Raw genomic sequence first — 143,869 nt, forward strand, 5'->3', positions numbered from 1 at the left:
GAATGGCAACATCACAGCTCCTCTGTTAACCTCACTGGAACTTAAGAGATAGAAATGTAACCAGCCAAGAGGTACTCAGCTCAGTACTAAAGACCCAAGCCATGCGAATTCACTGTTGACCAGAAGACAACAGGTACGATTCTTTTGGAAAACAATGGTACCTGCTTCTAGAGCGTTTGGTATTCTAATGACACTTATCCTAATAATTTCATTTCTGAAAGTTTGGATCGTGAAGAAAAAACACAAATATGTTCATTGTGGCATTGTTTATAATAAGGAAAAATGGGGCAATTTCAAGTGTTCACAGCTATAGAACTGTGTAGATGAACAAGAATATATTTATTTATTTGATAGCAAGTTGCATAATGGTTTAAAATACTATTTACAAAGACAATGAAACTATTAAAATGCAACTATTAAAACATATATATATCCATCCAAAGGAGAAAAGCAGAACAAAAATCCTATAATATGAAAGCAACCGTGTAAATAAATCAACACTATAAAAAGAAAAAGGTGGCACTATCTTAAGTAAATATATTTTCTTAGTTGTTACTTTGATAATGAAAAAGAAACTAAAAATTAAGAGGTCTCTGAAACTTTACTGATTTTGCATTGTCTAACAGTACTTTGAGCACTATTTTATCGCTTACTTTTCCATGTGTTTCTTTAGCATTTTTGTAGTGCATAAATTACTCATAAAAATGCAAGTGTTAGGGGCTGGGGATTTAGCTCAGCAGCATAAGCGCCTGCCTTGCAAGCAGGCAGTCATGAGTTCGATCCCCGGTACTGATAAAAAGGAAAAAGACAACAACAACAACAACAAAAATGCAAGTGTTTCCCCAAAAATGCATCAAATGAAACCTCTAGATAACATATCAATAAAGTATCTTTAAAATGTTTCATTATGCTCAGAATCATTTCGTTGTACAAAACAAAAACACATGCATTTAGAAAGTACACAAAAATTTTACCCATCCCCAAAATCAGGCCCATCCCTTCCCTGCCATCAGTGGAACCTTGGGGAACTGTGCAGGAGAAAGGAAACCTTACCCATCGCTTTTCTGCCACCCCAGGAACCTCAGTGAGTCAGGTGGGAGGAGAAAAACTCCATCTATTGCCTTCCTACCACACTAGGAACCTCATTCCGATGGGACCCAGGTGCCTGGCCCACTCCCCTACATGTAGGATAGGCAGCCAGTGCCAGAAGTGCCCAGAACTCAGCAGCCAGCTCTTCCAGATGAACCCAGGGTAAATACACTCTAACAAGGATAAACATTTTACATGCAAACTCCTAATTTATAATTGGTTCTGTTCCACAACTACAGACTTTGCTTCTATGGTCTAAAGTACAAAATCAGTAATTACCACAGTTTTTCAGTTTGTAAATTATGCTTGATGCTATCATTATTGATAATGGTTCTATTGTAGCTAAGATGTCATATCTGTTGTAATCAGTTGTTCTCCTTTGTGTAACAATATTGGGAAGCTCTGGGGTAATAATCCTACCACAGTTCTACACCAAAAGGGGATTGAGCCAAACAGAAAACAACTTTCCACTCTCAGTTAACTAGGAAGGGGAATCTTGGGATAGAAAGAAACCAAGAATCTCATACATACAGAAGATATCCCTGAACAGACTTCCCCTAGTGCTACATACCACCAAAATTCACAAGGATCATCACAGAAAGCAAAATAAATGATTTTGATATTTTAAAAAAATGTCAAGACAAAGGAGCAAAATGCAATCTTAGATCTCAGATCTCAGATCTCTAGCCCACCCAGAGCAAGTTCAGGATACATAAACAGAGTGAATTGGAAATCACACACCTGAAATTTTTGAAATGATAGCAACTGAAGTAAATAAACCACTTCATGAGACTGTAAAGGACATCAGATCATGAATAATCTTTCAGGTGAAAAAAAAAAGAAATGGCAAACATAATGAGGGAATTTGTAAGCATATCTAAAGAAGGTATAGATAAAAAATAGAACAGCATAGGAAAATGATAGAAATCCTGAATGAACAATATAGCAAAGAATTCAAATGCTTGAAACAAATTCAAAGAGATATCCGGGAAATTAAAATTTCACAGAAAGCTGGGAAAACTGCTTGACCAAAACTGAAGATAGACTTTCAGATCTTAAAGACAGGATTGTGAATCATGAAAGGATGTGATCATGAAAGGAACAATCTCTTAAAAATAACAAGAAACCACAAGCTAACAATTCAACAGCTGCAAGATGATGCAAAGAAAAGAAATATAAGACTATCAAAAAGCAGGAATCAACACAAATGACATAAAAATACTATTTGCAGAAGTAATAGCAAAAAAGTTACCAAGCATGGAGAAAGAATCTGGCATGAGGCATAGAGCACTCCAATTAGCCAGAACCCAAATAAATCTGTACCCCAATGTATAATAATCAAGATCCCAGAAATTCAACACAGGAACAGAGTATTTAAAACTGTTAGAGAAAAGAAACAGATCACCTATAAAGGAAAGGCCATCAGAATCACAGAAGACTTCTCAACACAAACCTTCAAGTCAAGAAGAGCTTGAAGTATTTCAAGTGCTGAAAGAAAACAACTTCCAACCCAAATTGATTTACCCTGCAAAAATATCTTTCAAAATTAATGGAGAAATAGGATACTTCCATGACAAAGAATAAATGAAGAAATGCTTCTCACACACTTTAATGAAATTGAAAGGGAAGCAGTTCTTTCTAACTCAATTCTAGAGGCAAGTATTACCCTGATACCAAAACCACAGAAAGACTCAACCAACAAAGAGAACTACAGGCCAATCTCCCTAAAGAACATAGAAGCAACAGTCCTCAACATAATTCTAGAAAGCAGAAAGCAGCAAATTGTCAAGAAGATTATACACAATGACCAAGTGGGATTCATCCCAGGAATTCAGGGATGGCTCAACATATGTGAGTCAATAAATGTAATACATCATATCAACAGAGCCAAAGACAAGAATCACATGATCATCTCAATAGATGCAGAAAAAGCTTTTGATAAAATCCAACACTCATTCATGATAAAAAAAACCTGCATAAAATTGGAACTGATGGTTTTTACCTCAGTCTAAACCATTTATGACAAATCAATAGCCAACATCATACTAAATGGACAAAAACTGAAAGCTTTTAACCTAAAATCAGGAACAAGACAAGGATATTCACTATCCCCACTTTTTTTCAATATAGTTCTGGAAACGTTAGCCAGAGCAATTAGACAAGAGAGAAATAAAGGGGAAAAGGACAGGAAAGGAAGAAGTTAAACTATCATTATTTGCAGATGACATGATACTCTACATAGAAGACCCCAAAAGCTCCAACAAAAGACATTTAGATTTAATATAATCAAATTAAGTAGTGTAGCTGGATACAAAGTCAACACTCAAAAATCAATAGCATTTCTATTCACAATGAACTCACTAAGAGAGAAATTACGGAAACCACACCCTTCCCAATAGCATCCAATAAAATGAAATACTTTGGAATCAATTTAACAAAAATAAATATTTTTACTTATACATTGAAAGTTACAGTACTCTTTTAAAAAATCAAAATGTATTTCAGAAAATGGAAAGATATTCCTTTCTCATGGATAGAAAGAACCCATACTGTGAACATGGCCATGCTCCCAAAATCAACATACAGATTTAATGCAATCCCAACAAAAATATCATTGACATACCTAACAGACTTAGAGAAAATATTCCTAAAATTCACTAGAACCTGAAGAGATGTAGAATAGTGAAAGCTATCCTGGGCAACAAAGGCAAGATAAAAGGCACAACAAACCCAGACTTGAAATTACACTACAAAGCTACTGTCATAAAATCAGCATGGTACTGGCAAAGAAACTTACCTCAGGATCAAGAGAACAGAACAGTGGATGCAGATGTAACTATAAAGACACTCAGCCACCTTATCTTTGACGAAGGGGCCAAACATGTTCACAGGAAGATAGTCTCTTCAATAAATGGCTGGAAAAACAGGCTTTCCACATGCTGCAGACTAGAATTAGACCCATGTCTGTCACCATCAACTAAACTAAAATCAAAATGGATCAAAGGTCTGAATATTAAAACAGAAACTGGAAGACAAAGTAGACAGAAATATTGAAGACATAGATGTAGGCAGAGAGTTCATGAACAAAACCCAAACTGCAGGGGAAATACTTCAAAGAATCAACAACTGGGATGTCATCTTCTTAAAAAGTTTTTGCACATCAAAAGAAATCACCAACAAAGTGAAAAGAATACCCACAAATGGGAAAAAATTTTAGCCAACTGTCCCTCAGACAGAGGACTTCTATCTAGAAAGAATGTATACAATATTAAAAAAAACAGACTCCCCAAATTCAAAGGACCAGTTAAAAAATGGGCATCTGACATTAATACATACTTCTCAGATGAGGAAATACAAATGGCAAACAAATATATGAAAAAATGTTCTACATCATTGGTCATTCAAGAAATAGAAACTAAATTAACAAGATAACTGAGATAATTGTATTTCTCATTCTATTGTTCTTTGAAAGGAACAGCTAGTGCTCATATTGCCTGATCAATTTTGCTTGCCTATATCTGGTAACCTGAGCAAATCTTTTGAAGATAACAATATGAACTATAATAACCAATGTTAATTTCCTATGTTTTGAAATTCTATATTATTTTTGTTTTTATTCTCTTTAAAATTAAACGTTTATAAAATCAGAGAATGATGGAGAAGCAAAGAAAAATTTCCTTTAATCCTTACAGGATAATGTGTTGATTTGAAACAAGTTCATGTAAGTGACGTAAGATTTTGATGTAATATTTTTCTCTTTTACCAAGCCACGTCATCTACAAACAGAGCAGGTTTAAGGGAATCAATAGTGGTTGAGTTCAGTCTGGACTAGGTGTGGTGAGGCTCTGTGGTAGACCTGTGCTCATTGTCCTTACTTGTCAGGAATGAAGCTTTATTGTTGAAATTATAGCATGCCAGGAGATCACAGTTGTGTTTTAAGCAAAATATAACTATATTTCAGCAGTGTATTTGAACACGGAACTGGAAGATTCACTTAGGCTGAACCCTACCTTGCTTTTATTATGGAGGAGGGGTTGTCTTTTATTTATTCCCGTATCTCCAACCAAGCACTTGCCCTCAAACATAGGAGATGCTCAATAAACATGAGTTGAAGAAACTGAAGACTGGGACTGAGGTTCTTACCCTGTCAATCATTAATGAGATGTTCTCTGCTACAGTGAAGATCTTAAATATCCCACAAAGACTCAAAGACTTGGTCACAAGTCTGTGATGTTGCTGGGACCTTCAGGAGGCAGAGCCTAGTAGGAGGTGTGTTTTTGAAAAGAATATCAGGTAAGCTCTATCTCTCTCTGTCTCTCTCTCTTATTACCTGGCCACCACGAAATGTGCTTCTGCCATGATTTACTGTTCTTCCACACACCCAGAGTGATACATTGTTTTCCTCCTTTGAAGCTGATTATCTCAAATATTTGTTACAGTGACGAAAAGCTAGTAACTCCCAACCACTTCTCTGGCTTCAACCATCATCTCTGAAGTAATGAGTTTCAAAACTAAACAATTAACTTTATCTTCTTCCTGCATGTTTAGAACCTGATAACGAGCTAGCTCCTCCTGAACGTTTTTATTTAGATGCTCCATAAATAGCCCAACTGCATGTGGCTGCTCCTGAACCCATCATCTTCTCCCGAGCTTGCTCTTTCTTAATTAATGATCCCCAGCTTCATTAATGGAACCACCATCTGTCTAGGTGCCCAAGAGGACAAACAAATGAGTGTCTTTGCTTCCTTTCCTTCTTTGCTTTTGAAATCTTGCTGACTCTAGCTCAAAAATGTCCCAGATTTGTCATCCCCAGTCCCGAAGCTTCTGTTTAGATTCTCATCATAATCTTACCTGGATTATTACACTGATTTCCTAACTAATTTCTCCTCCAATATTTCTGTTTCAAAGCATCTCCATGGCATCTGTCTAAATTCAGGTATAATTAAATTATTTCCTTCTCTAAAAATATCAAGTCTCCCTATCACCTAAAGAACACAGATTCCTACCCAACTCTAAAAGACTGTCATAATCTGGCCCCAAATTCCCTTTTTGATCTCATCCCTTGGTGAGGGAGATAAAATTTATGCCTTTGGTGAGGGAGATAAAATTCATCTCCTTCACCATCCAAATGAACATGACCTATTTTAACATTCATGATTTCTCACTCTTCTCCAAATAGACCATATTCTCTCTCTTTGCAGACTAGTGCAGAATCTTCCCTCTCAACTTTTTATTGATGGCAGTCCCTTACTCCAGAGTTCCTACTCCATCCAGAGCTCAGCCCACACCTCACCTCCTCTGAGCACCCTTCCTGGGTCCTCCATGGCAGAACTAACCATTCCTCAAGCTTGTTTCCCCAAGACTTAGCCCATGCATCTATTACAACACTTATTTCTATCCAGTCCTGTTATTTTATTTAGTATTATTTTTATTTGTGTATGTGTGATCTCATAGCTTAAGGGGGAGCCTGTTAGAGAGCAGTGCCTGTGGATGCTTGGGGAGTACCTCCCACGCAGGGTGTGAAGGGCATAACACCCACTTCACCACCCTCCCTTGGGAAAACAGCCCACCGAGGGGTCAGCCTGCAGTCTCAGCCCACCCCAGGCCCATGCTGGGCAGTAATCCTCTCACATCACTTTGCAAAAGAATCCCCTGGCAGATCATTTCATCTTCTTCCTTCTCTGAAAAAGATGGATTCAGTAATGATCAATGCATCATGTTTGAAATGCTCCCTGAATTAGATGTGCATAGAGAGACCCCAGAACTGATCCTGGGTAAAGGAATTGTGTCTGGAGAAAAGATACGCATTTTTGTAGAACTGGGAATGAGAATGGAACTCATTTATATTACAGAATTGAAATGAGCAAATGTATGCAACATCCTACCTTGGAAGCACCCCAAAACAAATGGGAGACATCGGCTAAGTTCTACTTAACTTTTAGAACCTCATTTAGAGTTCTATATCACGGTATTTAAGGCAGCCTCAGACAGGCTTAGATTCTTCTCCCATAATCAACCAGGTTTACCCAAAGCAAAGGTTTTCATTTAGCGCAGTGCAGTGCAGAATGCTTGCCTGGCCTTCTATTCGACAGTAAATTAGGAGATGGCAGAGTTGTGCTTATTCATCCTAGTCCTCTAAGATCCTAGCTTACTCTCTATTACCTGTTAAATGTTCTGGAAATACTTGTTTAATTAAATTGAATGAAATAGTCCTCCTGTCATACCTCAGGAGACCAATGAGCACATTGCTAGCCCTCGGATATTTCTGGACTGAACAAATGAGCGTACTCCGACACTCACAGAGCGCTGAGAGAGGAGAGGGGAGGGTTATGGCTTCCAGCCCCATCCCAGAGCACACAGGATCCCAGTCCACCAGCAGGTAGCACAAGGGAAGGAAGGACCACAGCTTTATGGAAAAGTGATATAATCATCCTTGGAATTTCCAGGTAGAAGAGATCTAGGGCCAGAAACCCTCGCCAGGGAAAGAAATGCGGGTGTGATTTGGATTTGGCGGAAGGCAAGCAGAGAATTGAAGCTCAACTGCAGTGGTGGACCTCGGACTCCAGCTTGGGGCTGGATGGGTTGGGGCTCTGGGTTTGCACCCTCTGACAGCCCCTCAGCCCCAAGTGGAGAGAGTGATGGGAGGACTTGGGCTGTCCCGCAATCAGTACACAGCCACAGGGTCTTAGGCACAGGTGGGGCTGCCCGCCTCGTCCAGGAGTCCCCTGGTGCCCCCACTCTCCTCCCCACCCCCCAGCAGGGTCCCCCGGCCCTGCCCCCGCGGGATGACTCAGCCCGGCTGACAGCAGGCGCGGCCAGGCAGGAGCGCGCCAAGTTATGAGACGGTAACTCGGCGCGAGCCAGCGTCCAGGGTCGCGGCTCGGGCCGCGAGGGGTGTGGCGGGCGCGGGAGGGCAGATAAAAGGGGCGGCCCGGCGCCGGGACCTCTTTCCCAGCCGCGCAGCTCCGCAGAGGCCGCCGTCGGGGCGCGGGCCGGGATCGGGGGTCCGTCCGGGGCGCACAGACTGGGCATGGCGGCGGCGGTAGCCTGCGAGCCGGTGGCCAGGCCGAGCCTGACGTCCATCTCGTCGGGGGAGCTGCGCAGCCTGTGGACCTGCGACTGCGAGCTGGCCGTGCTGCCGCTGGCCCAGCTGCTGCGCCTGCAGCCCGGAGCCTTTCAGCTGCGCGGCGACCAGCTCGTGGTGCCCGGGCCGGGGGAGCCGGCGACCGTGCGCGGGGGCTTCAACGTCTTCGGGGACGGCTTCGTGCGCCTCGATGGGCAGCTCTATCGCCTCAGCAGCTACATCAAGAGGTGGGTGCCTTGCCGCGCGTCCCCGCTTAACGCCTGCTCCCCTCGTCCAGCTGCCCATGCAGCACCGGGGAGCCCTCGCGCCCCCTTTAACCGAGACCCCGATTGGCCTCTCGGTTTTTCTGCAGCCTCTAGCTGTTCTCCCTGTTAAAGTTACAGTCTGCAAGCTGTCTCCACCTCGGCTGCTCCCTCCCTTTGCACTGACCCTTTGCAGCTGCAGTGTGAAGCAACCCAGAGGGCACCCCGGCGGGCGTGCGGCGAGGGCAGTGTGGGGGCGCTGCGGACGCGCTCTGCTCCCGCCCAAATTGCGTAACTGTGGTTACTTTTTCCTTCCAGCTCAACTGGGTCAGATGAGCTCAGATGCGGCCACACCCTTTAGGGAATGTTTGTCTTGCTGAGACTCACACCCTCGCTTCAGATTTGGAGATTTTGGAGGGCGGGTGTGCAGTTCTGAGCACAGAGAGCTTCTCTAGTGAGGCTGTCCAGGTCCAGAGCAGCAGCGAGAGAAAGACTTTTATCGCTTAGTGTATCGCCAGCCATCCTCAACTAACCAGCGACCAACCAATCGGCCACGGTGGAGAAAAGCCTGGGAACGTGCATCCCCTAGAGTCGGCAGATAAATTCTGCGGAAATAAGCGCAGTAAGCCTAACTTCTGGAGTCTGGTGCAGGCAGAGCTTGGGCCCCATTTGCAGCCTTAATTGAATGGAGACTCCCCGGGATGCTAAGCTGATGTGGCTAGAGTGGCAGAAACACCTCTAGGCAGACCTAAGGTCAGCAGAGGAGTGGCCCATCTACCTGAACAGGCTTGGATGGTGAGGGATAGAGGAGAGCGACCCCCGCCTCATTCTGCCGGACCTGGGGCTTGCAGCGGTCGCCCTCGGTAAAGCCCCATATGTTTATACTGCTTTTCTCCAAAGAAGTTTGCTGCTGGGAGAGATGGGGCTGGGCACTGTGGCGGTGAAATGGACCGAGAGGCGCAAGCAAACAAAATGAAGTATTCACAGAGCGCGTTTCAAAGCTGCTGGCAAACAAACAAACAAAAAGCACCTTGGTTTTTCAAGCCAAGATGATGGTTGAGGGTATTGAATGTCTACAAAACCATTCCCCAACAAGGATCGCTGTCTGTCTGTCTCTGTCTCTGTCTTTGTCTCTGTTTCTCTCTCTCTCTCTCTCTCTCTCTCTCTCTCTCTCTCTCTCTCTCTGTCTCTCTCTTTCTCTCTGAAGAACTAAGTTAGAAATCAGATTTAAAAACATTTAAAAAGAAGATAACTATTGTATTAGAAAACAAGGTACGACAATTAATTGGAAGCATAGATAAGGCTTTTGACAGAAACCAGCTTTCCCAATCTTATAGTAAACAGGGCTGCAAAATTTAGAATGATTTTGACATCAGTTATTAAACCTCTGCTTTGAACTCTTCCAAAATAAAAATGAACAGCAGTGGTCCCTTGGCAATTTAGAGCCAGTAATGATCACGTGAAACATCCAAAGGGCAGCCATGGAGCTGCACCAGCTCTTACTGGATAAGGAAGTGTGCAGGAGCCTCTGCACCCTGGGGAGTAGCACAGAGTCCCTGAAAATAATTTGTGCAATAGAAGGAGCAGTTCCTCTTCCTTGAGGGGATGCACCTTGGCAGGGAAGGACTTGCAGCCCTGAAGGGTGGCTAGAAGGAAATCTGGCCTGGGGGAGAGAGCCCAGTAGAGTTGTGGGCAGCAGGGAGACAAAGGAGGACACACTAAACCAGACGTCCCTCTGATCTGCAAAACACAACCATTTGTCTTTGTTTTTGGAAACTGCATAAGCTTTCTCCCCCAAATACTGCTCCAGAACAGTGTCTTTCTGTGTCTCTTGCCCTTTCTCTCCCTCCTTCTCTTCCTCCTTTCTTTCCTTCCTTCTTTCCTTTTTTCCACATTTCCTTTTTCTTCATCTTCCTCCTGCTCCTTGTTCTTTTAGCTCTGCCTGGTTTTACTAAAGAGAAGATTTGCAGATTTACCTTTTTCACCCATCTGTCTGTCATGCTTCCGAGTTTTCAGAATCGCCTGGATCGGTGACAGCCAGGGTGCTCGTATTTTTCACACGCTGTGCCCAATTTGACATTACCGTCACTGTGATATGGGAGGCACAAGTTTTGAGTGTCCCTTGCACGGCCCTATGCTTTGGCTCCTCTTGAGGCGGGGCAGTTGATGAAGAACGAGCAGGTCTGCTTCTGCCTGGTCTGCATCCTCAGACTCTGTACACACTTTCCATTTGTCCAAAGAACTGAAGGCTAGAGTTGAGGGACTCGGTGACTTCTGCGTCTTCGTGGCCACCACATTCCCACCTTAGGTAGGATGGCTTCTAACCAAGGGCAGCAACCAAGACAGCCAGGGGCTGAGAAAGGCACAGTGCTGTTGCTTAAACATTTTGAACTACGGCTTTTAAGAACTGTATGGAGACCTTTTCCCCAGAAATGTACACATATTACCAATACTGTTAACCGTTCAGTTAGTTAATAAAATACTTGGATCAGGGTGAAGGATTCTTGGTCTATTAAATAGTTAGGATTCTTTCCCCAGACAGCGTATTTTTGGTGTGAAACAGCCCATGGTGTAATTAAGATTTCTTTTTAGAACCTTAGAAGAAATATGCTGCATCTTTCACAAACTCCCTTTCCGAGTAGCTCCAGAGGCTCAGAGTCACTGGTTTTTGCATGCGCATGGCTCACTCCCTCAGAGAACAGGGGGCTGATTTCTGTCCTGTCAGGTTTGTTTTCTGATACGTAGACATTCTCCTAAATATTTACATCCTAAATAAACTACAGGAGCTTCAGGTGATGGGCTACTTAATGAAAGCCACCAAGAATTTTAAAACTTCTTCCAGTACCTGCCTTAACAATATTTGTCTTACTTTGTGGAATTGATGGAAAGATCTTCATTGTTATTTTTTACTTTCCAGCTCAGGATTTTCATATATATATATATATATATATATATAAAACAACCAAACACTGCTCAGGAACCAGATAGACATACTAGGTATCCAAAGAGTTAGTCATTCAGCACTTAAAAATCTAATGAAGAATACCCTTAACTGCCCACTCCATGCACCTATGTGTTCATCTGTAATGCAGCCTCATATTTTATGTAACAGCAACATCTAGCAAAGAGGGTCTCTAATTCCTTCTCTTTGGTGGTCCCCTAGCAAGAAAGAGACATCGGGGATAATCAAAATAAGAGCTAGAGTAACAATGGTGGCTGCTGATATTTACCAAATATTATATCACAAAAGCTTATGAAGGTGGCACTATTACTGTTGTCCCTTTTTTAAAAATGGAAAATTGAGACTCACAGAGATTAAGTAACTAACCTGAGTGATGCTGTGAGAGCAGAACCAGGGATTCTAAGTACCACTGTCTAACTGTGAAGCCCCTGTTTCTAGCACATTGCCTGGAATGGGAAGTAATTTTGCCTTCCTGAAGCCAGCGGCAACTTCTCACTCCCAGAGCCCAGAAATAAATAACTGTGATTCCATCAGCCTCTGTGCATCTTGTATAATCAGTGTAAAAGACAAAATAAGCATGGGGGTTTTAAGGAAGCCTCTAAAAGCAGAAGTGTCACTGGTCTTGCCCATAGCTAGACAGATGTTAGATGGGTGACAGTCACACCCACCTCTTGGCAGGTACCAGACAGACAGCAGCAGAGGGACTGTGGGACTCAAGGATGAAGCAGGACCAGGGTCAGGGCTGGCACATGTTAGATCTGTGCTGGGTGGCACTCACCCTCCAAGAGCAGGAAGTGCAGACTGTTCTAGCCCAAACCTGGTTGTCGCAGCTCTTATGTAGCCCAGAGAATTGGGCTCTGCTTGTTCCTGCCTGTGACCTCTCTTCTGCATGGAGTCTTAGGCATGCAAACCTGCTCAGGCCAGTGGTCCCTTACCAGAGCACGTCATGACATTGATGAGACACTAGTGCACACACTGAGCTATGATTTTGATGACAGTCAGTCTAGGGGAAGACTGGATGAGGTGAGTGCCAGCTGGGAGTCCTTGGGAAATTTCCTCAGTATCTGTGTGCCTTGGTTTCTTTGGATATTAAATGGGAGTAATAATCCCCTCAAATGTAAAGGGTTGTAGAGAATGTAAATGGGGAAAATCCTGGAAGTATTGATTGGCCCATAATAGACACTTGACATGTTCATTTTTATACTGCTAAGTAACCTCATAAGGCAAGTGCACAGGACACGCTGTTTCATTTGTTAACAACTACCCTACCCATATCTTTCATTGGCTGATGTAATTTACAGGTGAGGGAAATGAGTTTCCGCGAGGCTAACCACCTGCCAAGACAGGCTCACACTCAGATCTGATGCCTTCATCTCTGGCTTTACCTCCTCCTGAGCCTTTCTCTAACTTCTAGTCATACTCTGGTCTGCACTATGACAACCTGATCCTTGCCGCATGTCTGCCGGTCTGCCCAGATGCCGCTACTGCATTCCCCAAGTATTGGTCAAGCAGTGGCTTTTCCTAAGGTCCCATCCTCACCTTGCTTTCAATAAATGACTGATTCCAGGGCCCTCTTCCTGGGTCTGTGAATGCAGAAAACTGTGCACCTCTCTGGCATTTGCACATTTGAATGACTTGCCAGTTTGTAAGTCTCTGAATGGCAGGTGCCATTTCTTAGACTGATGTGTTTAGAACTTTGAATCGGCGTGCAAGTCTCTTGGGGATCTTGATCTAATCCAGATTCTTGTAAGACTGGGAAGGGGCCTGCATCCTGCATTTTAACAAGCTTCCAAGGATGCTGGTGCTTTTCATCCAGGGATCACGCTTCAAGTGACAAGGTCGTATATATCCATCATTTCTTATGGAGATGATATAATTTTATCTGTCCCTCAAATACATGTGGATAGCACTTGGAAGCAAGACTCTTCTTTCTCATTTTTGTGTCCCCTGAGGCAGTGCATAGCAGGTGCTTAGTAAATTTTTATTGCACGAATGCACCACTCTCTGTCCCATTACAATTTTCACACACATGAGCTACCTATAATTGCTCAATAAGTGAGTAAATGAACATGGGTATATTTGATTTCAACCACGGATATTAGAAGCATAAGTCTGAGTGTTTGCTTGGATTCACTACAGTTGTGGAAGGAAATGAAAGAGAAGAGCTTGTTTGAGACAGTGAAGTGTGCATAAGGCCATAGAGCAAATGCTATCAGCATAGCAGGGAACCATGCTTGCTCCCAGGGGTGCGAATCCTTGTGGAAACGTTTGCTTAGCATCACAGCCAAGGATTGTGAGAGCCACAAGCATGTTTCTAGGACTCCCTCACCAAGACCATGCAATGTGAGTGCCTCTTTTTTCTGCCCCATTTTCTATGCTTTTTCTTGTTATTTTACTTTCATTTTAATTGTGATAAAATGCACATCAAATGAAATTTGCTGTCTTAACCACTTTTAAGTGTACAGTTCAGTGACTTCAATAGTTTCACACTGCTGAGTGGCCGTCACCACCACCAACCTCCAAAACTTTTTCATCTTCCCAGACTGAAACTCAGGATACATTAAACTATAACTTCCTACACTTTCTCCCCTTCAGCCACTGGGAACCACTCTTCTAATTTCTGCCACTCTGAATTTGATTATTTCACATAGCAACTGCAAGTAAAATTATATAATTGTTGCCTTTTTGTGCTTGGCTTATTTTACTGAGTGTAATGCCTTCAATCAAGGTTCATTCATGTGGTATCATGCCTCTGCATCTCCTTCTTTTCTAAGCCTGAATAACATTCTAAATGCAGGTATATAATGTACTTTATCTATCCCGTCACTGTGAATAGACACTTGTGCTGCTTACACCTTTTAGCTATTGTGAATGTTACTATGAACATGAATATGCAAATATCTGAGATCCTATTTTTACTTTCTTTTGCTTGTCACGGTTTTATTTCTACCTTTATTTTTAATTGATGACTAATCGTGTTTTATATATTAATGGGGTAATATAGTATTTTCTTTATGCATTTCTTTAAAAATTCAATGCACGTACACATACCGAACTCTTGGGTGGAGACCATGGTTTGAATTCCTCTTTGCCATGGAGCACTAGATCACTGGAGCCGAGAGAAATCTGGGGCAGCTCTCCAGATTGTCCTGGAGGGTGTAGAAGAGTCTCTGAAGGTGGTACCTTAGAGGGTGGTGTAACTTCTGGCCATTCCTGATTCACTAGAAAGGAAAGCGCAGCGCTCTCTCTGGGTCTCATCTCTCGGACGTTGGCTCTGTAAGCTGCTCCTGTTAGCCTTCCCAAATGAAGCAAATGAGGCAAGAAGTTGAAACAGAGAATGAGAAACTCTTGCTCATTTGTCCTTCTGGCATGTATCTTGTCCTGGTTTCCTGGTAATTCAAATGGATACATTCCTGGTTGAGAGTCCTGGTTACAGAGAATCACGGTGTCTGCCGAGCATCCCTTGTGGGCCCGAGTATGTGCACTTATACATACTGAACTTAGGCATCACACTTGAGGAAATGCTGTCATAAAACCCCTTTGACAGACGAGTGCAGATAGGTAGGTTACATAACTCTTTTCAGGTTACAGTAAGCTGTGGCTTTCAAAGGAAGCTCACAGAGCCAGTGGATTAGGACATGGATTAGATTTTATCTTGAAACCTGGGGTCTCCCCTGACATGTCCTGCCTTCCTGTCTTTCTGTATTGAAGCCAGGTTTAGAATGTTTCAGCCTAGCAGTATTTTGGGGCCAGGGCAAAAGCCATGAGTTTAAAGGAACAGTCTGTCTTAAGTGTTTGCTTTTCATCCCTGATAACTTCAGCAAATATAATAAATATTCGATATGTGAGAGCAATATATGCATTAATAATTCAGAAATATTCATGATTAAAGATAAAATAGTCCCTAAGGTATTCTAGCAAAATTCATCTTAAAACCAGTGATTAAATGTCAGATACTTAAATATCTTCAGGTCTTAACCACTAGATCCTCTTATCTTTTTGTGTTTTAAGGAATTTATGACTCCAAATTTTATGAGTGAATTTTAAGGAAGCACTCCTGTTTGCTTATTTGATTAGAACATCAGGGTTTTTAATAATTAGACCATAACTGGGAGATTGGACATGGAGGAATTAAAGGCTCTAATACTTTCTCCTTATTCTTGCTTTAGCCTTTCTTGACTTGTGGTCAACTGTGGTGAGAAAATATTATTTGGAAATTTCTAGAAATAAACCACGCATATGCTTTAATTTTTGTACTATTCTGTTGCATGATGAAATATTCACTGCCTAATTGCTTCCCACACCCAGCAAATGAATTACCCCTCTGTCCTCTGAATATATATATATATGTATATATGGTATCCATCCATTAATCAGATAATAGCCTTCTGGATTGAGATATCACAGTACTTACATATAAGATCTCTTACTACCTGAGTTTTCAAGAACCCTCTAGGGTTCCTGGAGTGTATCCTGGGCAAATAAAGAGGTAGTACTGTAGTTCTTATTTATGTCCTGTTAAGTTCTGGTATCAGAGCTCTTGGATAAGCTGTATCTTCACACATCTGTCCCACAATGATAATGGACATGCTCTACCACAATGTTTAGAGCCCATTTAGGTCTCCAAATCATCAAAGGCAGATTAAATTCTGTCATGCCTCCAGGCTTTTTATTAAATTCAGACTCCAAATGTACTATTCATACACAGGTTGTACATTAAACTCCATCTGTGACTAGAGGGTCCCCTTCTCTATGCCAAACAACTGCTCTTGCGCCCTATAGCACTCAAAAAAGCTTTCCACAGAATTCTGATGATTATTCTCCCAACCTTTGATCATTTCTAAATTGAGGTTTTTATCTTTTTTCTTTAAGGTGTGGATTCACTGGAAGAAAGTCTAGTGATGCTAAAATTTTGTCTCCAACCAATGTCAATTGATTCTTTGAGCAGAGGGAAATAGTTCACTGACATTTAGATCATTAGAAAAGTGGTAAAAATGCATATTTTCTGGGTATATTGTGCACAAACATCATGTGCTCACTCAGGAGACCAACTATGTGACTACAGGTTTTGAAAGAATAGAGGAATCTCCTTAGGTATAAAGTAAAAGTGCTAAACTCGGTGAACACGGGAAGTTGGGGGCCAGGTGTGATCCCTAATCAATATGTGAGAACAGTATTTGTATCCTCAGATCAACCTCGACCTTCACTTAAGTCCCTGATGAGAAAGGTGGTGGGAGGATGTGAAGCCTGGGGTGGATCGCGGGTGGAATCTGGCTGCCACCCAGTTACACACACCTGTCTTCTTATATTAGCCCTGGGCTCATCACTGACAACTGAGTAAAGAGATGGCAGAGTGGGGGACACAGAAGAATATAGGAGGTTCCCAGCACACTTCCTGCCCCATTTCCAGGTTCTGAGCCATACCTGTGTTGCTTTCTCAGTGCTCAGTACATCACGAAGGCTTAACAAATGTTGTGGAGTGAACAAATGAATGTGAACAAATGAACCCATTAACAGTGGTTTCCCTTTTTCCTCCTCCTCTTTTGCTTCTTTTCTCCAGTACCTATTGGCAGTTGGTTGCTTAGAACAAAGAAGGACAGGGAAATTTTCTCCCCACCGACAGAAAAGCCAGGTGCACCCCTTCAGGGTTTTAGGTGCTGCGACTCACCCTTTTCTCACATTCTGCCCAGCTGAAGACAGAGGAGCAAAGAAAGAACCACACAAAGCTCAGGGTCTACCTGCTTACCCCGTTGGTTCCCTTATTCCGCCCCAGAGCCCGCCTCTTACTCTTTCTCCTCCACCACCCTCCTCACCCACTCCCCAGGGCATCAGACACCTGCCCCCTTTCCCAGATCCTGAACACTCCAGCATTTTCCCACTGCCACCCTGGAACAAGCCCTCAAACTACCTCCCAGGCAGATGGCTTGGGATGCAAGACTGTTTTTAAGCCTCATGAAACGGAAGGCAAGAAATGTTTCAGAGGCTCTTCGAGGATCACTTTTTAAAAGGTCTCAAATAGGTCTGACAATCCAGCAAGAAGATAATGACATAGATTTCTAAGAAACCAGCCTGGATGACAGCAAAGCAGAGGCTGTGTTTTTCTGCTTGAGGGGAGATGTTCTCCTACCCTGGATCCTCTGAGGGGTTGCGGGAAGTGGGCACAGGGAGGGATGCCAAGCTGGCTGCGTGGCCACAGCTCCCTGGGGCAGCCCTTTTCTTCGCAATGCTGTGATCTTCATATCAGGAGCTGGGAGGTCAAGCAGCTGGAAAGAAATGCCTGGAGCCGGCTATGCTCATATGCTGCATACCATAACACTGCACTGTCGCAAAAGGCAGGTCACGCTGACAGCTCAGGTAGCTTTCTCTTATGCAGGTGCTTACAGCTGTGTGAGTGGGGGACCAGTTCCATGTTTAAGGAGACATCCTTCATCCCACTGCATGCCATTCAACCTTCCTCCATCTGCCCAGCGTCTGAGCTTAGTGTAATTAGGAAATTAGCCATCTCCTTGATGGAAGCTAATTTTCCCTTGGATCCTTTTTATTAGCGACATAGGTAGAGACAGAAATCTGTTTGAAAGATTTGTAGGAAACAGAAAGCTAACATGCTAGATGACAGACTCAAGATTGAGAAAAATCTTTCTAGCCAAGAATAATGAACCAAAATCAAGGAAGCTAAATTTAATGAGAATATGGGCAAAAGTCCAACAATAATTTTATTTATTTAAATCACACATGCTCAGGATTGAGGAAATGGAATTAGTAGTACTTTATACAAATATTGGCTGACTGTGCTATCTCTGGAGGAGTGTGGGTTTATCTTGGGAGAGCGGGAAGAGAAGGAAAAGAAAATTCCAGACATCTCAGTTAGATAGGATGAATCCACTGGAGAAGACCCAGCTAATTCTCCTTACTAAGAGTAATTCATTCTTGATCTAAACAGACTTAAAACCCCTATAGCTTTGAGTGAATTCTTCTAGCTCATTTTGAGAGCCAGACATTAACACAAAGCCAAGGCCATGGCACCCTTCGCATGCATGCAAAGAAAGGAGATTCACTTATATGATATCAAAGTATGGTGACCTGTGCAAAGATACACTTAGAGAACTCCCCTTAAAGTGGCAGATGCATGTACATATATCCGCTTCCTGGGACATTACCTTACATTTGCAATTTGCTTTTTCATAGATATGTGGAACTGACCGACTATTGTGATTATAAAGACTACAGGGAAACTATATTGAGCAAACCAATGCTGTTCTTTATTAATGTACAGACCAAACAGGACACCTCAAAAGGTAGGTATATAAATAATTTTGGTTTGTTTGTGCCTGGCTGGGCTATGACCTAGTGCACGCTAATGACCTAGGAGTGGGGCGTGGGGAAAGTGGGTTGGATATCAGCTCAGGACAAGATCAGCAGCAAGGAACTTGGTGTATGAGACTACCCGGAACATAGCACAACCTTGTGGAACAAACTCCTAGTGGCCAGAGGGCAGAAGCCACCTGTCTGAGATATTTTTCCTACTTCCTGTGTAGGCAGGAAGTGACCTAATGTGCTGGTCCTTCAATGATTGCAAAAATGCTGGAAGTGATAAAGATAATGTATAGAATATACTCTACCATATATCGAACACTTACTATGTCTAGGAAACATTCTGATGTAATTACCTGGAACAACAGCCCATCTGACTTTTAGTCCAAAGGGAAATACTGTTTTGAACTTGAAAGTCATCATATTCAATGCTTATTCTGAAGACAAAGGTATAAACTGGGACCATCCCAGGAGACTAGGAAACGTTATTATCCTACCAGTATGGGTCTGTCCCCATTCTATTTTTATGTTTTATGTACTAATTCATTTGTTTGTTTGAGACAGGGTCTTTCAGTGTGGTTCAGGCTGACCTTGAATTCTCTGTGTAGCCCAGGTTGATCATATGACCTTGTGGTGATCGCCCTACCTCAGCCTCCAGATTTCTGGATTTATAGGTTCCTATGTCCACACCCAGCTATTCTCATTCTACAGATGAGAAACTAAAATAAAAAATAGCATTTGTCAGGGCTTTATGTTTCATGTTTCTATGTAGCTGGGTTTCATGCTTATTTTTGGTATTTAAGTTTAGTTTATTAGTGCATATGTGTAATACATAGTGTTCACATTCCTTGTGAGAGGTTGGTACATGTATATAGTACCTCTCAATTCCTTTCCGTCTCCTTTCCCTTCCCTCCCTCCCCCAACCCTAGGTCCCTTTCCTTTTTTGTATGTGTTTGCAGTACATGTTTACATCCCTTGCCTGGAGTTGGTCCGCATATGTAACACATCCCATTTTATTTTTTATCCCTTATGGAGTTCAAGAGCTGGAGGAAAGGGGAAGGAAATTTTCACATTTATGTTTCTTCCAAAACATCAGACAAACTGGTAACAACTATGTAACTCAAATTCCAATACGAAAATGACCTCATTACTTATCCTCCTCCTCAGAGCCGCACAGAGGGAGAGTCATGGGCACGATGTTTGCAATGAGGGTAACATTTTTGAACTTACTTCTAAATAGAATTCTTAAAATAAGTCCAAGGTCATAAGATTGTCCAATAGATGTCCCCTAGCACAGGCTGTCATTCACGCTGGTGCAGCCCTCTGCTCATTTCATGGTTCAAAGTCAGCGTGCTCTCTGCAGGAGAGGCCACGGCAGAACACAGTGCTCTAAGTAGTTCTTGTTAGACCAGCTGAGCCCCACATGTGGCTCAGCTTGCTGAAGACCAGAGCGCTGGGAATGTGATTCACAGCTCTATGAGGAACACCTCCTACGCTGACTTCTGAGACAAGTCTGGGGCAACAGGAAGGGCCTTGCCCAAGTTAACATTTCGGTGAAAGTGCTGGGGGTGGTACAGAAGGATGTTTCTGCCTGGCCAGTAGGGAGAACTACGTGCAAGGAGGAATCGAAAAACATTACTGGTTAATTTTAAGAAAAGGTCTAAAATAGAGACTTTTTGAAATATAGAAACTTAAGATAGTCAGATGAGGTTGTGAAAATTATGATAAAGGCAGCGTGACAGCCCCAATACTATTTTAAATTGCACTTTTATGCAAGTTAGAAAAACCTCCACTTCCTCAGGACAGTTGCTAATGCTTCCCAGGAGCTTATCATGATCAGTATTCACACAGATGTGTTTGTAAACATGAGTGGCGTTCTCCAGAGCTGTGCAGTGACAACCTCCCCAGCTAGCACAACTGTGAACCATAGTGGCCCTGAGTGTATAAGCAGCTTGAAGCCTTGGTCTGGTTTGTGTGAAATTTAATTCAAGGTACCAAATCACTTGTATGCTTTATTTTATTACTTGTCTCAAAGAAAATATCAGGTAGTTTATATCTCAAGGAAAAATAAGATGAGTGAAGTTGGTTCAAATTTCATTCCTTCAAAATGTGAGTATTTGTTATTGGTGGCCCTCTGAGATATGCCAAAGCCAAATCAGATTGCTGAGTTCTCAAAATTACGTAATGGCTGGTCAGTAGTTTTACACGGAGAGTAACCGGGATATCTCTCTGTCTCCCTGAAGAAGTGCTTGACCCTAGGGGTTGGAAAAGTTGAGGCTGCTAGTGAACAAAATATTTCAGATTTTCCAATGAGTGGGCGACCTTCCCTCTGCTCAGATGATGCATAACTGGACAAAAACCACACTTAAAGGGTTACGGCCCAACACAGCATAATACAGCACTACCAACAATGGAAAAAATAACCCAGTGTCTTCTAGGATAGAGACATGGCAGAATTTGAACAATGGGAAAGACATTTTTTTTTCCTTCCTTGGGAATATGTTAGGGGCAGGAACAGGGAAGAAAATCAATCTAGGTTGCCTTGATCTTTTGAACCCCAGACTGTCCCCCTGGCAGAAAGAATGCCAGGTCCTGGTGAGGCTGGGAGTGGAGAGGGGTAGTGGAAGGCACAGCAGAGCCCTTTTCTTTACACTTTGCTGGTTTTCTGCTTTGCAAATGAGGAAATAGCCGTGGGAGAAAAGCTGTGATTTAAATACCCAGCAAGGCCGGACCTGAAAATCAGCCATGTTGGTTTTCCTTCAGCATGCAGGATTCTGCTGTGCAGCTGAGTTCTGATCTGTGACAATTATAGAGTGGGACTTTTGATTTCTGAGGCACAGGTGACAAACTATAGCCTCAAGGGAGCTGATTTGCTAACCTGCTTTTACAGTAGCCCAGAGCTGCCTGCAAACTTGCAAAAACTCTCGGAAATGTTTCTAGAAATCAACTTACATGTTACAGTAAGGGTTTGAGAGAACCCAGATTAGTAAATCCTGAGGACTGTGTTTATGTCACATATACACACTTCTTTCTGAATTCTGTTTGCTAACTTCTAGAAAAGACGTACGCATTTCTTGTGAACACAAGGCACCCAAAGATAAGAAGACAGATAGAGCAGGGGATGGACATGGTCATCTCCTCAGTGATCGGAGAAAGTTACCGGCTGCAGGTAAGCACCGACCCCCAGGCTGCGTCCAGGATGCCACCCACCTGCCAAGACTGTGTCCCTGAAACCTGTGCTTCACTGCGGTCGGCCCCTAATATGTCACACACATGCCTGGAACCACGCATGCTACCAAACCCGATGTAGATACGCAATGTTTTTCCTATGTGTACATACCTATGGCAGAGTTTTATGTAGAGAGATGAATAATAACCGATAGTAAAATAGAACAAAAGAAATTGTTCAAAACTTACAGGTTATTTCTTTCTGCAGTTTTCCATGTTATATTTCCAGACCACAGGGAAGTGAGAAAACAAAACCATGGGTAAAGGAGAATTGTTTTAAATTCAGACATTTCCTTCTCTACTGTGTCATAACTACTGTCAGTAAAGTAGACCAAATTTCTAGTAATGTTTTAGGAATGAGGTACCAGTGAGTGCGATTTTGTCTAAGTAGTTCAAAGTTTTAAATGGAATAAAATGCAAAAGCAAAGATCTGGCTTTTAAATTATAAAAATAAGCCTTAAAAAAGTAAAAAAGAAGTAAGTATAATGTTTTGGACATTTTTAAATTCTATAATCTCAACATAATAGTTCTGGTTGCAAAGTCAATTAAATGGTTTTTGGTTTTTGTCTTTCAGTTTGATTTTCAAGAAGTAGTGAAGAATTTCTTCCCTCCAGGAACCGAAATAATTAACGGAGAAAATCTGAGCTTTGTGTATGAATTCAAAGCTGATGCCTTATTTGATTTCTTCTATTGGTTTGGGCTCAGCAATTCCACTGTGAAAGTGAACGGAAAAGTTCTGAATTTGTCAAGTACAAGTCCAGAAAAGAAAGAGACAATTAAGTTATTTCTGGAAAAAATGAGCGAACCTTTCACTCGAAGGAGCAGTTTCTCTGACCGAAAATTCAGTGTAACTTCCAGAGGTGTGTGAAAAATTCTCAAGGGCTTGTGACAGATAGTTTAATCAAAGTGGAAAATATGATGGGGGGAGAAACTCAATTGAGAATGCAAGAGGCAGGATCTGGTGATAAAAGAGAGCTACACCACATAATTCAGAAAGAATTGAGAAATGTCTGTTAACAAAAAGAGAAACCAGGTACTTGGTGCATAAAGTGGGAAGACCACTTGAGACCAGGAATTCCAGACCAGTAGCCTGGGAAACATAGTAAGACCTTGTCTTACTAAGACCTGTCTGGGGCAGAGAGAGAGAGAGAGAGAGAGAGAGAGAGAGGTTTTTCTCTTTCAAGTTTCCTGTTACAGCAATTGTATTGTGCAGCACACCCTGAAAATAACCTTAAAGATTATTAATTTAAGTGAATTTTGATGTTCACTTAAATACTATAAAATAATGCTGCTTTTCTTGTGTGCGTATTTTGGACAACAGAATACCCCTAATACTGTCAGTTGGAGAAGAAGTCTACAGGATCGTGACACCTATCTTTAACAGTTGGTGGATGGGTTCTCAATATTTTGTAAGACCACAAAAGAGACACTCTTGAGAAGGTGTCATTTAGCAAACTGTGGCTGACATATGGTGGACTCTCAATTTTGGTATCCATGTGGCTCAGGCAGATGGCACGGATCGTGTCTTGTGTGGATGTGTCTTTTGTGGAGTCCATTCTCTGTCACAGCCTTGTCTGGATCAGAGAGCAGCTTCCTTGAATCAGGACTCTTGTTCTTTACAGAAAACTTCCAGTCCCCATGAACCTGCAGTGCCCTTAAAGTGCAGATGGAAGCTACAGTCTTTGCTATTTGTATTTAATGGCAGTTGTTTTCTTCCAGTGTTTGTAGCAGAAATGTTTACTCTCAGCTGGCTTTTCTGCAGGAAGTTATCACTGTCTTTCTGCTGGAAGTGGTCACTCCCTTTCCCCTCCCTCTCTCCTTCCCTCCATCCCCTTTTCTGTCCATGCCTTTCCATCTCTGTCTTTGAATCTCTCTGTCTCTCCATGTATTCTATCTGTGTTCCTCTCTCTCCATCTTCCACCCATGTCTGCCTATGTGTCTGCCTCTCTCCATGCTGCATCAGCATCCTCTGGCTGGGAGCTTCTCTCAGAGATGCATCTGTGCTCTCGCTGTACTGCAGTTACCTGGGGGATTATACTCAGTTCTTTCAGGGTGATGACCCTCCCTGCTGTTGCAGTGTGACATTTGCCCTGTCCCTCAGTGGCATCCTTAGCCCACTACAGACCATAGACGCCTGGGACATTTTCCTGTTTCACTGTGGCTTGCTCCCTGTCTAGGCTGTCCACCATTTTGGGGACACCAAGGCACATGGGAAGTTGGCAGAGCTTCCCTGGGAGCCAGTCCCAGGATCCCTTCAGCTCCAGACAGTGGGTTGGCAGGACCTTCCTGGAATTTCCACATGCACTACAGATGGCAGAGCCCGGAGGGACCTGCTATGCTGGCAGGCGGGCCCAGCCCCAGGCTGAGCTTAGGGCCTCCAGAGATGCCAACCCAGCTCCAGGCCCTTCAAAACCTGCCCTCTGTCCTGAGCATCTATTTGCCATATGTGGGTCTTTTGCCATCAAGTAAGAAAGAATATATGCAACTCAGGGCAAATTTCTAGCTTGTAGAAAGCAAAGTGACAGTCCTGTCCTGCTGATAAGCAAGAAGCAACACATTTTGGTTTAGACTTTGGAGTTTTTCTGAAGAGGCCAGGATTCTCCATTAATTACTGAATGGTTATGTTATACAGGTTTTAAAAGCACTCTTTTTTCTTTTTCTTCTTTTTGGCAGTGATAGCAATAATAATTGCTTTATTTACTGTTTTTCAGGTTCAATAGATGATGTTTTTAACTGCAACCTGTCTCCCAGATCGTCTCTGTCAGAGCCTCTTTTGTCAGAATTGCCATTCCCAAGTGTCCTGGAATCCGAAGAGACACCCAGCCAGTTTGTCTGATTGGACTAACCACTCCTGGAGTCACTCCCCTACTCCAACTGAGAGATGAGAGGAGGTGGAGGCGGGCACTCCTACCCCCTTGGCACCTCAGCTCCCCCTGCCTTCTGCAGAGGGTTCCTAGCTTCTCTCTGTTGGCATCGTGTCCTGGCAGGCCCAGGTACAGGGCTTCCTTTAAGGTCACCATTACCAGTGTGGAAGGGCTGCCTGGTCCTGCAACCCTGAACGTACCCTAGTGCCATAGTTGTTTTCCTGGCAGCTGCCACGGAGCTGTCCAATTTGGTAGCTGGATCAAGCGTCACCTGTGGTATTTTCTGAATCAGAGTCTGGCCTCTGCTCAGAACATCCTTGATAATGCCCAAAGCCAGAAAGTATGGGGTTCACAGTGCTCTTTTCTTTAAAGCTGCTGAGCAGAAAGCCTGCATCAGTTTTCATGAGGAGGCAAATATGTGTCCTGTGATGTCTCTATGAAATCATATGAGAAACTTTAGGGTTAAGTTTGCTGGAGGATGGACCAGGTAGCTCATGGTATCCCTGTTGTTCTTTGCCTAAAATGTGACATACATTGACCTCCTGGGCAGAATGAGGCCAGGTGATGAAGTACAGGGTAGCATGCACCTTCCTGAAAGCACACTGTGGCAGCTGGGCATTTAAAATAAGCTTTTAGTCACTCTAACATGAAAACAAAAATACAAGAAAGCTATATATTGTCATAATACAATGTTACATCAGCACATTTTTCATCTCAGCTACAAAAAGAAAAAGCACATAGCCATATAAAAACTTGCATGAATGAACCACTACATATGCTCATAATAAGATTTATGGCTCCCAAGTATCATTTTTATATCCTTTTTAAAAAGCATTCCTATATTATACATTTTGATAGCATTACTGATGGTACTGCCATTTATATTTGAAATTTTATGGAGTATATTTGCACAATTAAAATTTTCTTAGCATTCAACCTGAAATTGAGTTTGTGACTGTGGATGTGTGCGATTATTTCTTTATGATTTGCTGCTGGTATATACTTTATAACTTAATAATTCAGTAAAAGTGTGATTTCCACAGCTATCTCCTTAAGAAGAGCCTTTTGAAGAATAGAACTGTGAAGTACTCGGAGAAAAATTTGACTCTGATATTTCAAAGAACAGAAGAAAAATGTTACTTTATAACAAAATAGGATAAGCATTAACTATTAAGTTCAGTAAAAAAAATAGAGTAGAATAATAAAACAAATTTTATACAAGTACAAACAAACCTTTGATGGATATGAAATACTGGATGCTTTTCAAAAGAAATGGAGACTATCCCATAATTGACAAAGAAGATTTGAATTGAGCAATTATTAGCAATTCTCTGGAAATGGACTAAAGGTCTGTGAGATGTCTATCAACAGTAAAACATTTTTCTGGTTGATTCTGAATCAAATGCATTTTCACTCAACAAAGGTTTACCAACTACTTATAAGGAAATTATACCCTGTGCTAGAGTATTTTATTTGCAAATATAATGAAGTGAGATTTAAAAATCTATAAATTGATGAAATGTAGGACAGATGTTCCTGGATAAAAGAAGCCTCCATCTGGACACGTATATGGCCCAATGTGGCTATTTTAAGAGTTTAAGTTCGATAAAAATCTGTAGAACAGCAGTATGGTTTGCAGATGGCTTGTCCCAACCAAGACCGATTTTGAAACTTAATCCCCAAAGTCAAAGTTAATTGTATTTGGAAATGGTTCTTTGGGGGATAATTAAAATTAGATGAGGTTATAGAGCCCTGGTGATTGCATTAGTGACTTTATAAGTAGAGGAAAAGAGGCCCAAGCATACAACTTGCTCTGTTTCATCATATAACATCCTTTACTCTCTCAGTACCCTGCAGAGTCCCCACCAGCAGGAAGGTGCCCCTCAGCAGAACCTGGAAGATGCTGACCCCATACTTTTTGACTTTAGAACCAACATAAACCTCTTTTCTTTAGAAATTTTCCAACCTCAGGTGCTCTGTTATAGTAACTGAAAGTTGACTGAGACCCCCAGTGATGTAACCAATCTGTCCATTTAGTTCTTTCATTCATCATTCAGTACTTATGTTTAAGTGCCTAGCATGTGCTATGCACGAAGGTGGGTGCTAGCATATAATGTTAAACATGACCCTTGCTTTCACTCTTGTTAAGACAAGAGGGAGCTGGGAGTGTGGCTCAGTGAGAGACCAGGTACTTAGCATGTGCAAGGGCTTGGAATGAATCCCCGACACCCCAAATACAAGTTTCAAAAAGAAAAATATCAAGTATATCTGTGATCCAGTTTTGACAATAAAATGAAATTAACTATAAATTTTAGACTTAAAGCAAATAGGTAACTATTGGTTTATCCAGGTGATTGATTTCCACAAGTTGTCAGTGACCTTGGGGGTTATTAATTAATTCCAATAGGAATGCAAGTACAGAAACTACAAAATGAGGAAGTTATTTTTATCATTGCCTGATGGTCATAATTTGATTTTGGCTGAAAGACAACATTACCCAAACTGTCACCTACCTTGATTATCAGCTGGAATGTATTCTTAATGTTTTAAATAGCCAATCAATCTTCAAAGAGCAAAGTTATGTTCTTACTGAAGAAATTCAAAAGACTGTGTGCATCAGTTTCTGAAGAGAGTTTCTGAAGAATCTGACAAATGCTTGAAGCAATGGCAGCATCATTAAAATGAATTACTTTGAAGAAGAGAACATTCATTTGGGTGGGCAAGCGCTGATAAAACAGATTTAAAATGAGTGTTCACTTGTGATATTCATGACTTGAATAGACCTGAAAGCAGAACTAACAATAGAAGGCGCTGGTAATTACCCAATAGCTGGCTCCCTCCTTAACAGTTCAGAGAAGAGAAAAAGACAAGAAACCAGAAGAGCAGGATTGTAGGAAGGAGGTCACATGTAAAGGGGATTAATAACATTTTGATGGAATCAATAGCCTGAGCTTGCTCCTATGGTTTTTATTTGGATGCAATAAGTGAATGAGTTTAGTGAGCAGAAGTTAGGTCTTATCCCACTTAAATTGGACTGTCCCAATAAAACAGAGAGTATAGAGCTTATCCTGGAATTTTCAATAGTAGGACAGTAATTATTCTGCAACTACTTGTCCATAACACCTCTTGATTGCAGCAATGATCCAGATGACCTCAGGAAAATCTCAGTCTGTAATTTTACATGTCAACTTGGCTGAACCACACTGCCCAAATGTTTGGCCAGGCATTATTCTGAATGTTTCTGGAAAGCTGCTTTTAGATGAGATTAACATTTAAATTGGTAAACTTTGAGTAAAGCAGGTTGCCCTCTCTAATGTGGGTGGACGTCATCTGATCAGTTGAGGGCCCGAATAGAACAAAAGACCTTTCCTGAGCAAGGAGAATTCTGCCAAGAGATGGCCATTGGAATTGAACTGCGACATCAGCTCTTCCATTCTCCAGTCTTAGGTTGCCCTATAGATTTTGGACTTGCCAGCCTCCACAACTGGGTGATGATTGCTCAAAACAAATCTCTGGATAGATGAGACATGCTACCTAGGAGTTAAATAGATAATTTCCTATTGTTTCTACTTCTCTGGAGAGTCCATCCCAGCAACTGATCAGTCAGTGAGAAAGCAAGAGAAGGGGAGAAGAATATTCTGTTTTGTAGCGTGAGGACACTTGAAGGAAAACATTATATGCTACATAATGATACAAACTCTTTTGCTCAAACATAATCAAACCAGAGCATCTTCACTCATATCTGCACTCAGAACATCTGCATATCGTTGTATTTTTGACATCCTCTGGAAGCAGTCACTTGTTGGTTTTTTTAAACACCATTCATGGGTTTGCCCTTTGATTCTCTCATCAGCTCTTATTATCCTCATTTTCATTAAGAAAATGACCTTGCACCTGGTACTACTGAGAACAATGTTTCTCAAACTCGCTGTGCCCTGGAATCTTTCAGAAGTCTTTGTGCAGTTCTGATTCAGGAGCTGTAGGTGAGGTCTGACAGGCTGTATCTGTTATAACCTTTCCCTTCCCAGTGATGCTCAAACTGTGCTATCAGGGCCCTAGGTCTGTCCATCTCCAACACTGTGAGTCACCTGGAGTCTCGTTACATGTATCTTAGTTGCTTATTTTTGTTGCTGAGACAAAATACCTGATGCTCAAAATTAAAAGAGGAAAGCTTTGTTTGGTTCACAGTTCAGAAGTTTCAGTTCATTGTGGGCTGACTCTAAAGCAGAACGACATCAGAGAGGAGATTGCAGAGGAGAAACAGTTCACTGCAGACAAAAGGCAGCAAGCAACAAACAATGACCCTCTTTCTGTCTTATATATAATATACAGACTACTCAGCCTTAGAGCAGGTAGCACTGACACCCAGGGTGGGGCAGCTTTTATCTTAGCACCATACCATGAATCAATACTGGTATCATATCCTTGATTTCAGCATCACACACCATCCCCCAAAAGCCCACCTATGACCACATGAGGCTTTTGGGGGCTATCTAGGTCTAAACCATAACATTCCCTCAAGGCACAAGATAAACACCACCATTCCAAAAGGTACAAATGGGAATAAAAAAGAATGGGGCCAAAGGAGGTCAAAAATCCAGCAGGGCAAACATTAAGTTCTGTAGTTCTTTGTGTAGCATCTGAGGCAATCTGTAACATGTTGTGAATTCCAAAAGACTTTAATGACTCCAGTCCTATGGCACTTCTGGTGGTTGTAGCTCCTGTGGATTCTCTGCTCTCTCCTTTGAGTTTTTCCTCAGACAATCCATGCTCCAGGATTTTCCAAACTTCTGGTACTTCCTGTGCATCTTGGGCTTTGTACTCATAACTTCATGCACTATCCTCTCAGGGACACACGCTGCCTGGCCTCCCAAGCTTTCTGAAATCTTGGTGGAAGCCTTTCTGAACCCACAGTACTTTCATTCTGCATGCCCCTAAAACAAGTACCAAATGGGTAACACCAAATCTGCTGCCTGCTGATGCAGGAGCCAGACTTCTTTCTTTTGTGGCTGTAGGGGTTGAGTACCTGGATGACTGAGTACTCTGAACCCAATTCTGAGGAACAAATTTTCTAGGCTGTCACAATTCTAGAACGTGATGCTCTGGGGCTCTCTTCTCAATGCAAATTCATTCACTTTTCCATAAATCCTAGAGTTCCATTTCTTGTGAAGTCCTCAGGCCATTTTTCCATTGTTCTGTTCCTTCTCAACAACCATGTTCTGCTCTGCTATATCTTTGCAGCCCAGCTTTACTGGAGCTTCCTTTCTGACCAAACTTTCAACATTTTAAATATTCTTCTGGGCTCTTTGCCCTTGATTCTCAAAATAGATATGGCTAAAAGTTCTCCAACAGTAGCCATGCTGTCAGCTTAACATTAGACCATTTCTTCTGCATGATTAATCAGTCCACTGCTTTTAACCCCAGTCTCAGGCAAAGTCTCTGAAAACAAAACCCAGGCAAATTTTCTGCCAACCCATAATACACACTGTCTGGGGCCCAACAGCCAATGTAGTCTTCCCAGGAGCAATCTCCTGAGCCTGGTCCTTACCAGCAGTATATCTATCAGCATTCTGGTCTTCTGAGAAGAAGACATCAAGTACAATTGAAGGAATTCTAGAGCTGCTTCTTCAGTCCATATCTCCCAGTCTTTTCTCCTTTAACTTGAGCATTTGGGGTATTTTGTCTGAGCAAAGAGAATAGTAACTCAGACACCTCTGTTACTGCATATGAGTTTGTGTTCTCACAGGTGCTAGGCACAGGTGTCTCCTTCAGACTGGGAGGCAGCTCTCTAGTACATCGGACCTCTCCAGCCTAGGGGTCCTTCCTTTTCTCTCTCCTGTAGTTTAAAGCTCTCTTGCCCTGCTCCTTCCTTATCCTTGGCTTATGAATGTGTTTACTTCTTTTGTTTTGAGCAACTTTCTTTCCCTGACCTTCTCTGTGAGCCTGGAGCTTGACACATTCTTTTTGGCAGACAATATTTGCATGATCCACATTTCTTGTCTCCTTACCCTTACCACCAAAGGGTGTCACCCATCCCATTATTGTTTGTGTGGTGTGCAGAAAGATATAATAATAATTTGAACAGAAAACAGCCAATTAATTTTAACGTATTCAGTAAACTATTCTCAACTATTTCAGACCAAAGCAAAGCATTGTTTAAAAACATACTAGTAACTTAGATGATTTTTTGTGTGATTCATTTAGGATAACACAGAATTTGACTTTTTGTCCTGCAGGAACAGAGATTAGGATTTACTTAAATTCTGTGAGCTGGCACCTTAACTCCACTGCTGTGGCCCATTTGGTGAATACTCCAAAGGTCAGGAGGAGCCCAACTTTTCAGCCTACTGGCCTTGCCGTCCTGCCAGCTTTGGTTCCCACTCACATAGCAACAGTACATCCTCACTCCTTAGGGTCTTCGGGATGTCCCTATTACCTGGACCTTAGCTCTGCCTTTATGTTACCTTTCACTCCTCACCCAGGTGACTCATGCATCCTTTCAGGACCCTTCTTCTAAGATGCTGTCCCCAAGTTCCTATTATACCCAAAGCTTTGCATTTACTGTCTCCTACAGCTCAGATTTAACATAAAGTTATTGTTTGTCAAGGGAAAAAAGAAAAAGTAAAAAATACACTTAATCATTTAAAGTGGTCACCACAGCCAACCAAAATCTCAAGGTTGGAATCGTGTCTGCTGCTCACAGCAACATAGATCCCCACCAAAACTACATTCTGAAGCAGAGCTAGAAAGCTTATAAAAAGAATGAAAAACAAAATGGTAATCAGCCATAGAGGGATAGATGTGTGTGGCTTACCATTAGTAAATTATTGTTAAGATTATCATCTCTGCAGCTCAGTGAGGTGGGTACCAGCACACACATTTTCCAGGTAAGAAGACTGAGGCTCACGGAAGTATCTGTTGTACCCTCAGGGCCCTCAGGGGGAAAGCCACAAAGAGATCTGACTTGCATTCCATTCAAGGCATACTCCAGCATTTCAGCTTGCCTAACAGGAGATAAATGTAAGCTATTAATAAGAATTCACTTTTAAAATTCTATATGCTTGCTGCTCTATTTCAAAAATATATTTATTTTAAATTATGCTATGCTAATTAGCTCTACCATTTCCAGACAGTTAATCTGTTATTGAGTGCTACTTTCCTAATTTAGATGCCACTACTAAATTCTAATTTAGATTCATTCCTTTTAATAACATCGACAGAAGTCTGAGCCTTCTAATGTGTTCCACCATTCATTGCCTTAAAACTTGGGAGTCTAAAATGTGTTTTATTCATTTGATCATGTGGACTCTCCTGTCAGAAATTTGTAGTTTAGCTTTAAGTTTTGAAGATACTCCCTGCATGTATATGTGGGATATGTACTTGGATTCCTATTCTGCTTCCCTGATAAACTCTTTGTTGTACTACCTTGTACAGCCACTTTTAAGAGAAGGAAGCATTGCAAATTGCTCTCCAAACATGTTGTCAGCAGTCTAGGACGTGTACTTTCTTTTGACTTCATTTCACAGGAATAGGTGACAGTTGTATCCTAAGCTGGAGCCATCCCTGAGTTACTAAGCACATACTCTGTCAAATTACCAGGTAGTTGTCAACAGTATGAAGATAAAGACCCTCCTTGTCCAGTGTAAACTCTAACTCACATGGGGGGAGAACACTGACTCAGTCATTTTCTTATCACTGAAACAGTCCTTGCCACCTGCAAATTTACAAAGGAGAGGTTTATTTTGGCTCAAAGTCTGCTGGTTCCAAGGCAGGAAGGATGTCAGAAGGGCATAGCAGAGGAACGTTTGCTCACCTCCCAGTTCCCTGGAAGCAGACAGAGAAGGGAGGGATCAGGAAGGGAGAGACTCCTAACCAGGTCACACCCCCAGTGACCACCCTTCCACCAGCCCTTACCTCCCAAACCAAGCAAGCTCTAATGCTCCCATAACCCAATCACCTTCCGTGAGCCCTTCTGTGAGCCCTGTCTGTGAGCACTTCTGCTTTGGGAGGACATCTGTAAATGAACCGTAACATCCATGGTGGGATAGGGGTTCAGAATTAGATAGTCACAAAGTGCTCAGGTTGGTGCCAGGAGCGTGGCCTAGTAAGGAGAACAGCGACAAGAACATCTATTTCCCTCCTGTCTCTAAGGATGCTTTCCACTTTCTGACTCCTAATTTTTTAGATCAGATTGCGATTGTTTGGATATGGATAGTGTCCCCAAGGTCCATGCGTGAAAGGCTTGGCCTTTAGGCGAAGCTACTGAGAGAGGCTACAGGCCTTTAGAAGGTAGCGTGGGAGGCTCTTGGGTCCTTAGTGATGTCCTCCAGAGAGATCACTAGGCCTTTCTTTCTCTCTACTCCCTCTTTTCTCTCTCCTTCTCCCTCTTCTCCAGCCCCAAGTGTGACACTCACTGGTGTCTTTGCCGCCCAGCAGCCCTTGCAAAGTCTGTTCTAAGCCTTTGGACTTTGAACCACCCAAACTCATTATATATCAGCCTCACTGTAAGTAGCATATCTCTGGTATTTTCTTGCAGTAATGTGAAGCTGACTAATAGGATGACACCCCTTCCCCCCCCCCCATTTGTTAGCATGGAGCCATCACATAGACCCCTCTTGGAATTCTCTTCATACCCTATCAAATGCGATTTTGGTAGTCTCATTTGCATCCTATTTACTGCAAAGATCCGTGACAACTTTGCTACATTTGCTTAACCTGTAAGTTAGGAACAGGGTGAAAAGTTGCAGGGCAAAGTCTGATGCATTTTCTGTTCAGTTCTCTCCTTATTTTGCTCCTCTTCCTGTATATGAAGACAATGGTCAGAAAAGCTCACTTCAAGAGCTGCAAAAATACACGAAGACGACGTGTCCCCACGTTGAGATAACACGCCTAGTTTCTTACCCACTGTGTCCAAGCACCGTCTTGGTTAAGCCATGCGTACCTCAGGCCTCTGCAGAGCTGCAGAGAAACTGACCCGCGTCTCCATGGCGACGCGTCACAGAGAGGCCGCCTGCTGAGCAAGCTCGTGCCCGAACGGTGGCTCGCGACTGCCTCTTCCAGGCAGGATGGCGGCCCAGCCTGGGCCCAAGGCTCCGTACCCGCCTCAATGCGGTGGCACGCTCCAGACAAGTAAGACTGGGGCCTGGCCTGACCGCTGGGGGGGACTGGATCTTGAGGGTGGGGCAAGTGCTTCAGGCCTTAGGGTGTCGCCTTCCTCTGTGGATATGAATGACAAGGTGTTTGAGGATTTGCCCTGTTCCTGCCCTAATGCTTGCTGCCACGCCCCCTCCATAAAACCCATGCTCCCCCACCCTCATGCTCCTTTAAACACTCCAGGAAAGGCTTGCTGGGAGGAGACAGGGAAAATAAGCACCTGGAGCGTTTCCAAGAACAGGCCCAAAGCAAAAAAAAGGAACAGAGATGGGGCAGCTGGGAAAAGCTGGGAAGAAAACAGCGTGGTCTTGAATCCCCATCCCCCTAGAGGGTCTGAGAAACTGCAAAGCCGGGGTACCCCGAGTGGTGGAGGCGGCCTCACCCGGCTGCAGCAGAGGCAGGGCCCTCCACCTTCAGCTGCAGCTTCTAACCTGGAAGCTCATTTTTTCTTTCAGAGTTTTAGTGCCCAGGGGAGAGCTTGCGTGCCTGGCTCTGCTTACCGATGCGGCAGGTTTACTAACTCAGCCTTTTGTGTCTGCGGAGGGAGTGCCACTCTAGCTGTGAGGCTGGTGGCACAATTACTGTGTGGTCAGCTTCATCTCGACCTTTCGCTTGGCAATAATGGCCCGCGGCTGCTGCCTAGCTGGGTAATTGGGCTCCATGCTGTCTGCAGAGCAGTAAGGAATTGTTCAACTGCAAATTTCCTAAAATTGTGCTCCTACCAGCATGAATGAAATACGTATTTTTATTTCCATTCATGCCTTTGTAACTTAAGAATGAAATATTAAAATACTTAATTCGTGCAGAAAATAGCAAATATACTCAGTTTCCGAGTGAAGTCAATGCAGAAAGAGACAAAAGGAAGAAACCCCACCCTAGGTTTCCTGAGGATGCCTGTTTGACGTTTCTCCTTCTGTTTCTGACCTTTTTTCCACAGTGTTCCCTTCTTTTTATCTGGGAAATGTCAGAGTCCTCCAAGATGCTCTCCTGAGTTTGTATCCTCCACATGAGTAACCACAGCCCGCCACCAGGCTTTAGGTGCTCAAAGGTGCCAGTGAGTCTTTACTTTCTATTTCTGAGTTTGCAGGTGAAAATATTCAGCTGCCTACCAGACAGTTTTATTCCAAGGTCATAAGAGGGCTTTCAACTCAATACGTGCAAAGTTACATTTCCGCCTTTCTCAGACCTTCCAGACTTTGGAAATCCCATTCAGAGAGTCCCACCTGCTGAAACTAGGAGAGAAGGCAGCTTCCTGGGTACCACAACTCGATCACCAGGTCTCTGTGATTGGGGTGCCGCGCTCTCCTTTCTCTGTGTGTTTGACTCATCTCCTCTCATGGGTCTCTGATAGTCTGTGCTATTCCTGCTAAGAGAGTCGCCCTCCAAAGGCAAAGCTAGTGTGTCACTTCCAAAATAGGATGAGTGATTGTTATGATTTAGATCAAAAGCGTCCCCATAAAAGTCTCATGTGTTGAGAAGTGGCACTTTCAGAAGGTAACTGGATAACGGGGCGATATACTCATTGGTGGATTAAACCATTGAGTTTTTAACTGAACGTGCTAATTAGGAGGTAGGGTCCAGGTGGAGGCAGTGTGTCATGGTAGATATGACCTGGAAGGTTGTTCTTGCCTCTCTCTCTCTCTCTCTCTCTCTCTCTCTCTCTCTCTCTCTGCTAGCTGCCATGGATTGCATAGTCTTCCTCCATTTGCCCTTTCATTCTGCCATTTCTCCCTTGGATCCAGCTTGCCATGGACTGAACACTCTGAAATAAACCTTATTCCTCTAATTGTGTCGGATACCTTGTCCTAGAGATGGGAAAGTGACTAAGACAGTGGTTGATGACCATCCCACCTGATTGCTATTGAATAGTGACTGTAGCCTGGGCTCTGAGGTGCTGAATTCGTGTCCCGTGGCTGCTGCATAAAAGCAGCCAAAGCTGATGGCTTAACACAGCAACGACTTATCCACTGGCCGGTCTGAGGGCTGGCGGGCCACATTCAAGGTGTGGTCAGGGCTACTCCTGCCCCAGCAGCTGTAGGTAGGATCCTTACATTCTTGACTTGTAGCTGCCTCACTTCCGCCCCTGCCTTTGAAGTTACACACCCTTTTTCTCTCTTGTTTTTGCCAGATATTCCCACCTCTTTCTTACAAGGGCATCTGTAATCACAATCTGATCACTGAGATCACTGAGGCCAATCCAGGACCACCACTTCATTTTGAGATTCTTAATTTCATGTACAAAGCCTCCTTTTCCAAATAAAGTCAGATTTACAGGGTTTAGGGTTTAGGACATGATCGTATCTTTAGGGGCATCATTCATCATACTATATGTACTGTGGACCCACCAGTTTCTTTCATCTCCAAATTATTGTAAAATTAGAATTATTAGATGCCACAAATACCAGCCTTATCTCTCAGGTTGTTTTGAAAATAAAAGAAAATACTATGTGTAGAAATACTTTGAAAAGTATAATACAGTGTACATGCTAATTACTAGTTTTGGTATTTTCAGATCTTTATAATGTGTTTTTATCATGCTGGATCCATCCAGTGGCTCACTAAGACTGGCAGAATAAGGCTTTAGGAAGTAGAAGACACATGGCCCCAGCAACATGTCCTCACCCATTTCTCCCTGCCCTCACTTGCACTGGGCCATTTCCCAGGTGTCAGACTCTCATACTCCCTGCTGCTTCCCCTGGGGAGTGTTCTGCTCCATGATCTCCTATGGTTTTCTACTCCATGATTGCCCATAATTTTCTCCTACAAAATTAAACCCCAGCTCAGATGCCACCCATAGTTGCTCTAGCTTTACTCCCTTCTCATCCAAGAAGAACGAGTTATGTATCCCTCGGGGTCTCTCTGACACAGAGGACCTCAGCACAGTTTCATAGCTGTGCTCACAGGATCTATAGACTCTCCAATAACTTGAGTATCCTCCAAGGTCTGGACAGGACTCCACATCACGTCCTGAACATGGGCCTCGGTCCATGGAAGGGCTCGGGGCTTATTTGTAGAAGCAGCAAAGAATGAGAAGAAGAAGAAGCATCTAAGAAGACAGATTGTGGAAGAGGGAAGCACAGCTATCAACAAACACACCAACATATTCCACCACCAAGAAAAGTAGAAGAAAGCAAAGACAGGCAGAAGGCACACTTTGGGGACAGGTTTAAGATATTGTGTTTATAGATTTTTAAAGGAACGTTTCTGTTAACGAAGAGGATTGATTCCAATAACATAATTTTCAAAAGCTTTGTCAGTGGGGTTCAAACTCATGAAAATACATGCCTGACCCAAAGAACTATAGGAAGAAAAAAGGATTAAACTTGAAATTAAGGGAAGATGTCCTGGAAACCAAGTCACAGACAAGCAGGCTAGGCTGAGGGTGTGGGAAAGGCTGTCTGATCTGTGCTTAGCTAACACAGGAAGAGGGAGATTTACTTGGCTGTAGGACCTGGAGGCAGCCAGACACACTTCTCCTGTTCCTATGCACCCCTAAAACAGAAATTTAGCAATCCATCCTGCCAGATGCCCACCCCAGCCTGTCATCAGCAAAGGAAAGATCCATCCAGGGACACCAAGATGTGTCATGTTTGTCCATGTGGTTGATTGAAAATGCTGCCCAAGGAACTGTTTCTCCAGGACTTTGGAAATGCATCGGGGTCTAACAGGAAATTGGCTTCCGCTAGGTTAGTGCTGTTTGCAATAGGAAAAGGACAGTAGACGGATGTGTGGACTCTATATTGAAGATACTTCTTAATCTACAAGTCCACCTAGAAGCCTCTGGGAGATTAAAGAAGGCTTATTTCTGAGAGGCACACCTCAGTTTCTTCCCACTTGTCCACACCTGAAATTCTTTTGCCAAAGACATCTTATTCTGCTATAGAAATAAAAGGCTTTCAAGCTTAAAGTGATTCCACCAAAACAGAAATCTCAAAAGGTAATGCCATTGTGAGGAGGCATTAGGGTGCCATGGGAGCAAAGCACAGAGTGGCATTCACAGGGGGCCAGGCCTCTGTTCTGTAGCTGGGGACACTTCTGGTTGGACCTGGTGGATGTTGAGCCATGTGAAGATACTGGCGAATGGTCACAGATGAGCAGATACAGCTGCCTGCCTGGAGCCGAGGGGCTGCTAAATTAAAAACAAGGCCTGACTGACAGAGAAAGGGCAATGAACATAAAGTCATTCACAGACGACAGAAATTGTGTTGGGCTAGGGCACCATATGCTAAATGAAGATTTAACTTTTTAAAATATTGGGAAATTGTCAAAGATTCTTCACAGCAGTTTTAATAGGATAAATGGACTGGAACAAACTCAGGTCATAAGGTAGCTTCAATATTCTAGAGATGCGATGATAGATCCTAGATAGGGCCATTTAGTTAAGACAGAGACATTTACTTTCAGCTTCTTATGAAATGCAAAAGGCAACAGTAAATGCCCAGATATGAAAAATGAAAGAATGATTAAATTTTAAATTTAAAACATAAAGTGCCCCCTTCCCCACTCCGTAAAGGACATGTTCTGAGAGTTCCAGTGGTTGCCTAGAGCCGTGGGTAGTACGACCCCATAGACCAGCACTATGATACTGTGAGATGTCTACTGTGTGACTAATGGGTGGGTAGTATATACAGCCCGGATATCCTGGATGAAGGGATAATTCATATCTTGGGAGAAGAGAGCTGGACAGCATGAGATGGAATCGTGCTCAGAATAGTTTACAGTTCAAATTTATGAACTGGAATTTTTTATTTCACATTTTCTTGACCAGGGTTGACTCTATGTATCTGAGACTTTGGAAAGTGAAACTATGGATAAAGGCATAATATTGGCATTTTTCAAGGAATTTGGTGGTACTTTGTTAACACCAGAGGTGGCAAATGGGTTGAAGCAGAGAAATTCTATGGCTTCTAACTTCCCTCCCTTGATGATATCATCTTCTCTCACAACTCTCACTGATGTTGACATTTCTGAATTTTGCAGTCTTTACAAAGGGTGAATTAGTACGACACCAGCTAAGTTGGAAGGTTTTTCATAAGACACTGTTAGTGGCAGATACAAGGGAGAGTTTGTGTAACATGAGCTTATTTTTATAAAATATAATAGCAAGAACTAAACCTCAATATGTATATTGTATTTATTATGTACACGTAAACCTGCTTATGATTACATCTGTGTATATGCCAGTACGGAAAGAACAGGCAAGACTGCTTACATGGGACAGCGTGGGGAAGGCACAGGGACGACAGGGCCAGTCAGCAGGAGAGGAAGAAGCAGGCAAGGCACTAATGGGATGCAGTTTGGTCATTAAAATGCAAAGTGGATACTGAAGATGGAATTTCAAACAAATTACATTCTTTTGTGTAAGGCTTGAATCCTTTAAAAGAGCATATATAAATATTCAGTAAAACTAATAAACCTGTTTTTATTTTGGGCAAACATGCATAACTGAGTTCCCTTTCTTTCCTAGTGAGGTCATTACTTGGTGTATTAGTCATTTTTCCATCACTGGGACAAAATACCCAATCCCTGCAACTGAAAGCTAAAGGTTAATTTTGGTTCATAGTTTTAGCAGATTTTAGCAGATTCTTGGTTAGCGAGATCCAAGACAGAAGTAACAAAGCAAATCAGCGTGGTGGAAGAAAACTTTTACTGCGTGGTGGCCAGGAAACTGAAAGACAAATGAGAAGTGGGGTCAGAAATAACATCCTTCCAAACCACACCCCCAGTGACCTTCTCCAGGGGTCCTCTGAATATGGAACTTTTGGGAGACATTCTAGATCTAGACCATTGCATTCTTCTCCAGGCCTCCAAAAGTCTTGTGCTCATCTCATTATGCAAAATTCATTTAGCCCGTCTCTAAGAGTCACCAAAGTCTGAGTAATTCCAGCATTGCAGAATAGTCCAGTTCCAAATCTTCTGAGACTCAAGAAAAACTTTTAGCTACGAGACCCTCTAAAAATCAAAAAGAAAGTGAATCACTTGCACTATACAATAACACCAGGTAAACATTCCCTCTGCAAAAGGGAGAAATAGGAAGATAGAAAGGAATGGACGAAAGTCAGATAAAAATTCAGCAAGGTAAACACTGAATCTTGTGGTTGAATGTCCAGCATTCAAGGAAGGTTGTGGTGAGACATGAGCTTCAGAGGGCACAGGTAGCCCCAGCCTTATGGCCTTACAGTTGTGACTCACATGGCCTCTCTTTGGTCTGGATTTGCTCTTCCCCTGCACTTCTCCTCAGCAGACATTCCATGTTTCTAGCATCTCTAACTTCCCGGGGTCTCCTTTGTACCTTTGGCTTTACTTTCACAAATGCACACATTGCCCTGTCTTGGATCCTGGCAGCAATTGTGACCCTGTTACAGTTTTTTGCCTGGCTTTTTAAGTACTCTTCTGAAATCTAGGTGGAAGCCGCATAATCTCATTACTCTTGCATTCTGCATGCTTAAAATACAGGCACTATGTGGATGATACAGAGGTCACCTGTCCACTTGAGCAAGAGCTGGGCTCTTGGAAAGTGCTACAGTGGTCTCTGAGACCCTGGAGAGCTGACCTAGAGATGTACTTCCTTGTCAACCTTGAATGATCAGATGTCCCAGGAACTCTCTTTTCAAACAAAAGCTATGCTGTTTTGGACTATAAGTCTAACAACTTCTGAGATGTCCTCAAGACATCTTTCTTTTCAAAGTACTTGGCTTCATTTTAATGTTAATCTTTTTCAATGCCAGTCTTTTCAGTGCAAACCAGTTCCAAAGGCTTCTGAGTTGCATAGTCCAGTACAGTCATAGCAATGACCCCACTCCTGACACCAATTGTCTATACTAATCATGTTTTCATCACTGAGACCAAGTATCAGACACCCGAAACTTAAAGGAGGACAGTTTTATTTTGGGTCACAAGTTCAGCTGTTTTTGGCTGACTCCAAAGCACAGCAAAATACATGGTAGAGGAAAACTGTCTAAGAACATACCCTTCCAAGTCATGCCCCTAATGTTACCTTCCAACTAGGCCCTATCCCTGAATGCGAGACTTTTCAGGGGTGGTTTAGATCTAAACCATAACTATCAGGCCCTATGATTGGTTAGCTTCTAAATCAAAAATGTTTGTTTCTCTTATAAAATAACTTTAATTTTAATTACCTAATTAAATCTAACATTTGATTGAAATGTTCTTGTTTGGTGCATTTAAAAATGCTTTATTGTCCTTTTAGCAGGTAACACCAACTGGGATTCGTATGCTACCACAACGAAGACGGCATTCACATACAAGACAGGAGCAGTGCCAGCCTTGATCCGGTAGATTCCCTACTGAAGTCACATTTGTACACTCACTTCAGTTTGTTCACTTGTCTTTTATTATTCAGAACAGAAATCAAATAGAGCAACTGGGGAAAGCTTTTAAAATACACTGCTAGGGAACTGCACATGCAATTCCCTTCCAAGTTTTAAGAAAGTTTCTCCTCTCAAACAGCAGCTGGACCACCAAGAAAACCAAAAAGATCACCACACTGGTCTTCCATAAGGTTACTGAATATTGTGGTTTACCATAGACTCGGTGGCTATGTTAATAGGACTGTGCGATCCCAGCATCATAACTGGGCTGAATTCCCACCCTAATATGCAGCAACAGGCAGTGATTATTGGATAAATGAGTGGATGAGTGCATACTTTCTGTGTCATTCATCACTAAAACTGGATTTGAAGGCTGGAGAAACCACAATTCCTTATGCTTATCTCCACTCCTGTAGTTGCAGGATGTTGGCTTGCAGCTTTGCCAGTTTGCAGCAGAAGGCATAGAGTATTTCTGTCCATCAGTTGCCTTTCTGAGTTCAGGAGGAGGTCAGTAGAGTCTGGTTTCTTTCACTGTTTCACTGAAATTCATGCAGTCAGCCTGGACAGCGTGTAGCCTGGTTTAGTCTGAACTGTTTCCCATAAAGACAATCTTTTCTTAAAAGTTCATGTCAGTGGGCCAGGCATTTAGCTCAGTGGCACAAGCGTCTGCCTGGCAAGTGTGAGGTCATGAGCTCCATCCTAGGTACCAAAAAAAAAAAAAAAATGCTCATGTGAGTGAGCAGGCAAATGGGTGACTGGTAAGTCCTTGGCTACCCTGTTATTTCTGCTCCAGTAGGCAAGCAAGCAACAAGCCATCTGCAGTTTTATTGTTATTAGAAATGAGAGTGATCCCCGCTTGAGGAGGGTCTCCTGAGGAATAATCAGAACACTAGTACCCTGATTATCTCTAAGTTATTCAGTAATTTTCATTCATTGACTCCCACTATAACTAATATGATAGATTTTCAAAACTCCACAATATTAAGACTCCTGGTTTCTGTGTTCCAGCTATCTGCTGAGCTGTAGTTTCTAAACTGGAGGTGTCATCATTGGGCTGTAATGAAAATGTGGCATTCACAGGCAGTGGCAGTTGTATGCAATGGAAAATTTGAGAGGAAAACGAAAAAACACAGAGTAACTTGGAAAGTCTAAGACGGTGGCCTTCAATATCATGCATTTTCCAAGTTCTCGTAAAAGTTTTCTATGAATAGTTAAATAGCTGCAAAAGATAAAACATTCAGCCCAAACTAAATATTGACATGTTAAAAGGAAAAATTTTTAAATTTAAAAATTATGTAAACAATGGATGATCTAATGTGTTAGCAAATTAATACTCATATAATGCTTTTTTAAAAATACTCAAGTGCACTCTATAATACTTTTTCTTCTTGAACTCTTTCACACACTATTTCCTCAGTAGAATTTTCCCATTATCATATATTTTATATTTGAAAGCAACTTGTTGTCCACTCAATTATACTTTTTTGCAAGTATTTTTGTTTAATTTTTATACATTATGTGACCTTAATTATTGGGCTATCATAACTATTTTTAGTACACAGTTGCTCAAAGAATAAATATATTACCAATGTTCATACTTGTTTAGTAAAAAGTAGTTTGGGGAACTATGTCTTTATGAGATAAAGTGGAGCTGTTTTGTTTTCAATTAGTTCACAGGTCCAGTGTTGAATGTTACTATTTTTAGAATGTTACTATTTTTAGTCATGTGTAAATCGATCTGTTTGCTTTTTTCCTACTTTATAGATGCTAATGTTAAGTTTATACACACACACAGAGAGAGAGAGAGAGAGAGAGAGATGTGAATGGAGTTTTGGAGTAGCAATATCATTTGATACTCTGATCTCGTTTTTTTGGAATGAGGAATTGAACCCAGACCTCACACTTGCCAGGCAGGCACTGTGCTGCTGAGCTAAATCTTTGAACCTTCATACTCCGAACTCTTTCATAATTTTATGACAGAAATTACAAGGTAATTATTAATGACTGATCTGCTGCCTGCTCGGCAGGGCACTCTTTCAGTTTTACTGAGAGCAAGAAATGAGATGATTTATCATCCATTTCCTGAATTATTTCCTACGTCAGTTTCTGAGAAATATTAAAAAGGCACATTTTAACAAATAACAAATGACTATTAAATTACACCTATTACACGTTCACATGGAGGCAACTTTAATATTACACACTCAGAAAGGACTTGGGAAGTGGTAACATTAATTTTAATAAAAGGTTTTGGATATAATATTTTTAGATAAAGTGTTTTTATCATCACATATTTTAAATATATTTCTATCAAAATCTTAGAAATGAAGTTAGCTCATACGGTTTCCTTGTCACGCTTGTCTAGTTGGTAAAATGAGTGCTTGCCGCCAAACCAGTGAGCACACACAGTGTGGACAAAAACCACAGTGAAAGTTTAAAAATTTCTAAAATTCATTACAACAAAACACACATTGTCCTCAGTGTCCCTCAAAACACCCCCCTGTACTTTGAGCTCCCTTATCTCATCGCTCTTGTGGCTTTCTCAAGCAGTGCTGGAAGTCCTTTTTAATGTCTTCAGTTGCACAGAACTTAGTCTTTTATGGTCGCTTTGACTTTGGGGAAGAGGTAAAAGTCACACAGTGCCAGATCCAGTGAATCAGGAAGGACACTTAGCGAGTATACAAGCCTGGCTTTCTGCCGGGGGCGGTAGGCAGCAGCACTTGCTGTATTTTTTTTTAATCACACGTCATAAAAAAACCTCACTAAAGAGGACTTTCAGAGCTGCTTCAGAAAGTGGCAAGAATGGAGGATAAGTGTGTTTGAAGAAAGGCATCTTTTGAGGGGAAATTAATGACAATGTGCGGTTTAGTGTGATGAAGTTTTTAAATTTAAATACTCATGGTATATTTTGATCGTATCTCATAAGTTTAATATCCTATCAAAATAAAATATCTATACTATCAGTTCAAAGAAATGTCAGTGTATATATTGTAAAGAATATTATAAAAGCTACTGAAATTTAGATTATTTTATGGAAGATTATTAGAAGTACAGAAGGGAAGTGTAAAAAGATTCAAGTCTGATACAATTACGTACATATAAAAATAATGCTATGAGATGTCTAAATTATCTGTAAAGCAAGTATGATAAAAATATGATTTGCCCCTAGATAGTGTTGCATGTCAATAGAACTCTTGCACTTAACTTTTGGAAATAATTAAACAACAATCACATATAAAAAAGAAATAATTTCCTAAGACATCCATCATTTAATAAAAGATAAAGTTACAGCATAATGAAATTGCAAGCTACTTCTGCTTTTTTATGTCAGATATTTTGTTGATAATCAGAATTGGCTGTATTGGAATAAATATTTCATAGTAGGATTAAAACATGCTTTAATAATGATGAATACAGAATCTGAAAAAAGCCCCACAGATTTTTATCTACTAGTTTTATCCAACAACCTTGCCAAGTGCGGTGTCCCAGAAACGATTCTGGTTATATTTAAAGCTCTTACTGCTTCCCTCTCCCCACACCCACATTTCTATTCAGCTGAAGACACTGCTTAAGGATTTTTTTAAAGCTGAAAATATATACAGAAAGGGCCATTTTAAGCACACCATATTCTCTGCCATCATCTGAGAGGCCTCTTCCTAAAGACAGATGGACATTCGGTAATTGTTAGGGGGTGGAAAGCCTGACATGACCCCAGCCACCATCTCTCACTTTGCAGAAACACCCAGACATGGAGAAACAGATCCCTGGGCGATGCGTGGAGCTTGAATGACAAGGTTTCCCCGAGCTTGCTTTGATCAAGTTTCTTTTCTTGGGCTCCCTTACTGGGGTTTGAGGTGAATGCCCCACCGCAATGAACCATGAGAAGACCCTGTGATAGCTGGCCATGGTGGCACACACCTGTAACCCCAGTCACAGGGGAGGCAGAAGCAGCGGGATTGCAAGCTCAAGTCCAGCTTTGGCAACTAAATACTCAGGGAGAAACTGCTGGGGACTACCACTCGGTGGTCGAGCGCCCCCTTGACTTTCATTGCCTGGTCCCCAGACATGGTAACATGGGGAAGGGAAGTCCTGAGAAGACTGTGGGAAAGAAAGGAAGGATCTGAATAAATGTACAGGCTTGCTCTCAGCAAATATGGTTCAGGAAGGAGCAATTGAGAAATTGAGATGTGAAAATTTATTCAAAGCTATTTTTGCTGTCTTCCTCTGAAAAAGTTTACATGTGAATAACAGTGAAATAGTCAATTGCCCAGCTATGTCTGACCTCCCAGATATTTGTTCTTTTGAACACAGTCTGAAACTACCCAGCCCTTTGCATTAAAAAGTCACTGTGAAGTATTTTAAATATACACAAAGGAATAATCAGTGAATCCCTGGCTATAATCCTGCTAGACAATCAACACATAGATGTGTTTTTTTTCTTTAACTGCCACCCATCCTTCCCACTGGAATATGTCGAATCAAATCCCAGACATTTATCGTTTCAATTCTAAATAGTTTGCATGTAGCAAGATAGGATAGTTTAAAAATAAGTAAAGATACCATTACTTTTCTTTTTTTAAAAAATAGGTTCTTAATATCAAATAGCCAATCAGCCATCCAATTTTCCAAATTTTCTCATAATAAAAACATATTTTCAAATGGAATCTAAATAAGGTGCACGCATTGCATTTGGTTATTATGTCTCCCTCCTCATTTAATTTATAGATTTCCATCCCCATCTTTCTTTCTGACCATTTCTTTGTGGAACAAAAAGAACCATCATTCTAGATTTTTCAATTTTATCCCCATGGTGTCATTTTAAAATTCCTCCTTTCATGTAGTTTCTGCAACTTGAATTCTGAAGATTCCATCTGACTCAAATTTGATACTCTGAAGAAATACTTAATAAGTGGTATTACCTATGCCCCCCCAAAGTCACATACTACCCAGTGGCCCCTCCTTTTGAACTGTAACTTCTTTATTTGCCTAAATGAATCATTTCATTAGGGGCAGACAAACTACTCATATTTTAATTAGTGTTTTTTCTTCCATTTATCAACTGTAATATGTCTAAAAAGAGCAAGTTCCAAGATGAAGGTAATTATTAGGTATCATAAATATATACTAATCAAAAAGAAAATAGTAGCAAGACAGAAAAAGAGACTCTTCTCCCCAACTTTTTGATTGTTAGAATATTCTATGGATCAGAATATCCAGCTCTTTAAAAAAATTAATAAAATAAACTTTTACTGTCATTCTTCTAAACTATTTTAAGGCCCCATGTTTTTATTAAGAGTCATCTTAAATTATAAAAATTTTTCTTATCAAGGAAGTCTATACACATAATTATATCTGGCATCACCTTAAGCCAGACAATTTTTTTTAAAAATCTAGCAAATAAAAACATTTTGGTATATGTACCATTGTGAGATCTGACACCTAAAACTTTCTTCAAATTTATTTTTTATTTTCAGTCAGAAGAGCACCAACAGATTAGGATACACATACTCACTTGGAGATCCTATTCTGAATCAGACTCATTACAATGATGAATATGTTTGGAAACCATATTCTAAAGAAAAGCCAATAGAAAATGAGGCTTCAAGAAGAATCAAGATCTACGAATCGCATCCCACTCAAGTAAGATAATATCTGTATGTCTGTAGGATTTAATGCTGTACCAGCAGCCCGTAAGAATGGGTTAATACGAATGACGTTTAACATGCTGCAAGATCTCTGCATCTTGTATCGTCAGGAGATACAAGGGCACTCATCTTCTGTTTCCTACCTAATGTCTTCCATTTCTTTCTAACCATTTTTCTATCCCCTAGTTCTTTTTTAAGTTTTTTTATAATTGAAATGAAATGCATATAATGTAAAATTAACCCTTTGAATGTGAAGTGTCCACTGCCATTTGGTATATTATATTGTGGAATCACCATCTCTATCTTGTTGCAAAATACTTTAATTATCCCACCAAGAAACACAATAACCATTAAGCCATTATTCCCACCCCATCCCACGGCTCTGGGTAACCAATGACCTGCTTTCTATATGGATATTTTCTATGTGGAAATCACTCAAGAAGGTAACTTTTGTGTAGGGATTTTTTACTTAATGTTTTTGAGGTTCCCAAAGAGGTAGCAAGGATCAGTACCTTTCATGATTGAGTAACACTGTGTGACTGTACTGTAGAACATTTATCTTCTGTTGGTGGATACTTGGGTTGACTCCACCCTTTGGCTATTGTGAATGGTGCTGCTATGGAGGACATTGTTAGTATTTGTGTTCTCCCATCAAGAAGAGTGGTGTGGGACTGGCTGTCGTAAATGGTTTCATTTACTGGACTGCCACCTGAGATGGAGCCACCTCAGCGTATTCAATAGAGGACCATGTAGAAGAATGAAAAATATATAATTAAAGATGAAAAGATGTAGAAGAGGGAATCATGGTGCTCACATCTGAGAGGCTGGGTGTATGCCCATGCTGCTTACCAAGACGGAACATGGCAGCGGATCAGGTCTGGCGGGAAAGGGCAGAGACAACATGAGTTCAGGTGATGGCATGTTGGTATGACGTGTCTACAAGTCACATGAACATGCAGGTCTGGAGCTCATGTGGGAGAGGGGCTATTTGTAGACTTAGGAATCATCAGCACAATTACACACAGCCCACTGGTTCCCATGGCGCCCATTCACTAAAATCTATATGCCTCTTAAATATTCTCCTTAAAATAAAAATTATGTCAAAAACTTCATACCATATATGTACACAGTACGATCTATAAATTTTATATTTTTAAAATGTATCATAATAAAAGATGTATTGCCATTCCTCATGCTCAAAATATCTCCAGTGCCTTGCACACACCTAGCCCATTGCTCCCACCATTTTCTGAAGCAGCTCTGGAAACCTTCTTTCATGAATGTCTTCAACTAAGCTGTTGTGGCTGCCTTACTATCCTGAATCAATTCAAAACCTTTACTTTGCAATTTTGGGAAAGAACCAAAAGTTGCATGAGGCCAGATCTGGTGAATGAAGTGGATAAGGATCCACCAAAATGTCTGCACAACCCTGCCTTCTTATTAGATTTTTATTAGATTAGATAGTAACAGCATTCACGATAGCCAAAGGGTGGAGTCAACCCAAGTATCCACCAACAGAAGATAAATGTTCTACAGTACAGTCACACAGTGTTACTCAATCACGAAAGTAACAGCTTTCATTTTTTTTTATCACATCTGGTTAAGACACAAAAGAAGACTTTCAGAACTGTTTGAGAAAGTAGCAAAAGTTATGAGACAAATATATTTGAAGCATGTGGGTGAATTTTGAGGAGGATTTATGATAATGTATCTTTTACTCCAATAAATTTTCATTACTTATGACATAATACATATTTTAATCACATAACTTATGGGTTACAGTTTTCCTTCCTCTGTATGCTATTTGAGGTACTCAGTCAGAAATGGTATAGTAGACTGTCCTCTGTGCGGTCAGCCAAGGAGTGCTAGGACCCCATTAATCTGGGCGTCAAACCTCAGCAACTGCTACCATCAAACAGAAAAACAATAATAATGGCATCGTTACTATTTTCATCGTACTTCTGCCTCCTGTGGTCTTGCCAAACACCACTTACAGTTTATCTAAGAGATCTGCCCTAAATCTGAGTCCTGTGAGCAGAGACGTGTTCAATAGTCCGAAGAGCATGCAATCAACGGAAGCCTGACTGAGAAACTTCTACATGTCAAAGGGCTTCCTCAACACACGCATTGTGTTCACATTTGGTTGCTTTAGCAAATAAGTTACAAGGGGAAAGCGGGGCTGGAAGAGAACCTGAATATTAGAAGGTGCTTGCAAGATAAATTTGGAGCAGTGAACATATGTACTGAGTTCAGGGTGAAGGGAAACTAAGAAGCATCTTAGTAACCAGAGAAGGAAGCAGAAGTGGGGTTTTCTCTACAACACAGGAGAAATAATTTGCTGATTGCAGTAGCTCAGCAGAAAGAGAGATTAAAGTCACAAGACGAGTGAGATTGCTGGAGTGATGTCTGGAGCAGACTGAAGAGGTCAGATCTAGGTCAGATCTTGTCACAGCAGATGCCAGGAAAGGTGGGCCGGCTTGGTGGGGATTAGGAGGGCGGGGGCACGTCTCTGCCAGTGGTTTCCATTTCTGAGGGTGATAGGAAGTCGGGTCATGAGAAAGGAAAGCTGGAAAGGGAGGCAGAGGGCTCAAGTTGTATAATCCTTTAGTCTATTTGGCCGTGAGACGGAGAGTGCTTACCCTTCATAATGTCGCTGAGACCTTCGCCTGTGGGCTCCCAAGTAGACACTGTCTCTGCTGGTTGGAACGTGTGAACAGCCTGATTTCTTTCCTCTTCTGATCTTGTCTTTAGCAATAGTCTGGTTGGGAGCACAAGTCTTTGGAGTTTTCAATCCCACTGTCCTGAGTGTAAAATAGAGTTATGCAACAGTGTTGGTGTTGCAGCTAGGCAAAGAAATATCCACGAACTTCCCTCACACACCTGCAACTGCAGTGCCCTGGTGAGATGTAGAGGATTCCAAAGAACATGCACAAAGGCACTTACCTAATTAGGTGACTTGTATAGATTCTCCTGAAAACTTTATTTGCAATGACAGAGATTTCAGTGGACACTGCCTAAAGGGTACACAATGATGACACCAAGAAGTGGCCTCCCTTCGGAAATTCCTGCTTCCATGGAAGAAATTCAGAAGGCAATCGCAGATCAGTTTATTTCCTGTACGAAGAGAGACTTCGTGGACGTAGCCAAAGGTAAACAGGTTTGCTTTTCTCCTTCCCCTGGTCATGGGTTTGCACTGCCGCTGAAGCAGCCAGAAGCCGGCTTGTGGCCCCTTCTGCCTTGAAACTCAGTCTAGACACAAAACAGGAAATTTCACAAGCAAAAACATTCAAGTATGAAAAGCTGCACATTGTAGAAACAAATTCAGGTTGCTGTGGGCACAGAAAAGAGTATTTAACCTAATGTGTAGCAGAGGGTAGCTCAGAAACAGGTGCCTTTCCCCATCCTGGAGCATGAAGAGAAATTAGCCAGTCAAGGGCAGAGAGGAGAGGGCTAGGACAGCAGGCAAGAGCGAGCTACCATGCTGGCTTTGGATTACATCATTCTATTACTTTCTTTTGCCAGCTTTCAATGACACTTTGCATAAAATACAAATTCAGCTCCTTCTGTGGCTTCCTAAATTCTTGTTAAATAGGTCCTGGTGACCTCTTGAGGCTATCTTCTTCATTTGTGAAGCTCCGGCCATTACGGGGTCTTATTTTGCCTCCTGTAAGATGCCCACTTCTTTCCCTCCTTTTCCCGATGTCCCTTTTTAGCTGCAGTGCTCCTCCCCAGGTATCTCCCAGTGCTTGGTATCCTGTGGACTTCAGTTCCAATGTCACCCTCCACCGGAGGCCTTGTCTTACTATTTTATCTGGAGAGCCACACATCGTGCATCTAGGATGGTGTTCCTTTGTTGTTTTTATTGTATGCTTTTCTCTGCTGTTCCATAAGTTCCCCTAAGGTTTTTATCCACTCAGGGCCCAGTAGAAAGAACCCAGGGAATATTTGTTGAATGATAGAATATATGGAAAATACTCTTTAAAGCTGTGAAGGTATGGGATTAAAAGACTTCTTTACCTGCAGATAAGCATTAAGGATAATGAGAAAACATTTGAAATGCCAGCATTCTTTAAATATTTCTTTGAGTTTTTAATCCAAAGTTCTCCATTCAGCATAAGCAAATCACCATTTCTCTGTGTACAAGTGAATTCCTAGGACCTGCCAAGCCTCTTCCTAAGGCTCTCAATTTTATCTCTTTCTATCTCTCCCCACTCGCTTACCTTGGTCCAGTCTACCAATATCTTTCCTCGAGTGACCTCCAATTCAACTCTCTCTCCTAGTTTTGTCTGCTGTGATCCACTATGCACATTATAGCCATACTGAGTTTCTGGATGTGTGAATTTATGTCACTTTTAGCTTAAAATCCTTAAGAGATTTCCCGTTGTCCTCAGGATAACAGCTAAGCGTCTTAGCTGGATTATCGGTATCATCTGGCCTCTGCCTCCAGCCTTCTCTCCTGCCTGCCCCACCTGCCCAGAGAGACTACACTCCTGTCCATTCTGTAGACTCATCACACCACCTGTGGTCCCCCTGCCTGCCCACCTTGCCGCCTCCTGTATACAATACCTCTCCGTTTCCTCTTTTGGCCTATCACTTCATTCTGATCTAGGCTTCTCTGATCCCAAACTTCAGTGTGATGGTTCTCCCATGTGGTTTGTAACCCCACCAATTCTAACCTCCTTTTGCAGAATGTATCAAATAATATCGAAACGATCTTATCTGTGTGTGTTTCTCTAATACTTGAAGCTTTTGAAGAAGAGAGACCACATCTTAGCTTTTTTTCCTCATTATTGAATTAAAGTGAATGAATGAGAAACACTAAAAGGTGGTTTTCACTTTGAGGCTTGGAGAATTTGATTTCGATGAAACAGAACAACTGGTGAGAACAGTAGGATCAGTTCCCTCTTTGCTATAGTTCATGTGCCCAGTGGTTTCTAAAGGTCCTAGTGGTTTCAAATGGTCCTTTTGGACTGAGCTTTTCTGTAGAGCCCTCTCTCATCTTAAAGGGGTCAGTTCATCTTTCAGCCTGACCTACTGATACAGTATCACAATTTCAATGGGAAAGAAACCAGGGGAACTGAGTGGGGGTGACACCTGGGCAGAGTCCAGGGCTTGGGTCTGCTAAGCTCTGGATCGTGGCTATCTTATCTTCCATACTTCAGCACCAGGATGGGAGTCTCAGGTGTTGTAAAGCCTCAAGGAGCTCAGTAACATAAAATTTTATAAATACATCAGTGAGAAAAATTAAGCCTGCACTATGCATGAGCATCATACAGTTGACTAAGAGTTACCTTAAGCATACATCACGTAGGCAGTAACTAGAATGTGGTTAAGATATTAATTGCTAATCAATAGCAATTATATTTCTAGTTTTTGTTTGCTAGTAAACAGTAAATATTTAATGAGGCCTATTTCTGCAGGAAGTACAGAAGATCAATGAAGAATAAGATTTACTCTTTGTCTTCATAGGAAAGGAGGGAACTTTTAAGTCCTCACTGTGTCCTTATCTGCAGTGATCCAAATTCTATGCAGATGCATCTGGTCCACATGGAAAGGCATTCTGACCAGCCTATTCTCAATTCATCTCTCCTGGGCAGCTATTCCTTCCGTCCTGTCCTGTGTGCCCCATCGCCCACAAGCCACGTTTCCTGGGCACACTGCACATCCAGCATTCACTGTGGTCCTTATCCTCCTCTTATTCCCCTAACCTCACCTTCTTTGGGCTTCAGTAGCACCTTGTTTAGGGCTCTTAGCGATTCTTAAGCACACGGGAAGTTTGTTCACGGTATACGACCCTGGGGATCTTCTCAAGATCCTCAATATCTGAGATGAGGTTCAAAATATATATCTGTAGAAACTTCCCAGGTGGTTCTGCCATCTCAACTCCCTGTGAGATCCAGTTTCCAGGGTGACTGTGATCGCCAGTCTCACCACAATTGCTAGCTCTTTGTTTTGCAAATGCCTTTCTAACCATAGACATTTGGTGTTGTCTGAAGGCAGAACAATGACATATTTATCAATAACGTTGGCAAATAACACAGAATACATCTAGGAAGTAAAAACATGTGTTACTTAATGGTTGCTCTAGGGGAGAAGGGTAGACATGTGTGTCCTACATTTCCAACAGAAATTTGGTTTTCTCACATAAAACTATTAGTAAATGAAAAAAAACCAAGTTAGGAGTGGAAGTTATCAGGAACAATGCCAAAAGAATTTACAAAATAAATATGGGCAGTTCCTGAGGTCATTCTGAGGCCAATGAGGGTTTGCATCTGCTAGGTAATCCAAAGAAACAGGCAGCATGTGGTGGAACCCACACCTCCTCTGTGGGTTGATTCCGATCATTTTTAAAAATCAATATTAAAATGCTCTCCAGTGCTGGTAGATGCAATTAACTATCCTTTGATATACTACACATACCAGTAGATGCCTCTATGAATCTTTTGATAGATAATGTCTGTTAGAATTTGCTTTTGAAAAAGATCTACTGAAAAACCAATTTGGAACAAAATTGAGTCGTGTCAATAGTAATTTGCACTGTTTGGACGTTGCTTATTAAACCCATGTTTTTAACCTCTGTCCTTCTGAATAAGATGTTGCTGTAGGTGTCCAAATTAAGGCTTTGCAGCAAGATTAGGGTGAACATATTCTAAGTGAGATGGCTTATGATGTTCTGTGTAATGTGGCAGTGTTTGCAGAGCTGGTGGTTAGTGCTTCACAGATATTTAATGGTGACACATTTAATGAATATTTTTAACAGAGGTAGTTCAAAGAAATAATCATGTTGTTATTCTCTAATGACAATGGTGCCACTTAGCCTTCCATCAGTAAAAGATAAGCTTTGAATGATTCTTTTCCATGTAATGGGGATGATACACATCATGCCATCTAGGGCTGCAAATTAAAAAACAGGCTGCCTAGTAGCAAATGAATACTTAGGCATACTTATGCTAAAAGTTCCTCATTGTTTATCTTCAATGTAAATTTCACCGGGTATCTTTTGTTTTATAGGACAACCCCTGCCATAACTCCCCTGTCACTCTGCCCAGCACGGATGAGGCAGATATGGTGGGAAGTGATCAGCTCCTTCTGAACTATCAAGTAGAACAAAAGGATGCTGCCAATGGACAAATACATTGATTAGAAACTGCTTATAATCCTTTGAGCACATACTTCACGTGCTTGGTCATAACTACATAGCAGGAGCACGATTTTCATGTGATACATTGGCAGCTACTGCCAGAAGTAAAACGGTGAAATACTACTCAGAAGTAGTTCGCCGGTAGTAATCCCTGCCTTTATTTCCACTCTCGCCCTAGAACAAAAGAATAAGAAAAGTCCTCAGGTGTCCCTGGAGTGGAAAAAGTTCCTTCCCCGGCCTCTAGACACTGAATTTCGACGGAATTACCAAATTCCAGTTAAAATTCCTGAGTTGCAGGACTTTACTTTCCGATATGGATGCTACTCAAGCCTGCGAATTCCTTCTCGGGGTCTGGGTAAGTCTACATCTAGCTTTTAAACAACTCGGTAGATTCTGCTGACACCCACCCAGCAAGGGTTCACTGCCTGATACACAAAGGCCAGTCCTGTGGCTTTGGTTTTCACCAAAAGGGGCTGGGGATGTAGTTCAGTGGCATCACATTCGTCTAGAAAGTGTGAGGCCCTGGCCCAACCCCAAGTACATAAGCAAACTTCACTACAGGTCAGCAAACGAGGAGGTGGGGCAGCTCAGCTCAGCCTCCCCATGCTCACATAGGTAGCAAAGGAATCAATGGAAGGCACAGAGTGAGGGGAGCTGAAGGGTCCATTGTCCACAACCAGTAAACAATGCTCGCTGTGCACACCTGGCCTGACAGAAGCTGAGATTCTGTGTGATTTGCAGTTATTCTGGTCCATCCTGTGTTAGTTGGCAGCAGCCTTTGCTTCTGACAGAGGTCCACAAGATTCAGTTCTCCTCCTTAGGTTCAGCTTAGGAGTGATTTGGTTCTGCCTGGTCTCCAAGGTCTGTATCTATATCCTGAAAAACATCTTGCACAAAAGTTTTGGAAATAGAGCAAGTGTCATTTTCTGTCCGGATTTCACGATCCCCTGGCTTCAAGAGTTTTCCTCAACCCGCAGGGTCCTGGAATCCAGTTTTGACAGTAGTCATGGGAAGGGCAGTTGTTCAGACGTGTCTTTGGAGCCTCACTTCTGTGACTCTGAGCCTTAAGCCTTGGTACAGGGAAGCAGATCTCAGAGAACTGCTTAGTGGCCTGAGTCTGTCTGGAGGAGCAACAGATGGGGTTAGGGATGCTTCCACCTTATAGAGTGAAAGGAGGGATGCAGTTGCTGGAAAATGACAGGAAAAGATGGGGAAGAAATCACACTAGAGGTGCTCATTCATTGGAACTGTATTCTTATGTCACATGGCCTCAAACATTTTCAGATTTAACATTCATTCTTTTAAGATCCTGGTTTCTAATGTTTTCAACAAAGAAAAACTTCCATGAACAAGCAAACTCTCTCCAAGAACACAAGTTGGTGTCACCCTGAGACTTGATTTATTCCTGGCATAGAGCTGGGAGTAGTATCAGGTAGTATCGGGATTGTGTTACAAGGTAACACAGCTGGTCTAGAGCACTCAAGCCTCTTGTGGACGGCCTCCAACCCTCGCCATCTGTGCTTCTGCACCTCAGGGTAGTGGCCTGAACCCCAAGGCAGCTCCTTCCTTCATCATCAATACTTCAATGATTCGTGAGTTCTAATGGCTGGAGTATTTCTTGCTAAACTTCTAGGCATTGACTCTACTTTTTCCCAGAAAAGCTAACTGGTAGAAATATGTGATTCTATGAAAACCTTTCACAGTCTGGTCCTTCATGTGGCCAATGACCCTTTAAAAAGGGCATGTGGAACTGGAAGCAAGCGTTAAGGAGTTCCTTATGGGTTACAAAGATTGAACTAGTTATAGAAATTGGTTTCTTTATTATGGCTTTATTGTTTTAGTGATAGTCTCGCAGATCTCAGCATCCATATTCAATGAACAATATTCATAATCAAATGTATCTGACATGGATTTGCCTACACCTCCTACCTCACCAATCTAAATGGACAATGGAATACTGGCTGTAAACCTCACTGTTCTTCCAAACTGCTTCTCCTGAGCCTCCTGGTCACTAGGAGGAGGTTTCTAGGGGACCAACCCAATTCTACACAGGAGATGTCCTGAAAGAGAGAGCTGCTGTTAAAGCCTGCTGTCTAGTAAGCAGGTGGCAATGTCACCATCCTGATCCACTGTCCTGCATTTGAGGAGAGCTTGGGGAGAACTTCTGCTCTGAACATGGGGTTCCAACCCCATGTTGTGGCCACTGTCCCCATCTCTCCACTTCTAGCAGCAACAGTCTGAAAGTTTCAGCAGCTGGGCATGGCTTCTAGTCATTGGAGGAGTCAGATTAATACCATGCTTTAGTTTCCAGCATGATTAAGGATACTGAGTAAGGCTTAAGTCGGGCCCAAGGGTGTCAGGTTCAGAAAGAGGAGCCTGAGTTCTTGCTCAGATCACAGCCTGTGTCTCTCCCCTTCTCTGTGTATTTCTGCAGTTCCCTCTGTGCTGCACAGTTACATGAGGAATCAAGAACGGACGAAGCAGCAGACCATGTACCAAAGTGAATACGGGAAAGCCTACCTGGACTTCCTAACGATCCTGAACTCCTTTACTCCTGCTCAAATCGATGAGTACCTTCAGAGTGTTTCCGACAAAGGTAAGATGAAGTCTTAAGGTGGCATCTCACACATTTACAGGCCATCATATGCTGCTTTATGCCAAGTAGCAATTGCTTCCGTCTTGAGGGGTTAGAGTTAAATGCTCACAAAAAGAAAATTATGGCTTCAAAAAGCCTCGGGGTGCTGTGAAAGCCTCAGTCCTTTGAAGAAAAATTTTTGTCTTTAAAGAGGCTCTAGTGATGCTGAACCACTTATTAAAAAGAAGACATAGAGCTTTTCCTCTACTTCTGATCTCGTTTTTCCAGTGGTTGAGTTGCTTTGGATCAGTTACTGTTTTCTATGGCTAATTTACTTATCCAGTGAGTGATTGTACCATCCCATGGTTTTGTCTTATTTACTTTTTCCTGTTTGGTGAGACTTTTTGTGACAGATTGTTTAAGGTCCACGACAGCCCTCACATTTCACAGTGGCAAAGACAGCAGATGTTATTCTCAGGATGGTGTCGCTTCGCATAGCAAAGACTTATCCCATTTGGGTGCTAAGTGACAGGGATAGATTTGGGACTATCTCAGGGGAAATCGGTCAGTCTAACTGCAAATAGGTTAAATGTTCATTTAGGGGAGAAAGGAGTTTGAAGGGAAAACAAAACTCTACCAGTGACTGTATCTCAGTGGTTCCACAGGGAATCACACACCATGTCACGCTTCACGTTTGAATATATATATATATATATATATATATATATATATATATAAAATATCACATTGAGTATATATATATCACATTGAGTACATATATCACATTGAGTATAGATATATCACATTGAATATATATATCACATTGAGTATATATATATATCACAGAAGTGTGCTTATATAACATTATATCAGCAAATTATGCCCTATAGGAAACATATCATTTTTTAAAACTTTTTATTATCTTGAAGGTAGTAAAATATAACAGAACAAGATGGAACAAAGCCAATTTAGACAGTGTAGTGAAAATGGTACAGAACTTCACAGCAGGTTACCAGAAAAACAGTAATAGATATCACAGTATATCTTGTTATCTTCACAATAGTTGCTCATTCAATCAGGTATTGCAAAATAAAACAAAATACAGAACATTATAGAATTTGTCAAAACAGAAAATTGAATAGAGCCATATCATTAATCAGAATAAAGCAAAACAGGTAAAAATATTTGCCTTTAAGAGAAGAAAATCCCCCTTATTTGCTATATTGTATATGGTCAACCTCCCAAGAGATGTTCAGATCTCTGGCTCCCATTTGCTAGCAGAGGGGTGGGAGGAGGAGGTGGGAACTAGAGGATTTTTTTTTTAAATCGGTACTGGGGATTGAATTCACCACTACACACTTGCAAGACAGGCATTTATGCCACTGAGCTAAATCCCCAGCCCGGAAACATACCATCTTAAAAGAGGAATTCAAAAGCAAATATAAGTAGAGGTTCTAACATTTTTCTTCCACCTGCTAGGTCATCTCCTGTGCTCCACTTTGTGCCTACAGGCAATGTGGGGTCGTGGTCTGTTCTGTGTCATGGGGTCAAGCTTAAACTCAGGACTTGCCCTAGGTACTCAGCATCCTTTCAACTCTCCCACCTGACTCTCTCAGAGCCCCAACCACGGAGGTCCCCAGCCAGTCACAGTGCTGGCTCTTCTGAGCCTTTCATGGAAAGCCGTTTCCCCTCTGGGATATCCTGCTCCAAACAAGACTGAAGGCCTTTAATAATTCAGATTGGTGTGTGTATGTGTGTGTGTGTGTGTGTGTGTGTGTGTGTGTGTGTGTGTGTTGGAAGAAAAGGCATTTCCACCCTTAAAAGTTCTTGAATGTTGGCTTGCAAGGAAGTAGAGGAAGCAGATGTTTTGCTTCACACTGAAGCAGAAACACAGTATGTATGTTCTACTGCGAGGCTCGTTCCTCTCAGCAGATGCCTCTGGGCCAGTTTGACACTTCAGAAGGAAACCAGCGGGCTCAGGAAGTCTGCTGGTACCATCTTCCCCAAACGCAGAGTGGAAAATTGGTAACAAGCCCCAGCCGCCTTCCTCTTCTTTCCCCAGCTTTGGTGCACATTTATAAAATCATCCTTTGCATTTTACAGAACTCATTTTAGCCCTAGGAGCACATCTATAGGGCCATTTGGCAAGAGCATATCTGTCTTCCCTAAGCAGAGGCTCCCATCTGCCCAGAGACCGGCCATAGATAGGTGCAGTCACTGCTCTGGCAGTGCTCCTGCCACGGTAGCTGCCAGGATCTTGTTTGTGTGTCCTGTGCTATCCGAGCCTTGGCAGTGCCTCTATTTGTGAAACCTTTGCTCAACTTGGCATCTATGTCCTCCAAGATCCCTACAGTAAGATGACCTTTCTAGCCAGCACTATCTGTCCACGCAGTCAGGTTTTCCTGCCCAGACAGGTGACATATGACCTATTAGCTATCCAGGTAACATTAAGATGGGCCAAACTTTTGTTTCTTGCTGGGTATTCTATATCCTGGTACCGTGAGGGTAGCACTAGAGGCAGGTAGCCAGAGGCTCGTGGCCAGTTCTACCTTGGGCTAAGGAAGAGAGGAACTCCTTCCTGTGGGTTTTAACTTTTCTTTCCCAGCTCTGCTTTAGAATGTCTCACTCATCAATGCCAGCTACGACAGAAGCCAACAGGCAAGTGGGAGGTTCCTTTTGAGTCTGTATGTCCCAAACCTCATGTCGTTTTCTACTGTCAGGGATGACATAACTGCTTTTCTGCTGGTGGATAGCTCAACAGTACTTTTTTGTCGTGGAGTTAAGCCAGTAGGTAGAGTATAAAATGCCTGGCAGATGTCTAAGACTGAATTAAAACCCAGCTTAAATCATTTTACTGGCTGCTTCCTTTACAGGTAGTAGGTCCAATTGAATAGGAGCCCAGAACAGAAGCATTTTCAGAGAGAGATGGAAAGAGAGACAGAGACAGAGACAGATAGGGATCTTGGGGAGAGAAGGGAAGTACGGAGAGGGGGAACAAGAGAAGGGAAAATATTACAGAGAAACCAGTTTCAAACCAAATAGAAGACTCTTTGCACCAACGAATCTAGAAAGCAACTTGTTTATTGATTACAACACCAGTGGGCTAGCAGGACTAGGTCCAAATCACTAGCACCTGAGGCAATTTTGGGTTCAGATTAAATATAGCTTGCAAGCAGGAAGTACAAGACAGATGGCAGAGTATTACATGATTAGTTACTTACATTGTCAATCAGATCATTCTAGATAGATTTAATTCAAAGGAATGGTTTATCATAACCTAGGAACGTCTTGGGGACTAGAGGAAGAGGTTTAAGTGGAGCAAGCAGAGTTAAAAGGTATCTTTTACTGGGTTCATTTGCCCCGGCCAAAGTCCTTGAAGCCAGTTAGAAGCAATAGGTTTTCTTAATTAAGGGAAACATAAGCTGAGAATAGTGGGATTGGCCCAGCACATTATCAGAAGAAAAGCAGCTGGACTCAGATAGTCAAAGCTGACGGAATTCAGCAGGGTGTTTATGTGACAGGCGGCAGGAGCACAGGCCGAGGCTGCTATTTGATTGTAACTTGCATTGACATGTCTATATGTTCGTTATTCTATAACTATACCTTACTAAGCAAATAATTGCACCCAAAAGAGAGGAGAGGGGAGGAAGAGGAGAAGAGAATCAAGAGGAGGAGGAGGAGGAGGAGGAAGAAAGATTGTCCCCTTAGGTAATAGTTTAAGTCAGGGTGGAAAGAGGGCAGGCTGAGCAGGGACAGAGAAAACTTCAAGAAGGCAGAAAATAAATAAGGCTGGGGAAGAAGAAAGGATAGAGCAGCTGAAGGTGAACTTCCTGTTTCCATTAACTCAGTGAGTTACCAGTATTTGGTGCAAATGAATTTGAAAGTCAGAAATCTGAACATTTGGAAGTATCGACATCATATTACAGACCAAAAATTCCACATCTGACTTTCGTAGGATGGGTTGCAGTTTTTTTTTTTTTTAAAAGTGCAGGCACACTAAAAGTATTTTCTACGATTACTTTCAGTCTGTGTATAATAAGGTGCATATGAAATGTAAGTGGATTTCATGTTTAAACTTGGGTCCCATCTGCAAGATATTTCATTGTGTTTTTGAAAATATTCTAAAATCTAAAAAAGTTAAAATGTGAAACTCATTTTGTCCCAAGCATTTCAGATAGGGACGTATATATTCAATTTATTTATAACTTGAGTTATTAAATGATGTGTCTTTAGTGGTCAATCTATTTTAAAAAATTATTTTTCCCCCAAGTCTGATTTAGACCACACCAGCTTACTCTTAGAATTCATTACCCATTGGTGGCATCTACCCACTTAAGATAAATATCCTAAATCTGGTTTCTATGGATTTCCTCAGTTGCAGTGCCCTTTCTTTTTGTTCCTCCAATCAGAATTCCGAGGAATATGTCTATTCAGGAAAGATTTCTCTCTAGCCTCGGATTTAGTATGAAGAATACATTCATTTACTTATTCAACAAGCTTCACTGATTGAATATCTATAATGCTTACTAGATATATGAGGTGAATAAAAAAACCCACTTTATCAAGGAACTCATTGTCTGAGACAGGAGACCAATACACAGCAGAACAAGTCACAAGTTCTAATCAAAGTGATTTTTGGTCTCATGAAAAGTCTGTGCAGGTTCTCTTTAGTTTTTGGTTGCACAGATGGGAATTAACAAAGTTTTGGAGCTCCACTCTACTTTTTTCCAATGTATGTTATTAAAATTAGGGACTCATTAGTGCTCAGAATTGCTGCAGAGGCCTTCATTTCACAGAGTAGTAAATGGAGAGAAGGGAGCTGAAGAGCTCCCCCAGGGTCGACCGATAAGTGCTCAAGGGCAGCAAAAGTCTGCAAAGCATCTATCCTCAAAATGATGGGGGCTGGAAAACAGACCTGAATTCTGTGAAAACTTTGGAACAAGTCTCCATTGTTCATCATCCACATTTATTATTGGGCACCAATTAATAATGGATGAGGCTCCTGTTTATTGAGTGTGTTTGCTGGGCTGGGCTCAGAGCAGGTTTTTCATATATAGCGCTCTTAATCCGCTCCAGGGCCAGCGCAAGGTACTGTGATCTCTGTTCACACACAAGGAAATAAATGGAGGAGGGGAGAAGTTAAATGGTCCCTTTCAATCTTGCCAGTCAGAACTGAAACTTAGGTGTGTTTCATACTAAAACCCACATTCTTTCCCATAAGGCTGCAGATCCCTTTAATTTTGAGTTTACTCTTCTTAATAATTATACAACGATGCCTCTTTAGGTATTAGACATAGCATCTATTGATTCTTTTGAATTCTTATCAAATTCATGAATATAGTGCTACTCTCAGGTACTTGCCTCCTTCCTAGAATTTTTTCTAGTTAGCATTTTAATACTTCCATGGAAAGTTTTTCCTCTTTTCTTATAATTTTCAGACAGACAAATACTTGAGCGCTTTATCCGTTCTCACTGTGATATCAACAAAGAGAAGAAATGAAAATAGTTTGGATGAAGAAAACCTGAAGATTCATGGAACACAAGAGCCTATCTATTCATTTTGTCAATAATCAGGAAAAATAAGGTGCAAATTAATTCAAATATGTTGTGATACTCAAGACTTTATATGTTTCACTTCGTTTTATTTTTAAATGGTAACATATTTAAGGCTACAAATATACCTCTGAATACAGCATTACCTGTTTCTGATACATTTGATATAATGTTTTATTTCTTTCCTCTTGGGTACTTGTGGTTTCTACTTTGATGTCTGTTTTGAACCAGGAGTTAGAGGGTAGATTTCATAATTTGGCAATAATTAAAACAACATCTTTTTATTGTTGATTTATCTTTCAATGAAGTAAAGTAAAATAAAATCCACTTAGGGAAGTGTATCATTATTCTCTAATGCTGTTAATAAAATACATTGTCTATCCGTGTGTCCCATGAATCTAGGAGAAAAAAATTTAACTTACTGTGTTTTCAAATTTTTCGTATCTTTGCCTCAATTGTATACTTGAACTGTCATATTTTGAAATAGGATTGAGACTATCCCACCATCAATGTTTTTGTTAATTTCTTCTTGTATTTCTGGGATATTGGCTACTTTATTTTTTTATTCCAGTAAGATTTATTATCTCCTCTATAGAGCTTTTTCACTGATAAACTGTTTCTTGATGCTGTGTGCATGTGTGGTTGTTAAGCTTAATAGTGTTAACTCAGTTGGCTTGGGGGCCACTGAGGAGATTACTAAAGGACATTTATTAATAAAGGCTATGTCTGGTTGAGTCATGGAGTTGTGACACTGGGTACTGTATCTGGTCCTTTGCCTCTTCCTCTCTGGCACTATTCCCTTGCCTTGCTTGCCACCACCATGAATTAAGCATCTCTACCCCCCACACCCTTCCACCATATTTCCACATTGAAGCCAACCATGGACTGAATCCATAGAAACAGTGAGCCACTACCACCTCCTTTAACATGTGGGTGTTGAGTATCGCATCCCAGGGAATGGAAAGCTATATAAAACAGCATGTTTCTTCTTTGATCTACTTAATACTTTCTGGCTTTGAATTACCTTTTTCCCCCTTCAACAATGCAGTACAAATCCATAGCCTCACGCATGCTAGGCAACCTCTTTAACACCAAGATACATTGTCAGCCCTTGACTTTTATTTTAATTAATATTACAGTTGCCATTCATGCCCAGTCCACCCATCCCCAGCACCTCACCTTTGGATTTGCTTGGCATAATGTCATATCCCTTAAATTCTACTCTTTTTTTAAAAAATAACTTTGTTTCAGTACATTTCTAGAAATTGTGCCTGGGTTTTATAATGTACTTATTATGGAGATCTATCTCTTAGTAAAACAATTTAATTAGTCCTCAGTGATTGCAATGTTCTGCATTTTTAAAACATATTCTTTGCCTTCTTGACTGTACCCTAATTGGGACCATCTTTTCTGGTTGTGGACTTTCTCTTTTTTCTCAATTTATGGAGTGCCTAAAACTGGGGAGCACAAATGGTCTGTGACCTCTGGTTAGATCAGCCCACTACAGTCTCTTTGAACAACGAAAGTAAGATTCGGAGAGAAGGTGGCTGGCGTTAGTAGATAAGCTGCAAAGAAGCTGGGATAACAGAAGAAATTCACCTTCCTGCTGCTGTGTGGGTACAAGCCCAATGTGTAAGAAACAATTCTGTTGGTTTCACAGGTAAGGAAAGCTCTGTTCCACTCCTTAACTTTCCAGGAGGTTTTCTAGGATCATCAATCCTTGACAGATCCTCTAGGAGCCCTAAGCAGTGAATACATGCCTACATTGGGAGGTATCTTCTCATATATGTCCATCTGGCACCTATCAGGATCTTCCAGCCTGGGATGGTCACCTGGCATCCAGCAGAGACTTCCTCTCCCTTAACCTAGAACCTACTGCTCCAGGGTTCAAGGAGAATAAAGTTGTGCATCCAATCCAGGTCTCCTGAGTACTCGCAGCTTCAGACACACTCCAGTACCCCTTAGTCCACTCTTTGCTGCTGTAACAGCGTACTGGAGTCTGGGTAATTTATTTCTTACAGTTCCAGAAGCTGGGAAATCCAGCGTCAAGGTGCTGGCAGGTGGTAATCGCTGTGTCATAATGTGGTGGAAGACATTCCACGGTGAGAGCAAAGGAGTGTGTGTATGGGCCTCCTTCCTCTTACAAAGACAGTGATGCCCTCTTGGAGGCTCCCTTCTCATAACCCCATCTAAACTGAATTACTTCCCAGGGGCCCCCACCTCCCAATACTACCAACCTATGATGTGGGGATTAAGTTCTCAACAAAAGAATTCTTAAATAACACGACCAGCAGGACTTTCATGGAGAGACAGTGTACCCTCGCAGCTTCCTGCCAGCAGTGAGAATCCACGTGGATCATTTGTCTGGATCTGTGCTATTTTTTGCTGCCATTTTCTTCTAAAGCAGTACTAGCCAATCATTTCTCCTTTGGATGGGTTTTGTCCTTTACCCCTTCACAGACTTTGACTACCACTTGGACATTAAGCTGCATTTATGGCTTTCTTAGAGTGCGAGAACTATGCCAGTACTAACCCAGAATTACGTGGATTTTTCTTACTGTGTTTGGTGTGGCACTTTCTAACTATGTTCACAACATTCACACCAAAACCAGTGTCTGTATTCTACCAGACTCCTGAATTAGATATTAAGAAAATGAGAACCCCTTTCACCCTATAAATATTTATTGAGCACCTACTGTGTGTCAGGCATTGAGAATAACATAGTGCCAAAACTAAGCACAGAGCTACATTCTAGAGCAAGAGACTAAGAGGGGGCATCATCTGAGCTGAAGCTTCAAGAGAAGTCAGCCATGTGAAGAGACTGACAACAGCTTCCCAGGCCTCGGGAGCAGAAAACACGGTGCTGAGGTAGGAAACGTCCTGAAGTGTTCTAGCAACTTGGAGAAGGTAGTGAGGCTGAAGGCTTGTGTGTTGGCCAAGAACTTAGGTGGAGGAAAAGGAGTTGTACAAAAGGAAGCCAAAGAACCAGCCGCATATATTCTAGCTACCATGTTGCAGATTTCTGTTGACTCAAGTTATGGATCACCTAGGAACATAGTTTGGTTTTATGCAAATCTTGAGTGTAACCTTGGCCACGTGACTCTCTTTGTCCAATGTGATGTTAGCAGATAGAAACCTGGGCTGCTTGCTCATTGCAGGAGGATGAAACATGAAAGAAAGCCACCTCAGCGACTTGTACCAGTGATTCACAAAGAGTGGAGGTAAATGCTTTTGGTCTCATGCCACCAAGGTTAATGGGACATGAGCCAACCAGCACATGTGCAATATTTGTATGAGGTCTCTGCAGAAACCTCCAGATGAGACCAAAGGCTGGTAGAATCAGTCTTTGAAGAACATGGTCCAATCACTGCTCACAAATGTCTGCTGAGAAATTGCATTTTCTAATAGAAGGGTGGTTCTTTTAGACCTTAAAGCCTGCTAAAGGTGCTTTGAATGTTGAACACTTCAAATGTTCTCATTAAGGCCAGTGCCCACTGCTGACATTAATAAGCCAGGAGATGTGAACGACTGCTCTGGTGGGTTTTCCTCTTGGAGAAGATTGGCAAGATTAAATCAGTTGTGTGTCTGAAATGATGTCATAAGTTAGTACCGATACTTCTGCTATTATATTTCGAGAGGCTAGTTTTCAATACAGATTATGATTCTGAAGTCTTTTCTTTGTTATCTTTCAATGGTTTTTTAATTCTCCTTTTATACTCCTGTGTCGATGTCCGCTCCCGGCCGGCAGGAAGGACACACGACAAAGTCTGGTAGTGGACAACCTTTTTTTTTTATTTTCCTTCTCCGTACAGCCTGCCCTGGGATCGCTCCCAGCCGAAGCCTCCTCTGGTCCGCTCCCCGCGGCTCCTTCCGGGCTTCGCTCCGAAGCCTCTACCGGTCCGCTCTCCGCGGCTCCTTCTGGGCTTCTACTTCCGGGCTTCTACCTGGCTTCTTCTTCCGCCCAGGGGTGGCACCGGTATATATACGGGTACAGTGTCCAATCATGTTAAAGTAAGCAAGGCAAGCTGATTGGCTAACATCATCAGTTGCCAGGCAGACTATATTGTTGAGCGGGTTGTTTACGCGGTAAGCAGGAAACTAACGTGCTCGATGGGAGGGGCAATTTACCTCAGGCTTCACTCTTTACTACAGGCCTCACGTCCGCCAAGTGAGGCGACCGGGCTCGGGGCTGTGGCTCCCAACATCTCCCCCTTTTTTATTTTTTATGAATGTGCGCATCGTAGCCCTTTCTGGACTGGGTGCAGAGGCTTATGCCCTATGCGTAGGCCCACCGTAGGTCCTTGGCTTAGACCCTGGTCGGCCGTCCCATGGTCCGCCAAGGCCCTGAGGCCCTCGTCCTTTTTCTAGGGCCAGGCACAAACTGGACGGAACCTGGATGCACACAAGCTTGCACTCATTTCCTCTCCGTAAAGAAAATCCCCTCGGAGAGAAATTTAGACCTGGGCAGCATCTAACAGTCCAGCGGCTTACGTGCAGGATGGGGTAGGGCCTGGCTTAGGTCGAGTCGTGCTGGGGAGGCACGCTCTTACCCGTCATTGACTCACCTACCCTGCTGTGTATTGTCACCTTATGGAGGAGAATGAGGGATGCCCGCCATATCTAGACTCGGTCGTGGGCCGATTGAGCAAGCCATGCATATGCCTGAGGATCTTCTTGTCCATTTCGGGCTACCGCTATTTCTATTCATCTTATTGGTTGGTCTGTGATGGATCTCCAGTAGGGCAGGTCTGATCTTCAGTCGAGGGCTTTGTTGCCCGTGTCAGTCTCTCCGGTATCCACAGTGGTTCTCGTCCCGGTTCCTGTGGGAAAACACAAACCGCGCCTCGGTTCCAGCTGACCACTGGATCCGGGCCCATCCATTGTCCTGTCAGGACATCTTTCCACTTCACCCACCCTTTATGGTTGGGGGAAGGGTTGCAGTGCTCCACAGCTGGGGAGCGATTATCATTATTTAAATTTAAAAAATTGTGTGTGAATAGTGCCATGGATAATCGTGCCTTTGGGGCCAGGCCTTGGCCTACTCCCCCTTTTTGTTTTTGTAAAATTTTTTTGAGGCTTCTATGAGCCCTCTCAATGATTTCTTGACCTTGGGGATTGTATGGGATACCATGTTTTAATTGAACCTCATCATTTTGCAGAACTCATTGAAGGCTTTGCCTATATAGGCTGGTCCATTATCAGTTTTTAATATTTTTGGTTTGCCCCATGCGGCCCAAGCCGCCAGGCAATGATTGATCACATTAGACACTTTTTCACCTGTTTCTGCTGTTGTAAATATGACGTGAGAACAGGTGTCTGTGGAAACATGAACATATTTAAGAGTCTCAAACTCCTGTATATGTGTGATGTCCATCTGCCAAACATCACCAGGGATCAAACCTCGAGGGTTTATTCCCATCGGTATGGCAGGTTTGTATGTGGCACAGGAGTCACATAGTCGCACGATATCTCGTGCATCTGCTCTAGAAACATGGAAATGGTTTGCTAGTGTCTTGGCATTAACATGAAATTTATCATGGAAGGCACGGGCTCGCTCGATTGGTGTTAGTAAGGTAAAAATCCATAACGGGCGAGTGGCAGTGTCAGCAGCCGCATTCCCCTGTGCCATGGGCCCTGGCAGGGATGTATGTGCTCTTATGTGGGTGGTGAAGACCTTATGGTGTCTGTTCTGAAGCAATGTCTGGATAGACAGGAACAGCCCAGCCACTGTGGAAGTGGATCTAATTAAACCGGCAGTCTCAAGCACTTGCATAGCATTGACCACATACCTAGAATCGGAGACAATATTAATGGCTTCTGAGAACCGTTTAAGAATCATTTTAACGATCTGCAGTTCCACCACCTGAGGCTGATCTGGTTCAAATTGTATGGTAACCGGGGGCTTGCCTAGGATCACATAGGCGCCTATCCCCGTCTTGGAGCCATCTGTATATATTGTAGTTGCTGGGACTAATGGCTCAGAGGCAGTAACCTTTGGAAAAATTATAGGGTGCTGAGTGACAAATGACAAGATAGGGTCTTTAGGGTATTGATTGTTTATATCCCCATGGAAAACACATCTCAGAATGGCCCAGGTATCTATGCAGGCAGCCAGGGTCTTGATCTGGCTGGCGGTATAGGGTACTCGGATGGCTTGTGGTCCTGAGCCAAAATGTTGGACAGCTCTATCATGCGCTTCAAGGGCCAATGAAGCGACTGCCTCCGGGTAATGCTCTATGACTTTTGCAGGTGAGACCTTAGGGTGTATCCACAGTAGTGGTCCTTTCTGCCAAATCACCGCTGTGGGCTGTAGACTAGTCTGTAGCAAACAGACATCAAAGGGTCGCCCTGGTTCAATTCTGTGTAAGGTAGCCCCACCTAAGGCTTTTTCCACTCTCTGTAAGGCAGCTCTTGCCTCAGGAGTGAGCCTCCTGTGGGAGGCTATATCTGGGTCTCCCTTTAGAAGGTCGAACAGGGGTTTGAGATCTGAATTTGGTATATGTAAATATGGCCTAATCCAATTAATGTCTCCCAATAGCTTTTGCATGTCATTTAGGGTCCTAACGCCATCCGTCCTAATGGTGACCTTCTGCGGAGAGACTAGCATAGGGGAGATTCTCGCGCCTAAGTAGGTCACCATTTCTCCTCCCTGAATCTTGTCGGGGGCAACATGTAGATTAGCTTGTCTCAGGGCCTCGACCAACTGGCTGAGCATATTATTTAGCATGTCTGGGTCCCTGCCGCTGAGCAAAAGGTCGTCCATGTAATGCATACATCTTATCTTGGGAAAGGATTTTTGTAGGGGGGCCAGTAGGGAATCAAGGTAAATCTGACACATAGTGGGACTGTTGGCCATACCTTGGGGCAACGTTACCCACTCGTATCTGAGATCAGGGCTTTCTTGGTTAATGGTGGGCAAAGTAAAGGCGAACCTATGAGTGTCCTCTGGGTGCAGGGGAATTGAGAAGAAACAGTCTCTAAGGTCTATAACATAAACTGGCCAGGACTGAGGGATGGCTGAGAGAGCTGGCAGCCCCCTCTGGACCGCCCCCAGGGGCTGCATCTGCGCGTTGACCGCCCTTAGATCATGGAGCAGCCTCCACTTGCCAGACTTTTTCTTAATTATAAAAATGGGGGTGTTCCATGGGGAGGTTGACGGCTTAATATGTCCTAATCTAAGTTGTGTACTGACTATTTCTGACAAGGCTAATAGCTTCTCCTTAGGCAGGGGCCACTGAGGTACCCAAACCGGATCATTTGATTTCCAGGTGATTTTGATCGAAGTGGGTAGGAGAGCTTCTTCAGCGGCCCCTAAGAAAAACCCAATCCTTGCCTACCTTTTTTGTTTTCTACTGGTATTGGGGATGTCCGACCCTGTAGGGCATTGCCCAAGCCTTTGCCGGGGGTATATCCCTGGTTCCTGAGTATATCCTTAGCCTGGGGGGAGCAGTTTGACGTAAGCGTGACATCCATCTGAGTGAGGATGTCCCTTCCCCATAGAGACACTGGCAACTGTAACACAAACGGTTGGAAATGGCCCTGATGACCCTCCTCATCGCACCAGAGCAGGGTTGAAGCACTAACCTGAGGAGCTGACACCATCCCCAGGCCCTGCAGCGTGTTATCTGCAGTGTTGGTGGGCCAGTTGGAAGGCCAATCCTTTCTGGAGATAATGGAACGGTCAGCTCCTGTGTCTAGGAGCCCTGTTATATTCTTGCCATTGACCTTAAGTGAGAGCATGGGCCTTTTACCAAGTGTCATATGGAGTCCCTCAAAGACTTCCCCTGAGGAACCGAAACCTTGACTTTCTCTAATTTTCTGTTTTGAGGGAAATCTCTTGTGGAGACTGGGGAGCAGCAAGAGCTGCGCTATCTTGTCTCCTTTATTGATTACCATAGTACCCACAAGAGATTGAACCATAATTTTAATATGTCCTGTGTAGTCTGAGTCTATGACCCCTGGGACTACTGTGAGACCCCGAAGGGCCGTGGAGGATCTCCCGATCACCAGACCCACGGAATTTTCGGGTAACGGTCCCTTAAAGGTGGTTTCAACCACTTGAACACCCATATCAGGCACTAATATAAGTCCTGAGGCGACACTGAGGTCCACACCTGCTGACCCAGGGGTGGCCCTTGTTGAAGGCTGCCACCCTGAGCTGTCCTGTCTCTGGGGCGGGGGCCCGCCTGCGAAGGGGGCCCCCTCTGGCCGTTTTTTGGCCCTCTAGCATCTCGTCCACAAATACGGTTGCCCTGAGCATCAAAGACCGACCTACACTCCTCAGCTTTGTGTGATCCCCTCTTACATCGCCCACAAACATATGGTTCTTCATTCCTAGGGCGAGGCCTAGCATCTGCATTGTTTGGGCAATGACGTTTAATGTGTCCTGGCTCCCCGCAGGCAAAACACCCTTTAGCCTTACATTCCCCTTCTAACCCGCGAGGTCCCCTCTGCTGTACAGCCGCGGCCAGGAGAGCAGCCACTCCCGAGTTGGAGAGCGGCCCCCCTATCTCTCTGCATATCCTAATCCAGGCGTTGAGGTCCTTGTTCTTATGAGGAGCTATCGCTGCCTTGCACTCCTTTGTACATTGCTCAAAAATCAGCTGTCTTACCAGCGGTTGAGCCACTCCCGGATCAGGAAATATCTTATCGGCAGCATCTTGCATTCGGGCCACAAAGTCAACAAATGGCTCTGTGGTACCCTGAATTATTTTTGAAAGACACAAGGAGGCTGTTCCGGCACCACTTACCTGTTTTCAGGCGCGGAGCCCTATGGCATTGATTTGTTCATAGACAGCGCCGGGGAACTGGGTCTGGTCATCAGCGTGCCGACCTTCTCCCATAAGCATTTCCTTGTTCCACCCCCGGTTTCCCCGATTGGCGTTTCTCTCAGCCTGCTCTGCAGAGAACTCTGCGTACCAGGCTCGCCAATCCAGGTAACTGCCCGAGGGCAGACACGCCTTTGCCAGCTGAATCCAGTCCGCGGGGGTGAGGGGCCCAGAAGACAGATTCTCCAGCATGGCAATGGTGTAAGGCGCAGTCGGCCCAAAGGTTGTAACTGCATTTTTAAGTTCTCTAATCTGCTTTATCTCAAAAGGCTCCCATACATTGCGTCCCTGGCCCATAGCTACTTGTACAGGAAATATCCCGTAGGGGCCACTATCTATCCCAGGTGGATGTACCTCATGAGACAAGCGTCCCCCCTGCCAAAGCCGCCTGTAAAAATACCGACCCGCCGGCGGCGGAGCATAAGACAGCGGCCGTGATTGGGCGGAAAATGGGGGCCCGTGCATCACTTCCTGTTCTGGCGAAAGGGGAGGGAGCTCCCAGGCGGCCGCCTCGTGGCGAGGGATCGCCTCCGGAAACGGCCCCCAGGGTGGGGCGGAAGGCTTCGCCTCCCTCTCGCGCCGGGGAGCGCTCAGGAGCTCTCTACTCCTCCGCAGACCAGGTTGAGCAGAGCGCAATTCGCGGGGCAACGCTGGAAAAGAACCCTGCGACTCCTTATTGAGCGACTTAGGCTCCTGACAGCTGGTCTCTTTGGCCTCCTTGCCATTCAACTTTCCCTCGTCCTCGGAGTCAGACGACTCCGAGGCTAGAGCCCCGTCCTCCTCCTTAGCATCCTTGTTCCCCTTGACGGACCCCTCTCGGGAGCTCCCTGACTGGGCCTGCTCAGATACCCTGCGTACTTTTGTAAGCTCTTGAGAGCTTTCTCCACAACCACCCTCGCTCTTAGTGTTGCTACCTAACATGTTTCCCATCTTTTAATATGTTACTCATCGCGTGAGGCCCAAGGAATCCGCCACTTACGCGTGAGCCTGAGGGGAGTCTAAAAGCCCTGTAGGTGCGCGCCATCCAGAGCCCAGGCTTATCCCCAACTCACCTGTCTCGCAGCTCTGTACTGGAGCGTTGTCCACTTCCACGTCTCGGGGGTGATCAGTCCCCGGGCGGGCCTCCAAATGTCGATGTCCGCTCCCGGCCGGCAGGAAGGACACACGACAAAGTCTGGTAGTGGACAACCTTTTTTTTTTATTTTCCTTCTCCGTACAGCCTGCCCTGGGATCGCTCCCAGCCGAAGCCTCCTCTGGTCCGCTCCCCGCGGCTCCTTCCGGGCTTCGCTCCGAAGCCTCTACCGGTCCGCTCTCCGCGGCTCCTTCTGGGCTTCTACTTCCGGGCTTCTACCTGGCTTCTTCTTCCGCCCAGGGGTGGCACCGGTATATATACGGGTACAGTGTCCAATCATGTTAAAGTAAGCAAGGCAAGCTGATTGGCTAACATCATCAGTTGCCAGGCAGACTATATTGTTGAGCGGGTTGTTTACGCGGTAAGCAGGAAACTAACGTGCTCGATGGGAGGGGCAATCTACCTCAGGCTTCACTCTTTACTACAGGCCTCACGTCCGCCAAGTGAGGCGACCGGGCTCGGGGCTGTGGCTCCCAACACTCCTGCAAACCTTATCCCCAACACACACATCCTGTCTAGAAACAAAGGGTACATAGGGTCTAGAAACACGTATTCTTTATTTATAACCTCTTAGGGCAACTTACATAAAGGTGTTTAGCATTGTCCTGTTTTGTTTCAGAAATACCTTTATTAACAAAAGAGCAGAAAATAACATCACTTTAAACCAAAGACTTCAATAATTCGTAACATAAAATTTAGGAGACCATTTGCAGCTGAGTTTTCATCATGTGCTAAAACCTCCTCTCTGTCCAGGAGGGCATACAAGCTGGAAGCAATGTCCTCACATTGGCTGTGTGATAAGAGAGATTTTGGTCATGTCGTGGGTCAATCACATCAGAAATCCTGGGGATGGAGCCTAACAATGCATAGTGAAGTCCCTCAGCAGGGGAACAGCCACAGACCCAGAGGAGTGATCAGGTGCTTTAGGGAAAAGGTTGCCTGCTGAGGGCATGAACAAGGGTGAGGCACCTAGAGACTAGGACTGAGGAAGCAATAACTAATTTCAGGCTTGGATGCACAATGGGACTGGAGCCCAGCGACAGCCACAGCTGTAGAGGAGCCCTTAGCAGGACAGAGCCAAGCCCGGAGACACGACGCACAGAGAAATACCACCTCAACCCTGCTTCTCCTTCCCTGTGATTTAACCTGGTCTCCTGCCAGTGGCTTCCAGAGACCCCTGAGCAGCGAAGTGTGGAGGAGAGACACAGTGCGCAAGGGTCAGTTACCCTATGGCACAGAGCAGATTGGCCAAGGGTGTCCAAGGGCACCTGTAGGCCAAGTGAGACGTAACTAAAGCAGCCAGCTCTGCTGGACCAAAGGCAAAAGGAGAGTGAGCATATGATCCAAAACCAAAACTGATTTCTGGATGTAACTTTAGAAAAACCTTTGAAGCAAAATTCCTCATTTAAAAACCCATCTTAGCCAGGCGTGCTGACACACATGTGTAAGGCCAGCGCTCCAAGAGGTGAAGCAGACGGATCATGAAGTTTGATACCAACACAATTAGCAACTGGGCGGAACTCCATGTCAAAATAAAAAGTAAAAAGCTGGGCATGTAGCTCAGTTTGAAGGCTTTGGGTTCAATCCCCTCTATCCCCTCTATCATCTAAGTGAGGGATGTACCTTAGTGAAAGCAAACTTAAAGCAAATCCAAGATATAGATACCTAAGACAACTTAAACTTTATACATTTATTTTAAATATTTTCTTAAAATACTATGTGCCAGATAGCACACTATGCTAGATACAAAACTAAAGGGCACACTATTCTTAAAAACTGAGAAACCTGGTGATTAATTACACAGCGAGAAAGTGAATGTCATGAAGTTTCAGATTTTATCAGCTCAGAGCCCTCCATACAGGGCCCCTTCTCACCTCCAGCTGCAGGCACTGGTCCCATTGTCAGCTGAGGACTTATCGTGCCCTGCCTGGGCTGGTGTCATACCAGGGTGGTTCCCCCGTCTCTGGGACTTCTAGCTCAGCACCATGATGATCGTTAGAGGGATTCAGGCAGAGCACCCTTCCCTCTGTCTTTCAAGGCTGTAAGTAGATGCATCCCAAGTACCTGCTGTCCTTCAGCCCTCCTCAGACAATAGAGACACGAGAAGAAGCCTGCACCAGAGAGAATCCTGAGGGGCTCCTGTGCCTGCCCTTGTGCTTGCTCTCCTGGTACCTGGACAATCTGTTTCTCCATTTGACTGAGGCTGAAACAAGCTGGACTTCGGCCACTCATAATCAGTGAGGTTCTAACTAATTCAGATGTTTCAAGAAAATCTGATGGAAAGAATCACAGGGCCATCCATGTCCAGTACTGTGGGATTTCTGAACTTTACCTAAACTTACCTGAAGGAAATGTTTTCAGAGAAAGGAAAAACCTAGGTCTTTTTCTTTTCCTTGTAGCACTAGAGATGGAACCCAGGGCCTTCACAGTGAGACGCATCCTTGGCCTTTTTGTAATTATTTATTTTGAGACAGGTTCTCACTAAGTTGTCCAAGCTGGGCCCAAATGTGTGATCCTGTTGCTTCAGGCTTTCAGAATGTTGGGATTATAGGTGTGCACCTGCACACCTGGTCAAGGACTTTACCAAAGCTATACGCACTATAGTTACACTGTTTGCAAAATGAGAAGACTCAGATTTAATGCCCACAGAGAACTTACGGTGGACGATGTGGAAAGATGTTTCTCCTTTTCTACAACATTGTACTCTCATTCAATACAGAACACTTCTTTGGCAAGATATCTCAGTTCTTCAGCACCAGGTGCCCTAAAATTCAATTCAGTTGTGACAGTAATTGGTGTTAGAACAGGCTCACTAAGCTGAGGGCTTGATCCCCAAGATTGCCCTCAAATTCAGTGCCACTGGTGAGAGGTAGGTGCCCAGGTTACCTGCCACTTCTCCCCACCATGGCTAGATGGGAAATTTCTACATCCTCTTGGACTCTATCATTGCTAGGAAAGCACACAAGAACTTAGGGAAACAGGAGATTGTTTATTGTAAAAGATATTACACAGCTAACTATTAAAAGCCAGATGAAAAGCACATAGAATCTGTGGTAAGGAGCATGAGTCTTCCATGCTCTCTTTGACCCAACTGCCCTCCAGGGGCCTCCACATATTCAGGAGCCCAGAAACTCTCCACAGCTGATCCTTTTGGAGTTTCACGGAGGCTTCACTACATAGGCATGTTTAATTCCGTCATTGGTCATTGATGATTAACTCAAATATTAGGCCCTCTCCCTGCTTGGGGGTTGAGGCTGAAAGCTCTAACCCTCTAATTACATGGTTGGTTGCTGTGCCAGAAACCAACATATTTAATGCAAGATACACAAATGCACAAGAATTTATAAGACTGGCTTACAATGCCACCTGCAGAGTCAGGTGTGAAAGGTCTCTCTGTGCACTGGAGGACCAAAGGATCAGTGTGGTGTCCTGAGTAAGTCCGTCTCAGGAGGCCAAAGCGTCTTTGTGGAAGGCTGAAGAGTCTCTGCTGGAGTCTGCAGGATCTGCCCTGGAAGCCAGGAGATGATGTCTGAGGTGAAGGTGGAGGCTGGGGCTCCTCCTGAGGAACGACAGAGAGCCCGCCGCCTTTCTCTTTTGTACCATTCTGGTGACAATGCTCCCTGGGGTGGATCTTCCACACCCAGAACTATGCTGACCCGATTTAGTTTGGTTTTTCTTGTTCAATTTGACACAACCCGTTAATAAGCACAGTTCCTCTGACCATGGTCCCCTATTCTGAGGCCATCTGTCACATCTTCTCTAGCTAAGTGCTACCCCACTAGCGTGTCTGTCACACAGACTTTCAGGAAAAGCCAAAGGTTTTTAAAATAATATACAATCAAATTTACTCTTTCTGGTACATAGTGCAATAAATTTTGACAAATGTACAAGGCAGTACGTCAAAAAGCATCCCCCTCTAAACTCCACCCTGGTATTCCGGCACTGGCAATGTTAAGTGTGGGGTTCGTTTCTATACTTTTCCTTTCTCTAGACCAATATAAAAAGACTCAAGCCACTTGTAACCTTCCGCAGCTTCTTGGATTGACCAGAGTGATTTGGATATTGCGTTGTGTTGTTTATAATCGCTTGCTCCCTTTCTTGTTGAGAATGGATGTACATACCACAGTTTATGTATTGTTCGCTGGTTCAAAGACATCAAGGCTATCTCCAGGTTTGGATAATGATGAATGCACCACGCTAAGTGTCAAACACAGGTTTGCTTGTGAGCAAAGTGCTGATGTTTGCATTTGTCTCAGTGTCTAGAGTTTGCATCAGGAATGTTCCCCAAAGCCCCACATATTGAATGGAGGCTTGATCCCCAGCCTATGGTGCTCCTGGGAGATCCCTTAAGAAGGGGGTCTCAGTGATAAGAAGTAGGTGACACGCCCTCCAAGGAGAAATTGAGACTCTGGCTTCTTTCTCTCCCCTCCCCTCCCCTTCCTTCCTTCTCTCTCTCTCTGCTTCTCAGCCGCCATGTCAGGTGCCCTTCCTCCATGATGTATTCTGCCACCACAGGTCCAAAGCAACACAGTCCGCCAACCATGGATTGAAACCATGATCCAAAAGAAACTTTTAGGTGTGCAATGGTATCCCATTGTGGTTTTAATTTGCGTTTTTCTAGTTAGAGTGATATTTATGAATTTTTCATTCATACTGATAAACCCATGCATCTCTGAAAAATAATTTATTCATATCTTTTGTTCTTTTTTACATTAAGTTGTTTGTAGTTTCATTGTTGAGTCGGGAGATTTTTTTCAGTATAATATTATGAAAGTTCTTTTTCAGAAACATGACTTTTTATTTGCTTCCTCTCAATCTGTGTTTTGTTTCTTCATTTTCTTAACAGTGTCTTTAGTAAAACCAAAACCTAGGTCATGCAGATTCTTTTTTCTGCTTTTAGGGGTTTTGAAGGTTTATGTTTTACACTGAGGTCTGTGGTCCACTCTGAGTTCATTTTTGTATAAGGTGTGAGGCATGGGTTGAAGTTCATCTTATTTTATTGTTCTGTATGTGGGTGTGTAGTTGTTCCAGCAGCATTTGTTTAAAAGACCTCCCTTTCCCCATTGAATACAAATATTTTGCATATTTCTCAATAAATCAGTTTGCTGTCTTTATGTATGTTTATATTTGAAATCTCTACAATTGATCCATGTTTCTATGCTTTAATAGCACATTGTCTTATTGTAATTTTAGAAGTCTTAAAACTTAGTGTTTTTCTTCAAAATTGATTTTCCTATACAAATATCTTTTCTTTCCTATACAAATTTCAAGATTTGCTTGTTAAACTCTGGGAGTTTAAAACCAGAATTGTATTGAATCTGTAGATCAAGTGAGAAGAGAATTGACACAATTTTGAGTCTTCCAATGCATGAATCCCAAATTTCATTTTGTTTACTTTCATCTTTGATTTTTTTAATCAGTGATTATAGCTTTTAGCATGTGGAACTTGCATATATTTTATCAGATTTATACCAAAGTATTTCATTGTTGAAGTACGATCAAATGAACACTGAGTTGAAAATTGTGACTCCTAATGGTTTACTTTCAGTGTGTTGAAATACCAGTGATTTTGTACATTGAGATTTATTCTATGATTTTGATAAAATTATTTGTCAGTCTAGGAGTATTTTTACAGTTTCTCTAGGATTTTCTATGTATAAAATCATGTCATCTATGGCTAGTTTTATTTCTTTTATTCTCTTTCCAATCTGTGTGTCTCTTGTTTTCTTTGTTAGAAAAATTGTGCTAGCTAGAACTTCAAGTACAATTATGGATAGGAGGGACAAGAGGGAATGTGTTTTCTTTGTTCCTCAACTTTGGGGGAAAATACATATAATGTCTCTCAGCATTAGGTATGATGTTTCCATTGTTATATCAAAATGCCTGAAAAAATCAACTTGAAGAAATGTTTATTTGGGGTCATGGTTTCAGAGACTTCAGTTCATAGTTGGTGGCCACATCACTTTGGGCCTGTGGCAAGGCAGGATATAATGGTGGGGAGCACATGGTAGATGAGAAAATCTTCTCACCCCACTGCAGCTGGATAGCAACATAGAGAGGAAGGCTCAGCACCCAGATTCCCTGCCAGGGTGCACAATACTGACTTTATTTCTTCTCACTGGGCACAACCTCCTGAAGGTTCTGCTATCTCCCAATGGAACCAAAGTTGGTACCCAAGCCTCTGGCACACACAGGCATTTGGGAGATATTTATTCAAAGTATTAGATATTAACTGTGAATGCTTCATAGATGCCTTTTGCCAGATGAAATAGAAAATTCCTAGTTTACTGAGAGTTTTGCTTTCTTTAATCATAAATTATGAATCCTGAATATTTTCAAATAGTTTTTCTGAATATATGGAGATAATCAATGGTTTTTCTTTCTTGATTTGTTAATATGAGGATTTGTTTGTTGAAATTTTTTAAATGTCAAAAAAAGCCTTTCCATTCTGGGGAAAATCTACTTGTTTGATGTTAATTCTCCTTTTTCTATATTTATTTCTATATATTTCTATATTTCTTAATTTACTAATTTACTAAACTCTTGGATGATTTTTATGTGTTCACAAGAGGTACTAGTCTGTACTTTTCCCTTTTGTATTTTCTGTCTGCTTTTGGTATAAAAGTAATGCTTACCTCAAAAAAGGAGGGAAAAGCAATCCTTCCTCATCTATTTCTGGAGAAGATTCATGAACTGATATTATTTCTTTCTTAATTATTTGCTGGAATTCACTAATAAAACCATCTGGACCACAATTTTTTGGTACAGAAAACACAAAAGCTAACTTCTTATTATCTGAACTTTTTCTTTTTCTTTTTTTTTTTAAGGGTCTCCATCTGTTGCTCCAGCTGGCCCCAAACTTCTGGATTCAGCTGACCCTCCTTCCTAAGCCTCCTGAGTCCCTGGGACTGCAGACTTTGCTCCCACACTGGCTCATTTGCTAGTTCTTGAATGAACTTAATGGTTTTATGTCTTCCAAAGAATTCCCTCGGCTCATTTAAGTACAAAAATTTGCAAACATAATGTTGCTTACAGTATTTCCATATTTCCTTAGGGTTAGCTATGGGTTATATCTATGCTTTCCATATTGATGGCCCCTCTTTTGCTTCTAATCTGGGTAACTCGTGCTCTTCCCACACCCCATATATCTTTGCAATGTGTATGTTCCTCTGTGTAGAGTGTTCCATTAAAACAATTAAGTTTGTCACTGACATGGTTCAAATTTTCTGTATTTTTACTGATTTCCTATCTATTGGATTTCTCAGTTGTTAACAGTGGACTTATTTATTTCTCCTTTCAGTTCTGTCAGTTTTCTCCTTTGTGTTTTGAAATTCTATTATCAGATGCATATGCATTGCTGTGCCTTTTAAACTTGATCTTGTTCACCATGTGAGGTCCCTCAGCATCCCTGATAATATGCCATGTACTGAAGTTGAGTTTTCTTTTATTAATTTAGCTATTAAGATTTATATTGGTTGATATTAATGTGCATCTTTTTCCATCTTTTTACTTTTTATCCGTCTTTAAAGTGGGTTTCTTGTAGACGTGACCCAGGTAGAGTTGCTTTTTTACCCAATCTGGTAACCTCTGACTTTCAATTGGTAGGGTGTGACCATTCCCACTTCATGTGATTTTTATATGACTGGACTGAAATTTTTCACCTTTCTATATTTTTTTCATTTTTCCTTTCTTTATGGTCTCTTTGGCTAATTCAGTGACTTTTTAAATTACTGCACCTTTATCTCCACTATGAACTTATTATTTTTACTGTTTTTTATATTTTTGTAGTAGCGCTAATTTTTCTAATATACAGTTTGAATTAATCAAGTTCCAATACCAAATACACTTCATGTTTAAAGTCCTTATAAGTGCTTATACTCTTCTCTTGCCTTGCCTTTGCATTTTTATCATAGTTTTATTTTAGAATATGCTGCAAATGTTTCTATTATTTTTAGAAGATATTTTGAAAAATTTATAACACCTTCATTCATTGTAGTTGTGCATTCTTTATTTCTTTGAATAGATCTGAGTTTCCATCTGATTTCAGATTCCTCCTCCTAAAGGTTAAAGGTTCTGGTAGCTTTTCCTGCTGGGCAACCATTAGTGTGATAAATAATATTAACCTAGTCAGAAGTTGGGCTGCGTTTGAATTTAGCTGTTTTTAGAACTGGCTTCAAACTTCCCTCATTTTGTTGGTCTAAAAAAATCACTCTACTTCTCATTTGCTTATAAAGGATATTTGTTGTTATAGAATTCCCATCTGACAAATTGTTTTTCTTTCAGTCTCTCTAAATATCACTCCTTGGCTTGCTGCTGGTATTGTTTCTAATGAGGAGCTCCTGCAGTCTGCTGGCCTCTGTTGTAATGTGTCTTTTCTTTCTGGTTTCCTTCAAAATTTCTGTCTTCTATTTTCAGCAGGTTGAATATATAATATGAAAATTTTTGTTGCTTGGTCAATTTTTGTATTTGTCCTGCTTGGAGTCCTCTGAGTTTCTTAAATTTATGATTTAGTATCTATCATTAATTTGGAAAATTCCTAGCCATTGTTTCTTCAAATATTTTTTTTTGTCCTGCTCTCTTTTCTTCTTCTCCAATTCCAGTTACTGTACCAGTGAGTTACATCATTTGATATTATCACACGGTTCTTGGGATGCTTCATTCTGTTGTTTTCTGGTGGATTTTTCTGTTTATGTTCCAACTTGGTGAACTTTTACTGAACTGTGGAGTTCCCTTCTAGTAAACTTTTGTTCAACTCATTGATTCTTTTCTTATATGTAAAATCTTGTCCATCATAGGAGTTCTTCATCTCTGTTGCTATGTATATTTTGTTGTTAGCATTTCTATTTGCTTCTTTCTTGTAATTTCCATCTCAGTACTAAAATTACCCATCTGATAGCACATGTCCACATTTCAATTGGAGAGTTTAATATTTTAATAATAATAGTTATATTTTAATAATAATAGTTATTTAAAGCTCTCAGAGAGTTTCAGTATTTGTGCTGTTTCTGAGTCTGTATTTATTGCTTTGCCTGTGGGCAGTGTGATGTCTTTTAAATTGACTTGTCCATGTGCTCCAGAGTGGGTGAAAATTTTTCAGGTGTGAAGAATAGGCATGCTCTTTTTCCTGGTCATTATTTTACGTGAGTGTTAATGCCAAGAGTCAAACCAGGATTGAGGTTTGCTTTGCTACACGTCTTGGTACATTTGGGCTGGTACAGCAAAATATCATAAATATCATATTGTTGGCTTGCAGACAGCCTTGAAAAATGTATTTGTCACAACTCTGGAGAATGAGAAGCTCAAGTTCAACGCAATAGCAGATGCAGTGTCTGCTGAGGGTTACTTTCCTTGTTTTTAGGTTTCACCTTGTTGTGTTCCCACATGGTAGAAAGGATTGAAGAGCCCTCTTGGGTCTATTTGGTAAGGACACTAATCCCATTCGTGAGAACTGAACTCTTGTGACTTTATTACCCCCACCCCCACAAAGACCTTCTTAACATCATCCGTCTTCTTGGGTAAGGATTTATGACACACATTTCACCATAACACTGTGGTTACCCTGAGTGCACTATAAGCTTCAAACTCCTCTAACAATACCTGTGTTCAGAGCAAAAACTCTACAGGGTATTTGTCAGTTTTTGCTCTGTCCTAAGCTTTAGGTCCTTCTGGTATGACATGTTGCCACATTCCTACGATTCTCCCAGCAGTATTATACAACTACTGATTACTCAATGTGTACCAGACTTGGGGTTGGGATGTTCTCTGAGGCTCTGGACCAGGCTTATTTTTAACCAGGTCCTGTATTCTTGGGCCTCAGGAGATGGCCTTCTTAGAGCCCCACTTCTTTCCTAGTTATAGTTCTGGTCTCAGCATTCACGCCTTCCTTTCCTGTATGGACAGAGGGTATCTTCTGTTTCCTGCCCCCAGCTTTCATAGATTTTCACCTGGACCCTAAGGGCCGTGCCACTTCTCTTCTCTCAACAGAGTAAGGCTTTTGTTCATAGAGGAGGAGAGGCCTGGGTGGGACTTTATGGTCTTCCTGAAGAGTATGGTTTATATTTGGATGTCCCCCCAAAACCTCATGCATTCAAAGGTAGGCCCTTTGGAAGGTGATTGGATTATAGGGGCTGTACAGCTGACCTGCATTAGGTGAAGTGTATCCTGGAAGAGGCCAGTGACTGGGGTATGGCTTGGAAAGGTTTGTCTCCCTTCTCTGCTTTCCCTTTACTCTCTGCCTGTTGGTCACTATGATGTGAGCAGCTTGTCCTCCACCATGGCGTCTGTCATATCATTCTGCATTGGGCCCAACTGACTATGGACTGAAATCTCTGCAAACCCTAAGCTGCAGTAAACCTCTATTGTTTTAACTTGTGGGTGTCCGGTGTTTTGTCCCAGCGATGAGGCTATGACACACAGCAGCTGCTGTACGTGACATATGTGCCATGAAGGGTGTCCGCTCCCTTCTGCGAGCTCATGGAGTAAAGTCTGTTCGAGGGACTGGGTTCCATGTACAGCTGCAGCAACACTGTTCATACTCTCTTGCCAGCCCACACTGAGACTTTGTCAAGTGATTATGTTGTGCTGGGTTTCCACTGTCAAGCCAGTTTTGTCCCCTTAAGCAAATGATGATCTCTGGCCACTTCCTACCACAACTTAGCACTTGATAAAGGCCCCAGTACAAAACTACACAAGAAAATGGTTTCTAACCAGCTACTTTGAAGAAAAGGAGACACTATGGTATCTATTGCTGAATTCCTATTGTCATGCTGTGAAATCCAGTAATGCTTTATTCTTTGTTTAGAGTGGTTTTATGTTTGGTATTATTTAATTTCAATATATATGAAGGTATGGACAGCTATTTTGAAGAGAACAAGAGACATTACAATAGCCGTTGATGTTTATTATCTGGTTTGGAAGGCCTGTAATGCTTTCATTCTTCTGTTCTGATCAGTTTTATACTATTTTGGTTTGTTTGAATTCATTGTGTGTGAAGATATAGACAACTATTTCAAAGAAAACAAGAGACGTATGGTAGCCACTGTTGATCTCCTGTTGTCTTGCTTTGAAATCCTGTGTCACTTGCATTGTTTTCTTCTGATCTACTTTGTTCTGTTTTGTTTCACTCTCTTTAAAATTAAATAATAATAATAATAATCTTTTTAAAAAATAAATGCTACTAAAAACTCAAAATTTGAAAAAAATTCATGTTGCTTTTCAATTAAAAATAATTTCAGATGTTTGAAATAAGCAAGTGTAAAATGGTAAAAGAATAAAAAGAGGAGGAGGAGGAGAATGAGGAGGAGGAGGAGAAGAAAAAAGAAGAGGAAGAAGAAAGGAAAGAAAGAAAGAAAGACAGACAGAAAGAAAGAAAGAAACAAACAAACAAAGAAAAAAGAAAACATTATCCAACTACTACAAGAATTTCCTCCTTGCTTCCCTACCTCCCTCTCTCTCTGGAAGCCCTTGTTAAGAATGATGCCAGAAAATTTAAAAAAGAGTTAGCTAAGTTTGTCTAGTTAAAATTAAAGCCTTACTATAGCTAAAACCAAGTAAAAGAACACCTTCCCTTTCTCAGAAACATTGCAACCATAAAAATGTTTAAGGCACAAATAAATGAAAGTCATTATCAAATATAACAAAGTAGGAGGATAGCATTTTTAAATAGTTCTTATAAGCCAATAAGAAACTAGCAAATACCTCCCTGGGACATGAGCAAAGATGAGCCAGATGCTGGCTGTGCTGTGCCCCTCTGAAGCTGGTGAGGCAGGACACTTCCCTGTTTCATCCTCTTCTGGTGGCCAGGTGTTCATTGTTTTGAGATTCACCACTGCAGTCTCTGCCTCTTTTGCCACACGGCTTTCCCTGTGAATGTCATCATATGGCCTTCTTCCTTCTGTATCTGTCTGTAAAAGTTTTCCTTTTCTTATAATGACTTCACTCATATTGGATCAGGGCCTATTCTAATCCAGAACATCCTCATTTTAACTTGGTTACATTTGTTAGCACCATATTTCCAAGTAAGCTCACCTCTACAAGTATTGAAAGTTAGAAATTCAGCATACCTTTTTAAGGGACATAATTTAACTTGAATGTAGTAGGTTGGACACAACCTTTCCAAAGAACAGTTTGGTAATGTGCTTCAGTGTTCCTTTTTATAAATATTCCTTAATTAGATCTTCAAATAGATAGAAAAAGTTATATAACCAATTGTTATGGTTTGTGTCTAGATGTTCCCCCAAAGCCTAACGCAGGCATGGGAGCAGGCTTTTCAGAGGTGGGTGAATCTAGAGTTGGTGATTGATTCATGGTCTAATGCTGGGATGAAGGGTGTGTTATTCTCACCTTGGGGCAGATAGCATACATATAATGTAAGGGACAGAAAGAGGCTTGTCCCCTGTATCCCTCTCTTGTTGCTTTTGCTGTCTTCTGCTGCCATGAATAGTTACTCTTCCATGAACATACCACCTTACTGTGGAACCAGCTAATATGGACTGAAAGCTACAAACTGTGAGTTAAATAAACCTTTCCCCTTTTAACTTTGAATGTCAGGTATTTTGTCTCAGCAAAGAGAAAAGTAACTAAGACACCAATTATTTTTGTTTATAATTGAATTACCATACAAAACCAGTGAAAAGTGTCTATAAGCCTCTTGTTTACAAATTGAGGACTGTCAATAAATTCAGGATAAAATATTGCTTGTGCTTTTGGCTCTATATTTATTGATATAGAAACAGTCTAGCTATCTTGCTAAGAGGGAGAACATAGGTTACAAAATGGTGTGATCTTATTTTTATACATCTTCCCATAAATGTGGAGTTGAAAAAGATTTTCAGCAAATTAACCTATTAATAATGGTAGTGGTGACTGCTGAGAGGAACAAGGCAGAGACAGAAGTCAACTCACCTACTGGACAAAGTGGACTTTTGACAAGAGAGAGTCGTGGTAGCCAAAGAGTAAGGGCAAGACTGGGACAAAAACAAATCGACCAACAAAACCCCAACTACATCATCATTTACCACAGTTAACATTATCTGAAAGACTTGATGTCATAGTTCTATGCTGGATAAAATCTTGTGTAGTACTTAAAGTTAGACCATCATCACCCTTTTTATAAGAATAGAGATGAGGCCAATGGTATATTTGAACCCACAGTTCAAGGAACCCCACTCTCTGGATACATTGCAGAGCCAGCCCATAGCAAAAACTGAAAATGTCTTGGTCACTTGCTGATTGTGAAATCTCAATCTCAGCTTTGGGCTTCTTTTCTTCTGTGTTAGGATCACAACATTTCAGGAGGTTATTACAAGGGTGAGGTAAAGAAAGTGTTTGGGAAAAAGTAGCAACTTGGGAAGTACGATTCATTCATTCTTCTAGACTCCGGGACTCATAAAAAAAACCATCAAATTATACTCTGAAGGAAGAAAATTGATAATAAACTAATAGGTAAAGGTAGGCTATAATGATGTACCATGGTATGTAGAAAAATAAATATAAATAACACATATGATACAAATATGAATTTCATATATAATATACCATGTAAATATATAACACAATATGAAATTCAGGACTATGAAGAAAAATACAGCTAGCTAAGGAGACTAAGAAGCCTAGGGGTTGCAAGCTTATGAAGAAGTTTTAGGGAAGATCTCATTACACTAAGATGGCATTATACTCACTGCTGGTGGAAAGGAGGAAAAAGAAACAACCTGTGGCTATGTAGAGGGAGAGATTCCTAAGTAAAGGGAATAAGTGCAGGACCCTGCCTGTTCTCCGAAAAGGTCAGTGTGGTCCCAGAGAAATGAGGGGTGAATGGAGGCAGGTACGATCAGACAGGGGATGGGCAGGCTGTGTAGGGCCATGGGACCTATCCTACAGCCTTTGGATTGTACTTTGAATTAGAGGAGAAGTATGGCAGGGTTTTAAGTAGAGAACTGACATGATCCAACTTCTGATTTAAAAGATCACAGCTAGAGGCTGGGGATTTAGCTCAGTGGTATAATCACCTGCCTGGTTATGAGTTCGATCCCCAGTACCAAAAACAAACAAACAAATCACAGCTTTCTACATATGACTTTGTAAGAAGACAGAAGTTGAAATAGGGAGACTAATAGGAGGTTATATCCCAGTCCAAGTGAGAGACATGAACTTCCAAGCCTAGAAGATACTGGTGGAGGAGTGGTAGGTTGGATGGATACAAAGATAGAGTGAATGGGGCTGATGGGTGGACTCTGTGTAAGTTTGAGGGAGAAAGATGATTCTTAAGGTTTTGCCTTAAGAAATTAGAAAAATAGAGCTGCTACCTGAAATGTGGAAGGAAAGAAAGAATGGGATTTGGTAATCAAAGATGTAGTCTTGAACAGCAGATGGCATCCAAATAATCAAAATATATTATTGTTGATCACACCCTAACTGGGAAACTTTCAATACCAGAGTTGTTTTTCTCCTAACATTGTCTCTCCTGTCCTCAACTTTACAATAGCATCAATAACCATTACCTGTGCTAGGATTAAAGCACCTGGGGAGGGGCAGGGAGCCCAGGAAGCTCTCTGGTGCTCCTATTACAGACCCAGCTGCACACAGCGGAAGGTGAGCCTCTGTCTTGAGTAGACTTCATCAGCACTCACACTGCTCCTGGCAAGAAGACAGAGCAATTTTCTTCACCAGCCCTTCCATCATCATTAGAAATTGCTCCAAGAGATCAAGTGAGCACAATTCTTGTGAGTTTAGAGTCCCTGGGAGGCTTTGCTATCTGCTATCATGAACTGGAAAGGAAGAAGAACAAGTTCTGCCTCGGGAAGTTTAGAAACGTCTCATGTTAACACGTAAGGCAGAGTCTCATTTACTTCTTGATTTATTTTTATTCTAGTAGATTTTTCCAGAATTCTCTGAGCTGGAGTCCAAGCACAGAGCTGTTTCTTGTTTAAAAAAAAAAAAAGGGTAGTATACGGTAACTGTTTACATTGTCAATAAAGCAGGCTTTACTCCTCAGGAGAAGATAGAAAGAGGTTTTTCCCATTCATCATGGAGCCTTACCACGCTCCTCCCCAGCCTGGCACAGAAGACCTGCCCAGCAACGCAGCGACTCTGCGTGTTTAACTGCCTGTTGCTAAGGAATTTTGCCCCTGTGATCAGAGCCTCTGCCTTGATAAATTAATTACTCTTTCAAAAAAAAAAAAACCCTTGAATTTGTGTAAATCCTGAGACTATCATGAGGACTCTTGATTAATGTAAAATTAAAGCTTTTAGAAGCATTCATTGAATAAAGAAAACTATCCAAAAAGCTGTAAGGCCCTCCAAAACCATTTCTGAAGATGCCGATCCTACAGCCCAGAATCTGGCTAATTAAGGTTATAAACGCCATTTCAAACATTTTGACTTCAGGGCATTTTATTCTATCTAATTTTCTTGTCCTGACCGCTAGGCATCTACTTTTTCTTTTCACATTTCTCTACCATGAATCTTATCTTTTCCAAGTTGCAAGATAGTAAGTTCTAAAATATGTGTAGCTTAGTCTTTTGGTCTCTTTTTATTTGCCAAGTGTTGATGAAATGCTGTAACAGAAATCAGTCCATTTCTTCTGAGGCGAGGAAGCAAAGTTATTCTCTTAGCTCGGAAGAAGAGTTTGGTTTTTGATGGTTGAAAGATACAAACTGCAAATATAATGTTAAATTAGTGTCAGGATTGAAAACCAATACGCTTAAAAGATTACAGAACTATTATTTACTCAAATCAGGTAAAAGGAACCGTAAGTTATGAGGTGAGCATTCCCTTCTGTGCTGGTAAAATCAGTTATGACTTAATCCACTCTTGGCTATGAGTCGTAGAAGAACCACAGTGCCATTGGGAAAATTAATTGCCATACTGAAAATTAAAGCTAGTGGTAGAGAGTTCTCCATAGTTGGTTAATTCAATGCACTTCAGTCAAATATTCTTTCTGCCCTCATTGTTTGAGCTGTCCAACCCCCATTGTCCCCCAACATGAGGAATTGAACCCAGGGCCTTCACAATAAGCTCGATGTATTCCCAGCCCTCTTCTTACTATTTATTTGGAGTTCTTGTACAGTTGCCAGGCTGGGTGTGAATTTGTGAACCTCTTTTCTCGACCTCCCAGAATGCTAGGATTGCGTCACCACCCCCCTGGCTTTTTCAGACTTTGTCCCCACATGCATCCTGGCTGCAAGACAGTGTCATCGTCTCTGTCTAAAAGCCAAAGCTGAGGCAGGAAAAGAGCTCAGTTTTCTTTTTTGTCTTGAAAAATAGACCTTTTCCAAGAGCCATCCAGTAGAATTCTACTCATGTCTAACCCAGCCAGTGTTGTATCACATGCTCATGTCTAATCCCAAACCAGCAAGGACAGTGGGTTACCGTGGCTGGCTGTGAACCCATGACTTCCACCTGAACAAGGGGAAACCCTCTCTCTTCAGCGAGGCCATGAGCCCCAACTCCATGAAGGCACAGTTCCGTCAGCTGTAGAGAGACCAGACATGGACAGGCCAGCACCAGCACCTTCGCTACACGTGCTCTTGGCTTCTGCCCTCTGTCTTTCGTAGCTCCGGCTACTCTACGGCCTCTACCTGTCCTCTAGATTTTGAGGCTCCCCAGGACACAGTGCAGGCCCTCTTCTTTTTTCTCTAGGCAAGTTCTACTGAGGCGATTCCATCCACTCTTCTGGTTTTAAGTACCATTTGCATCCTGGTAACCTTCCTGGCAACCCCAACTGCTCCTCTTGCTCCATATTTGGACACCTAACTTTGGACTTGACATTTCTTCCTTTGTGTACCGGAAGCATCTAATTGTAACATGTATAAAATGGAACTGTTTATAGTCTCCCAAACCAGCAGCTCCTCAGGTGTTTCCAGTTTAATAAGTGGCACCTTTGTCTGCCTAGTTCTCTAAAACAGATGCTTTGACTCCTACCTTCCTTAAATACCTACACTGAGCATTTTTCTTTTGTTTAACTCAGGATCTCATGCACTATTCTGAGGGCCCAGCCCACAGTATACGCTCAGCATTTGCTGGAATTTGATTGGATTACTCATGTAGGTCCTATCATTGCTGAAGAATGAAAACATGGAGGTTGGAAAGAACATGAGGGTAATATGTGTGGCATTCCAAAGAAGGCATCTGTCTGGGATGGAAGGTCACAGCACTTTTTGAGTAGTATGACGCATTTGTCTTTCCATTCCAAAACATTCCTACCGTGTGAAAGCAGAGGAAGTAGGGGATGGCGATGCGCTTGGAGTTTCTCATAGATGCCTCGGGCTCCAGATGCTCCAGGAGCAATGCCAGGGTACACCCAAAGAGAACTGAAATGGTATTACGCAAAAATTGACTCACAATTGTGGCATCTGAAAATCCGAACAACATAACACAGTCTCAGCAAGGCCAGCCCTTGGCTGAATCACCTCACGGTGTACAGAGCAAGGGCAGGAATGTGTGTGGGAGCAAACAAGGGACTACATCGTGAACCAAGAGCAGGGAAAGGCTAGGGCCAGACTTATTCCCTTCATAAAAATTCTTTCAGCAGAACCCAACGGTTCACATGTGAACTCTCTTACTCTCGCGGTAACCTAAGATCCCACCTCCAAACTATCCCAGTGCCTCCACTCTACAGATGAACCTTCAACCACAGTGGACTACTGAGGGGGCATAAGCCATCTTCAGAACCATAGCACCGACTCCCAGGATATAAGAAAGATGGAGGGTGAGTCCAGTCAGCTAATGCTGTTTGATAACCACCTGGACAGCAATGAGCATTTCTTTTACAGGAGTCTGTAGCTTGGCTGGAGTGATGGGTACAGGCTGGGGAATTCAAATTCTCGGTCTAGTTGGGTTTGATGGGAGTGATTCTGCCCCATGGGTATTCATTTGGGTTCCAGCAGAAAGAGCAGGAGCTGCCTGAAGAATGGTCTTCTCATAAAGATGATGAAAGCACAAGAGGGTGGCTCTTGTGCTTTTTAACTCTAGGCCCAGAAGTGGCATGGCATGCTGCCACTTTTTCAGATTATTTCAAGCAAGTGCAAGACCAAGTCCGAGGTCAAGGGCAACATCTGATGTCTTTTTGGGGGCGGAGCCTCAGTTATAAGGCAAAGAACATGGACACAGAGAGGGTGAGGACTGGGACAATCCTTACCCTTTAACCATGCATGGGAAGAAATGAACAGAAAGCTTTCTTCTCTCTGTCCCTGAGTATTCTCCACTGTAATTATAGTCCCTTTGGAATAGATTACCCAGTGCAGGTTCCATCACTCCAAATCCATCCATTATTTATTCAGAAATGCTGGACTGCTTTCCGGGTGAGTGCCCTGGATGTTGATTTCTCTACTATGGTTGTTATGGGAAACATTTCATTTCACATCTGCTGACACAATTTGCTGTCTCTTTCTAAAAAAGAAGAAGAAAGACAGAAAAGGAAAAAAGAAAACAGGAGGGAAGCTCATACTCTGATGGCTGTAAAGGATAATGAGTAATTTATTCAGAGCTATATACAAATCAGACTATCGTCTTTCAGACAGAATCAATAATACAATTTTAAGCCCACACACATTTACAAACGCTAGCACTCCAGCACAGCTGGGTTGCCATGGGCAACCAGGGCATGCCAGCTTGTGATCTGAAACAGGCTGCTCTGTCTTCCAGCCTTGTAAGCACATTCTGCAGACCCAATTCCAGGGAGCCCAAGCGTTTGCCTTGACTCTGATCTGGCCGCCAAACAAGTGCCCTTCTGTGATGGCTTGGATTAGTTCTTGTCTGAACTGCTTAGCTTTATTTAAACCCCTATTTGCACAGGCCTTCTTCGCTATCCCTCCTGTGTCTGTGTTGCAGCAGGCTGGGGAATGCTCCGGGAGGCTTGTGGAGGAGCTCGGAGGAGAACAGATGAAAAGAACTCCACCCATAGCCTCTGGTGCCCAGAGCAGAGGAGGGCACAACCCCAGGCCCACAGGAGGGTGCTGGCTGCTTGGTGACCGGAGAACTGGGCACAATGCATCTTTCCCTGAAGGACGGAAGGGGTGCTGGTTGCTGACATATGTTGAGAAGAAAACAAGAGCAAGACACGGGGAGTGATGAGGGGGGAGGGGAGAGAGCTCAGAAAGCAAGATCACAAGCAGCAAGTCTCATTAGGAGGGGTGGGGGAGGGGTGGAGGCATAAAAATAAGCCGTGGTGGTTCCATTTAAATAGGTCAATACTAATTTAAATGCATTGTCAAAGGAGCCTGAATCATGCTATTTCCTGGTGGAAAAACCACTGAAAAAGTTTTAATAATGAATGGGGACTAAGTGGATAAAGGAAAGGGAGGAGGAGAAAGAAGAAAATCATGACTAAATTTCTGAGTCTGGGCAGCCTGTTATACTTTCAGGCAAGCAGAGAGAGAAAAAGAATAAAAAGAACTTCCAGGTCAAAGCCTGGGAAGCTAGGTAAGCCGTAAGGGAAGCAAGACAGGAGCAGTGTTGGGCACACTGACATCAGGAGCCAGCCAGGCAGCCAGAGGAGAGATTCTGTGGCCAGGAAAACTGCCGCGGACCTTTGGGTTACAGTGGGACTCCCACCCTCAAACCTGAGGCTCACTTCAGCCCCAGTGCCCCGGCTGTGGGGTTCACTCTCTGCGCTCATTTCCTCCTGCTTACATCTCCTTGCTTCATCTTTCCTAGTATCTGCCGCCACGCTCCGATCCTGTCTTGCATTCTCTGTGCTGAGTCTCTTCTGAACTACTGTGCTTGCCCATCACGGTCAGATGGTCAGCCCCTTGTGCACATGGATTTCACCAATGCTGACTTCTCTCCAGGAGCACAGCAGCATGCTGAGGTTCCCTTCAGGGAGGGCCCTCGTCCCACTGTGAGGTCCAGGAAGTCCTTCCCAACCCTGCTGAAAAATGTCTTGTTTTCTGGTGGATCTTTCCATCTGGTGTCTCAAAGGAAGCCTTGGTTCAATTATTATACACCACGTGTCTTCTTTTGTGTATTGTTTTTCTGAGACCCTTTTCCCATTTGCATCCATCAGAACCCAAGTCGTTCCTTCCTCTTCCCCAGTTCCAGTCACAGAACCTTATTGCTGCAGCCACCCATGTGGTTCAGACCATGTGTTTATTCAGACATGCTGTGGGTCTGTTCTGGGCTCCTGCGAATGGTCTCTGTCCCCTCCATGTCTCCATACTGCAGAGGGAATTGTCTATCAAAGATGCCTTGCTGAGGCGGTTCTCATTTTCTTAAGGACGACATCCAGCCTCCCTAGTACAATATACGCTGAGGCTCTCACTCCCAAGAATTTGTTGATATCTCCTGGTCCTCCCTGGCTTGCATCAGAACCTCGTGTGGCCGCAAGGTACCGCATGACTCCATCAGCATCCAGCTCATTCCTGCCTCTGCACCGTTCTGTTTATTCTATCACTTCCTGGAAGGCGAAGCCTCTTATCTGCCTGGAAAACTCTTATCCTTCTAAGGGCTTCTCCAGAAAGCACATCCCCACCCTGGCCTCACCAATAGGCTTTACTCATAATAACAATGGTCAAAGTAACAGAATGAATGGCGAACTAAATAGGTTTCCAACAATGCTGCCACCAGCCCCTCCCCTATTTACAACTTAGGCTGGGGATACAGCTCAGCCACACAGCATCTGCCTGGCAAGCACAAGGTCCTGAGTTCAATTCCCATTTTTAAACACAAAACAAACGAACAAACAAGGCTCAACTTCCAGTGTGGAGCAAAATCTGACTCTGGAGTAAACAACTTTGGGGACCAGCTGTAGGATTGGGGAACAGATTCTGCTAAGCACAGCATTTGGAATGAGCCTAGAGGTTCCTTAACCAGTTTCTCACTTTGGGATTGAGGCTGAGAAAGCCAGGCAGCATGGCCATGGTCACCTGCTTAGAGGTAAAGGAGCCCCAGAAGCACAGCCCTGGCCTAGAGTTCACTAGTATTTCCTATACCTCCTCCTGCTTGCAGCAAGGGAATGACTGACTGTAAAATAGGTGATTATTGAATGAGTGGTTTTAAAGTGGATGGTTATTTCCTGGTTATAAGTATTTCACTATACAAAATTATAAATTATACAGGGTTACTATAGAAAATACAGCTGAGACAGAACAATAAAGAGAAGAAAACAGAAAGTATGTGTGAACTCCTCACCAGAGAGACAGATGGTTCCTTCATATTGGCTGTTTGTGTTACAAACTCCCTCAAGGTAGCACAAGCCAAGCGGCTTTGTGATGGGATTACGGGTAGAGGAACAGGGAATGTTCTGGTGATCTTAGAGCAGGCATGGCTTGGGCTGGCCCTCAGAGATTCGTAAACAAACAGCTCAAAATCGCTTCCCTGGACTCCCCCTGTTCCCAGAACTCAGCTCACACACTGTGTCTGTTTCTGCTGCACCAGCATGCTCCGGACATTTTGCCAGTGTGCTAGTTTAGACACAGGCTTGCACTGGCCCAACCCATCTTTTCGATAGTTCTCAGGTAGATATGTCCTCCAGGTGACACATACAGGTGGCTATCTTTTATCTGTCACCTAGTCAGCTGTGGATAGAAGAATCACAGGCACTGGCCAGCCTTTCGTAGGACAGACTGGAGGCAGTCTTGCCTTAAATAATGATAACAACAACAATGATGATCGTAACAATAAATGATCATGATAGCTTTCTGTCCCTCTGGCGAAATACCTGACGTAAGCAGCTTAAAAGGAGAAGGAGTTTATTTTAGTTCCCAGTTTCATAGATTCCAGTCCATGGTTAGCTGGCTGTTATTTTAGGGCCCATGGTGAGGTGGCATGCCATCACAGGGACAGCGTGGTAGAACAAAGCTACTCACCTCATTACCAGGAAGGGCCAGGGGTCCTCAGGGGTGCACCCCAATGACCTAACTTTGTCCCATTAGGCTCCACCTCTGAAAAATTGCACCATCTCACAGTAACACCACCTGCTGGAGAGGCCTTTAATATAATTTCGGGAACATTCCAGACAGAAACTGTAACAATAGCTAACATTCATGGAGCACCTACTGTGTGCCTTCTACTTTCTAAATACCAGACACACACAGCATTTACTCACTCAACGAGGTAGACATTGTGATGATCACCACTTCATGATGGGGAAAATTAAATATTGTCAGCCACACAACATTTCCTCTACACTCTGTTGCCCAAGGAAATAAAGGGGTGCATTTATCATGTTTCCATTTCAAATGGCACCTTCCTGCAGAGACCCATTGCTCTAATTTTGATTTCCCACATGCTGCAGTTAGAGTTCCACTCTCCCAAGTCATTCCTCCTTCTCGTCACACCCCAACCTGTCCAGATCTGACTCCATTCGGTCAACCTCCCGTCCTCCTCCCTTCTCGTCACCTCACCCCAGAAAAGCCAGGTTGGCTTGTTTTTGTGTAGGGCTTGCCATTCGTAAAGAGATAAATGCAATACTTTATGCAACCAGTGAAGTAAAATTTCAGAGCATACAAGAGTCTCCAAAGGGTTTAATGAGTTCTATAGTGTTTCTTCCTTGCCCACTGGGTCAAAGCAGCACCCAGGTTTTAACAAAGTGCATCAAGCCTTCTTCCTAAGAGGGCTCTTTTCTTCATCATCCAGAAAGCCTGGCTCAGGAAGACAGCCATGCTCCTCTATGATGGGAACAAGATCACAATCTAGGTTACAGCCTCCAGCTCTCCCCTTCAAGGGATAACTAGCCTGCCTCTTCTTTCTTTTTCCCAGACCCAAAATTATGGGCAAAATAAAAAGATTGCAAAATTCTTTGGCCTTATTTGGCAATGAAAGAGATGAGCTTCTCCCAAAAGTCTGTATTCCGAAAAGATGCAGCAGCAAGATCTTTAAAATTGAAAAAGTTTAAGTAAGAGATTAGCAGGTATTTCTCTAAGTACAGATACAAAAGCACTCAGTGTCTGAGAAAAGAAATCTGAAATCCATTATTGCCTCTGTTTGCTTAAGACAGAAACACTAATGAGAACACAGTAGTCACGGACACCTGTAGGGATTTTTCTGAGCAGCCACCCTTACACTGTTGTAAAAGTAACAGTAATTAGGATTATTGCTTAAACATCCTGTCATTTAATCTAATTACCATGAACTACAATAAAAATTATCATGAAGTATGCGTCAGATTCACTTTGTTGTAAACTTGATTTAATTACAATCTTTCATTTTCACAGAGTTTGCCTTAATATTTTATGCTTCTTCATTATATTGTCTGTTGAGAACTGAAGATATTTTGGGGGAGTTTTGGGGGTCCACTTACTCCCTTAGTTTTTTTCTCTTATAGCAAGGTGGGAGGTGCTCAACTTGATGTTTTCTGTAGTGGTCAACTGAGGCAAAGACCCCATCCCCATGCCCTAAGAGTCCTTTCTGCCTTTTGAAGGCACCTCCAAGAGTGTAGCTTAGTTGCTCCGAGGAATGGCAGGTAGGTTGGGGTGGGCCCCTAGGTTCTCCCAGAGAACCTTCATGGGATTATGTCTGTGCGCAGCCTCCTGAAACCAGCGGCAATCCTGGGGGGCTCAGTGGTGCTTCGAGCTCACACTTACCCCACTGGGCATTGGCCATGGGTCAACCAAGGGATGCAGGACACAGAGCCCCTAGCCAGGCTGCTGCGGGCCTGCCTTACCCACCAGCAGATGCACAGCCACTGGGTGGATGCCAGGGAGCTGGCAGCAGGCAGGACACCACCGCACCACACAGATCCTGAGAGAAGCCTGAGCCCAGGAAAGGAAAGTGGGCCTTGAATAGATACCCAGAGCACTCTCTCAGCCAGAGCCCTAGCATTGGGCCGTAATCCCAAGCAGAACCAAGAGATTGTCACCACTCATGACAGAGTGAGAAGCCGGAGTCCCTGTTAGATGTGTGGCAATCTCCTCCCTGCTAGGTCTCGCGGTTTTCTGCTCTGTGACCATCCCTCACCCACTGCACAGCACCCGGAGCCTCCCTTACAGCCCACCTGGCTTCTACGTGCTTCTCTCCCCTTCTCGTGTCTAGCCACAGCTCCTTTACAATCTCCAGTTCCCTTTAGTTCCATTCTTTTCTTTCCCAGGTGACAGTTACCTCTGAATAAACCAGTCATACTAATATGTTATGGGTATAAATAAATTCAACTGATCTTTTTCACTTGGTTTAAATTCAACAAACATTTCCAGAGCAATACCATGAACTAAGCCTTTAGAGAAAAAGCAAATTTAACAAAATCTAACCCCTGAAGATTTTATACAGTTACTCCAGTTTTTCCTCTGAGATGTTTTTAACTGGTACCATGGTGAGATTCCAAACAAAATAATATGTTTGTATTCATGCATGCTAAGAATATAAAAAAATATCAAATCCATGATTTCGTGATTACTCTTGTTTAGAATGGGGATAAAGAAGGTGGTATATAAAATAAACAAGACTATTGTTTTAGTTACTTTTCTCATTGCTGAAACAAAATACCCAGCATCCAAAGTGAAAAGAGGGAAGGTTTATTTAGCTCACAGTTTGTAGAGTTTTCAGTCCATTACCTGCTGCCTCCAATGCAGGGTAGCTTGGCAGAGAACAGTTCACGGCAGGCAGACTATAGCAAAGCAAGGGACAAAACAGCATCCTCCTGCCTCTTTTTCACTGTATCAAGGCTGTCGGGATCAGGGCAGTGCCAAGCCAACCAGTGGACTGATTTAGTAATGACACACTGTTAACTCCAAGATCGCATACTCCAGCCACCTCAGAGAAAGCTCCACCTTTAACTACAGGAGACTTTGGGGGACCTCTAGACCCAAACCATAGCAGCTAGTTGAAGAAAAATACTGTCAATAATAGAAACAGCAAAATCAGTGCAGATTACACTCATGACTGGTATTTAGGAAGCAAGAATTCAGTAGGAGAATGTTATAGCTTAAATACAAAGTACGAGCCAAAAATTCATGTACTAAGGGCACTGACCCGTTGATGAGTTTGTAGCTAAAAGAGCTATTGGAGGTGGGCTCTAGTTGGAAGAAGTAGGTCATTAGAGGTGTGCCTTTCAAGAGTATATCTTGTTTTTTTCTCTGCTTCCTGGCTGCTATGAAGCAAGTAGCTTTCCTCTGCCATGCTCTTCTATCATGATGTTTCTAATGTGAAGCTACCTACCATGGACCAAAACCTCTGAAACTGAGCCAAAATAAGCCCTTTGTCTAATTAAGCTGTCTATTTTGTCCCAGCAATGGAAAAGCTGACTAATGCAAAGAGAAAAAATTGTATCCAAAATATTCATCCCCTAATACAAGAAGGGAGAAATTACCTCTGAATTCAGGGACAAAGAAAGCCTCAAAGAGAATATGGTATTTAATATGGGACTTCAGGTCTGGGCAAGAATTTTTCCCTGGCTGTGTAACACAGAACTGCTCACCTGGAGGAGACACACAAACCATGACGCACAGCTTATGGGAGTACACGGGGCCTAAAATATAAGAATAGAACTTCTGCTGACCAGTGAGGGTGATAGAAATTGGGTTTTGTTCTTTTTCTCTTAATGCCCCATGTGGGTAATATTCAAAAGGGTTTTCCTTTGGCTGGAATATTCATACTGTGAGTGTTATGGCTTGTATCTAGATGTTCCCCCAAAGCCTCATGTGGTCATAGATGGTACTTTTTGGAGATGGCTTGATCTAGGGTGTGTTATATTGATAAGAGTGTGATGCTGAGGTTAAGAGTATGATACTGTGTGTGATTACTAAATTAGCCCACTGACTGGTTTAAAATAGACTGGATATGGATAGTGAGAAGGCCCAACCTGGGTGTGGGTGGCACAACCCTAAAGGCGGGTAGCCTAGAAAGGATAACAGAGAGACACAGACTGCTGCTGCTGCTTGATGCTCCCTTCTGCTTATCCTGCCATGCCATGGACTATTTCTCCTCTGCGGTGCCCCTCTGCCTGCCACCCTCCTTTGGAACCAGGCAACCAGGGACTGAAACCTCTACAAACTGTGAGCTAAATAAACCTTTCCTCCCTTAACTTGTGGGTGTCAGGTACTTTGTCTCAGTAACGAGAAAAGTAACCAAAACAGCAAGCAAAATGCATGGTCAGGAAATTGGTTTACTGGTATGCAAAATAATTTCAGACAACTGATAATGTTAGAGTATGTGATCCAACTCAAGTACCAGACATAGACTGTGAAGCTTTTGCTCTTAGAGTTTTGAATCATGCAACCTTTTCCATTCATGTGATGAGACTCACACATGGTGGAACTTCATGGGAACAGGAATCTCTGTCATCTCTCAAGTCAGTGCATATAAGCATCCGTGTACATTCTACAGCAACTTTCCCATCACCCATCAAACCTTTCCATTGTCTTCAGGGATGAAATGAAGTTTTGGTAATCATCAGAAGAAGGCAGAGCCATCTTTCATGGTTGTTTCAGTTTTTCACAACCAGCCTGGGTTTTTGTTTTTAAAAAGCTTTATTGAAATTTAATGGATGTACAGTAAACTGTACATGGATAACATATACATTTGATGAATTTAGACATATACTGATGCTCATGAAACCATCACCACAATCAAGGAAATAGGCATATACATTTTCTCTAAGTTTCTTCATGTCCCTTTTTTCTGGGGATAGGAAAAATATGGGACTCCCCTTATTGTTAAATTTTTAGTGCACAATACAGTGTTGTTGACCCTAGGTGCCATACTGCTCTACATAGCAGACCTTTAGAACTAATTCATTTTGTACAACTGAAACTTTTATGGAGATTCCTCAAAGAACTAAAAATAGGTCTATTATATAATCCAGCAATTCTATCCCTGGGTATCCTCAAAGAATCAAAATCAGAATCTCAAAGATACATATGCTTGTCTATGTTTATATCACTATTATTCACCATAGCTAAGATACAGGATTAACCAAGGATGGGTCATTAGCCTTTGCTAATTACATTAACAATAAGTTTGGTACTGCCATTCTCCCCGCCATGTCACTTATGACTGACAGCTTTGGCAGGGGCGTGTGAGGCCTGGACCCCTTGTTGCCATCTCAGAATGGTAACATGATTAGAAATTTCCACATGAGGCAGATATGAGCTGGTGCAAGCCTGAACTCTGCAGGAGAATGTGGAATGATTCCACTTCGAAGAAAAAGCGATAGTCTAAAAATGGTACATATTTAAATTACCCACAGGGAATTAGGTACATAGCATCTATTTTTACTTTGTGTTAGAATATGTAAGAGCCAGGGTTGCTGACAGAGCAGAATACTGGCTTTGAGTGTAGGAGAGGAAGGCATCTGTTTTTCCACTCGTGTCTTTTCTGAAAGACAGTGGGAAGAAGCCCAGAGAAGGGAATAGGCAGCAGGATGTGTGAGCTGCTGTGAGTTTCCCACCAATGTATCCATAGTCCTTTCATTTCTGTAGACTCTAAATTTGTTCCCCCATCACCCTGAGCCAGCCCTTCATGTAGTATGCCCTCCTTCATGACCTGCTCCCAGGAAGTTATAGAAGTTTTTTCTTAGTCTGGTAGAATAGACTGACAATGTCTTACATTTACCATCGTAGACACTACTGCATTTCAATGAGGCTGTGTACTCAGTGCCTAGAAAAGTAGCTGCAAGTGGGCCAGCTGGCATTGTCAGTAGGGACAGCATCCATCGGTAGGGGGCTATTTTTGACACAGTTAAAGCACCACATGTAGTAGTGGGTGTGCCTCTGTTTTAGCATGCATCATACTGCTATAACAAAATACCTGACACTGGATAATGTATAAAGAAAAGAGGTTTATCTGGCTCATAATTCTGGTGGCTGGAAACCCAGACACTGTGTCCCAGGTGTCTGTTGTCTGCATCATAATGTGGCAGTGAAAGAGAAAGGGAAGCAGCTACCTATAAGAGGCTGACAATGTGAGTTGACCTCGCTTTATAATAACACACTGTCTCTGGGACTAATCTTATCACAAGGCCCAGCTCACTCCTGGAAAACAGCACTAGTCTATTAATGAAATTGGAGCTCCTATGACCCACTTGGCTCTGCCATTTAAAGCTTCCACCACCTGGCACTGCCACACTGGGACCAGATTTCTAGCACATGAGCCTATGGGAGACAAATCATATCCAGACCACAACTCCTACCCATGCAGGCAGTCAGATCTGGTTGATGATACTTAGACTTTTAAAGCTGGAAACCATGTTAAATTTCTTTCCCTCAGAGATAAACTAACACTTGGAAGCAGGAAGCCATTTCAGTTCTGTTTAAGCAGGTTTGCTTTGAGGATCTGCTGCATGGCAGACTCTGTGCCTGAAAGACAGCCAGCAATGAACAGTGTATGACACCTTCTTCTCACCTCGCTGCTGCTGGCCTGGGAAGACTCAGGGCATTCCTGCTTCTAAGCGCAGGTCTGACACTGAGCGCGGGCAGGCGGCCACTGTAGGCAGCACTGTTAAAGATGCTTCTAGTTCTGGAGCTATGAATAGCAACTCATCAAGTAGTGCTTGAAGGTGCAGTCACTGGCAGTCCCTAAAGTCTTGGGGGAGGAGGTTAGAGCCAGGAGCCAGGAATTAAAGAAGCAAACTCAGAGTTTGTAATGTAAGATTGTTCTGATTCAATGGAAATCAACAAAGTCTTATGACAGACAGTGCTGTGATTGTCAAAGAACAAGTCCTGGCCCACTTGTAGGTCATGAAATCAGTCTAATAGATAGTAAACCCAGTATAGGGAGAGAAAAAGGAAATAGTAGAAAGGAATAGAGTAGAATAGAACAGAACAAAATAACAGAATATATTGTACATATTAATGGTAAATAGTGTTTCACAAACTAGTGCATGTATGTGCCTATAGATATAATATATATTATATACAGCATACATGTGTATGTATATGTTTAACAGGTTCTTACTGAGGATAGTGACATAAAAGAAAGTTTGGAAGTCATGATTTATAGTACCTACCATTGGCAGGGATGATATTTCAGTGTGCCTGTGGTGGAACCAACTAGTGTACGTGAGTTAGTAGTGCATCTGTTGTCATGGTAATGAAGTGTAACCACCACAAAAGCTCACTGTCAGATGGCAATAACCATCTATTTCTCACATTTCCCAGAGTTATCTTGAGAGCTCTATTTGTTTGGTTGGCTTCCACATCTGAACACCAGCAGGCTATTGGCTGATATGAGATTCACTCGGCTGGGATGTTTAGGGTAATTTGGCCTGCTGTTTGTGTCTGTCACCTTCAAGTGGACTAGCCTAGGCGTGTTCTCAGGCCAATGGCATGAACAACAGTGCATGTTGAATTCTGCCCTCACCATGTATGGCTCTTTCCATCACATTTTCTCATTTTTCCCTGACCAAAACTAAGCCCAGAGTCAGAGTGGGAGGGTGTTATGGTTTGTGTCTGGATGTCCCCCCAAAGTCTCATGCAGTCATGGGGGCAGGCTTGTGATTGATTTGTGGTCTGATGCTGGGATTATGGGTGTGAACGCTACATCCATTCTAGGGCAGGTAGCCTACAGGCAATACAAAGGACAGAAAGAGTCTTCTCTCATGCTCCGCCCTTTTGGCTCTTGCTGCTTTTGCTGTCTTCTGCGACCATAAATCATTGCCCTCTGCCATGCCACTCTGCCTTGGAGCCAACCGATTATGGACTGAAATCTCTAAAAAACTATGAGCTAAATACTTCTTTAATTTTGGGTGTCATGCATTTTGTTCCAGCAACGAAAGTAACCAACACAAAGGTGTTGAAAACTACATGACAAAGAACATGGGCCATTTGTTCAGTTTACTACAATTGGCAGTAAGGTTTAATTGTTTTGACTGATCTTCTCACCAGACTATTGATCTTCTCAGATTCTGATTTCAACATATGACTAGAACTCCAGAAAGAGTGACTAAAGCTTTTTTCCTTTCTTGGCCTAACAAGAGCAAGAGTCACAGGTGGCAGCAAGAAGGAATTGAGCTACATCTTCAGCCATTTTTATCTTTTACTTTGAGGCTTGTTAAATTGCCTGGGCTAGGCTCACACTTACGATCCTCCTGCCGGACCCTCTTAGAAGGCTATTATGCCTGAATTAAAAAGACTTTTTTTTTTTCTTTTTTGAGACAGGATCTCACCACATAATTCAGGCTCTTCTTGAATTCACTAGGTAGCCCAGACTGGTCTCAAACTTGTGGTGATCTTCCTGCCCCAGCCCCTCAAGTGCTGGGATTTCGGCATGTGCTACCTCACCCAGCTCTGAAAAGACTTTTTTTAATACCTAAATTTATTTTGCTCTTGAAAGTCACCAGTATCATCTTCCAGGCCCCAGAAGATTTTTTACCCTTCTTCCCTTGGTGGTCTGATGATCTTCTGTTTTGTTTCTGTTTTTACACCAGTGTTTTCACAATTGCTGTGACAATTGTGCTAAAACTGCTAAGATAATCAATTTTAAAAGAGGAAAGTTTGTTTAGCTCACTGTTTCATAGGTTTTGGGCACAATTTGTTGGTATGGTGGTTTCAGGCCTGTAACAGCACAGCACAGCATCCCAGCGGGACCATGTAATGCAGGAGCCCTGTTGGGGAAGCAAAGAGAGAGAAAGAAGGGATCCAAGATCCCAGTGTGCCCTTCAAGGGCCCAGTCCCCAGAGTCCCCAATGACCTAACTTCCACTAGGCCCTTTCCTCTTAAAAACCCCACAGCCTCCCAATAGCACCACCAGGTTGAAAACCAGGCCTTCAACACAGAGACCTTCAGGGCACATTTCAGATCCACATTGTGGGGGTGATGTGGGTTCACTGCAGAACCCTCTGAAGCCACCTCTTTTTCCTCTTCATCAGACTCCTCTGCATTTCAGTCCAGAGGATCACCCCAGACCCTCTGTTACTCTCTGTTTTAAAATCTTAAGGCCACTAGATTGTGTTTTTTTTCTGAAGCTATAGAGATAGCCACTCAAGAAATAGATTTTCTTTTTTTTTTTTTTTTTTTTTTTGTCTTTTTTCATTTTTATCGGTACCGGGGATCGAACTCATGACTGCCTGCTTGTAAGGCAGGCACTTATGCCGCTGAGCTAAATCCCCAGCCAAGAAATAGATTTTCAAAGGGATACTTTATTCAATTAATTAGTCAATTCCCCTGTCCTAGATGAGAAATTATCTGTAAACCACCCTGACAGAGGAGACTTACAATGAGAAGCAAAGAAACGCTGGGTTGTAACAGTACGAGAGCTAATTTGCAACGCAGATGAGAACCAGCAGGCAAATGAACCCTTATGAGAAAGCCACTCTCCTCATAAAGCCCACTTGCTTTGGGGAGACTGCAGTGTAAGGATCAGCAGAATCATAGCTCCATGAAGTCCTTTTAATATAGCATATTAGGGAATTATTCAGGTAGTTTTCTTCGAAATTGTATTTGAGTGAAACAAAATGCATCATTTGGCAGTAGATAATATCTTTAAAAGTTGTATCCACAATCGCAGACTGAATTATTTATGATTGTCACCATATAGCTATGATTGTTTGGATATAGAATAGTCAGGCTTTTCCCTCTGTTTTTATTTGTAGGAAAACAAGTCATTCAAGCTTTTTAGTGACACAATGCGACTTGCTGTCGTTGGTAGTTAGGAATTTTCAAGTCCTGCCAAGCACAGGAGTACCCAGAAGGGACATATGTTTTCTCTGCTTTGTGTTCCAAATTTGCCTTAAAAACATGCAATTATGTGAAGGCCTGAGTTATATTTTCAAGGAAAAGCACAATAATGGCCCTGTTTTGTAGCTGGCTGTGTTTCTCCAAAATGTGTATTGCTGCCTTTTCAAAAGAAGTTGGCTAATACTTACTGGGTTTTCACTTTCTGCCATGACGAAAATTTGACGAGGTCTGTGAAATATAAAAACTGTTTATTTAAGTGCAATGGCACCATAGTTAATATTCCTGTAGTTACCTTTCATCCTTTTCCTTATTGTTGTGGAGAGTAGGAGAAGGGAAGGCCAGAAGTGTGGGTTCCTGTGTCTGGAAGACAGAAATGGATAGAAAGAGAAGGACGAAGCACAAACCTTGCATAGCACCAGGCAGATATGAGTGTGTCACGTGTGTGTCTTGCAGGTGGTCCAGGAGGAGGGAAGTGTTTGTTGAGGTTTGTTGGAGGGAGAAGGCAAAAAGTGAGGCTTTGTGGTTACTTTTTATGCTTAAATGAAAATTACTATAAAGTCTTTTATCAATTATGTGCTCTCCGTGGCTTTAGAGATAGCCACTCAAGAAATAGATTTTCAAAGGGATACTTTATTCATGTGCCTTCACTGCTGTTTTTTTTTTTTTTTTTTTTTTTGTTTTTTTTTTTTTTTGTCTTTTTCCTTTTTATCGGTACCAGGGATCGAACTCAGGACTGCCTGCTTACAAGGCAGGCACTTATGCCACTGAGCTAAATCCCCAGCCCACTTCTCTGCTGTTATTAACGTTGGCTTTTTTCTATTCTTGCAGCAACATTTCCCATGAATTTGTTGAATGAAAGAAGAATTAGTCTCTTCCTGGATTGGGGAGACCCCTCCCGGGAGGCAAGGCATGTTGTTATTGTTAATTGTTCCTTGCTCAGAAGACAGAGAAAGGTGAAAGGCCATTTCCACATAATAAGGTAGCCAGTGGCCAAGTAATTATTACAAAATAGAATTTCAGAAAATATTAAAGCTTAGGTGAAAAGATATTTGGGGATGGAAGATGAGGGAAAGTTTGTGGTAGTTTGCTTTTTTTTTTTTTTACAGTGGGGAGGAGGGTTGTACTTTTCTTTCTTGTTTTGTTGTGTGTGTGTGTGTGTGTGTGTGTGTGTGTGTGTGTGTGTGTGTGTTTTGTTTTTTGAGACAGAGCCTCACTGTGTTGCGTAGGCTGACCTTGAACTCCTGGGCTGAAGCAATCCTCCTGCCTTAGCCTTCTGAGAACCGAGACTCCAGGCGTGCACAAGTGGGCCCAGCCAGTGCAATACATTTTGGTTGCTTTGTCCAGATCTACAGTCACTTAGTTTAGTAATAAATATGCTTTACATAACTTATGAGCGGATACAGCATTTACAGTGTGTATCTAGAATGTGTACTATATGAAAAATTAAGACAATAGAATGCCTTTCTTATAGCCTTCCAATTTTAAGAGAAATAATTTTCAAATCCTTACAAAATTGTTTCACCTTCTGGGATTGACACCCAGAGTCTAGGAGTCATATGCATACCCCGGTGGCTTCACCTTCTTAATAAACTTGGCCAGGTACAGATAGATACAGATAGATGTAGATAGAGATTATATAGATTTCTATGTTTTGTGAGACTGGTGAACTTGTTTCTGCTTTCTTGGGTTCTGGAGATGGTTTGGAGCTGGGTGTGGTGGCGCATGCCTCTAATCCCAGCACGCCCTCCCTATCTTTTGGCTGCTATAGCCACATATCTTGGGCTGGGTGCTGTACATAAAACAGAAACTTATTTCTCAATGTTCTGGAAGCTGGAAGACCAAGATTAAGCCACTGGCAGGTTTGTTATCTGAGGAGTGCCCCTTCCTGATTCATAGAGACTTCTTTCTGGGTCCTCACATGGTGGAGGAGGTGGGGAGTCCCTCTGGGCACTGATTCTATATGCAAGGGTTATGCCTTGATGAGGTGCAGGCCCCACCTTCTAATACCATCACCTGGGGAGTTAGGATTTCAACAGAGGAAAAGCAACATTCAGATCATAGCACCTCTGTCTGTATAAAGTGAAATAAAGAATTTTTGTTGTAAAGATCATTTTAAATAGACAGATTATTTAAAGGTAGCTCAGATCTCTTACACCGAAGCAGTCCAATGACCTTTTTCGAGTACTTGCTTCCAAGTTGTGGACCATTCCCTTGGTCTCTCATTCATTCATTCATTTATTCAGTATCTACCGGGATAGGTTTTGTCTTGATCCCCATGGTGACAGCCAATCAGGATGTGGCCTCTGTGCCAGGGAGTGCAGAGATGTGACAGGACCAAAGGCATGTGCTGTGGGAGCATCTAGCCTATCCAGGCAGCCAGGTGGGCCTCCAGCAGGGGCAGCCTGACCCTGGGCATTGAGGGTATAGATCAACATACCATAAAGGACAGAAAGGGAAGTGGGGTGGGGGGAATAGCATTTGCAGAAGCCCACAGGCAGGAGCCAAGGCACTGCCTTTTATACACCTTAAGGAAAACACAAGTCACACTGATGAGGGACCAGGACAGACATCACATTGCTATTTGAATTAAGCCATTTACCCTGCATGTCACTGAGGAGCCACGAAACTATTTCCTTCGTTGCTTATGTAACAAATGGTTATTGGTTTCTGCTGGCTCACACTGCCCTAGGATCTTTATATATTTTATTCCCTCAGCCTCCAGAACATCACAATAGCCTGTGCGGAAAGCATCTTATTCCTATTTTGTAATGAAGGCAGACATTTAGACACTCTGAGTAACTGCCCTGAATTTCATTGACTACTAAAGAACAGGTGTGGGATTCAAACTCTAGTGTGGTACAAAGCTCCTTGTCTTAGCATTGGATTTAACTGCACTAACAGAAGACCCTCAGCCACCAAAGCCTAAGTGAGATTAGGAGCTTTTCCCACTCTTGTGAAAAGTCAGAGGTCAAGTGGCTTCATGAAGTCTACAGAAGCTTTTCCCACTCTTGTGACAAGCCAGGCATCAAGTGGCTTCATGAAGCTTACTCAGCTGCTCTGTCACTCTTGGCATGTCAGTTCTTCCTAGTGGCCCAGATGACCATTCAGTCTTCAGCCAAAACATTTTCGTTGCAGCCTGCAGAAAGGAGGGAGGATTTACCTGTTCCCTTTAAGGACGAGCTCCAGAGGCTGCCATGACTGTGCTTTCAGTTCTTTGGACAAATATTAGTCATGCGTCATATCTAGCTACAAAGGAGTCATGGTCTTTATTCCGGGGGAGCATGACTCAGTTAGTGTACCTGGCTGTTGTATTTGTAAAGAAGAATGTTTAAGAGAAATAACTATTATCATGTCCATTCCACTGCTCCTAGTCCTGCTAAAATGCAAATAAAAATCTCCTTTGCCCTTTCTACAAAATGCTGACTCCGCTGGGCAAAGTATGCCACAAGTTCTGAAGCCTCAGCTTCTGCCAAGGTGCTGTATTGGCATAGCCTTGGTGCCAATCTGTGTTTCTCCAACGAGTCATTTGATGGTGCAGGCAGTAGACCAGTGGCCCTCAGGCCCCCACATAATCACGCCCATTCACACAGAAGTACACGCCGCTCCCAACTCTCAGCTGGTGGAGGAAGCTGGGTTTCTGGGCGCAGACACAGTGCAGCAAGGCCAGGGAGAACCATCTGCTGGTCACGTCCTCACCACATGGCTCATGATGCTGCACGTATCTGCAGCTCCAAGTGGCCCGGACCAGCACACCCACAGGTCTCCTGGGCTTTGCTTTATGTCACAGACTGGTCTGGGTGGGGAGCCTGTACCAGCCGGTTGTTAACTTTGCTCAGAGTGTTTCCATTTTCTCTTCCATCTCTATCTCCAGCCCCTTCTTGAGGGTGTATCTTTGGATATTTTTATTTCTTTGGACATTCATCAAAAAATGCTCGTTGAAACCTGTGTGCGTGTTATTGCCTGGAGTTTGGCACTGTTGCCCCGGAGGATGACACCCAAGAGTGTGGCACATGTCCCCTAGAGAATGACCTAGAGGGAACTGGTGCTGGGTCCACAGCCAGAGTCTTGTGGTCCTGGGCTCTTCCTTGGTTTCTGCTGGCTCTGCTGGCTCTACGGTTCTGCTGGGTGTTGATTCTCTGTGAGCAAAGCCTTAATATCTCAGAGACCAGGCATCATCCTATTTTCTCCACTTCCCTGTCTCTCCTGCTCAAAAGCAAATAGATACCCTTGGGTCTTACAAAAGAAAACCGACATCTCACTCCCCAATTCAGACATAGCACCTGGCAGGCTCTAAGTCTGCCTTCTACTATCATTCCTGAAATTATAGAGCCTTGGGATTTGAAAGGAGTTTAAACCTAGAAGCTTCTTACTGTGTAACACATCCATACTCAAATCCACCCCTGTGCTAGGTTATGAGATGGCATATAGCTGAATACCTTCAGCCAAAGAGAGCTCAGTACCTTGTAAGGTAGCCTCTTCAAGGCCTTAAAATTCTGGCCTTAAAAATTTTTCTCCCTCTGACCTACAATTGGTCTTTATTGAGTGCGGCCCATTAGTCCAATTTCTATACTTTTGAACTACTGTGTTAGTTATCCATTGTTCCATAACTAAGTATCAAAAGCTTAGTAACTGGAAACAATATACCTTGCAGCATTTGTAAGGTGGGAGTCTAAGCATGGCCTAGCTGAGTCCCAAGAGTGTTTACAAGGCTGGTGGGTCTCATTGGAAAGCCCAACTGGGTAGGACCTTCTTTTAGGCTCACACTGTTGTTCCCTGTGTTCAGTTCCTTGCAAGTCCAACAACACAGGGTCTTAATTCTTGCAGGGTCTTGCAAGGGTCTTAATTCTTGGCCAGCTGCTTCCTGAGCTCCTTGCCATAGAAGCCTCTCAGTAGAGCAGCAAGCAGTGTGGCAGATGGCAGTTGACTTTATCAAGGTGAGCAAGGGACAGTCTACTAACAAGACAGAAGTCATGGTAATGTATCATAATTTAACCTCAGAAGTGACCACCTCTCCATGTTGAGGTTTTCTATTGCTACAAGCAAATTACTCAGGATGTGGGAACACATAGGCCAGGAACGCAAAGACACGGGGATGGCTGGACCCATCTCCAGCCACACAGAACAAATCTCTCTTCCTCTCTCGCCCCACAGCAAGTGATAATACTCTTCAGAAGTTGCATGTCTCTTTGTCTTGGGCTGTATCCAAATGAGTGCCTTCACCATTCCTTGTCTTTGCTATATATCCTAAAGTGGGAACCTAAACACTGCCCATTCTTCTGGCTGGAATTGACCAGACCAGGGAGGACACAAGTAAACAAGGGCCACACATCTACTCCTGCTGTTTGGGGCTTGATTTCAAAACTAAAAGGTCTAGAAGCCCAAGTTTCTCACTGGGGAAGAGTTTCAGTATCTAACAAACAATCCTATTAATGTTTTGGGGCAAACATTCCAGAGACCCTTGAACACTATACTTTTTGAATAAGAAATTCATGAATCAATAAAGTGAAGATTTTCCCTCCTTTTATACTCCTTTCTCCAACAATTGAGTGAGTCTATAAATCTATTTGTTTTTTCCTTTCTAGAATATTGAACAAATAGGACAACTTTTCATGAAAATAGACTACAAAATTCAGCGGGTAAGCTGGGTTGTATTTTGTGAGTCCAATTTGAAGCTTAATAAGAAATGTGCATCACATACTAGTTCTGGCCCTTTTTAGATTGCCTTTCGCCCTTCAGTTCTTCTGTCAGCTCGAAGCTGAACCTGGAAGACATGCTTATATACAAGCTTCAAATTCACGTCATGGCAGGCTGCACTTGGAACAGTTTAACCAGGGATTTCGGTAACTAACACCAGTTCTGTGAAAGGAATCCTAAAACCAAGGACGGAGGGCCACATCCACCACTTTCCTGAAAAGCCAGGAAAATACCATTGGCATAGTGCATAGCGATGCATAGTGACAATGAAGTCGTGAACGCCTGCACAGTGTTTGGAACTGGGGTTGTCGGACAGTAAATTCTCAGCCAGGATTATTATCATCCCTATTGATCCTGCCCAATTTAGGTTGTGTAATAATGAAGAGTTTTTGGATTCTCAGTCATCACATACGACAGCGTCTTGCCATTGTTCTGGTGTGAATTAAGTTCAAAACTGATAAATGGAGCAGTAAGTCACCTGCATTCAGATCTTGGCCAAGTCCCCAGCCAAATCAAGTGCTTTGAAAAGGAATGTTCAGGATTGCAGGGCAGAGAGGGAAACTTCTAGTGAAATAGGGGTAGAGGGGGTGGGGAATGGAGAGGAAATGGTTTCTCAGGTCCAAAGACAGTTCACCTTTCTCTTCTGACCACATAGTTCTCCCTCACTGATACACTGCTAAGATTCCAAACAAGGCATATGACCTGCTGGGTAGGAACTTCACCATCAGATCAATGGCCTCCGGCTGGCCATTGGCTAGTTGTCTGATCTTAGGCAAGCCATTTAACTTCCCTTGAAGCTTGAGCTTCTGTGTTTGTAAAATAGTAGAGCCTGGGCCCTGACCCCTTTAGGTATGGTGGGTGATGGTGATGCCCTGCATGGAACATGGTACACTCTCAGTAATAGCATCATTGTCGTCATCATCAATCCCTTTAAAGGAAGAGGGAAAGCAGAAGTCAGGTGGCAGCCCGGAAACAGACTTCAGGCCCATCTGAGCAGGCTCGCCACAGTTATTACCCACAAGTCCAAGTGCTAACTAACATTTGCAACATCCAAGAAAAGACTGATCTATTCTCTAACGGGAAAGCAAAATTCTGAAAGCCAGAAATAACAGTGGATATGTAACGAATTGCCCTTTATTCTCTAGGAAGGCTTCTGCGTGTGTAGTGTTTGAAGCAAGCCAAGGCTTCGGCCTGACAGGAAGGTCCCTCTTGCTGTCTGTGCTGCAGAGGCTGCCCCAGGGGGGGTCCTGTGTGGCGCATTCTCTCTGTGCCTGATGATACCTTAATCATGATCAGAGAAGATGGAGCTATTTATTTCTGGTCCTTGCAGCTGAAGCTAAAAAGAAAAAAGTGGATTTCGGTATGTGATTTTCATTTGATAAGGCTGCTGAGTGCTACAGTTTGATTTTATTTGCTATTTTAAACTGCTCCTTAAGTGGCGTGATTACATAAATTGTGCCCTTGAATATAATATATTCATGTTAGATTTTGTTAGGCTACAGAATGCAAATAAAATATGAGCTTTACATGTAGTACAAGATGATGCTTCAGATCTTCTAACATCAGATGGAGTGATGCATTGCCTGTGACTCTATCACGTAATCTATTGTATGTGTTAATGAATGACAAATCGAATGTTCCCCCCCCCCAACATTTGTGGTTGTATCAGTTAGGCAGGCATGCCAGTGATACAGGGGAAGAAACTCCCAACCCACTGGATGTCCTACTATGAGTTCATGTTCTCTAAAATCAAAGAATGAATTTTAGGAACAATGAAGTTAAGAGTGGAACATATTTTTTGAGAGAAAGAAACTTCTGTCTGAGAGAGAGACAGAAGAGGTCCTGAGTGAGTTGCCAAAGATTCTGTCTTTTCTGAGGACTTTTATAGAGTAAAACCACCAAGTAAAACTGGTCCAAGGTGGGGAAAACCTGGGAACTCACAAAGTGGGCTTGAGGTGGGACAGAACTGTGGTCAACCAATAAGATTAATTGCTCAGGCAAAACTGATTAAATCAGGGACCAATGGGGAAGCCAGTCACATAGTAAGCGGGCATGCTTAAAGAACAGTGGCTCTTCCTGTAGGGGGTTAAGATGGTGACTCTTGGCTTCCACGGGGTGATAGAGACCTATTCAGAATATCAGTCCTTAGGAGGTGGGTGCATTTGTTTGATCTTTTGTCTTGAAGCCTGGCCCGCAGCAGGAGGTATCTGTCTCACCCACAGTTGTAAGGTATCTGGGCTTCTACATTGGCTCCTTTGAAGACCTAGCCCTGTCTCACTGCCTATAACATTTCTATCTAACTCAGCTGCCCGAAACACCAAGGTCTCTTTTCAGAGAACCTAATGAATTACAGAGTCAGAAGGTCAGAAGGCAAAAAGAATTTGGGTATATATTTAGGAGCTGCAATGTGCAATCTATGTCAGGATATATTTTCCTCCTCTTGTTTCTCTTCTCTTTCCATCTAGTCTTCGTCACCTCTCCTCTCCTTTCCTTTTCTTTCCTCTCTCCTTCCTCTTCCCTAGCCCCTATCCTCCTACTTCCTCTTCCCCTCCTTCTCTTTTCCTCCTCTCTTTTCATCCTCCTCCTCCTCTTCCTCCTCCTCCTTTCTCTCCTCCTGCTTCTCCCGCCTCCCCCTTTGAGCAGTACTAGAGATTTACCCAGAGAGTACTCACCTACATTCTCAGCCCTTTTTATTTTTAATTTCAAAGTAGGATGTTGCTAAATTTCTCAGACCGGCCTCAAATTTGCGATCCTCCTACCCCAGCATCCAGAGTAGCTGAGATTACAGGGTAAGCAACCATGCTTAGCTCTTTTATTATTTCCTTGAGCAAATAGTTGAGACCCTTGGTGATCCTGCAGTGGCTACTGGGCCAGGGCACCTAGACTCTGTCCTCAGGAAACACAATCCACACTATAATATACAGCTAAACCTCTCAGGCTACAGAATAATTCCTGCCTGGAGGGAGAAGAAAGTTGGATCTTCCAGTCTATGTATAAAGGTCTTCCTCCTGGAAAGAGAAAATCAACCAAAGAAAATATATAGTGCTAAGTGTGCTTGCTGTGGCTAAGAATGGCTCATGTGTGTTCACTGATTTCCACCTTTTGGCCCTCTAGGACAGTTCTATTATCCAGAAGCCCCAGTGGGCGACAGATGTCATCAGTATGCCACAAACTGATCACTGGCACTGTGCCGGAAGTTCATTAACAGGCAGTGAGCAGTCAGTGTTATGAGACCTGTTTCCATGCCTGAGTTTATTCAAACACATACATGTTTGTGGTATGAGGATCAAGTCATCAGATGTCAACACAAAACACTAGAGCGCCTAGATCAGGCTGTTGCACTACCCAAAGTTACTGCTTTGCTAGGCCTGAGGCACTGGGGGGGGGGGGGTGTGTGTCACTGTCTTCAGACACAGATGGGGACCCTGCTTTGGAGAGTACTTCAAAAGAAAGGAGTGGGCCACATGAGAAAAGTGGTAGCCTGGATTCTTTTTTAGTTAGTTTAGCTTGAAAATAATATGTAATTAATAACATTTTATTTTCTTGAATGCTTAAGACTGAATGAATAAATAAATAAACAAATAAATCCAGAGGAGAAGACTGTGCAGTACTCAGGGGCCAGATCATCTCAGAAGAGCACATCTCAGCCTAGGAGGGGAGATCCTGAAGGTTTCGATCAATGGCAGCCCAACTGCAGGGAAATGCACACTTCCGGAGCTCTGCCTAATGAACCTCAGTACATACAAGAATAAGGCTGGAGAGAAGGAAATCTAAGAAAATTTCAAAGTTGAAGCAAAGGAAATATCAGCACTGCGGAAGCATGAACTAGGATCTCAGCAATGAAAGCTGAAGCATTAGTTACTTCCGGTGCCAGGGGGCGTGTCTACAGGAAGGGGCGGGCCAGCCCGCTCACGGTTTCCCCTCCTCTTCCCGGAAGTCACTGGCTCTCTAGCTGTTAACCACTTTAACTGTCAGTCCATTTTCAGGCCGTCCAGGTTATCTTACTCAGTGTAATTTGTTTCATGTTCAGTTTAATAATCTCACTATCTACATTGTTAATTAATATGTACTCAATATATTAATATCATTCACATTGTTAAAAAGAACAAATTTGGGTTTATACATTCAGCTCATTTCGGTTTATTTTTATTATTTTAACTTTACATCAAGACATAATATTTGCATCTTTATGGGGTCCAGTAAGACACTTCAATACACATTTATAACAAGCAGTGATCAAATCAGTTTTCATTTCCTTGATTAATCATTAAACATCAATCATTTTTTTAAAACGTTAATCATTTTTATATGCTGGGGAACTGTGTTCTTTCATCATTTTGAAATATATCATAGGTTGCTTTAACCAATAGTTATGCTACTATTCTATAGAAAACCAGCGCAAATTCCTCCCGTCTCCATGTGTTTTAGCGCCTCTGATTAGACTTCTCCTCCTCCCCTCCCTGTTCCGGTTTCTGGAGACCACTCCTCCAGGCCATGTCACCATGAGCACTTTCTTTTGGGTCTCCACAAATGCCTGGGAACAGACAGTACCTGACTTTGTGTGCTTGGATTCTTTCAAGTCTGGTTTTTGAAAGTAGGCTAAGCAGCCTTATGTATGTGAGACAGACAGTCCAGAGCCCGATACAGAAGTGTGTGAGAGCCCCTGAGCTGGGAGATGGGAAGAGGAGGTTTTACGGGGCACTAGGAGACAGGGAACAACTAACCTGCACAGCAGGCAGAAAGGAAGTGGGGAAAAAAAGGGGGAATTTAGAATTTAGAATGACCCTGGTCAGTGCAGCATGAGCAAACTGAAACCATGTATTGCTTTTCTCACACCTGTGGAGTTGTTTCTCTCAGTCACCTCAAGGTAGACCTTCTCCTATGGGAAGGAAATAGGAGCACAGGTTAGGAGGGGAACAGATGAAGGAGGTCTTTACCCCTCCATGTGGCAGTTGTAATCATCCTTAGATATCACCATCAAACATTCACATTTTGAGCACTTAGCAAGTCCTAGGCATGAGACTGATCACTTTCCCATACATCATTTCAACAAATCTTCAGAACCTTTCTCCAGGATCGGAACTGTTATTATTCAATTTCCAAATGAGGGGATTAAGTAGTAAACTGGGAATTTAATCCCCCACTGCTGGAATCCAGAGCCCAGCACCAGATATCTTGGAAAAGGACCAGCCCTGGGGGCAGGCTTAGCACAAGGCTGAGAGCTGCCCCAAATGTCAGGAGCTCAAAGGGAGCCTGAAGCTCAGCTAGAGGATGCATCCTGAAAGGCAGGCTTTACAATGCTCAGGGGTCACTGCTTCGGAGGATCTGAGGAATATAAAATATCTCTGCAAAGATGAAGTGGGAAATGTATGGTTTATTCCAAGTACGTTTCCCTTCTGGACAGAAGCTTTCAACTGCAGCTCCCAGCTTGGAGCCTTATTGTCAGACTGGCAGCCTGGAAGCTGCTCCTCCGAATCCAGGCTGGGTAAGAAGGGCAGCCCAGGACAACGGGCTGTGCAGCTCTCACACGGTGCTTTCTCCTCCCCTTGGCAACTGCACGTGTCACGGTCCCATCAGCACACATCACAAAGATGTCACACGGCACCACTCTGCTCAGCAAAGAGGGATTTCCTGCATCTGCAAGGAGAAGGAAGTCTGAGAGTTGAAATTATTTTTAAAGTTAGGAGATTATCGATTAATCTGTGTCTTAAATGTGGCTGGATTAATTTTCCTGAAACTCAATTCTGATGGCATTATTTCTTAATGTTTGCCAACTCTCTGTCCAATTATAGCTTTCAGATTGTGCCTTAGTCCATTTTCTGTAATTTATAAAGAAAAGAGATTTATTTTGGCTCACAGTTCTTAGGACTGCAAAGCTGGAAAGCAGGATGCCGGTGTCTGCTTGGCTTCTGGTGAGGGTCTCAAGCTTCTCCCACTCACAGGAGTGAGGAGGAAGGAAGAACTCGTATGCAGGAGGGACAAAGCACGAGCAATGGGGCTGTTTTATAACACCTGGATCTTGGGGGAGCTGCACAAGTATCCTGGGAGAAAACCTTTAATCTCCATGACCCAAACACCTCCTGCTTGGCCGCCTCAATATGAGTTGGGAGGGGAAAGGCTGTGTTCAGACCACACAAGTGGCATCCAAGGACCCTCCACTCTCCCAGCCTTCAACCCCACCGCATCTTCAAACCACAGGAACCTCAGCCTGACTAAAACAGAGATTCTTCAACACCCGCCAGGCACTGCTCCTGACACCTCCATCCTCCAGCCATCTGCTAGATGTTTGCTGAGCCCCTGCTGCGGGCCCACATTGCCAGGTAGCGGGGATCAACATATGCATAGGTTCCCCTGTCTCCCAAAGCAGGTGGTTCTTGCTGAACTCTCTGTGCTGTTCTTTACGGCTCAGATGTTACTGCGTGCAGATTCCCCTGAACCTTCTTCCTACCCAGACATGCATCCCTCCCACCCCAGGAGGCTCCCCAGCCTTTAGCTGTGTTTGCCTACACCTGCCATGAGTGTGCAGCCCTGAGTACCTCATAGGTGACACCAACACCTGAGGCTCTGCTGGCACCTACCTACACACTCTCCGCACCTAGTAGGCACTCAGGGGTATTTGTGGAATGGCTGGAAGGGAAGCCCAGTTTCACTTTGCATTTGCCCTTCCTCCGCCCTCCTCCTCCTTCTCATTATGGGATATAAGTGTGAGATAGGGAAGGACAGTAGCTACCCTAAGTTTTGAGAAACACATCTCTCATTCATCTTTCTTTTGCCAATAGTTTTGCATATTGAGAAACAGAAAAGGCTGATGGGTTCAGAAGAAAGGGATTGAAAAGCTAGATCTGCAGGTTCCCATAGCTCCAGAGCACCTGACCCAGCTCAGCCCCTGTGCGCTCCTGCCCAGCAGAGGGCGCCCTTCCTGCTTCATAGCGGCTTCCGGAGGTCCTCTCCGCCCGTGCTCCACTACACCGTGGGGGCCCAGAGGGAGCTGCAGTCCTGCACAGCACTAAGGGTGCCCAGGCTCCCGGCCTGCACAGGCGGCAAGCTGAGGACTCCCAACTTGCCTTGCAGTTTCCCGAAATCACACAGCATTTTATCAGTGCCTTTGGGAAAGCCCAATGGAGAAAAGAAAAGTAATCCTTTCTGGGAGAACTCAGGGGCATGGAGGTCAGTCCCACTGTGCTGGGCAGGCTGCCCCTGTCTGCCTCTAGGCAACCTGTGAGCCCCATCCCAGGGTAGTCAAGCTCCTACTGGTGCATCCTGGGGAAGGCAGGAAGGAGTGAGAGACTTATGCAGGCCTGGAGCCTGAGGGTTGGTCTTCTATCTCAGCCCCTCTGCCTGTCTCTGGGGACTGGGACAAGTCGTGTCTTTATTCTCAACCTCAGGCATTTCATCTGCAAAACAGAAACTGTAAGCCTCGCCTCACAGGGCTGCAGCAAAGATGAAAATCTTGCTGTGGATAAAGCCCCTAATGTTGCACCCACTGCTGGCCCTTCCCTCTCAGGACTCCCTCCCTTTCCAGCCCATGAGTGCTCCCTTCTCCTGTCCTCACAGCTACTCAATCCTCCCTGCCCATCTTTGCCTGGCTTGCAGGCACAGCCACGCTGGCTTTCTTCAGCGCTTCAAACCCACTCAATGTTTTTCTGTTTCCTTTGCACAAACTGCCTTTTGCTTGCAAAACCATGCTTTGTGGTCCAGTCTCAAGTTAAATTTCCTCTGCTGTCCTTTCTTAACCTCCTTAAGAAGTCTATGTCTCCGCTGACCCCTTTCCTTCCCTGTACGCTGTGCATCACAGCCTATCCATGTAGATGGTGAATGCTGTGATGATTGGCTGCTCTGTCCACTAGCCAGGAGGGAAGGCATGGTACCTGCTTTGTTCCCCATTCTAAGTCTAACCAGTACATGGAGGTAACAGTTGAGGTTTTTGTTTTTAAGTAAATAGACAATCAGAGGCTTAGTGTCTGAGATCAAATCCTATTTGGAGTCCTCAGAAGTTGTGTGAATTCTGTGCTTCAGTCTCCTCATCTGTAAAGTCGGCGTAATACAAACAGCATTACTGGGTTGTTGGGAGTATTACCTGAGATAATTCCTGTCCATTAGTTGCCTAGCACAGAGGAAAGAGCTTTTTCAAGGCTGGTTTCCATTCTGATCATGATGAGGTGGTCTCTGAAAAAGAAGGCAGGCCAGAGAATGCTCCCAAAATTGTAAGTTCCAGGCATAGTACAGTGCCTGGAAGCCACGGGGACCTTGTGCTGCCTCCTCTGCTCCTGGAGCAGAAAGCTGTTTGTGTGTCCTTTGCTAAGGACAGGAACTCAGGAGCTGAACACACAGCATGCTTAGCTTGGAGCAAATCACAGTTGGGTAAATGGCTTAGTCCACTCAGGCAGCCATAAGAAAATACCTCGGACTGCGTAACTTTAACCATAGAAGTTTGTTTTCTCATAGTCTAAGAGGTTGGGAGCCCAAGATCAAGGCGGTGGTCAGTTCTGTTTCTGGTTTGCAGAGAGCTGCTCCCTTCTTGCTGTGCACCCTCATAGCCTTTCCTTGACTTGTGAGGGCAGAAAGAGAGCTTCCCTGGGGCTTCTCAGGAGACCACTGATCCTGTCGCATGAGGGCCTTACCTTCATGACCTCAGCTAACACCCAGGCTCTGTCTCCAAACAGCACCCTGGCTGTTAAGGCTTCATCCTGCAAATGGAGCAGGAGAAGAGCGTGCAGTGCCCAATGGTGAACATTTGCTGACTGGGATTGTACACTTTCCACATTGCCTCTGCTGCTGAGGAGGTTGTCTAGGATGCAGCCAGTGACATTGGCTGCCCACCATCCCGATCAGCCAATGGAAGTGTCCGTTAATGATGCCATTCTCTGAGAGCCCCTCCTCTGTGTCTTGGCTCCTGTCAAGAGACTTCCCAGGAGACTGGGAATGAGGTTCAGGATGATTCTCTGTGCCTCTGAAGCAAGGGCCAGTTCTTTCTTTCCAGTGTTTAATTTCCAGACACCCTCAACAAAAAGCAGTTCAAAACATCACTTTATAACTATTATAACTCCACAGCCTGGGCGCATGTGTATGAGATGTGACTGTGTCCCTATGTCACCCCAAAATCTCACTCAAGGCTAGCTGACTGCTCCCTACTGATTTCCAGAGACTAAACTTTGCACTTTATCTCCATTTCAGCTCACCAGCCTCTCTCACACCCCAGCCCAATCACGTAAAGCAGTAGTAGAACCAACGTGGTATTTATTATAATATCCTGGTGGAGTTAAGTTCTGGTAAGCACAATGATAGCTAGTTACAGGGACGGAATGCTTTGGGGAGCATTAATCATGGTATCTGAGTGCATTTGTGGGAGCACATTGTAAACTAATTACCATGTAAGTACCCACTCTGTCATTACCACTAATACATGACTTCAACTACAATGCAATTTCTATTTTGTTGCTTTTACATCACTTAGACATGCTCTGAAGTATGCCTCAGCCTGAACAGTTTTAGGTACAAATATAAAACACAGAAGTGGGAATTTTATTTTTTAATGCCAGGGATCAAACCCAGGGTCCTTAGCATTCTGGGCAAGTGCTCCCTTGATGAGCTACACCTCCAGACCAGAAATACTTATGATTAATGAGAAATACCTGCCTAATAAGTGTTTGGATGGTAGAGGATAAATAAATACATGAACAAAAAGGGATTTTTTATTCTAACCTGACCTATTGCTAATTTTTCTCCCAGCCCAGCACAAGACATTTTTTTTGAGTATTAAACTATCAATCACAAAGAATAATTTTTTACTAGGAGACATCAACCTACTCCAGAGGATTTCTTAGAAAAATATTTGAAAATGTAGAGGTTTTTGTGAAGACAATATATCAGTAAGAGAACAGAGATTGGCTTCGTTTCCTAAATGAGAATCTTGTTCTGTTCTATACAGAAAGGATTTATGTATCTAGAATCCTACTTACTCATGAAATGAACTCTAAGATATAGATTTACAAAACACTGCTTTCTTGTAATAGTCGCACCTTAGAGAGGAGGCAGGCAAGCCGATCTATCTTGGGAGCCAGGTCAGCCCAGATGGGGAGCCTGAGAGCAAAGCCTTCCCAGGAAAGAGGGAGCGTAGACCCAGATACAGAAGGAGCATCCCACACATGAACGCAGTGAACAGGGGTTTAGGGAGGGAGACCTTGGATACTTTGGAGAAGATGACAGAGTTTAAAGTAAAACAATTTTGAAGGAAAAAGATAGCACCAAGCAAGACAATCAGGGATTTACTGATGAAGGGACAGATTTTTTAAAAATGTTTAAGGAGAATCACTTTCATGGAGAAATGAGGGATGGATTACAATGGAGTCAAAAAGACCAAAGGGAAAATTATAAACATGCAAAGGCCTCAGGTTCCTTATCTATAAAATAAGGGGTTTCTTTTAATGAACAAACAAATCCACACATGTCCAAGCTCTTTAAGGAGTGACTGGCACATAATATGTACTCAATAAATTTTGGTGATTATGATAATGAGGTGGCACATGGAAGCTGGTGGGGTAGCAAATAAGTGATTCCAGGGCTTTGCAAGAGGCCCTAGGCTGCTCACTGCTTGGAAGTCAGGCCTGAGGGCAAAAGAACAGAGGACACTTGAGTTTGGGGGCTGATGAGCCTTCCCCAGTCAGGGGTCACAGCATGCCCACCCTAGGCAGAACCATCTTTGAGACCTTCTCTGTGTGCTGTAGTCCCTGCATCCCCTCTCCAGTGCTGTCTACACTAACAGAGAAGGTCCGCCACAGAGGACAGGACCTCGGCAGTCCCCGTGCTGTGCTCCTTGGCCTTCCTGAGGACCTTCTTGGCTCCCCTGGCTGTGCCTTTTCTTCATCTTTCCGCCAGTACTGCAGCCCTCCGTGCCGTGTCACAAGAGTATAGGGAGCTGGCTGTATCCATGAGACACCCTGGAGATCAGAGCCCGAGTAAGGAGCGGACGCTTAAGAAAACAGAGAAGAGGAGGCTGAGATGGGCAGCTGGGGAAGACGCACAACCACACCCGAGTCCCTGGGCAATTTCCCACAAGTCCCAAGTGAGCTCAGTGTCCCTTGAGACAAGTCAGTAATTTCACATTCTCTTCTGTCCTCAAATCCCCAGTAACTTCTCCAAGAGAATGAGCCTGAAGTGGAACATGTCCTGGTGCCCACACGCCCAGGAAATGGCAGCATCGCGTCCCAGTCCGTTACCCTGTGCCAGTGATGCCAGTGCTGCTGCTATACCACTGCACTGGGCCTAACACAGCAACCTGGGAAGGACGAATCCTCTCCTGCCTTGTGAGTCCGCATTACACCAACTCTGGAGCAGACACTGCTTTTCTTCCCTGACTTCTGCCATATCCCCACTCTCTGCTCCTTCCACTCCAGCGGCTTCTCCTCTGTGCCTCGTAGGCTTTCTCCCTGTACAAAACTCTAAGTGTTATGTTGCATTGTCGTGGTTTGGGCCATGTTTTAAAACTTACTTTTGGACTCGTGTGCTCTAAACATATGATTCATATCCTTGTGAATGCCAGTTGATCTTTTAAAGCCAAAGGTCAGCATACAACATCACCTCTGCCCCTCCAAATTCTGCAGGTTTCCTGGTGTTTCCTGTCTTGCTAAGTTGGGTCAGGCTTCATCTCATCGTCTGTGTTAGGAACCTTGGAGTTCTCTGGAACTGCTTCCTTTCTTCCTCATCTTCCTATCACTGACCAGTTCTGATCCCTTTTCTCTCCTCATTTTGTAACATGGGGTCCCTAACATTTTTCACAACGCTGACCGCCTCACCATTTGTAGTCTCTCTCTTCACAACTGAGCCCATGAACTCGAGGCAGATCTGACTATGATCTGTTAAACAACTGTCCCAGCCTGTGGGTGTACCGGTGCTGTGTACCACCTGATGGTGGCCTGTATGCCTTCTTAGCTTCTGTGCATCACAGAAGTGGTCAGTGTCTCTTTTTTCTTTGGTTTTCATCCAAGTGGACATTGACATACCCCTAACAGCTGGCATTCTCAAGATGTGGCAGTTCCCATAATGCTCCAGAAGAACCTTCTCACACAAGTGACAAAATCCTAGCTACCCTTCAACACTTTAGGGAAATTAATTTGGTTCAAGTCAATACACACAAATAACCTGCATTTTTTTTTCCTTAGACAGCTTATGAGGTTACAGATGGATGATCCATTACTTTATTTCTGAAAGACTAAAGTCTAGAGAAGATCTACCTTCAATAGCTAGCAATACTTCAGGGTGAGCTAACATCTTGTCTTTCTCCCTTTCATACAAAAAAAAAAACAGTGTGCTCTTTGCAGACACTGGCATTAATCTCGATCTCCACTTCACCTTTTGTAACTAGGAGTCAATGATTTTCTCCATTTTAAAGGGGAAACAAGATTTGTTCTGGTTTTTCTTTTTTAATCCTTCTATATTCCATAGAGGAAAAAAAGGAAGAAAGGTTTTTTGAAAAGTCAAAGGCTGTTCCAATACAGAGATGGTGAGATCATAAGATTTAGAATACCTAGATCTGTCAGAAATTGACTCACTTACAATAATGCTCTGCAATTTAAAATGGTTCAAAGAAACAGAATCTGGAGCCAACCCAAACACCACCGGGCACTTCTAGTTTTCCAGCCCCCTTATTTTTCCCAGGGCCAGTGCTGAGTTTGCTCAGGGTCTAGGGTCCAGTCCTAGGCAACGTATGGAAACTTCAGGTTATTGGCTGTGATGAATGCTCTCATGAATCATTGACATTTGAAGGTAGTTACTAATCCTTCACTCCCAAGTGAGACCATCTCCTCTGCTTTCTGTGTTGATATTAAAATGCACAGATTAGCTAGAGATGAGAAATTCCAGCCGTAAGGAGGAAATATCAGTTCTAAATCGGGCCTCCTCACATCCTAGAAAGAAATCAGAGAGGCTTTTTTGGGCAGTTAGATCGCTGCTGTCCATGTGCGCTGCTGCTGCTGGCCGATGAAAGGCTTCAGATGCCTGAATTCTTGGAATCTGGTTTCTTGCCAAAGCTGCAAAGCAATATGAATAATTTCTGGGCTCTCTTACTGAGAGAGAGATGCTTTTCTGGGATTTGCTTTTTTTTTCTTTAGGGAGGGAGGCAGAGATGCCGTTGGAGTCTGCCGCTCTTAAAGAAATCAGTGATTTCACACTTTGAAGCAGGATTGAAGGAGACTCCTCTTCGGGTGAGCAGTGGCAGAGCAGAAAATCTTCACTTCGGGCCATTCTTTCCATTTCTTGAAAAAACAGTTTTGTTGTGAGGAAACATGTCAGTATCCAGGAGCACAGATTCTTAAAAGACAAGCCGGGGATGTAAGCACCGTATGCCATGGCTTATTTTAATATACTCGGTAAACCAGTGCAAGTGTGAAATCTCACTCCATAGCTGCAGAGATGCAATAAATGGAACTTCTTTCATTTTCCACAACTCAAGTTCATTCCAGCTCTCATAACCTGCCATGGTGTTGGTCATTCCAGTGGTCCCCCCATCAACACTGTACCACATTTCCAAGGCCCTTTGGCGGGACCACTCTGAGTTGGCTCCCTGGACCACACAGAATATGGTAGTCATCTTTCTATCACTGCAACAAAATTTTGAGATGATCAATTTAGAGGCTCTGGTTCATGATCAGTTGACCCTGTTGCTTTAAGCCCGTGATGACTCAGGATATCAGGAAGGAAGTGCCAGGGACGAAGCGGGGTCAGGTAAGGGCACCAGAAATGTGGGATGACCAGTGTGTGAGCATCAGGAGGAGTCAGAACCATTAGCACAGAGAAACAGATAAAAAATGTCTCCTAAGAAGGTCACGTGTTCATAAGTGGGGTTCTGGGAAGGCAGTTAGATCACGGGGTGCTGGGGTAAATGGATTAATGCTTTGCTATGCTGTTAGGAGGTAGGACTAGGATGGAGGAGGTGGGTTAATGGGAACACAACCTGGAAGGTATGTTCTTGTCCTCAGCCTCTCTCTCTCTCTCTCTCTCTCTCTCTCTCTCTCTCTCTCTCTCTCTCTCTGTCTATCTGTCTGTCTCTCTCTCTCCCTGTCTCTCTCTGTCTGTCCCTCTCTCTCTCTCTCTGTCTGTCTGTCTGTCTGTCTCTCTCTCTCTCCCTGTCTCTCTCTGTCTGTCTGTCTGTCTGTCCGTCTCTCTCTCTTTCTCTCTCTCTGTCTGTCTGTCTCTCTCTCTGTCTCTGTCTGTCTGTCTGTCTGTCTCTCTCTCTCTCTCTCTCTCTCTCTGTCTCTCTCTCCTTCTGACTCTCTCCTCCCAACTCTCTGGCCCAGTAAATCAGTGTCAAGAACAGTTTCTAGAAAGATGAGGACCAATATTTCCATGGGATTCAACAGCAAGTTGCTGAGTGAACAAGTTCTAGGGAGGTGAAGCCAAAGCTTCATAAGAATAACATCAAAATACAATAGGAGACATAAATGGAGACAACAGAATGAAGCTCTCGCTTTCAAGTCACTTCAGTATGTAAAGAAGAGTAAAATGAAGTTGTGGTTGGAGAGGAAAAAGAATCAAGACAAATTATTTTCTTCTGCCCAGTAGGAGAAACAGAGAATGCTTGTGGGCTCATGGGAATGATCCAGTAAAATCTGCAAATTTGAGAAAGCAAGAGAGAAATGAGAGAGAGGCTGAGCCTTGGGTGGACAAGCAGAGCGGGTCCAGTGCACGGCTAGAGGCTGCTTCAGGGAGAAGCACGAGTGGCCCCCAAGGAGGGAACCAAGGGGAGGCTACGAAGCCCAGGGACAGTTAAGCATGTGTGCGTAGGATCTGGTTTTGAGCATCTTTCTTAGTGACCCTTAGTGACAAGGAGGATGGGGATGAGGGGCGGGGATGAAGTGTTAGGAACCTACAGAGAAAAGGGGAAACGAGCTCATCTTGGGAAGTGGAAGATGAGGGACAGCTGCCAGGAGGTGCAAAGAGCTGATCAGTGGTTTGTGGTTACGAATTCGGAGTCGGGCCACTCAGCACAGTTCTGGGGTTTGTTTCAAGCCAGGGTTTCACGTGGATACAAGCGGGAGGTAGACGGAGAGTCAAGGTGGGCTTGGCCTGGGGTGCTGCTTTGCCAAGCCGGAACAAAAATGAGAGAAAACAGGGATTTGAGGAAGTGTACAAGGAAGTGGATTTAAGCCAGGTAAGAAGGAAAATGAGACACAAAGGATCAGGAACAGTGCATATGCACCCACCAGACTTAGAGCGAGTGAACGGGGAAGCCCGGAGGTGCAGCCCCCAGAACGGGGATCCAGTGTGGGTGGAGACTGTTTCCCTTGTTACTAGTGACAAAGTGAAGGACGTGAGCTTGGCGGTTAGTGACTGATCCCTGGTGAGGCCAAGTGCCTCGGGAGGTGTGAGGTTAAGGGAGAGAGAAACCAGCAGGCCAGAAAGATTATTTACAATTGATATTAAAATAACCAAGAATCACAGAAAGGTTTTTGCTGAAGAGAGTGAACGTGTAAAGAGGCCAAATTCTCTATTCAAAATCTTCTGTAAAAAATACAAGACGTAAAGGTTTTTTGGCTCAGAACAAGCCTTTTTGTTCACTTGTCAGAGGGTCTCAAACCATTTTCTTCTTAAAGAACATGTATGCTATTTTTGCTTTTGTGTTTAACAGCATCTTCCATGGACTGATCATGTCTTTACTTGGAAAAGCGCTGTGCAATCTGCAGGGCGATGTGGCTTCACGATGGAACCAGGCCACCAGGGCTCGGCTCTTCACCGTCTTTCTCATTTCTCCCTCTGAAGAAAAAGGTAATTCGCAGATTACCAAATATACACCAGAAGGAACCTTAACAACAACCTTTCTAAAGGCATAAAAGAAATCCCAACTGTCATCTATATGTTTGGATAGACAAATTCAGTATTGTGAAGATGTCCCAAAATTAAACCCCAAATTCAACATCTAATCACAATCTCAATGAGGTTGTTTCATAGCTCAAAAAGTTGATTCTGCTGTTCATGTGAAAGACTAAATATGTAGTAATGGGCAAAAAGTACCGAAAAAATAAAACAATGTGGAGGACTTGAATCCTAGATATCAAACTATGTGGTTAACTTACAGGGAACAAAAGCAGTGAAATTCCAGAACAAAGAAGAAGTTTGCAGACTGGACAATGACAGTCTTAGGGGCTGGGGATTTAGCTCAGTGGCATAAGCATCTGCCTTGCAAGCAGGTGGCCATGAGTTTGATCCCCAGTAGCAATTTAAAAAAAAGAAATAGATAATGACAGTCCTCTCTGTACATAGGAAATAGTATTTGGTGACCTTCACATTTCCAAAGTAGGAGAACAGTCTAACAAACAACTCTGCACTATTTATTTGAGGAAAACTTGAGTCTGTGCATCATACAGTATATAAAATAAAATCTAGGTAGAGCAAAGACTTAAATATTTTTAAAGTGGATACTAGAAGAAAATAGAGAAGAACACCTTAGCAATAACGGGAGTAGAAAAAAATATCTCTTGCAAAACCACAGGTCTGAATCTAGAAAGTGAGAAACAGATTTGACTGCCCGAGGAGCTATCCAAAAGAAGAAAGTTTCCATACAGTACAAGATTAAGGTGCAAGGGCTTCCAGGACAGCAAAATGTGTTTATTTACAGTTTTGAAGACATTACATGAAAGGAAATTATAATGTATACAGCAGTGTATAGGGAATGAATTAAAAGATCATATGCACATATTTATGAATAGAAACAAAATATACATAAACAGGAGTATAACAATCACTGAGCAAAATATAACACTTAAGTGGCTTTTAGAAACTTATGGACCTATGAACCATCTTTCTCTTTGAACTTCATAGATGCCAGAAGAAGACAACCACACCTATTATAGGGATGGCAAGTCTATAACTACGCGAATGTGTTTGAAAGACATGCAGATTTCTAACACCGAGCCACTAAAGAAATGTCTCTAGAAAATTCTTCGTTTTGGGCAATAAAAGAACAATGAACATTTCTGATATAAATAAATTTATTTATGGAATTCAGAGTAGCTTCACAGTGTCCGCCAAGCCCTGCAGCTGCCATGTTCATGAGTCCCAGACACCGGCTGGGGCTCCCACCCTGGCATCCTCTCGGCGCCTTCCCTGGTTTCTGATGACAAATCTGACTGAAACATGCATTTTTGTGATCATGGCACACAGTACTGAGGTTTAGGAGGTCACTAGGACAAGTCACACTGCTCGGCACCTTCCCGCTCCCCTCCTTCCGCTATCTCTTCCGCAGGTCGCCTCTGCCTGCTGCCACCGGTCCCATCAAGCCCCATCAGGACTCCAGCTCTGGTTATGGTACATGTCAGGGTCACCCAAACCTTTGGAGCCCAATATCTACTCAAAGGAGGGGACTGCGGCAACTTCCTCACCCTCACTAAAGGACCTGGCTAAGAGGAAGGAACTGCTCACCTCATGTGCTGGATTTGGGAGCTGTCTCGCCCTGTGTCCCTTCTTCCCTTCCCATGAAAGAGATGCATGGCCACTTCAGGAAAGTCCCCTCCCCTCCTCCAGGCTGGGAAGGCAACATTTCCCCATTGCTAGGCTGGCAGAACCTTCACAGAAGGCTCATAAGTCCAGACACCACCCTACAATCCTGGGATCTCAGCTTCTGCATGGATTTTTAAAGAAGTTCCTTATTTTAATCATGAATCAGCACAGTGGAAGTGGATCATTAAAGGAAAAGAACTGGAAATCATTTGTGATGTAGGCAAAGTCAGCAAGTGTCTATTTCTATGGCTGTTCTATAAGTAGGGCGTGACATAGAGGACACTTGTTAGAGCCACCCTCCACCTCTGGGTCGTGGTTCTTGACATCCCATCTGAAGAAGGTATTTCGTGTTTGTGTTGTTTCAGTGCCATGGAGCCTGACAAGTGCCGGATCCACCATGGTGAGACCAGGTAGGCAGGGGATGCCACTGAGACAGGGACCACACGACCATCTGCTGTCCTTTCTGGAACAGTAGGAAGGGTGGGCAGGAGCACCAGTGTCTCCAGGCTGAGATAGAACAAGAGGAAAGCAGACAAGGAAATGCCGTGGGATGACAACAAAAACCTCCATAGACAACGCCTGTGCAAAGCTCACTTGCGTGCCTGGTGCTTAGCGCCGGCTCTTCATCTCCTCACACACCCAGAGGTGGATTATCGCTGCCATTTGTGAGTGTGGGGAAACTGAGGCACAGAACAGTTATGGAAGTTGCGCAAGGAGGTGGCAGAGCTGGGATACGAGCCCAAGCAAGTTGAGCTAAGTGTGTACAATTATTCCTGTGCTTTACTGATTTGCAAATAAGGGAAATGGCAAATGTGTGAAGAAATAGGCCCGGGAGTGGAGGAATCACTCAGGAAGCATCTGAAAAATCCAAGTGCAGGGAAAATGACGGCACAAACGTGCTTTTGGCTTGCAGGGAAGGTTCATGTTCACCAGGCCAGGGCGGGAGGAATCCTTATTCTGTATTTTGCTTTAAAATTAGAAGCAGGCTTAAATGCAAATTTGCCTGGGGGAGTAGACAGAGGGATACAGACACAGCTGAATTCAGGGATCCAGTAACCTACGGTCCTTCTGGAGAGCAGATCTGGACAGCTCAGAGATGGAGGGCACTGGATTCTGGAGTGGAGGAGGAAAGAAAGGGGCTGAAAGAGGAGCTCGTAGGTCTTGAACTCTGTCTGGTCTTGCTTCCTAATTTCACTCCGGTGTTGCCGCTCCTCTTTTTCCTAAAGACTTTTAGTAAAGCCTGAGGAGCCCAGGGGAGAGCAGATACCCAGCCCTTACTTCAGGCCGCAGCCCACGCGGGGTGTGGGGTGTGGGGATCGGAGATCTAGCATTGCCTGCTCTAGGGGGCGCCACGCACGTAGCGTGGATGCCAGACACGCGGCCCCCAGGGTGGAATCCCAGCGGTGGACGCTGGCGCAGAAACGAGGTGACACAGCAAAGCCCTTCTTGGTCCACCGCGCCCTGTACTTGGGGCTGCCAGGTGCTTCTCTCATCCTGGCCGCTGTCCTGGCTGGGGTCCAGCCTGGTGGCTGCCCTCTGCAGACGTCGGCGAGGCCAGCCAGGCAGGGCCCGTAACATCGCCTGTTCATTGGAATGCAGGCTCACCCGTAAGAATGCAAATGATTCATTTCACTTTCTCCTCCTGACACGCCGCGCTGGTAGCAATAACGGGCTACTCCTACACCTGTCACCGCTGCTGCTCTGCGCACTGTGTACGGGGCTTGCCACTCTGCAGGTGTATATATAGCAACCTTCATTAAAGGTTGGAAGAGACCCGATCATCCACTGCCCTCTAGTGGGCTCCATGTGAATGACACCGTGTACGCCCTGCTGCTGCCAGGTTCTAGGAGAATCCGGGGTTTTGGAAATAGTTGCAGCTTCTGTGGCTTTCATCTTTCTCGCTAGTATGTGTGGTTCTTAATTAACAGCCCTGAAATGGTACAAAATGTCAATCAAGCGTGACTCTTCGGGGAGCTACACGTGAATGTTAAAAAGTCACATTTTCAAGTAGTATTTAAGGCCTCATTTGATACTTTTTTTTTTTTTTTCTTTTTGAGACAGGGTCTCTATGCAATTCAGGCTGGCCTTGAGCTCACTTGGTAGCCCAGGCTGGTCTCGAACTCGCAACGATCCTCCTGCCTCAGCCTCCTGAGTGCTGGGATTACAAGCGTGAGCCACAACGCCCCGCTCGATACTCATTTTTAAAATCACGTTTTTGTGGAAGGACCTCGGAAAAGACTTGAAGTGACTATAGCATTAAAGAGGGGCTCGGGTTGCCATTTAACACAGGCACGGGTTGTGCGTGAGAGCCAAGCAGGTTGTTTACAAGGCAGAGGCCCCAGCTCTGCCTGCCTGGTCGCCTAATCTGTCACTTAATTGTCTTTGGGCAGCTTTTGATGTTTGCAGTTTTCACACTCACTTGTCATGTGTGTTAGTCAGCTGTCCATCCCTGTGACAAAATACCTGAGAAAAGCAAGTTAAAAGAGGAAAAGTGCATTTTGGCTTATGGTTTCATCCTTGGTGGGCAGGCTCCACGGCCGTGCGCTGGGGGTGAGGTGGAACGTGTGGTGTGTGGAACAGAGCTGCCCTCCTTATGCAGCTGGGAAACAGAGCAGGAGGGAAACAGCAAGAGAAGAAAGGGCTGGAAAAGTCATAATCTCCAAGGTCACAGCCCCAGGACCCACTTCCTCCCTCTGGGCCACATCTTCTGTTTCCATTATCTCCCAGTAATGCCATCAAATTATGATCTCATCAATGGATTAAGATGAGGTAGTGTCCTCATGACCCAATCACCTTCTGAAATCCCCACCTATCAACACGTGAAATCTGGGGTGGGAGGGACATTGTGGAACCATAACATCAGGTATCTCTGGAATTAGGGACTGTTATGGCTTATATCAGTGGCCCCAGGCCTCGTGCATTTGCATTGTGCATTTGTGATTGGTTCATTGTCTAGTGCTTGGATTGATGGTGTCAGTGCTACACCCGCCTAGGGGTGGAGCCAGCATCCAATGTAATGGCAGAAAGAAGGTGCATCTTTCTCTCTCTTGGCAGTTTCCCCTTTGCTGTTTGCAGCCACCATGAACTGTGGCCCCGCCATGCCACCCTGCCTTGGAGCCAATTGAGTATGGACTGAAACCTCCACAAACTGTAAGAAATAAATCTTTCCTTTCCCAACTTTGGGCATCAGGTATTTTGTCTCAGCAATGAGTAAAAAGTAACTAAGACAGGGACTTAATCATACTCACCAGGAAGACACATTTATGACCTGCTACAAAGCCCAGAGGACCTTGTTCATCACCACTACTTCAAAGGCTGCTTTGATGAGAATTGGACCCTGCAGCATCTTCAGATTGCTGCACTGAGTGCCAGGATCATGCATTTAAAGATCTTTCCATAATAGTCATCAGGGTTACATTTAGTATATTAAGGAAGCACTTTCTTAAGATGGTTAATATATAACATTGGTCCTTCTCTGAGCCATGTCCCCATTGCCAGCACTTGAACAGATCCTAGAGTTTGATGGATTTTTCTCACCTCGTAGCATATCTGTGGATTGGAGTAACTCTCTATGCAGCTTGTTCTTGCTACCAAGATTTCCATGATAGTGCCAAGCATGCCCTAAGGTGCCCTTGCACAAACAGATCAGATTTGCACCTGGAAGTACAGAATGGGGCTAGACACAATATGTACACTTTGGGAGAATTGAAGAAAAGTCTTTACTTTGCTTAGTGGTTCAAATGAGGAAACCAGGCTCAGAATAGTCACAAAAGGAATAAAACAGGTGAGGTGCTAACAACACACACACACACACACACACACACACACACACACACCCCAACCAACCAATGACAGGACAGCCCTATTAAGGTCATTCATTTATTTCAGGCTGATTGAAGCCAACTGATGAGAGGAAACTTCCAGGAGACGAACATGTTGGTGAAAACCCTGTGGTTATTGACATAGAACAGAACTCAGGTTTTTCCACTTTATATAAACAGAAACTTCCATAAGTAAAGTGCTGTAGAATTTTTCCTAAGCAAACTCTAGTCTTCCCCAGAACCTCACAGGAAATGCTGCTGCTGAGTCATTGGGTTAAATGTTTCTTCCTGAGTCACAGGTGAGCGGAACCTGCTGCTCCGTGTGGAGGGCGACAGGCCTTGGCCTGCCCAGTGGGGTGCAGCATAGGGTGGAATGGGGCTGCCACTAACTGAGCAGAGACTTCAAGGGCTGCCGAGGACCACAGGGAAATCCTCATCCCTCAAACTTCATTGCAATAATGAAAGTAAAACAGGCTGGGAGTACTATTCATCAGAGTAAAATCAACAGAGTCACCTTTTCTGTACATCCCCATTAGAGCCCAATAAAGTCCTCTGGCAGCCTGTTTTGTTAGAGTTGGACCACATGCTCTTCAATTGTACCTGGTTCCGTGGACCCTGAGACCTCAGAATGGAGTGGTCATCTATCTAACCCCAGCAGCCACAGCCAGTGTCTTCAGAATATCATCTCTAGTGAAGTCCTTGGGCCACAACCGAATTAAATTTTAGCAGTAGAGAGAAGGCAGTGCAGACAGGGGTTCATGGCTGAAAGCTAAGAATATTTTTTAAATCTATCTTAGGAATTTTAAAACCGATCTAGGAAAATCAAGACAAAACACATAGAAAATGATTTCAAAGTACAGATTAAAAACATCAAAGAATGCATCAGTGTTTCTGCTCTCCAGCCTTTCATTGCGGCTGCTTCCTCCTCGGATCACCTGCCTGCCCCATGCATCTAGTGTTTGTGTGCAGTGATACAGTAGGCTGATACAGTGGAGACAGAGCCACCGTTCCAAGCTGGCTTTCGTTCAGCTGAGAAGCCGGCTTTCCTGGAGGCTTCCCGCTCGCCATGCCACTGCACCCGCTCCAGCTGAGCTCTGGCCAAGCTGCCTTGTTGGCACTTCTATGCATGTTTTATGGAAGGGTTTCAAAGCTACTAGTGCTGCTGCTGTTGCTGCCGTGGTGGCTCTAACCTGGCCCTTCATGTCTCAGTCTAGACAGATGCATGATTGAATAAAGGATTCATCCAAGCCCTGTGTCACACTGGCCACCTGGAAAGTAGCCAGCCACTCATTTAGCAAATTGTTCTGCTTAAATGCAGCTGCTGTGTCTCAGCATTTATGTTACCAAGACAGATCTCAAGACTCCTCTTCCTTCATTTATCTGTGCAGTGCCTCTCAATCTGCAGAGGAACTTTAAAAGGCTGTTAATGCACGACAAGGCACTTGACCCGCATGATTTCCAAGCCAAGGGGGAGCATCCATCTTGTGCGGGGTCGTCCTTTCCTCAAAAGCAAGGGCACATTGCCTGTGCTCCCTGTCTTAATGAAGGCTGCCTTTATTAAGAATCGCATTAAGCTGCACAATGCCCAGCCATCCAGCACTGTAAATATTACCCTTTAGAAATGTGCCCAGGGGCCTGGCTCAGGAAGCTGGCCCCGTAGCAAGTGCTCATCCTGCAGTCAGGAAGCAATGGCAGATTTCTGTGGAGGGAACGGTGCTGTTTGACAGGTTGGCGCCCTCCTCCTCTTGGAAAGATGGATTACAGACCTCCTCAGATAATGTCAACAAAGCCCCTGAGATGATCTGAATTAGAGCTGGAAGTAAAATGACTTCAGAATAGTGATGAGCTTCTCAGGTGTTTTACCTGAGCTTTCTTTTCTCCAAAGGGGAAAAAAAACTGGAAGGAGGCTACAGAGCTGAGCAGTTTATTATTACAGTGATGTCACTGGTCACTTTGACCTGGTGCTGTCATCTCTTACTTCCCAGGGCAAATAATCCTGGTCACCACGGCTTTTGTGAATTGCCTAACATTTGGGGTCATGGTGTTATTAAGTCTGGAAGTGAGGAACAAAAGCAGTGAGTTCATCAAATAAATATATGCTCAGCTTTTATTTAGGCCCACTGAAAAAGAACAGCACAATAAACTAACTTCGCAGTCAGAGCACTTTTGGAGACAAAAAAAAGGAGAAGGGGGCAGAACTTGCTGGGTGGTAAGGCCTGTGGGCTCTGGAATCAAATTCCAGTGCAATTGGGGGCGGAGTTTATCAGTTTGCTTTCTTCTCAAAATCTAATGGATGGTTATCTCTTGGTGTTATTTTTTAGGACCAATTGAATCTGTCCTTGGATATAGTAAGAACAACAAATGATAGAAGATGTTTGATCTTGACTGTCGATACTAGAGGGATTCAGAGGAAATAAAGAACACGTTGGCGATAAAGAGCAGTGAGGCGATCTTCACGGGTCAGCTTCACCCTGGAGGAAACGTCAGCCCTGGTGGGGAAAAAGGATCAGACAGATGGGCCATGTAAACAAGATGGAGAGATGGTGTGGAGAAAGAGCCCAAAGACAGGGAGTGTGAAGGAAAGTGTGGAATAAATAAGGGAACCCAAGATGAGCGACACTGAAAGCCAAGGTCCAGGGTCTAGTGATGTGAATCTGCAGCATGCATGCCACAGCTGGCTGTGTGTTATTATGGAAAGCCCTAGAAGGCTCACCAACCATCACGGGACTAGATCTCATCTAATTGATGACAGATGACCATTTTTATCTCTTTAGAGGAAAAATGGCAGAAAGCTGTGTGTGGGAAAGATTTATCTGGTATCGGGATAGGGGAGTTCATTGGAGAAATGCAAAACTGAGGATGAAGCCCGAGGCCAAGCACCATTCCAAGCCGGAGGGTGACAGGAGGTGGCGGAGAGGTGGATAGGATGGATGAAGCCAGTGGTCCCTGCCACAGTAGATAGACCCACTGTCTCTACGTAAATGCTAGGCAGGCAGGCAGGAAAAGAAGGGGAAAGAGAAACTGGTTTTATGGGCACCTTAGCCATGGCAGACAATAAACATTTTTTTTGCTTTTTATCGGTACCGGGGATCAAACTCATGACTACCTGCTTGCAAGGCAGGCGCTTATGCCGCTGAGCTAAATCCCCAGCCCCCGACAATAAACATTTTAACCATTCTTGTTGAGCAGGCTCCATGCAGAATGTCCTGGGACACACCAAGGAAATGGCGAGCCCTGGGGGAAATGAAGCCATGGAGTTTTCTTGGCTGATCTAAGGCCACAGGTCTGATATTATGTGATATTACTGGTTTTGAGAGTGAGGTAACTATAGATAGTCAAGGTCCTCTAAGTGCAAGGGTCCTGTCAGAAGATGCAAGGGCCAGCTTAGAGTGATAGAGATGTAGACATCACTGGCTTTGGGGAAAGCCACGCAGTAAGAATCCAAAGCCCCTGAATGACTGGGGTGTTGGACAGGAGAGCAGAGGGCGAGAACCCAGCTGCAGGATATAAGGAATGAGCTAACAGGGAGAGGAGCCAGCAGAAGCCAAGGCAGAAGTGTCCAGCACAAGATGGTGATTATGAGCTGAATCCAGGGCACTCAAGGAAGGTAAGAGGCGGAGGAAACTGCATTCAACTTATTAGGCGTGGCCCTTTGGTGGCACATAGAAAAATGATAGCCAAAGGCAAGACGAAACTGGATTTCAGAGTTCCAGCCAAAACACGCAATCAATTGATCCGGAGACCTAGAGGGAAAGTAGCAGTCTATCATAACTGCCTAAAACAAGATGAGTTTTAAAATGATACTGCCATGCCTTTAAAACGTGGCAAAAGGCAACAACGCCGGTGCGGTTCCCATTAATAGATTGCACACTGGGAAAACCTTTCATAAGATGTGCTTGACACGGAATTTTTGGTTTACGTCATGCTGAGGTTAAAATAGCCCAGAAGCCTGAGATTCCATTTGTGCCCAGACTGAAGTTGTTTAGCAAGAAAGCGGTTTGACACTACCTATCATGAAGTCAGTATGTCACAAACTGCACTGAGGCCGGTGCCCATTCCAGACTGACCTGCCTGAGCTCAAAGATGAGACGAATTATTTATTAACTCCAGCTCTGTGTTTATAGTTTCTGTTACCTTGAGCACATCATCGGACCTTGGTGTCCTGTTTGTAAGATGAAAATAAAAAAAGTGCCAGCTGCATAAGATTATTGTAAGAACTTAGAGCAATAAAACACGCAGAGCATTCTGTAGTATAGTGGCCTGGCACTGATTCGGGGGTGTAGTCTCTGCTCACATCGATACCCCAAAATACAACAGCATCTAGAGGTATCCAGTTTTATGCATACAAACCTTACTATTGTGCCATCGTTTTCCTGCATATCAAATGCTGTCCTGAGTGCCTGTCGCTGTGAGAAACATGAAGTGATGAAGGCCCTTCAACTCCCTGGTCCCTGGTCAGCTGCACTGGGGAGAGTCCTGTGGGCTGAGTCCTAATGCTTGGTCTGCAGCCCTAAGCTGACCAAGGTGGCAGCAGTCTAGCCAAGCTCCTGTTCTGCTACTTATGGCAGCTCTAGCATCTTCTAAATGTGAAAGCCATCTGTTTAGGGAAGTACAAAAAAGCCTGAGAACCCTTTGCTGTCTTTTAAACAGAGTGATATTGTTTGTAGATTCTGAGGGAAGAATACAAGCTTTCAGGAATGTGTTGCCTTTTTACTTCTGAACGAAATTTCTTTTTCTTTTAAACTGTGTTGGAGGGACGTGTGAACATTCTGGTTTTGGCATCTGTAGGTGAACTATTAAGGTAAATATTGAAGTTGAAATGTGATTTCAAAAGAAGAATAACAGTGCTTTTCAAAAGCAAAGACATCGTCTCTTAATGTAACTATTGCATGGGGCAAAAGAATAAACCCACCGAATGTTCTCAAGGTGGTTTAGGATTGAGATTTTCTTTCTGTTCATCTTTCTCACGTTCTCAGATTATAACGTCACATTCTCACTCCCGATGGATTCATTTCTCGGCTTTACTGTGATATTCCTATCACGCCTCACCCCTCTGGACTTCCAAAGTTGTTGTATTTATTCATTCATTCATTCGAAAATGTTTCTGATAATCTAATGGAACATTCTATTTGATTAAAGAGATTAGAACAGTGAAAACAAAAACTAGTCATTTAAAAACTGAGTGTGGAAATTTCAACATAAGATGTTCAGAGGATCAGAGATCATAATCTGTCTGGGAGTTAGGGTAGATAAGCTATGTAAGAAACACTGCACCCCAAATTCATTAGCTTCTCATAACAGAAACTTACTACCTACTCAGGTAATAGTGTGCTGCAGGCATTTGGTAGATGACGCCCACACAGTGATTCAGGGGCACTGGTTCCTCTCAGGTGTAGGTCCTCTGCATCCAGACAATGAACTAAGCAAGACATCAAGGAAGGGGCCAGGTGGGAGAGTTTCTCAGCCTGTGCTGATGTGTGCTGTATGTCACTGCTGCCTATCTTCCAGAAGCCAGCCACAGGACCAAACTAAATGCACCATCATATCAAAAATGTCCTTCCCTCCATCCCAGCTTTTCAAATTCCTCACCCCTACAATGCTAGGAAGCTGTCACATCCCTTCCAGAATGTCTCCCCAATCACAGCACAAAGGCCTCTTTCTGTACAATCATGGTCTGCACCATACTGAGAGCCTTTCTCATGCACAGCCTCATGCTCAGGTTTGATATAAGTGTCCCCTACCTACAGCAGAATTTGTATAATAGAGAAAACACCTGTCTTTTAGTGAGCACGCAATACACTGTCGCTGGGGAGAGACAGTCAGAGATGACAGCGCAAACCATCCCGAAGCTGTGTTCCGTGGCTGTGTTCTCTGTAGCTTGACTTCTGCCAAATACTTGTCCCGCCTTGGTGTGTCCTCATTCATAACCTAAAGGTGGCAGTGCTTATACTGCCTGTCCCTGAGAGATGTTTGAGATCCTGAGGAGACAGTTCAGGTGTATCTAGAAGGAGGATCTAGTGAGATTGGCCACTCAGCTCACCTCTCGGGAAGGGACACACAGGATGCTCTGGGGACAGGGCTCAGGTGAGAAACCTGAGTCTGCTGGGAGGCAAACAATTCCCTGTGTCTGAAAAAAGGAGGGGCAGGATGTGAAGATGTGGCCACCTGTGCTGCTTCTTAGAAACTGGAGAGATTTTGCTATAATTAATAAGAAGGGGGTAATGCAGAAGTGAACAGTTCTGGCTTTGAGCTCTGAAGATAACTAAAGAATTCCTTTTCTAATTAGAAGAAAGAAAAACTGGTTAAAACCATTCTGCTGCTGCTGCAATTCAAGCTCTATTTAAAAGCAGCATTTACCTACCCCAGAGATGAGCGTAGTCAGCCTTCAGTGTTCTCCTGGGGCTGGTTTTAAGATCCCTGTAGAAACCTCAAGTTGCGAATGCTCCAGTCCCTTACATAATACAGTATTTGCATGGGACTTAGGCACATCCTCATATGTACTCTAAATCACCTTTAGATGGCTTATAATACCTAGCACAATGCAAATGCTGGGTAAGTACTGTTATACTGTGTTCTTTAGGGAATAATGACCACAAAAGATCTGGATGTGTTCAGTACAGATGCACTTTTTCCCAAATATATTTGATCTGTGATTGGTTGAACTGGAGGGTGGGGAGCCCACAGACACACCATGTGGGAGGTGTTCTGGTCAGGATTTTTAATAAACTTGTTCACCTGACTTCTGGTGAGCTTTTTCTCTAGAAGCTCAGGTTAGCTTCTAGAATATTGCTTAAGCAGAATTTGGGGGGCTCCCCAGCCCGTACTGATGGGGCAGCTCTGTGATGCTGCCTCACATGGAACCTGGGCAGGCGTCTTACCTCCTTCAGCTTAGGCTTCCCCACTTGTGAGCTTGGGAGCAGACACAAGATGTATTTCTCCAGCTTCTAGGACCTAGTGCCAATACTGAGCACCAAGGCTGGATATAAATACAAACACTGACTCATCCAAAATGTCCTCTTGATACAGAGACATGGGAGTCCTCCAGATAAATTATAATTGGTTGGTTTTCAGCCCCCAGATAAAGCTAAAAGCCTCATCTCTGTGGAATATCTCCTCTGTGCTTAAAGGGCTGGAGATTCCCTCCGCAGACAGCTGAGCGTCTCCCAAATGCCCCTGGCTCTCTTACGTAATTTCTGGACAATGACAGGCAGGGTGAGTATTCAATATGCTTCCTCTTTGGTCTCCTCCAGATTAGTTCTGGAGATAACAAGTATGTGCTTTTATGGGCTGAGACACACACAAGTGCCCTGGAAGCAGAGGTGATTGCCCCTGGCCCCTGTGCATACACTCATGGATTGACAGAACTTCCCCCCACCACCACCAACATTCCCTGGGAAGGAGCTGCCACCCGTGTTGAGCTGCCAGCCAAGGGTCCGTCTGCAATAACCGTTGGTGACTATGAACTGTAAGGGGAAAGCTGCCATGGCCTGGGCACCGTGCAAGCCACAGTCAACCGCTGGACGCAGTGGGGTGCCGAGGCAGGCTTTGGTGGAGGGGATGCTCAGGGATCTCTTTGGACTGTGAGCTCATGGGAACACACCCACAGAGTCATAGAGAGAGCTATAGAAAGCCCCGAAGACACCCAACACCACCCGCACAATCACCTACAGATTCAGCCCTACAATCGTTCTCTCAAACACCCAGCCCACCAACATCATGCCATGCAGAAACCCACAAATAACCCAAAGGCACCACACAGAAACTGGTACAGACACCTCTTCCCTAGACATTTCAAAACACAGCCCCTGGGCCTAGGCCAACACCTGACACCCATCCTCCACCTACCTTTGTGTCACAGGTGGAAACATCTCCCAACTTCAGAGCCAACACGTTTCCAAGGCACCCTGTGGTGACTCCTGATGCACATGAGGTCATGCCACGATCACTGCAGAAGCCCCGCACAGTCCCTGACACACGAACACACATATGCATGTGCACACACACACTACCCATTCTGTGCTCTGGGCACAGTCACCCACATTGATTTCCCATGTACACACACATACACACACACACTGTACCTGTTGGCTCACACACAGTCACTCACGCAGACCTCCTATGTGTGCACACATAGACATCCTTGTACACACATTATCATTACACACATCTCCTGTAGACACACAAGCACAAACACAGCTAACGCATGCTAGCAGCCTTCACTCTCCCTGCACTCTCCCCACCTCCATGCAGATGCACTCCCAGACAGAAACCCCCCAGACCGAGCCTGCAGAGACCCCACAGCAGTGGCCCTCTCAAACACAAGTGAATGCAGACAGACACTGACTGGCTGATAAGCTTGGGTGAAGACACAGACACCTGAATATCACACTCCCTTCTGCAGTTTGTCGTTCTGAGCAATCTTCTAGCTCTAATCTGCAAAATCAATAAAAGCCACTTATTGTGAACAATTGGATTATTGCAATACTCTAATCACAGGAAGATGAGCCCAGAAAATGCTCCAGTGAAGTCAGATGGTGCATTTTCCTGTCATTCTGGCTGGCTCAGGGAGAGCGGGGAGGGTTAGGCATCTCCTTGCCGTGATTCCGAACAGAGAGGAGCGTGGCTCACAGGTTGAAGTACAGTTCCCACAGCACTGTCAGGAGATGCTCGGCTTTGGTCCTGCCCTCAGAGATAGCTGTCCCTCTGCTGATGAGCAGAACTGGAGCCTCTTCCCAGCTCTGCAATTGGCTATTCTTTCAATCAAAAAAAAAATTTTTTTTAAGGCAAGAAAAAAAATCCGAAAAAATCCTCCAGATTTTCTTAGAAAATAGTTCCTCCAAAGAGCATATAGGATGGTGGGTGTTAGCAAGAAATCAGAAAGAAACCCAAGGGAAGGGATAAAGGGATTAGAATGCAAGAAATATCCCTGGCCAACTGGTGGCCATCTGGGAGCCTTGAACAGGAAGAACAAAGTTGTCAGGTTTCTAGCAAGTGGGCACAGATTTTTACAAGAGTCGCTGCTCTGTAGAATACAGAAGCTAGACAATTGCCAGCTATTAAAATATTTTCAAAAAATCTAGTGATTTCCCACAGGATCAGACTGCAGCACATTTATTCCTGCCTGCAGTGACCTAGCTTAGAGCACCCTCATTTCAGGGAAAGTTGGAAAATGTCTAGGGTGCAGTAGAAAGATGGATGTCAACATGAAAACACACTGTGGGTACAGACATTTGGTTCTTACCGCATATAGAGGTTTTCTAAAAGTATTAAATAAAACCATAAGGAAGACCAATGACTATAGGAAAAGCAATAAGTTATTGTGATAGGTTATTTCTATTTTGGTAAATATTCAAATTGTGTTTGTGAGTAGCTGTCTAAGGGGAAAGAAACAAATCATAAGATCAATAGACGAAATTGATCCAATATGGCTGATTAGAGAAGGTGGCATATTACAGAGAAGAGTTATGGAAAATACAGGTACTCTGAAACAGGGGCAGCAATCACACCCAGAAATGGAAAGTTAATCTAAAAGATGTCCATGTAGATCAAACCCAGTATCAAAATTGTTGAAAACAGAAGCAGGACTGCCATGGTCTGCATCTCCCCCATCCCTGCATCTTCCAAGGAGCCAGAATTTTCTTAAAACCTATTTTGAAGGTAGTGAAATACAACAGAACAAGACAGAACAAAGCCAGTTGAGACAGTGCAGTGAAATTGGCACAGAACTTCATAGCAGATTATTGGGATAAGAGTAATACGTGCCATACTATATCTCGTTATCTTCATAATAGTTGTTCTTTCAATCAGGTATAGCAAAATCAAATGAAATACAGAATATTATAGAAATTATCAAAACAGAATATTGAATAGAGCAAGACAATTAGAACAAAGCAAAACAGTGATGACAATATTTGCCTTCAAAGAGATGGTAGAAAGAAATCCTTCCTATTTGCTATATTGCATATGGTCAACCTTCCAAGAGATGCTCAGACCTCTGGTTCCCATTTGCTAACAGGGGGATAAGGGTGGGATGGGATGTTTGATTCTCAGCCCAGGTGCCAGTAGGTTCACAACTGTCTACCAGGGAGGCAGGCTGGTTGCTTGGTTTCTCAGTGCCCCAAGTTCCAACATGGCGCGGATCTCGGGAGATGCTGGCTGGTTCTCCCCCTGGGCTGGCTGCTGCTTGCCCGAGCCTCAGCTGCTTACCAGGGAGGCAGACTGATTGCTCAGGAGCCAGCATTTTGAGAGTGGCCCTAACAGCCTGTAGCAAAGAGCCAGTGCTACAGAGGCCAGACACTGGGACAGGCTCTTTGTATACTGACCCCCTCCCCGATCATTCCAAACACTGAGGAACACTGTGTCCCAGGGACAACCTCTTCAACACTCACCATGGGCAAGGGAAGCCCTCCAACTCCAGGTGAAGAAAGGCTGGTCACCACAAATGGCAGGGTGGCACCGAGTTCTAGGAATCACATCCCTAGAAACACAGGGAAGCGAGAGAGATGGAACAGGGTGACCTCTACTCTGTATTTCCACAAAGATCAGAAAAATTTGAGTTAGCAAGAAATCCCCAGCAGTAACCACCAATGCACTTGGGGGAAAAGTCACTAAACCAAACCCAGGGACTGCATCAGATTCTGCTGCATGAAACAGGAGCTCATGAGACAGGCCTGGGTCAGGATCTGAAATGCAAAAGAAAGGGTGGCTTGCCTGGGGAAGAGAACCTCTGGTGGCGTAGGAGACAGAAAATTTCTGAACTGAGAACACAGAGCTTTTCCCAGCGCCAAAGCAAGACAGTCATAGAACACTTGCACCAGGTGAAGGAGAGCTCAGCGTGGGGAAAATTATTTCACATCCTACTGTTGAGGTGGTTGGACCACGAGATAGACACAAAGGACCATAGTTAAGCATGCCCAAAGCACAGCTTTCATCCAGAATGCAATGACAGGAATAAAGCAACAATTTTCAGGAGTAACTCTTAAAGCTCATCAGAGAGGTGGGCTCAAATAAAAAGACACCCTCAGCATTCCCAGGCAGACCAGGAAGCAGACAGAAATACTCGAGACAAATAGGAGGCTGGCGTGGCTGCCCATAAACACAGCGCGAGGAAAGCCAGAGGGAGCCGTGCCGACACCCAGGCTATATGGCATAGCAGCCACGCCGGATCGCTCGTGTGTTCTCTTACTGCAGTGACTGCTCTGGGTTCATGTTGGGTTTGTTTGGAGTTTTTGGGTTGCTGTTGATTCCTTTCTCTTTTCCTCATCTCTTTTCTCCAATTCTTGCTTCCATATCAACATTTTTAAATATTTTTCTACATTTCACATATTTCTTTTCATGTTTTTCCCCTGATGTCTGCTCTCCCCCCCCCTCAGTCTTTCTTCTCTTTAATTAGCATCAATCCTACCTATTCGATGTTTTTGTTCTTGATTTTTATCTATTTCTCTGTCTCCCCTTGTCTCTACTCTACCTTTCCTGTGACACCTGTATGCAGTAGGTGCCCATTCTTGGAAAAAAGAAAAGAGAAATAGACCAGTGCTTTCACGTGAATGGTACCATTCATGTCATCTGGGGTGACCCCTGCCAGAACTGTGCTTATAGGATTCAAACAAAATTAATCACAAATATATCAACAGGTTCTGACAACCTCACAACTTTCCTCAATCCCAGATTACACCTGCTCCTCCTACAACCTGCCCTGAGCCCCACAGATACCTCCTTAAAACTTTTCAACACTAACCCTTTACTTCAACTATAAAAGACCTCTAACCCAGTCTAGCCCTCATCTATTTTTTTTCACCTAGTACTATTTCTCATATCTACTGCTCCTCTGACTGATTAACACCCCTCTTTAGCGCTTTCCTCCTTCCCTTTTTTTCCCTCCACATTACAGATAAACTGATAACAGTAAGTATAGACAGTCAAGGGTACCAATAAACAATAAAAGCATAAAATCAAAGTTTAATACATATATGACTGGATTTGTTGACACTGTTATAACCAGTAGAAATTCTCCCCTCACAAAATAGAGACAGAGTCCAACTCCTTAAAGTCAAATAGTGAAGGAGTGAATAATGCCTCTGAACAAACAAAGCCATAAACACATCACTGGAAAGCAAGTGCCTCATATTAACTACAAATTGTCCTCACTCTACTTGATGTCAACCTCCAGCACCAGAAAGAGAAAGAAACAGAGAGACAGAGAGAGAGAGAGAGAGAGAGAGAGAGAGAGAGAGAGAGAGAGAGAGAATGAAAAACAAGGCAACAGATGTATTCCTAAAGCTTCCCAACTCTCCCAAAGCAAAATCAAGGGACATCAATAGAGAAATTAAACACCAGGTACCAGAGCTGTACCAAATGAAGAGCTAAAAAACTTAAGAAGTTCAAAGATGACAATGACACAAAAGATGGTGGAACTAACATATGGATTGACCAATGTGGATGTGGAAGAAACAAAACATTGGAAGAGGTGACCAAAATTATTCAAATCATAAATGACAAACTTACCAAAGATATAGACTCCATGAAAAGATGCCAGATAGAAATACTGGAGGAAAAATTTGTATAAAATTCATAAACTAACGTGAAGATGTTTCTGAAATTGAGAACAAAAATGTTAAAACATGACAAATTATTCAGAGAAGCCTTAGAAACAATAAGAAAACAAGAAAAATTCAACCAACAGCTACTAAATGATGCTAAGAAAACTAACTCAAGGCTAATTTGACTTAGAGAGAAATTAGAAGACAGCACATATAGAGTAAAAACTCTGTTTACAGAAAACATAATAAAAGATCTTCCAAGTATGAGGAAAGATTTCAGCATACAGGTAAGCAAGGCTTACAGAACACCACCTATGACGAAAAAAGAAGCCCACCATGACCCATCATAGTCAAAATCCCAGTATCCAACAAAAAGGCAGAGTTTTAAAAGCTGCGAGGGAAAACAAAAGATCATGTGTAAAGGTAAATTCATAAGGATTATAGAAGATTTCCTAATATAAACTTTAAAAAACAGGAGAGCTTAGAATGAAGTGTTTCAATGACTAAAAGCAAATAACTTCCAACCCAGACTAATATATCTTGCAAAACTGTCTTGCAAAATTGATGGAGAAATAATGGTATTCCATAACAAAGAACACTTTAAGAGATACATGAACACCAACCCAGCTCTCCAAAAAATGCATAA

The 143,869-nt window shown here is 43.3% G+C and overlaps 2 protein-coding genes and 5 long non-coding RNA genes across 12 annotated transcripts; 4 read left to right on the forward strand and 3 right to left on the reverse strand.

Annotated features, from left to right (window-relative positions):
- Positions 1 to 7,932: 7,932 nt before the first annotated feature.
- Positions 7,933 to 25,723, forward strand: Medag (mesenteric estrogen dependent adipogenesis). Of its 2 annotated transcripts, XM_063232580.1 has the most exons (6): positions 8,276 to 8,400; positions 8,734 to 9,037; positions 18,563 to 18,672; positions 21,745 to 21,857; positions 22,491 to 22,776; positions 24,628 to 25,723. In XM_063232580.1, the coding sequence occupies exons 3-6, from the start codon at positions 18,627 to 18,629 to the stop codon at positions 24,750 to 24,752; spliced, it is 570 nt and encodes a 189-aa protein (XP_063088650.1). In that variant the 5' UTR covers positions 8,276 to 8,400; positions 8,734 to 9,037; positions 18,563 to 18,626; the 3' UTR covers positions 24,753 to 25,723. The 2 variants fall into 2 exon arrangements, with proteins under 2 accessions (XP_063088651.1, XP_063088650.1); XM_063232581.1 differs by lacking the exon at positions 8,734 to 9,037 and having other exon boundaries at positions 7,933 to 8,400.
- LOC134471972 (uncharacterized) lies at positions 25,562 to 34,121 on the reverse strand. The gene is made up of 4 exons (XR_010041762.1): positions 33,682 to 34,121; positions 33,414 to 33,580; positions 32,738 to 32,881; positions 25,562 to 32,604 (listed from the first exon to the last, which is right to left on the reverse strand). It is a non-coding gene; the product is annotated as an uncharacterized LOC134471972 (long non-coding RNA).
- On the forward strand, positions 33,769 to 62,916 carry Tex26 (testis expressed 26). Of its 3 annotated transcripts, none has more exons than XM_063232578.1 (7): positions 33,769 to 33,909; positions 41,144 to 41,228; positions 46,739 to 46,904; positions 49,905 to 50,058; positions 54,229 to 54,405; positions 56,485 to 56,646; positions 62,064 to 62,916. In XM_063232578.1, exons 1-7 carry the CDS (start codon positions 33,846 to 33,848, stop codon positions 62,123 to 62,125), a joined length of 870 nt encoding a protein of 289 aa, XP_063088648.1. In that variant the 5' UTR covers positions 33,769 to 33,845; the 3' UTR covers positions 62,126 to 62,916. The 3 variants fall into 3 exon arrangements, with proteins under 3 accessions (XP_063088648.1, XP_063088649.1, XP_023416306.1); XM_063232579.1 differs by having other exon boundaries at positions 33,798 to 33,909; positions 41,147 to 41,228; XM_023560538.2 differs by lacking the exons at positions 33,769 to 33,909; positions 41,144 to 41,228; positions 46,739 to 46,904 and adding an exon at positions 49,256 to 49,376.
- Positions 41,265 to 51,239, reverse strand: LOC134471971 (uncharacterized). Of its 3 annotated transcripts, none has more exons than XR_010041759.1 (4): positions 51,130 to 51,239; positions 49,853 to 50,926; positions 49,549 to 49,710; positions 41,265 to 41,963 (listed from the first exon to the last, which is right to left on the reverse strand). It is a non-coding gene; the product is annotated as an uncharacterized LOC134471971 (long non-coding RNA). The 3 variants fall into 3 exon arrangements; XR_010041760.1 differs by having other exon boundaries at positions 41,265 to 49,437; XR_010041761.1 differs by having other exon boundaries at positions 49,853 to 50,158; positions 51,130 to 51,223.
- A 26,734-nt stretch (positions 62,917 to 89,650) lies between the features above and the next one.
- On the forward strand, positions 89,651 to 125,126 carry LOC134472047 (uncharacterized). Its single transcript, XR_010041871.1, has 3 exons — positions 89,651 to 89,845; positions 120,501 to 120,676; positions 124,996 to 125,126. It is a non-coding gene; the product is annotated as an uncharacterized LOC134472047 (long non-coding RNA).
- Positions 113,504 to 139,361, reverse strand: LOC134472046 (uncharacterized). The gene is made up of 2 exons (XR_010041870.1): positions 138,530 to 139,361; positions 113,504 to 115,010 (listed from the first exon to the last, which is right to left on the reverse strand). It is a non-coding gene; the product is annotated as an uncharacterized LOC134472046 (long non-coding RNA).
- LOC134471973 (uncharacterized) lies at positions 129,836 to 133,120 on the forward strand. Its single transcript, XR_010041763.1, has 2 exons — positions 129,836 to 130,013; positions 133,006 to 133,120. It is a non-coding gene; the product is annotated as an uncharacterized LOC134471973 (long non-coding RNA).
- Positions 139,362 to 143,869: the final 4,508 nt, after the last annotated feature.

Source organism: Cavia porcellus, unplaced genomic scaffold (assembly GCF_034190915.1).
Source record: "Cavia porcellus strain 051 isolate PalLab524CR breed Dunkin Hartley unplaced genomic scaffold, mCavPor4.1 scaffold_21, whole genome shotgun sequence".
NCBI lineage: Eukaryota > Metazoa > Chordata > Mammalia > Rodentia > Caviidae > Cavia > Cavia porcellus.

Bases quoted from the DNA above. Each gene is read 5' to 3' on its own strand.
- Tex26 (XM_063232578.1), top strand. From the start codon at position 33,846: ATGGCGGCCCAGCCTGGGCCCAAGGCTCCGTACCCGCCTCAATGCGGT. The intron at 54,406-56,484 runs GTAAGTCTACAT...GTATTTCTGCAG, and splicing joins AATTCCTTCTCGGGGTCTGG to TTCCCTCTGTGCTGCACAGT. The intron at 56,647-62,063 runs GTAAGATGAAGT...TATAATTTTCAG, and splicing joins TCAGAGTGTTTCCGACAAAG to ACAGACAAATACTTGAGCGC.
- Medag (XM_063232581.1), top strand. From the start codon at position 8,120: ATGGCGGCGGCGGTAGCCTGCGAGCCGGTGGCCAGGCCGAGCCTGACG. The intron at 18,673-21,744 runs GTAGGTATATAA...GCTAACTTCTAG, and splicing joins CAAACAGGACACCTCAAAAG to AAAAGACGTACGCATTTCTT. The intron at 22,777-24,627 runs GTGTGTGAAAAA...ACTGTTTTTCAG, and splicing joins ATTCAGTGTAACTTCCAGAG to GTTCAATAGATGATGTTTTT.